The sequence below is a fragment of the Malania oleifera genome, chromosome 3 (genome assembly GCF_029873635.1).
Source record: "Malania oleifera isolate guangnan ecotype guangnan chromosome 3, ASM2987363v1, whole genome shotgun sequence".
Lineage (NCBI taxonomy): Eukaryota > Viridiplantae > Streptophyta > Magnoliopsida > Santalales > Ximeniaceae > Malania > Malania oleifera.
Window position 1 is genome coordinate 101,647,294 of NC_080419.1, and position 125,558 is coordinate 101,772,851.

At 35.2% G+C, this 125,558-nt stretch overlaps 2 protein-coding genes and 2 non-coding genes across 5 annotated transcripts; 2 read left to right on the forward strand and 2 right to left on the reverse strand.

Moving 5' to 3' along the window:
• The first annotated feature begins 14,443 nt into the window (after positions 1–14,443).
• On the forward strand, positions 14,444–96,542 carry LOC131152005 (chaperone protein ClpB4, mitochondrial). 2 transcript variants are annotated; one of them, XR_009135810.1, is made up of 11 exons: positions 14,465–14,914; positions 40,094–40,312; positions 40,381–40,618; positions 41,515–41,710; positions 89,997–90,051; positions 91,626–91,776; positions 92,886–93,194; positions 93,816–94,081; positions 94,175–95,104; positions 95,869–96,244; positions 96,448–96,542. XR_009135810.1 is itself a non-coding variant. In XM_058103557.1 (10 exons), exons 1-10 carry the CDS (start codon positions 14,633–14,635, stop codon positions 96,178–96,180), a joined length of 2,958 nt encoding a protein of 985 aa, XP_057959540.1. In that variant the 5' UTR covers positions 14,444–14,632; the 3' UTR covers positions 96,181–96,542. The 2 variants fall into 2 exon arrangements, 1 of the variants encoding a protein (XP_057959540.1); XM_058103557.1 differs by having other exon boundaries at positions 14,444–14,914; positions 95,869–96,542.
• On the forward strand, positions 53,193–54,274 carry LOC131152006 (uncharacterized). Its single transcript, XM_058103558.1, has 2 exons — positions 53,193–53,384; positions 53,482–54,274. The coding sequence occupies exons 1-2, from the start codon at positions 53,194–53,196 to the stop codon at positions 54,203–54,205; spliced, it is 915 nt and encodes a 304-aa protein (XP_057959541.1). The 5' UTR covers position 53,193; the 3' UTR covers positions 54,206–54,274.
• Positions 74,349–74,462, reverse strand: LOC131152513 (small nucleolar RNA Z152/R70/R12). The gene has a single exon (XR_009136010.1). It is a non-coding gene; the product is annotated as a small nucleolar RNA Z152/R70/R12 (small nucleolar RNA).
• Positions 96,543–107,292: 10,750 nt separating the features above from the next.
• LOC131152495 (small nucleolar RNA R71) lies at positions 107,293–107,399 on the reverse strand. The gene has a single exon (XR_009135994.1). It is a non-coding gene; the product is annotated as a small nucleolar RNA R71 (small nucleolar RNA).
• Between the last annotated feature and the right edge of the window lie 18,159 nt (positions 107,400–125,558).

Genomic DNA, 125,558 nt, shown 5'->3' on the forward strand with positions numbered 1-125,558 from the left:
TAAAATGGAGCAAAGATGAAAAAATTAATGAAAAGGGACAATTGAAAATGATCAATCATTTAGGGTCAATGCCCAGTTAAAATCAAAACATGAGACATCAGAACAATTTCATAAATGCAAGGGGCTATGAGTCGGTGAGGGTGCATGAAGAATCATACCAGAGTTGAAGGAACAACGCTCAAGCAGGCTCAGATATTCGAGTTAAGACCTCAAATCGCCCAATGATCACAGGTTAGTCACCAATCGAAGAACACTAGACCTGAAGCTCGAAGAACTCAACTTGACCACAATCACTCACACTTTGGTGAAGAACCCAACTCAACCATAGTCGGTGTTGCAAGCAAGGGTTAGCGAGCTAGGGCTTCATGTTGATTCAAAGAACAAGGGAGGAAATTATCCTGAAGAACGAGGGGCTGTGAGACGGCGAGGGGTCGTAAGTTAGTGAGAGGAGAATGATGGAGTCGTGGTGATGATAGAGCTGTGAGTCAGCGAGAGGGTGTCGTTGGGGAGTGAAGGAGGAAAAGGATGACAATTGGAGGGAAAGGAAGGACGAATGGAGGGAAAGGAGGATTGGGGGAAAGGACTGAAGGAGGTTTCTTTATTTTTCTATAAAACCACTATTAGTGATTGTTGGCCTTACAAGGCTTAAAATCTTGTTTTGATGCTAACAAACAAGTGGAACTTAACATTTTTGGTTGAGTGATGTTATTTGAGGGCTCATATATGTGAGAGCAAGGTTAAAGCACCCACAAGGATCAAATAAAGCTTATATTCCAAAGGAACATGATCATATAAAGCTTAAAGAATACTTAAAGGCATGGATGATATATTAAAGCTTGACGACTATGAGAGGATGAACTTGATATTAAAGTTTGAAGAAAGAGCCAAGACAAAACATGAAGGCTTAAGTGTTTAAAAATGTCAAAAATCTAAGAAGTCTTTATATAAGTATTTCATTCGATTTCAATATGGATACAAGAAGCTCTTTAGGGGAATTATATGGACTTAGTGACCTATTTAAAAACCATGGAAAATGTTTTGTAAAGGAATAAAGAAAGAGAGCAAAAACATATTTTGAATTGGAATTGAAAAATCAAAAAACAAGTACCTCAAAAGACTGAAGTTTCTGCTTAGAAGACTAAAGTTTCTACTTAAAAGCCTAAAGTGGCAACTTTAGAAGATTGAACTTTAAGTTCAGTCGTCTGAAGAATTACTTCAGACGTCTAAAGAATAAATTCAGTCGTTTGAAGAATTATTGGTGAAAGACAGAAATTGGTAGAAGCATCTCAGAAGACTGAACTCAAACTTCGGTCACCTGAACCTGACACTTCAGTCGTCTAACCCTTAACCTCGGTCATCTGACCATGTATCCATTTCAAAATTTTCAAAGGTTAAGGAACTTCAGAAGACTGACCTTAAAGGTTCAATAGTCTGAACACTGTTAACGATCATATTTTTAAAAAAGTTTTTAAATTCAAACTTATATTTCTTGTGCTCCAAACTTTCTATAAACTTGGGAAACACTCCAAGTCACTTGGGGGACATGAAATAGACTTGATTTCTCATCTATAAATAACCCCCCAAGGCTAAGGATTAATTACACCAAGAAAATACAGCAAACAAGCTTTCTTATCTCCCAATTCTCTCAAAGCTCTCTTGTGCAATCAATTTCCAAGTTTCACTACTTAGATTTGCTGTGAATTTATCAAGAAAATTCTGAGCCTACTCTTAATTCTTTCAACCTAGAAAAAAGGCTAATGGTGATATCTTCTTGAGCTTCATATTTCCATATTGTGAATTTGATTGAAGTATATAGATTTAACTTATACTAATCAACTCTTTGTGAAAGCACTCTTTGTACACATCTATTTTTTGTATCTCTTGTAAATTGTGACGAGTCCAAGGTATTCGGATCGTTGGCTAAGTAAGGGGATATTATTTAGAGAGGCAGGCTCTAGCCTAATTAAAGGAGTGACCGAGTGAGGGGATATCACTTGGAGAGGCTGGCTCTAGTCTACTAAAGGAGTGTATAAATGGTGTTGTTCTACCCGAAAAAGGAACTGATTTTCATGAATCCTTTGGTGGTTTGCCAAAGGCAAGGACGTAGGTTGGGTATAAGCCGAACCTTATAAAAATCCCGGTCTCACTCTCTCTTCCTAAATCATATATATTACGTATATTTGGAAATCAAGTAAACTTAAAGTCTAATTTTGATTTGGGACTGCGGAAACTAAAAGGGAGTACATTGATTAAACCATACTTTGCGGAAACCAAAAGGGAGTACGTTACTTGGTTAACACCCAAAGACAAATTTACTAAGAGTTTATTTGAATTCTGAGTTTTGGGAAGAGTGTGAATGTTTTGTTGAATATTAAATTGAGAAACAAATTACATTTTCTACAAGACTTACAAATTCGTATACGTAGGGCTACAAACAAAATAACCATCTTGATTGGATATTGTGGTTGATAGGAAAAATTAATTAGTTTGGTTGATTGATTGATTACTTGATTGTTTCAAGAATACATTAAAAAGAAGTAAAAGAAATTTTTAAATCCAATTCACCCCCCCCTTTTGGGACTACACCTTAGTTTTTGGTGACAATTCTCACAAACCGTCACTAATAATAGACTAGTAGCGACGAATTTCTCAACTGTCACTAATAATAGTTAAATAAATTATTTATTTATTTTTTTAAATAAAACAATATTAGTGACGATTTTCACAAACCATCACTAATAATTGAATAGTAGCGACAAATATTTCAACTGTCACTAATAATAATTAAATAAATTATTTCTTTATTTTTTAAATAAAACACTATTAGTGACGATTTTAAACTAGGAACTATCACTAATAACAGACTAGTAGCAACGAATTTCTAAACCGTCACTAATAATAGTTAAATAAATTATTTCTTCATTTTTTTTTTAAAAACACTATTAGTGACAATTTTCACAAACGGTCACTGATAATCGACTAGTAGCGACGAATTTCCAACCATCACTTATAATTGTTAAATAAATTATTTCTTTATTTTTTAAATAAAACACTATTAGTGATGCTTTTTAGGAACCGTCACTAATAACGACAAATTTCTTAGTCGTCACTAATATCGTTGACTTTTTCTACTAGTACAATGTTATTAGTGACAGTTAATAAACCGTCACTAATAAGTTCATTTTGGTGACGCAATGAAACCTTCACTATTACCCCAATAATTGTCGTTAATATTTTTCCCGGATAGTTTTCGTGCGAAAAGTGATTTCCCACGATGGTTTGAGCGAAAAAATTGGTTTTTAGTGATAGAGGTAATAGTGACTGTTTCAAATTCGTCACTAAAAGTGAAATATTAGTGACAATTTTGATACTCGTCACTAATACGTAAACTATTAGTGACAATTTTAAAAAACCGTCACCAATACTGCTCTTTTAGTGACGAATTTCAAACCATCATTAATACCTCCGTCCCTAAAAACCAATTTTCTTGTAGTGTGATAGATTCTTAAACCGTCACTAATAGTATTTTTTTTAGTGACGGTTTTGGAACCATCACTAATAGTATGACTTTTAGTGATAGTTATCAAAATTGTCACTAATAGTATGACTTTTAGTGATGATTTGTAAATCCGTCACTAATACTATGACTTTTAGTGACGATTTTCAGCAAAGAAAATGTGTCAGTTATAGTGACATTCTTAGGCTTTTAGTAAAGAAATGAAATTGTTACTAATACTCCATTATAAGTGACGATTTTAAAACTGTCACTAATAGTTAGTTGTTTATGGGACTAGCGGAATAACCCTAAGATCCAGTTGTAGTGCATATGGATAACAAAAAAAATAATCAAATCATGTAAATCCTAATTACATGATTAGGATTATACCCGCGAGATCTGTCTAGTTTGATCTTGAATCTACAAGTACAAACATGAGCTGTTGAAGATGACTAGGAATCTTCTACTGTATTCCTTGAACACGCCTTACTCCTGAGAGAGAGGGCTCGTAAGCGGATGCTAGGGTTTTCTTCTTTCACGAAAAAGTTTGCCTCTGTGAGAGTTTGCTTGTCTCCCTAGCTGCAGAATGGAGCACGTGTATATAGGCTACAGTAGAGACCTCTGGGCAAATATGACTAGGACTTCCCACGTAATTAAGAATTCCTAATCTAACCCAAATTCATCCTTAATTACGTTAATTATAATTCATACAACTAAAGAATTATAATTGCACTCCCTATCATACTCTAAATTTAAATTTCAAGCTCATATTATTAAATGTTTATTTATCTCCCCACGTAAAGATTACAGATGTTTGTCTATTAAATTAAAATATTACGGACAATTTAATTAATTGGCATATTAATTCCCTGAGACCTTCCACTTAACTTATTTGATATGCCAGATTCAAAATCCACCTTTAGGGTTTGACACAATCAAAACTTATAAGCTTCCTTAAGGGGGTATCATCAATCCCAATATTGGGATGTGGATTCCATCAATAATTAATGTTCACCATGTACATAATGTCATCACCCAACTTACTGAGTATTTTGACCCACAAGGAATCCCACTCTTCTATGAATCAAAGTAATAAACACTATATGCATGTGTCCAATAATCAGATCAGGATTAAGAGCATAAACACTCATAATAACCATGAGGTATTAATTGTTTTATATAGTCAATATAAAAACAATTACACCAAGACGGTCTTATTCAATACACACAAAGTGTACTAGCACAAGGAGTTGGAACTGTACCATTCCCAATAGTCAATACAAACCTATTAAAAACTTGTGCTACAGTCCTACCAACTGTATGTCCAATTTCATTTAAGACTGTGAATAATAAACTTATATTGTATAAAAACTAATGATCTAATCTTCTGTATATAAGTCATACTTTACACACTAGATCACCTACAATATAGAATAAAAGACACACCTGCATAATCATTAAATAAATAATGTCAGGCAAACATTGCTCACAAAAATTCTCATTAAAATGGAATAACTGAAATTATTAATAAATACTAAAACCAATTGCATAAAGCATATCTTTCAGTATAAATCCCTAACAGTTGTCACCACCGTTTTAGTTACCAATCTGTAACTGTCACTAAGTTGTCACTAATAAGTATTAGTAATGGTTTTCTAATATTAGTGATGGTTTGAAACCGTCACTAAATGCCTTTTTTTTTTTTTTTGTTAATTGAGTTAATTAACTGAATTAACTGAAAAATTTCAGTTCAAAAATCTCATTAACCGAACTGAACCGAAATTTTAAATTAACTAAACTTAAAACCAATCAAATCGAATTTTGGTTAAATTGGTTAACTAATTTTGACAATTTAATATTTTAATATGTATAAAATATAAATAATATATAATATACAATATATAAATATTTTAATATATATAATTATTAATTATTAATTTATACTATTCAATTAATTTGGTTAACCCAATATATTAAATTGAAAAATTGAACCAAAAATCGAAAACTAAAATTTAAAGAAAATAAAAACTTAACTGAATCAAATAAAATTTTATCTAAACTAAACCGATCGAATTTTCACGGTTAATTTGGTTTTTATCAAATTATACTCATCCCTACATTTAAGTTTGTCTATAATAAAAATTACAATCTTAAGGGCAACGAATGTCTCATTGATTGCAAAGATTTTGAGTCAACTAATAGCACATGCCCTAGCTGTTGATAAATTCATTAATAATTAAAATAATTACATCTACCTAAAAAATATGGAAGAAAGGAAAACACATTGAGAAAACTTTAAAAGAAGTTGAAAAAGCTCTCTCCCCTTCCAAATGTTCTATTATCTAAAGAGATTGGAAGTTATAAAAAAAAAAAAAAATCATGACAATCAAGATTGATATTAGCTCAATAATTTTTTAAAAAATAAAAAATATAATTTAAAATTTCAAAATTTGAAACTTGTTTATGAAAGTAGCTAGATTTTAATATATTATTATTTAATGATAAAAAAGAGTTTGTGAGGGAAAAACCTACTCAAGGGTTGACCACTTGGACTGCAGCTGTCAAAAGCTAAAAGTGCATGAATGCTAATGACGGACGACCCTCGATGGTCAATGGATGCATTTAACCGCCCAACCATCAACCCTCTTTGAAAGGGATATGAAGGGGCGGCCAATTAAAATCGATGAATGGCAAGTTCGTCGCTGCCAACTGCCCAATGTCCCATCCATGGAGGATTTGTTTCAATCCTCAGACCAAGACCTCTCGTATCGGGTCGATAACCCGTTGGATTATTAGGTAAGAATATTACAATTATCCATTTAAGTTGCGAATTTATGATGATTTAGATTGGATAATCTGTAGCAGATGACGGATAGTGCGTCATTATCATCCCTAATATAATTTTTTTTATCATTTAATAAATAATTTATTTTATAACACAATAACTAAAATTATTTTTTAAATTATAATTTTTAATATATTAAATATTTAATAACTAATCATAAAATTATAATTTTTTTATTTTTCAAAGCATGAATTTGGAGACTTATTTTGATCACAAGAAAACTGAGTATTTAGACTTAAATTTGAATGTAGGCATAGGATAGACCTAGAGACTATTGAAAGTGTGGGACTAATTCTTAACCAATAAAACTTATGCTAATTGATTTGACGCCTAATTAGTATGAGCATATAAGAATATCAATAAATTTAAATATTAGTTGTTAGCGGATATATATATATATATATATATATATATATATATATATGTGTGTGGGTATCTATCCAATAAAATTTTGAATCCACCAACCGATTCAATTAGAAGCAAATAAAAAAAGTTCAAATCATATTCGATTCGTTTAATGTGCGGATCGGTTAAGAATCAATTTAAGCGGGTCAGATTTAATTCGGATTAACGGATTTTTATCCATTTTCACAGGTCTACTCAAACCTCAATTAGTTGAAGTCCCAAAATTAGTTTATCTTTATACATGTTAGTTTTGTTTTTTTTCCTTTTTATCACCTAGAATTCCGATCTAAATGATTCCTTCATACCCTTCTAAGCTACATCAAGTCAGAAAAGAACATGATCGGTTCTATAGTTTCTTCCTAATAATTATAGACCTTTTCGTATATATCAATTGGATTTGAAAATGTTAATTATACGCAAAATTTATTATTTTATATTATATTAATATTATAAAAATAAAAAAAATTTGTATTGACATTTTCATTTTGAAAACTTTATAAGAGATGGTTTCTCTTCATGTAGGATTTGAGATCCATCAATAATAAAATGCTATATAAAAGTTGAGACCGATATATAAAAGTTGGTCTCATAAGGTAATGTTGGACCGAAAATTATTATAACTCATATAAATTCATGCACCTAAGTTGTGAGAAAACCTCGTAAGAAATAGATCCTACATATATTGGATCCCATGTCAGAAATTTGACTTGTACAAATGCAAGATATGAGTTAGTGTGAGGTCTCAATAATGTATGTATCACACCAATTTAATTTGTCCAAACATTCATGTAACATCTTGTGAATTTGTGAATGGTAGGCTTTAAATCGTCAATATAGAACCGTTACAAGTGTTTTTCTTGTTAGTTTTATGTCCAAATTAATGCTAATATGATAATGAGAAAAATGCGTAAAAATTGGTTGCTCAACATAAAATCTAAAACCCATCAATTTTAAGTGAGAGGTATGATTTGATATGAGTCCCATCATTTTAGTGGATCCAAGATTAGTGAGAGACATCAATTGGTATGAGTCCCCATCATTTTAATAGTATCATACGATTACTCAACATGGGAAGTACTTCTCCATCTTCCCCCTTGAGAGTTTACCTCGGTAAATTATCAGGGGTTCGTCAATGAACGGACGACTTTCACCCCTTTAGGTTTGGTGTTATATCATAGTGCCCAAAGTGACGCAATAGTGGCTAGAGTCCCCCGAGTTATCAAAAAAAAAAAAAACCTATTTTAACTCTAATAGTGTCAAATAATAGATAAAAAAGATTTTGAAATCTACAAGTGTTAACAATTTCTTATTCATTAAGTTTAATCTTTTTCTCCAATATTTCATATAAAATGATTTAACTTATATTTTATGTATTTTTTTTATCTTATTTCTTTTTTTTAAAACTAATTTAAAATTTCTCTCTATAATTTAAACTCAATTTTTATTTCACCTCTAAAGTCAACATCAAGACAATACGGTCCAGAAGACTCTCTTGATCGAAGAAGTACTTGTTTAGAATCCACTAATTAAAATAAATAGAATAAAAATGTTATCGAATTCAAATTGACATATTTTCTTTTACATATTAGCTCTCATCTGGAAGTTGGAAACTATTAGAGAAAAAATAGAAAATATTAGGAGTTTTTTTTTTTTTTCATGTTTAGACATGAACAAATTTGAGAAAGAAAAATAAAATATTAGCAAATTAATGAACAAAAAAATTAATTTAAGCATCATTAAAATTTAGTTTTTATTAATTATTAATTAGATTAAAATAAACTTTTAATTTTACTAGTATTCGATGTATTGAGAAAATGCAACAAAGAATAATTTTCTTCTTATTTTTTTCTCCTTTTCTTTAAAAAAAAAAAAACTTAATCCAAAAGAAACCTAAATTTCTTTTCATAAATTTAATAAAACCTATCCACTAAATAAAATTTTATAAAAATATTTAAACTTAGATGGTATCGTATAATATATATCTTAACTTTTATCAAACCTCAAAAACACATAAAAATAACTAAATAAGTTCAAAAAATAACAACGACAAAAATTAAAATAATTTATTAAAAAATTAACACATAATTTTATGATTCTCCATCATACTGTCTTTCACATCAGTCAAACAACCACTATAGAGAAAAAAGAAGAAGCACTTAGTATACTCTTTCTCACTTTAATTTTGTCCTTGTTAGCAAAACACTGTCTTTGTTTCTCATTTAATATATTTTTTTAGCATAACAAACACGCCTTTATTTCTCATTAATTTATGTTTGACAATTTATAAAATGACTTATGAATTAGATATTTGGTCTTTTTCAAGTGAGTGAGTGAATGAATTGAATAATGGGAGCGTCAAAGTCACAGTTTACCTAATTCTTTTAATTTTCGGGCAGGGTTGTAGTTGGGGGAGTAGACGCACAAACATGCATAGATTAATTTCATGAGCTCACCAAAAGCCATTAATAATATATATATATATATATATATATATATATATAATATAAAATATTGAGAACAACAGAAATTTTAAGAGTTGCACCCACTAAATAAGAGGGTTTGAGTCCAAATAAATAAGATTTAGGGGCTAATTCAACTTTATTTAGTTTTTTATTTGAAAATAATTTAAATAAATAGGATTAGATTCCGTATCCAAAAAAATTCATAAAATATTATAAAATTTTGAATTATTTTATTACAAGCCCTATTTGAACTGAATTGCGTTGGTTATTATTTTTTCTTTATATTGAATCCTAAATTCTTGAATAAATGTTTACTTAGTTCGCTTATATTCAGAAAAAAAAGAAAAAATTTGTTAAGCATCCTATATAAATTTATTATGGAGTGCTTAAATATGAAAACTTGTCAAGTGCAATTGTTAAGTGTATCTTTTTTTGGAAAAAGAATGTAGTTGTCGACGCCCCAATTTTAACCAGGCCCCTTTTGTAATGATCCGAAAAATTTTGATGATAAAATAATTAGGAAAAATAATAGATGAAAAAGATAAATAAGGAATAAAGGAAGAGAGGGGAAAAGAAATTTTTAAAAAAGATAATAAGCAGGTGCTCGTCGACGAACATGATTTTCTTATCGATGAGTGATGTTGTGAGCCTCGTCGCCGAGTATGTATGTCTCGTCGACGAGGATTAATCGAGAGAGTTTTAACTGTTCTGAAACTTGTCGACGAGCTCACGACCTTGTCGACGAGTGTTCTTCAATGGTTCATCGACAAGTCCTATCTTCTCGTCGACAGTTTTTCTCTCTCTAGGTCGTCTCCTCTCCCTTCTCTCTAAGAATTCGGTCCGAATTCAGTTCGAATCGACGATCAGAAGTCGCTACGGTGTTCTAAGAAAGATTCTCTACACATATAATGAGTCAGTTTTCTAAACTGAACTTTTCGGAAAACGCTCCTAAGTTGAGGTAATGGTCTGGATTTTTAGTTTTGGATTTTTAAAAGGTTATTTAAGGTTATTAAGTTGAGAAAACGTAGAAATAGTAGTTTATTTGGGATTACTTAATTAAACAAGGATTTTTGAATTAGGGTTCAGGTGAGCATCACAAGCATCGATTTGGGATACCTGTTGGCGTAGCTTGAGGATTCGGGTAAGGGGAAATTCATATATTAAATCATATTTTTCATGAACTAAATAAAATGGACTATGTTATATATATATATATATATATATATATGTTTTCATGGGGGTATAAAATGTCAATCATGTAAATTATGTTTTCTGAGCTTAGGGCTGCTTATTTAGCTATATATATGTGCAATTGAACTTATGAAAGTGGAATATATTTTCAAGATAATTATGTAAAAAATGAAAGGTATTTTCAGTATATAAACATTAAATGTTGGCTGGCTTATTTTATAGGCAATGTTGGTTGGCTTATTTTATTTTAATGTTAAACATTAAAATTGTAAGAACCCGAACCGTGATAAATGGGTTTAAATATTAAAGAGAGAGACTTTTGGTAAAGGAGTAAGCCTCGTCGACGAAGCTAGATTTCGTCGACGAAGCCTTTATTCTTCTCATCGACAAAATTCAAAGACTCGTCAACGAGGAGAAGCCGAGGAGTCTTGAAAAAAACAGTAATCTCAAATTCATCGACGAGGTCACCGATTCGTCAACGAAGGTAGTGGAAGATTCGTCGACGAAGGCACCATTTCGTCTACGAATTGAGCCGGGTCAAAGGGTTATAAATAGGAATTTTCATTTCTTTTTCACTAAGTAACTTCAAAATCTCTCTCTCTCTCTCTCCCTCTCACTCTCTCTCTCTCTCTAGAGCTCTCCCTAATCTTTCTCTCTCTAGATTTCTTCGCTAATCGTTGATGGAATCGGAAATCTGAAGTTACCACGAGGATTGTGGAAGGATTCTCTACAACTTCTATGGATCGGAATCTTGTTTCGGAGATTTTCGGGTTTCGACGAAAAATCGAGATAGGGCTCGGTTTTTAATTCTGATCTGGTAGTTTTGTAAGTAACTGTCTTGTGAGCATATTCTGTACTGTGATTTGTAAGTTTTGGAACTCGATTCGCTGTTTAGGGACCTTGGAGTTTGGGATTTGTTATTCGAGGAAAAGGTAAGGGGAACTATGTTTATATTAGTTATTTTTGAAATCGGACTCGGTGGAACTGTGGTCCATGGTCCTGTGTGTGTTTTGGCTACTCATTTGGGGGGAATCTAATGGGGAAAACTATGGGTTTTTCATTATTACAGTTTTGGGAAAAAGGGGGCGACGAGCTGAATCTTGGATTTTGTTGAAAACCGAGGATATGTGTGATTTATATTATGATATTGGGATGGTCGTGCCTTGACTTGTTTAAACTGTATTTGTTTGAAAAATCATGATTTAGATTACCAAATGGGTGTGGTTTGTTTGGTTATATGAGTATGTATGTGTGTGTGATATGTTAAAATGCTAGTAGGAACTGGGTTCCGAAATTATTCCAAGTACGGAGAGTGTCCGACTCTATATCCGAGAGCGTGTGCTTATCACCTACCACGTAGGCAAGAGTGTTCGGCTCTATATCCAAGGGCGTGAGCCTATACTGGCAGATCAAGGCGAAGGGTGTGGATTCACCAATTAGCGCCGGTACGATGCCATGGGAGTCGGGGACTAGTCATGTGCTGTTGGTGCCGTGCTTCACGGGTTGGCCGGGCCAATGCCGGATTGTCCTGGACCGGCTTCGGGCCGAAGGGTGTGACGACACCGAGATTGCTGATCATGTATTGTGTGTGCTTGTATGCACTGTGTAAATTAGTACTGTATTGCATTCAACTACGTGCATGTTGCATCATGATAACACTCAAATGCCATACACCGATATAACCTATGTACTTCCTTACTGAGAGGTGTCTCACCCCTGTTGTACGTACATTTTTACAGGTCCTTCGAGTAACCGGAACTAGAGTCCTGATGTTGTGAGCGTAGTGGCCGATGTACTGCGTTTAGCGCTTGGATAAGTGTTAGGACTGTATTTTTGTTGGGTTGCCATTTTAGATGTATTTGGGCACCCAGTTTGTACGTTTTGATAGAGTCATGTTCTGCTATTGTATAGACTCTAGTATGGTACTGCATAGGTGTATATAGATGACTTTTTTCCGCTACATATATGTTTGTGGTTAGATGTGTTTAGGGTGCCTAGGAACCCCACAAGGTCGGACCCTCATCCATTGTACTGTATTTTTGGATGTTTTATTAGATACAGGGACAGGTTAGATTACATTTTCACCCTTGAGTCCCATTTCAGGGTTCGGGGCGAGACAGCTTGAGTCCCATTAGTTACTAGTTTGAATTTTAAAAGGGCAAAACCCAGCAACACCTTCTGATTCTTTTGAATATAACAGTCCATTCCTGAGTTTTCAAAAACTATCAAAAAATTTTGAGATTTAATTTTATTGACAAAATAAATCTTTCGCTAGTTGATCATTAATCAACCATTAAACCTAATGAAAAATAAAATTTTATCCTTAAAAAATGACAATATTACCCTTCATTCGATTTTGATAAGAGGAATTAAGAAAATGACATTTATTTAATAAATTAAGCTAGAAAAAATTAAGTTAAATAAATATATTTTGAAAATTGAGCTTATAAGTGAATTGAATATCTAACTACTAGTTTGGGACAATCAGTTGACATAAGTATGACAATATAATTAAGTTATTACTTTAAAAAATTAAAAATATATGAAAAACAAATAAATAATACCAAGAGTATTGAAAAAAAATACTTAGATAATTATATTATTCCAAAATATTTGATATATATATATATATATATATATATATATTCCATGCAAATTATATGACTAAATATATCTTTAGAAAATAAAATATAATTTAAAATTTGACTCAAATCAGTTGGTTAATCGAATTGGAACTCACTTTTTTCGGGCTTGATTGAATACTACCACACTAAGTAAAATAGTAGCTTGAATAAAATTAGAAAAAATAGGAGAATTGCCTTGAATAAAGGTCAATAAATTAATATAAGTTTGAGTTTTGCTTATCAATTTTGCATTCACATTTTTTACAAATAGAATAACTAACATTCAATTTTAATTTGTAAAGTATGAATTTTGAAATTTTAGTTTAAGTTTTTATAAACTTTATATTTGATAGGCCACTTGAATTTAAAAATATCGAACTTTGTTTTATTTATTTTATGATGTGTTTAATCATTAAATTTTTATGAAAATTACATCTAACAAACATCTTGTAGCATTATAATTATGAAAATTTTTTTATGATTTATTTAGTAATTTTTATTTTAAAACATATTTTAATTTTTTTTTTTGGAATAATAGTTTTTTTTTTTTTTTTTTTTATGTGGTTGATTCAAAGTTATTAGACTGACTAAATCGATCAATTCAAGAATCGAACATATCTTCGATTCACTAAGGCATCCAATTTAATTTATTAAAATTATGTCATTTAAAAATAAAAAACACAAAGGGTGGAGTGTCACATTGCAAAAACTTAAGAGGTATTATTGAAATTTACCTATTTTAAAATTATGACCCTAACAAGACACAAAAAACTAGACATGAGTATTGGCTAATTGTAACGGTCTTGGGTCTAATTCTTTTGAAGTCTTATCCGTTTTGGCACATTGGTGTCACAATTTGTCCTATAAAAGGCACTTATTATGGTTGAAATTCATACCATCTTTACAAAGCCCAACATTTCCCTTTGACGCTCTCGTCAGATTCTTCTTTACCGAGTCCCACATGATAGTATCACAGGGGAGTTTAATACCAAATGTAATGGTTTTGTATCCAACTTTGGTTAGTTCACTTTGATTCACTAACCTCACATATTTATCTTATAAAAGGCATTTCGCATAGTTAAAACTCAAACCATCTTCATAAATCCCAAGATTTTGCTAGGACATATCCTCGACACGTGTCTATCAAATGGCTGGGTCAATGTGGAGTGATCTTTTTACTAGTATATACATTTTGGACCTGTGATTCCTGTCTATCAAATGGGTGGGCCGAGGTGCCGGAATCTCAGTTTGATAGGCCCAACTTGGAGTAAGTATATGCGAGTGGGCTTTGGAAGGCTTACATCACACTGAGGATGTACGGGCCCAACCCAAGCCCATGCTCCGAAGTCCAGGTCCGAAAGAAAATGAGGCTTGGATCCAGAACCCAGATTCTAAACGAGGCTGACCCACAAACTTCTACACACATTTGGTACTTCCGAAATCCGAATGTCTGCTTGCCTCTTCCCCAAGCTTCCCGAAACCCCCAAATGTTGCCACGAAGATTTTCGAAACGGCCGAAACGGAAGCATAGAAAACAGAAAGCAAAAAGAAAGCAGAAGCAAACCGCTATCAACCAGACGAAACGTAGCTTGTCACCTGCTGTTCTCCCATGGCGACTCGACGAACTTCCAGGCTCGCCAGGCCGGTTCTCGCCGCCGTTAGAGCATCCGAAATCTCCTCTTCCGCTGCCCTTCGTCGCGCTCGGCCCGTCCCCTCGCGTGCCGGTGAGCTGTCGGGCACAAGCGGCTTCGCCTCGCGGCCGTGCGTTGTTGATGGGGCTGCGGAGAGTGTTAGTGTTGCCAAGTGCTTAAACGGCGTCGTTGGGAACAGTTTCAGTCGCAAGTTTCACTCCTCAGCTCCTTCTTATTCTTCTCATGCGGATTCTTCCCAGGTATTCATTTCTTTAATTTTTTTTTTGTTTTGTTTATTCGTTTAACTGTTCCGTGTACTTATTTGTTTTTTTGCTTTTTGTTTTTGTTGTTTTTGTTTTCCAGTTGATGTTGGTTTTTGAATTTGATGCCATTTTAGAGCTGTAATTATAGTCTTTTAGTGAATATGGGCATCGTTTTATGCATTCAGTTGCTACATGTTCTGAAATGATGTCATTTGGGGTTCTTAAAATTTAAAACATCTTTAGCAAGTTATTCTTCTGCTGTGCCTCAAGGCCACGCTTGATCTGCAGAATAAGGGATCCTTATCCCACATTTGATAATAGATTTCCTCAGTAATTTAATATCATCTAATGGTTAATTATACCTCATTATATCCATGGGATGATACTTTCTATTTCTTACTTAAAATGAGAAGTGCTTGCATAAAACATGAGTCAAATTTGATATGATACAAGAATAGCATAAAGTGAGGGGCCTTCTGTTATTATGTCAAGTATTATGAAAATAAAAACAGGAAATGAAAACTAAAACCCAATTTAAAACAAAAAATTTAAAACTGATTTGGTTTATATTTTTGAGACTAAAACAAATTAAAAACCCAATTTAAGGCATTTCATTTCTTTTTTTCCTTTGAATCAAATAACAATAAAAATATGATTAAAGTAATGAAAATGCAAAGGACTATAAATTAGAAAATATTAAAATTAATATGGAAATTGATTATAATTATTTTCTTAACTACTATAATTTCAAACTCACTTTTCAGTGCTCCAAGTCCAAGAACAATTCTATTATATATGACCATTGAAAAACGCTAAAATGTTTTTAAAATATTTTTATTTTTTTTAAACTTTAAAAAATTTTATGGACATTTTATTTTAGTTATATTTTAAATTCACTCTATCATTTTGTTTAGTGTTTTATTTAAAATTGTGTATAGAATGATTTTATCCTTAAAAAGTAAATTCTGGATATTAAAGTAGAGAATACAACAGGCTAACAAAATAACTGAAAATCATAAAATCTCATTTACAGTTTTTACCACATCCAACAACAAGAGCGAAAATGTAGACAACTAAGTTTTGATCAGTGTTTCCTTGTTGTACTACAATGAAAACAGGGCATGGAAAACATAAATGTTGACCAACAACCCCTAAGCTTTGCAAAAACCCCGTAACAGATTCTGGTTGGATAATAAATTGCTCAACTCAACCGCAAATTCAATAAAAATAATATAGTTTAGTACTTCATAAGAAATAAATGAGGCTATTTCCATAGCCAAATAAGCCATTCCAGAGTCTAATGATTCATTAATGAGATAGTTTTAGGATATTGTACAGGCATGAGTCGCATGAAATTATCAGTTTTAAATGGCATTGTAAATCCAGAAACAATGGGGCAAGGGCTTTATTGCATTTGCAGGTGCCCCCACAAGGTGGACAGTTGATGGTAAACTTTGCTTGGTGTAAGTTTTTTAATAAACTCCAAAATAATGATGAAGGGAAGACCCAACCAAAACGACTCATCTACCACTCTGTTTTTTAGCCACTCAAAATAGTGAGAATTTTCATTTGTGGAATTATAAGTACATAGAGAACAACAAATTATGAGATGTTGAAATGAAAGTAAGAAAAATATAAGGCAGAATCTCTTTGAAAGTTACCAGCATGTGAAACAAATTAAAATGTTGGGTGTCTTTTTCATTTGCCACTAACCACAGTTATTTGTTGTCTGTTTGATTGTGCTCTATTAGTTGAACGTTAAACTTGTTGACCACATTTAAGTTGAATTGATTAAATTTTGTGGCACACAATTTTCGGTTAATATTAAAGATTTTTTAGATAATTATCACAGGTTTTTGAAAATCAATCGTAAATTTAAAATCAATGTACATTGGCAGTTACATAACAGTATCAGTGGCTTGAATGATTGATAGAGGGCTATATCTCAGTGGCCTCCTGATTCACATCTGGTCATTGCGAACTGCAATGGGCTGCTTCAGATTGTTACAGCTGGCTATATTGGCAGACTAACTCTAAATGCCTAAAAGAATTTGTGATCCTTTTTTTATTTTTGCATTTTTTTTCTACCTCTTCATATAATAAAACTGAGAAACTCAATGTAAAGTTTGTTTATTTTCATTAGCCTTTTTATTTAAAGAATCAGTTGTAGGATTATTTACATTAGCATTTAGTATGCATTTCATTAATAACTAGCTTTCAAATAAATCTAACCTTATTGTAAGCTCCTCAATTTGAATATTTCTTACACCAAATATGGGGATCAAAGCACATTATAAAGTTACTCATTTATTGTTTGTTTTTTTTTTTTTGAAATATGAAGATTCTATCTTTTATATTTCATTATATGTATGATCTCTTAGTTCTAATTTCTTTTACCATCAATAAAGTAGTGAAAATAGCAAGTACATGCTTTTGGCCAATAGCAACCAATTCTTAGACTCCTAGTACTAAGATAACGTTCCATGCTCGTAGACTCGTAGTATATGTTGTGTTTATATGTATTGAAATTTACTTTGTAATTTAAAGCAATAATATGTTGGATTTTGGGATTAAAGCATGTGAATCTGTATGTTCTTCACACTTTCGCTAATGCAAACAATGAATTTAGGGACATGGTCTCTGTCATGTAATGTATGTGGTGGCTGTGATTGGATCAGCTATCATATTGCTGTGCTGGTTGCCACCATTTTCAAAAATATGACAGACTTCAACTTCCATGATTGTAACATTTTGAATGAATCTGTTTGCATGAAATTATTATTGTCACTCATGAATTTGGTCAATGATCGCATAAGAGCCCCATTTTCGTTGTGGCATAGAGCAGTATTAGGGTCCACACTTTCGGATTCTTTAAGGGTTTGCTGCTGCCCAATGGGCTGTATTGGCGGTGTGCTTTTGTAATTACTTCTGTAATCTTAAGCTGTAATTGTAATTTTTTGGCTGCATTTCACACTCTTCTTGGGAGAACATCTTGTTCTCCCTTCATTGTACTATCTGGTTCTGATGTTAATATAATTCTTCTTCTTTTAAAAAAAATAAATTTGGTCGATGGTGGTCATCTGTGAAGGACAGAGTTGAGGACTGGTTTGCTTACACAATGCTAAGAGTTTGATCATCCATCAACTGAATGTTCTACAACCATTCATTCATAGGACAATTTGGAGAGAAAGGTTGTTCTATTTAAAAGTGTTGACCTAACAAGACTTACAATTCTTATTTTGATGACAACAAATCATGATATGTTTAATATGATTTATTTCAAGTGAAAATTTTTCAGGAAAAAGGTAAAACTTAAAGGTAGTGACAAAGCTCAAAAGGATGATAAAGTTTATGGATTCAAAAAGATCAAGAAAGAAAGATGATTAGAAGCTCAAAGATGATAGAAGAATAAGAACTTACTTGAAGATTAAAGAAATAGAGTTTAAGGATGTCTGTATGTAAGTACTTCAACTAAACTACAAATATAAACTGAATTGAAGCTCTCATAAAATCAAAAGAAACTTAGAGATAAAGTTTTAAGTAAAAACCCTAAAGTATGATTTTCAAACCAAAGGAAAGAAGGGTTTAAAAATAAATATAAGTTTTTTAAAAAAAACAGAAGGGCCAAGCGACTACCTACTTCTGCCAGGCGACTGCCCAAATTAAATGAATATTTTCAAAGAGGCAGTAGGGTGACAGGCAACTGCCTGAGCACAGCCAGGCGCCTGGATGGTCATGCCAGGCGACTGCCTGAGTTCTGGCAGGCGACTGCTAGTGTTCTGTGTTTTAAGTTTTTTTTATGGCAGACGACTGCCAAGTCGTGGCAAGCGATTGCCACTCGAACGTTGGTTTAAAAATTTCCAACGGGAAGATTTTTTAAATGAATTTTTTGGGCACTACTATTTTGAAAAACTTGAGGATTATTTCAAGAAAACTTTGGGGGCAAGAAATTACTTTTAAACATCTATAAATAGCCCAAAACTTCAAAGATTTTGAACACCAAGAAATTTTTCAGCAATCAAAGTTCTCAAAAAGCTCTCAAACTCTATTGTGTTCATCCAACTTCAAATACTGAGTTGCTGTTGATTCAAACTCCGAAGTAAAGCTTTCAAAGTCTGAATCTTTCAATACTTGGAAGATATTTGGTGATCTAAATTCAGTATCGAGCTTCAATCCTTTTATATTTGATTTACTTTGAAGTATTCATGTGCTGATTGTTGTACTAATCATGGTTCGAAATTGCGGTCACGGGTAACGTCGCGTAACGGTCGCAGGTGTCACGGGTCGCGGGAGACGCAGGTGTTACGTAACGGGAAGCGGGCGTAACGGTCGTGAATTTTTTTCACGCATGCACAACCATGCCAAAATCGAAAAATAAGCATGAAATCCATTAATACATGATTTTTAATGAATTTTGAAGGCTTTCATTCAACCTACAAATGCTTTTTAATAGACATTATGATTTTTATATTAATTTTAGTGCGCTGTTTACAAAAAAAAATATATTTTTTTATAGTTTATATTACTTTAATGAGTAAAAAGATGTAGAAATGTAAGAATCAATTAATTAAAGTCATAAAGTTACTAAAAATGAATCAATAGAGTCGATACTCAATATACACATTACACATACATGAATTTAAAAAGTGATTAATATCAAATATCAATAAATAGTTGAAAATACATGAATACAATATTACAAATTTATAACATAACACATGTCACCACCAAAAAGAATGACGTGGAGGATCTTCATAATTTGCATCTGTATCTTGAGATTGGGATGGGAAATTATATCCCCATCCTTGTGGACATACATAGTTGAATAAACTCAAGTTTGCGTCATTTCGTTGTTGCTCTTGAAAATGTACTGGTGGTGAAAATCCTCCTGAATAATGTCCATAAGTTGGGGCAGGGGCTGGCTCTGGGTAGTGTGTAGAAGAAAACTCATTAGATCCTGAGATTCCTGTTCCACTAGGATAAAAATGTGAGTCACGAGATGCATAATGTGGATATGCTGGATGAGATCCATATGATTGTGATGATGAACCATCTAAACCAAAGTCGCCAAAACTACGAACCACACCATATGAATCTTCAGTAGAATCACTAGGGTCACCACGAGCACTCATTCTCCTGGGTTGCGAAGATTGGTTCCCTGGAGGAATACCCAAATCATAATTTTTAGGTATGTCATGTAGTCCATAAGGATCAGAAGGATGTATATCCCTTGCAAATGATGCCCCTGTGTCCTATCCATAATTATATTCTACACCGCCGCCTCCACCACTACCACTGCCACCCCCCCAACCCCAGCTCCAGCACTACTATTACCATCATCATCACTTGGTGGGCTCAAACCAAGATTGTCATCACTTTGTGTACGTTCTGGGCTTGAACTTGAATCATCATGCGCGTTTATTGGTGGTTGATCACCTCCTTCTGTAGTACCACCAACTTCTTCATTTAACTAATTTGAATTGTCCTGACCGTCGAGTAGTGGTGTCTCTCTCCTCTAACCATTGACTTAAAGGATCATCTTCTTCGAAAATGTAGTTCAAATTGATAGGATTGAAACCCTCTTCAATTTTTCGTTGGCTTCTTCTCATTGTACGTCTTAACTTTAACTTCACGTTGTAATGTACGAAAACAAGTTTTTGTAATCTCATGTATTTTAATCTATTTCTTGTTTTCGTATGGATGAGGCTAAAGGTGCTCCAATTACGCTCACAGTTCGAAGCTGATGTGGTCTGACTAAGAACTCTGATTGCTATTCTTTAGAGTTCAGGAGCACACAAGCCATAATGAATCCACCATTCAGTTGCATGAATAATTAAAAAGAGTTTTATGTTAGTATAGTGTATATTTCAATAGTCAAATTTGAAAATAAAGAGAGAAAATAGAGTCATTCATCCATTATTTAGCTATATAGCCATATTTACCAGGATTTGTTTGTTTCACTGTCCTTTGAGCCAACGGGGTTCCAAAAGTCTCCTGCCTATCTCGATATAGCAACAACTAAAAAAAGATGATTGTGAAATATAATTAATTAATTAGATGTATTAATAATTATTCTTGAAAATATTACAGAATACTAGAACAATTCATTATTCAATTTAATGGAACCAATACTTACTTGATTAATAGCCCGAATTTGAGTATCTATATCGGGTACCAACTTAGTTATCACTTTTTTAACCCCATCCATGACTTCTCTAGCCACTTCAGGAGAGGGTGGAGCACCATAAAGAAATTGTGGGTTGAAAAAATACCCTACAATTAAATTTAGAAACATATTAATCAATAGTTTTGTAATGCAACTATGCATAATTTAAAAGTTTAAATAATAAAAAATTGTATTTGATTTATACTTACCAACAGCGTGCAAATCTTGGTGCAACTGAAAACTCCACCGGTTGTCAATAATTTTTCAATAGTCTTTGTAAAACCGGCAATCTTTTTGAATGGTCAACTTCGCCCTATCAATTGCCTCGTATATGAAGCCCATGGTTGGTTTTTCATCACCATCAACCAATTTAAGAACTTTCACTAAGGGTTCTTGCACTTTAATTATATCAGAGGCCTTTTGCAAAAACTCTTTGCCTAAGATAATTTTCTTTGAATCATATGCTGGGCCTGATTTTGCCATCCCAAACCTTGAGTTTTTCCAAGCATCAGATGTAAACATTTCCCTTAATGTTTGTTTATGCCTGGTAATAGTCTCCAAAGCAATGAAATTTGTGGCAAATCGAGTGATGGTAGGGCGAAGTAACTCTCTATTATTTTTGAATTTCTTCATGAAATTCACTGTCCATGTGTGGTTGTAAATAAATGAGGTTATTGTTCTTGCATCTTCTAAGACCTTTTTCACGTTACTTTTCTTACCAATATCTTCAAGAATAAGGTCTATGCAATGAGCTGCACATGCTGTCCAATAGAGATTGGGCCTCTTCTGCATTAATAATTTTCCTCCTGCCTTCATTGCAGCTTCATTATCAGTCACTACTTGGACAACATTCTCCTCTCCAATTTCTTCAACCACCTCGTCCATTAATCTGAAATAAAATTATAGATTCAATAATTACTACTATTTAATTAAAAACATGCAAGTTCATAATACTATTTGCATATACAATTAAAATTAGAAAATTACCTGAAATAATATTCAGCTGTTCTGTTTGGCACATCAGAGGCATCAACTGATTTATGAAACACGGTGCCTCTATCGCAATAAACTAAAAAGTTTATAATGTGTATTCTAGTTGGTTCAGACCAACCATCACACATAAGGGTTACACCTCTCTCCTTCTAAATTCCCGCAAAAGAAGCTATATAATTTTTCATTTCTTGATACTCTTGCTCCAAATAAATTTCAGATATCTCATAGGGTGATGGACCCTTCACCCCCTTTCCAACCTTTGCAGCAATATCAAGCATAGGCTGCATAAATGGAGAGTCAGCTACATTCGCTGGAATCCGATTATAAATTAGGAATTTTTTCAACTGCTTTTCCTAATTTACTTCTTAAACCTTTCAATAACTTAGTGTTGATTTTTGGTTGTTTCGCACTCTTGCTTCTTTCTAAAATAGGATCCATTGCCTTTAGTCTAGCTTCAGGGGCATCAGGATTGATCCATTGTCGTCCACTACCTCCAGCTTCTCGACCACTATAAGATCGAGCTCCTGCTCTATTGAAACCACTGGTAGCACCACTGCCAGAGCCACCTCCCTCTTCATAAATATTACCCCCTCTAGATGTTCTTGTTCGAAATCTTTGTCTCTCTTCCTTCCCATTGTTGCTGTGATCGTATGCTTTCTTATCGAGCAAATCTGATACTTTCTTCCTCCAAGTCTTCTTCATCGCACAAATTCTCAAAATCTCCTCTAATTTGGGCTTTTGCTTCTTCTTGCCTTTTTTGTTTATCTCTTTTCATCTCAGCATACTGTTGTAGATGTTTCATCATTTGTTCTCTGACTTGTATGGTCACATTTGAGCATCCAGCTACTTGACCTTTTTTATGTGCCAAGTGTTGTTTCAAGCGTGTAATACCCTCTTTAATTATCTTCCCACATAACTTACCATAATAACATGTCTATTACCGTTCACGGCAGTACCAAAATGTCATCCAATATCCTCACTAGGTAAGTTCTCATTTCCTCTATCACGTGACATATTGATAGACTTAATTTGATGATCTCTACACAAAACATAGAGAAAATATAAAGTTACAACCTTGTTAAAAAAATGACAGGAATAATATTATAATTAGTAATTTAGTAAATATTAAATAATAAGTACTAAATAGTCCTTATAATTTCAAATACTTATTACGTAAAAATAAAATATAATATTTGATTAAAAATAATAAGTAATGTTAATTTATTTTTATATTTAAATAAACAAAATTATAAAATATTAGATATTTTATTACAAAAAAATATATTCCTTTATCTTTAAAAAGATATTTTCATTATTTTTTATAACTTGATTTTATTTTCATTTATAATTATAAGAAATTAATATTGTAATTTTAAAGGTGGAAAAGACTTTTGCTCTACTTTCATATACATCACAGCATCAGTAATAGAGATCCATACAGTACAAATTGACTATTTAACTTTTTAAGCATTTTCTCAGTATATGGATTAAAATAAAATTTTTCTACAAATTCCAGTAGTAAACTAGTAATTAGTAAAAATCTGAATTATTAATATATTAACTATTAGGTTAAAATTTTTTTTATTAAGTTATCAATTTTTACTTTATTTGATAACTAAAAACAAAAAATAGATCATGTAACGATTTATTTTACCTAATTTTAAATTTAAGGTCAAAATGATGTTTTAAAACTTAAAAAATATTTATAAACAGGAAATATGTGATGGAACTAGATTTTCCTAATTACCTTTCAAAAAATATAAGACAATGAAAATATTTATAAATTAAGAAAATTTTATTTTACATAATTATTATTGTTTTCTAATTTTTTACTCTATTAAATTACTCTTTTTTTTAAAATTCAATTTAACAAACATAATTTACAACAAATTATAATTTTAAAAAAAAAACATAATAAAAAGTTTAAGATGTGGTTGTTGAGTGTTGACTGAAATTTTAAAGCTTATCTCATACGCTGAGATGAGCAGAGGCCACAGAGTCTGAGTGAGACCGAGAGAGAGGAGGGGACTCGGAGGAGCCTCGAAGCTTCGTGCGACGACTGGCGGAGGGCTGGCTGGTGGCGGCGAATGCGACGACTGGCGGAGGCTGCCGAAGGGCTATCGATGACTCCAAGCTCCGTGCGAAGACTGGCAAAGGGCTGGCTGGTGGCGGCGAGTGCGACTACTGGCGGATGAAGCTGCCTTTGGCCACTCTCAAGCTTCGAAAAACTTAGTTAGGATCAGGATTCAGGAAGGCTAGACGAAGGTTGCGAAGATGAGTAGATCTGCTCAGGCTTCGAAGAAGTGAAGGCGTGAAGCCTTCTTATTGCTTCGGCAGCTCGGCCAACAAAATTTTAAGGTAAGTTTTTTTGCTCTTTGAATGTTAGATTTAGTTAGATTGAATGATAGAGGGTGGTTGGGACTCGGGAGAGGGGGAAAGGAGCGCTGTGCAGCAGAAAGGAGATTCTGCAAGCTGTCGGCATGTAACGGTCCGTTACGGACCGTTACGGAGTGTATTGTTGGGGTAACGGCCGTTACGGACCGTTATGGAGACGTCACGGCTGTGAATTTTTTCTGTACCGCATTATCGGCCCGTATCGGTTTCGGAGCCCTTAATTTACGTTACGTATCGGCCATTATGCTACGTAACGGCCGTTATTTAAAACCATGGTACTAGTCTACTCTGCTGTGAGAGTGTCTTTTGCACTCGAATTTTTCTCTATCTTTGTTCTTGTTTATAGACGATTCAAGGTTGTAGAATCGTTAGACTGAACGAGGGAATATCGTTTGGAGATGCAGGCTCTAGCCTAAAGGAAGGAGTGATTGTGATCGATACTGTTCCACCCATCAATGGAACTGAACTAGTGAATCCTTTGGTGGTTTGTCAAAGGCGAGGACGTAGGCTGGGTATAAGCCGAACCTTGTAAAAGCTTTGTCTCTCTTTCTTGCTCTTTATTTTTCAGCAATACTTACAACTTGCGTGTATGCTTTAAATTATTAAATTCTGAGTGTATGATTGTTAAATAGACCGGAGGATAATTTGTTTTGGCTTGATCAACATTGATTGCGGAAACCGAAAGGGACTACGTTGGTTGATCATCCTAAACTTATTAATCTGAAAGTTTGTTTAAAAACTAAACACAAAGAAGAAGTGTGAGTTTGGAATAACACAGGGCTTTCATAAATTCAGCGTGCTTTACAATTTATTACAGGGCTATTGATACAAAGATCAAGATTTTGATTATCTTGTTGATTGGTTGAGGTTGAATTGATTTTGTGTTTACTTGTTGTGATTGTTGATATAAAACAAAGTATTAAAAAGAATATAAGTTTAAAAATCCAATTCACCTCTCCTCTTGGGAAGCTATCCTAATTTCAATTGGTATCAGAGACTAGTTATAGCAAATTCCTAACAAGAAGCTATAAAAAATCTAAAATGGCAAATATAAGAGTAGCTCCTTTTGGAGAGGGCCAATCCTCAACTCGTCCACCAATCTTTTGTGGACACAACTACACCTTTTGGAAAAAGGGAATGCAAATCTACCTTCAACACATGGATTGAAAAGCATGGGAAGTAGTCTTGGATGGAGACCTTATTCCTACTAAAATAGTAGATGGAAAACAAATTCCAAAAGAGAAAAAGGATATGATCGATTCAGATTATAAAATGCTTCAAATAAATTTGAGTGCTATAAATGCTTTGTATTGTGCTTTAGACGCTAACGAATTTAATAGGGTCATGGCTTGTAAAACAGTTAAAGAAATATGGGACAAATTAGAAGTCACATATAAAGGAGCTATTGATATTAGGGACAATAGGATAGACATGTTAACAAACGAATATGAAGCATTCAAGGTGAATCCAGATGAAACCATATCAAGTATGTACACAAGATTCACCCACATAATCAATTCCTTAAGTGCCTTAGGAAAAACTTATACCACTTATGAAATGATTAGGAAAATTTTGAGAGGCCTTCCCTCCATATGGGAACCAAAAGCTACAGCAATTACCGAAGGAAGAAACCTTAAGACCACTTCCTTAGATGAACTCATAGGTTCACTCCTTACCTATGAAATGACTCTAAAAGAAAGAAATCCTGAACCAAAGCATAAGAAATCTATTGCACTAAAAGCATCTAGCCACAGCTCAAGTGAAGAAGAAAGTGAAACAAGTGACTTAGATCAAGATGAATTAGCATTCATCACTAAGAGACTAGGTAAGTTTTATAGAAGGAATAAAAGATTTCCTGGAAAGACCAACAAAAGGAAAACTGAAAAAGGAGAATCAAGTAGAAAAGAAAATAAAAGTAAAAATGAACCTCCAATATGCTATCACTGTAAGAAACAAGGGCATATCAAATTGGACTGCCCATTGCTCAAGAAAGACAAGAAAAAAAAGAAGGAAGCTATGAAGGCCACTTGGGATGACTCGAGCTCCAGTGAAACAGAAAACGAATCAAGCGGATAAGAGATGGCAAACATATGCTTCATGGCTAATGATGAAGAGGTAAATTCCTACTACTCTTCAACAAAATCTTGCAATGAATCTTGTGATGAGTCATGTGATAGTATGGCCTCATACAAGGAATTACAAGTTGAATTGTTCTCCTTGCATAAAAGATTCATAAAAATTTCCAAGAGAAATATAACTTTGAAGGATCAAAATAAAGAACTATTGAAGCAACTTGAATTATTCAAAACCATTGAAAAAGAAAAAGACTCTTGTATTGAGAAGTTAGAGGAGGAAGTAAGTAAAGTAACTCAAGAGTTAGGCAAAACTCATAAAGAAAACTTGAATAAAAAGGATTTAGAAGTGAATGAACTTAAGAAATTAGTGGAGGATAAAGAAAAAATTATATATAACTTTACAAAAGGTAAAGATAATTTTGAAAAGATGATTGGACAGCAAAGGCTACATGGGAATAAAGAAGGAATAGGATGTAATGGTAAAACAAATAAAAAGAATAGGAAATTATACATGGGATACTTCGTCAAGGAAGTCAAGCACTATGCTAGCACTTTCTCAAACAACAAACATGAACACACTACTTGCTATATGTGCAAGACTAAAGGTCACGTAATGTTTGATTGCCCACTAAAAAGGAAGTATGTTAAAGTATAAGGAGAATGAAAAGTTAATAATGGAACTAACAACAAAACAAAGAAAGTTAAAAGAATTTGGGTTCCAAAGACTAACACAATGAATCCTCCATTATAGGTATGTTTTAGAACAACATCGTCAATGGACAAGTGGTACTTGGACAGCGGGTGTTCAAGACACATGACCGGCGATAAGACCAAGTTTATTTCTCTAAAACAAAAGGATGGAGGACATGTCACCTTCGCAACAATGCCAAAGGTAAGATCATTGACATCGGGAGAATAGGTAAAAAACCTTCTATTACTATTGATAATGTGTTATTAGTAGAAGGACTAAAACACAATCTTTTAAACATTAGTTAATATCTATTACTATTGATAATGTGTTATTAGTAGAATGACTAAAACACAATCTTTTAAACATTAGTTAATATCTATTACTATTGATAATGTGTTATTAGTAGAATGACTAAAACACAATCTTTTAAACATTAGTCAATTGAGTGACAAAGGGTTTTAAATAACTTTTAAGAAAGAAAAATGTGTTATCCAAAATCCCAAAGGAAATAAAATCTTGTTTATAACTCATAGGATAAATAATGTTTATTGTATAAACCTTGAGAATCTAATGAATCAAAACGTAACTTGTTTGGCAGCCATGAATGAAATAAGTTGGCTATTGCATAGGAAATTAGGACATGCTAGCATGGACCTATTATCCAAATTATCAAAGAAAAATATTGTAAAAGGATTACCAAATACCAAATTCATAAAAGACAAGATGTATGATGCATGCCAAAAGGGAAAGCAAGTTAAAACAAGCTTTAAAAAGAAAAAGTATATATCTATTAAAAGACCCCTAGAACTATTACACCTAGACTTATTTGGTCTAACTAGAACCTTAAGCCTAGGAGGAAAATAATATGCTTTTGTAATAGTGGATAATTATTCAAGATTCATTTGGGTATTATTCCTAGCAAATAAAGATGAAGCTTGTGACATGTTAATCACCTTATGTAAGAAATTACAAAATGAAAGGGCTATAATGTAACAAATTTTAGAAGTGATCAAAGTAGGGAGTTTAGAAACAAATATATTGATAAATTTTGTAATGAATATGGAATAAATCATAATTTCTCAGCACCTAGAACTCCATAACAAAATGGAGTTGTAGAAAAAAAAAAATAGAACCCTACAAGACATGACAAGAACAATGATAAACGAAAATAACTTACCGAAATACTTTTGGGCTGAAGCTGTAAATACAACATGTTATATTGTAAATAGGGTGTTTATAAGATCAAGTATAGACAAAACACCGTATGAACTATGGAAAGGTAGAAAACCTAATATTTCCTACTTTCATGTATTTGGATGCAAGTGTTTTATCCTTAACACCAAAGATGATTTAGGAAAGTTTGATGCAAAATCTAATGAAGGTATCTTTTTAGGCTACTCTACAAATAGCAAAGCCTATAGGATTTATAATCGAATAACTCTTACTATCATTGAATCAATACACATAACATTTGATGAGTCAAACAATAATGAAAATAAAATTAAGATTGATGAAAGAGAAGATATTCCACAAAAAGAAGAAGATCTTGAAATAAAAGAGGAAAATAATAATGAAACTTCAAATGAAAACATTGTAAAAAATCTAGAACTACCTAAAGAATGGAGATATGCTAAAAGTCATCCAAAAGAACAAATTCTTGGAGAAACTTCAAAAGGAATAACCACTCGAGCCTCATTGAAAAATATTTGCAACCATTATGCCTTTTTATTTCAAGATGAACCCAAGAATATTGAAGAAGCCTTAAAAGATGACTCTCGGATTATAGCTATGCAAGAGGAACTAAATCAATTTGAAAGAAGTCAAGTGTGAGAACTTATACCTAAACCCAAAGACAAATCAATCATAGGAACTAAATGAATGTTTAGAAATAAAAAGGATGAAAATGAGATAGTTATAAGAAATAAAGTTAGGCTAGTAGCACAAGGTTATAATCAAGAAGAAGGTATTGATTACGATGAAACCTTTGCCCCCGTAGCAAGAATGGAAGCAATTAGGATGCTTTTAGCTTATGCAGCCTATAAGGACTTCAAATTATACCAAATGGTGTAAAAAGTGCTTTCTTAAATGGATATATAAATGAAGAAGTATATGTAAAACAATCTCCAGGTTTTGAAAATTCAAAAAATCCTGATCATGTATTTAAGTTAACAAAAGCTTTATATGGATTGAAACAAGCTCCTAGAGCTTGGTATGAAAGACTAAGCAATTCCTAATTCAAAACAATTTTTCAAGAGGAAAAATAGATAATACTTTATTTATAAAAACCAAAAACAAAGACATGCTTATAGTACAAATTTATGTTGATGATATTATTTGTGGAGCTACTTATGAGGATTTGTGTAATGAATTTGCTAAGTCTATGCAAAAAGAGTTTGAGATGAGCATGATGGGAGAGTTAAATTACTTCCTAGGGTTACAAATCAAACAAGCAAAAAATGGAACTTTCATAAATCAAACTAAATAGATTAAAGACATGTTAAAGAAGTTTGATATGGAAGAAAGTAAACCTAGAGGAACTTTCATGAGTACCTCAACTAGTATTGACAAGGATGAAAAGGGGAAACAAGTAGATACCAAGCATTATCGAGGCATGATAGGAAGCTTACTTTATTTAACAACAAGTAGACCAGATATTATGTTTAGCGTATGTATGTGTGCTAGGTTCCAATCAACTCCTAAGGAATCACACCAATCAACAGTTAAAAGAATTCTTAGATATCTACTAGGCACACTTGAACTAGGTTTATGGTATCCAAAGAGAACTGAATTTGAAATGATAAGCTATTTTGATGTAGACTTTGCTAGATGCAAGATAGATAGAAAAAGCACGAGTGGAACTTGTCATTTTCTAGGACACTCTTTAGTCTATTGGTCTTCAAAGAAACAAAACTCTGTGGCATTATCCACAGCAGAAGCATAATACATAGCAGCAGGGAGTTGCTGTGCCCAAACATTGTATATGAAACAACTAAAAGATTTCAAAATTCAATATCAAACTATTCCAATAAAATGTGACAACACAAGTGCCATAAATATTTCAAAAAATCTGATATCTCACTTAAGAACAAAACATATTGACATAAGACATCACTTCTTGAGAGATCATGTGCAAAACGAAGATATAATGTTAGAATTTGTAAATACAAATGACCAATTAGCAGACATATTCACAAAACCACTCTCTGAAGAGCGATTCATATTCATTAGAAGAAAATTAGGAATAATGCATATACAAGAAGCAAACTAAAAAAATTCTCTGCTTGGCAGGCGACTGCCACCTTGGTGCTAGGCGATTACCAGGCTACTGACTTTCAAGTTTTTTTGATTGACAGGCGCCTGCCTTATCCTAGCAGGCGACTGCCTCGCGGTGGGTAGGGTTTAAAATCCTGTTTTATGTCTTTCTAACTTCCATTAGGCGCCTGCTACTTCTCCTCTCTCTCCGGAAATCCTCTTTCCTACTCTTTTCCACACAAACTTTTCTTCCAAATCAGCCTGAAACCATGCATCAAACTTACCCTCCACATCAAATCGTGAATAAAACCTAGGGTTTGTTAGCCTTTTTCTTCAAAACAATCATGCCACGGATCAAATCGGTTGGTAACAAGGGTTCCTCCTCCTCCACAAGGATTAACAATGATGAAGTAGAGAAGTGGTTAGTAACTCCTCATGCTAAGCAACTTTATAGGAATTAAATCGCTTCAGTCGAACCCATTCTAGGTAAAATCCTTGATGTTACATTCTTCAATTCTGATTTTCCTGAAATCATGGATCTTTTTAAGGAAATTGGGTGGGAATGGTTTATTACGTATCAAGCAAAAGGGTACTATCCAAACGTGGTTCGGATTTTCTATGCTAACATGGAAAGGTTTGAAAATGGGATCAAAACAAATCTTCTAGGGCAAAATATTCATCTTACTCCCATATCTTTGGAAAAAAATTTTCGAGTCAAATCAGGAGATTTTGAGGTTCACATTGTTGAGAAACAATGGATAATGTCCCAACGATTTACTCCAGAGGAGTTTTTACCCCTAGTAATAACTGATACACCTATCTCCTTTGGGCATCCACCACTTTACAAACAACTCAATCTTCAAGCTTTAATCCTTCACAAACTTATCACATATAATATCCTACCATGTTCTGGCTCTCATGATCATATTTCCTTCTTAGATTGTTTCGTTATGTGGTGTATTCTTAAAGGTAAAAAGCTAGATCTTCTAAGTTTACTTCTCAAATGGATCATTATGAAAGTTGATGTCCCTCGTGTCATTCTACCATATGCTGGGATGTTAAATATGGTATTTTCTCATTTCAATGTTCTCACACCATCGTTTAACTTCACTAGCAAAGCCCATTATGATATCTTTTTGGATACTATTCTTAAGCGAATGGAATACAAGCACTCTCCTCAAGGGTGGTTTCACAAGGGACATCGTCACACCTCATCTGTACCACCACCTTAGTCTTCCATGCCAGCTTCTTCAATACAGCTTAACCTAGAAACTCCTTCTTGGTTCGTTCCATTTTTTAATCACTATATGACCTTCGGTGATGGAATGCAATCTAGACTTGGTACACTTAGGGAGAAGGTTTCTACTGTGGAAACTCATTGTTCAAGCCTTGTTCAACGTGTTGACAAGATTGAGCAACATCTGGCTAGCTCTTCCAAAGGCAAATCTCAAATGGATATCAGCTCTGCTAGTGATGATGAATCTGCTGAGCAATCTGGTGAACAAGAAGAAGAAGAAGAAGAAAGTGGGTCTATGGAAGCTTCTGATTGATGTATTTCATTTATGTGCTATTTAACACTTTCGTCTATGTATTAGTATTTCTAAGTACTTCTTCGGCTAGTATTTCTTGTGTATGTTCTCTAGCACTTCACTATGTTGTTTTTGTATCGCTCTCTTTTCATTTTTGATCATGGTTTTAAATAACGTCCGTTACGTAGCGTAACGGCCGATACGAAACGTAAATCAAGGGCTCCGAAACCGATACGGGCCGATAATGCGGTTCAGAAAAAATTCACAGCCGTAACGGCTGTTACCCCAACGTTACACTCCATAACGGTCCGTTACGGACCATTACATGCCGACAGCTTGCAGAATCTCCTTTCTGCTGCGCAGCCCTCCTTTCCCCCTCTCCCGAGTCCCAACCACCCATCTGCCATTCAATCTAACTAAATCTAACATTCAAAGAGCAAAAAAACTTACCTTGAAATTTTGTTGGCCGAGTCGCCGAAGCAATAAGAAGGCTTCACGCCTTCACTTCTTCGAAGCCTGAGCAGATCTACTCATCTTCGCAGCCTTCGTCTAGCCTTCCTGAATCCTGATCCTAACTAAGTTTTTCGAAGCTTGAGAGTGGCCGAAGGCAGCTTCATCCGCCAGTAGTCGCACTCGCCGCCACCAGCCAGCCCTTTGCCAGTCTTCGCACGGAGCTTGGAATCATCGATAGCCCTTCGGCAGCCTCCGCCAGTCGTCGCATTCGCCACCACCAGCCAGCCCTCCGCCAGTCGTCGCACGAAGCTTTGAGGCTCCTCCGAGTCCCCTCCTCTCTCTCGGTCTCACTCAGACTCTCTGGCCTCTGCTCATCTCAGCGTATGAGATAAGCTTTAAAATTTCAGTCAACACTCAACAACCACATCTTAAACTTTTTATTATGTTTTTTTTTTAAATTATAATTTGTTGTAAATTATGTTTGTTAAATTGAATTTTAAAAAAAAGAGTAATTTAATAGAGTAAAAAATTAGAAAACAATAATAATTATGTAAAATAAAATTTTCTTAATTTATAAATATTTTAATTGTCTTATATTTTTTGAAAGGTAATTAGGAAAATCTAGTTCCATCACATATTTCCTGTTTATAAATATTTTTTAAGTTTTAAAACATCATTTTGACCTTAAATTTAAAATTAGGTAAAATAAATCGTTACATGATCTATTTTTTGTTTTTAGTTATCAAATAAAGTAAAAATTGATAACTTAATAAAAAAATTTTTAACCTAATAGTTAATATATTAATAATTCAGATTTTTACTAATTACTAGTTTACTACTGGAATTTGTAGAAAAATTTTATTTTAATCCATATACTGAGAAAATGCTTAAAAAGTTAAATAGTCAATTTGTGCTGTATGGATCTCTATTACTGATGCTGTGATGTATATGAAAGTAGAACAAAAGTCTTTTCCACCTTTAAAATTACAATGTTAATTTCTTATAGTTATAAATGAAAATAAACTCAAGTTATAAAAAATAATGAAAATATCTTTTTAAAGATAAAGGAATATATTTTTTTGTAATAAAATATCTAATATTTTATAATTTTGTTTATTTAAATATAAAAATAAATTAAACATTACTTATATTTTTAATCAAATATTATATTTTATTTTTACGTAATAAGTATTTGAAATTATAAGGACTATTTAGTACTTATTATTTAATATTTACTAAATTACTAATTATAATATTATTCTTGTCATTTTTTTAACAAGGTTGTAACTTTGTATTTTCTCTATGTTTTGTGTAGAGATCATCAAATTAAGTCTATCAATATGTCACGTGATAGAGGAAATGAGAACTTACCTAGTGAGGATATTGGATGACATTTTGGTACTGCGGTGAACGGTAATAGACATGTTATTATGTGTAAGTTATGTGGGAAGATAATTAAAGAGAGTATTACACGCTTGAAACAACACTTGGCAAATAAAAAAGGTCAAGTAGCTGGATGCTCAAATGTGACCACACAAGTCAGAGAACAAATGATGAAACATCTACAACAGTATGCTGAGAAGAAAAGAGATAAACAAAAAAGGCAAGAAGAAGCAAAAGCCCAAATTAGAGGAGATTTTGAGAATTTGAGGGATGAAGAAGACTTGGAAGAAGAAAGTCTCAGATTTGCTCGATAAGAAAGCATACGATCACAGCAACAATGGGAAGGAAGAGAGACAAAGATTTCGAACAAGAACATCTAGACGGGGTAATATTTATGAAGAGGGAGGTGGCTCTGGCAGTGGTGCTACCAGTGGTTTCAATAGAGCAGGAGCTCGATCTTATAGTGGTCGAGAAGCTGGAGGTAGTGGACGACAATGGATCAATCCTGATGCCCCTGAAGCTAGACTAAAGGCAATGGATCCTATTTTAGAAAGAAGCAAGAGTGCGAAACAACCAAAAATCAACACTAAGTTATTGAAAGGTTTAAGAAGTAAATTAGGAAAAGCAGTTGAAAAAATTCCTAATTTATAATCGGATTCCAGCGAATGTAGTTGACTCTCCATTTATGCAGCCTATGCTTGATATTGCTGCAAAGGTTGGAAAGGGGGTGAAGGGTCCATCACCCTATGAGATATCTGAAATTTATTTGGAGCAAGAGTATCAAAAAATGAAAAATTATATAGCTTCTTTTGCGGGAATTTGGAAGGAGAGAGGTGTAACCCTTATGTGTGATGGTTGGTCTGAACCAACTAGAAAACACATTATAAACTTTTTAGTTTATTGCGATAGAGGCACCGTGTTTCATAAATCAGTTGATGCCTCTGATGTGCCAAACAGAACAGCTGAATATTATTTCAGGTAATTTTCTAATTTTAATTGTATATGCAAATAGTATTATGAACTTGCATGTTTTTAATTAAATAGTAGTAATTATTGAATTTATAATTTTATTTCAGATTAATGGACGAGGTGGTTGAAGAAATTGGAGAGGAGAATGTTGTCCAAGTAGTGACTGATAATGAAGCTGCAATGAAGGCAGGAGGAAAATTATTAATGCAGAAGAGGCCCAATCTCTATTGTACAGCATGTGCAGCTCATTGCATAGACCTTATTCTTGAATATATTGGTAAGAAAAGTAACGTGAAAAAGGTCTTAGAAGATGCAAGAACAATAACCTCATTTATTTACAACCACACATGGACAGTGAATTTCATGAAGAAATTCAAAAATAATAGAGTTACTTCGCCCTGCCATCACTCGATTTGCCACAAATTTCATTGCTTTGGAGACTATTGCCAGGCGTAAACAAACATTAAGGGAAATGTTTACATCTGATGCTTGGAAAAACTCAAGGTTTGGGATGGCAAAATCAGGCCCAACATATGATTTAAAGAAAATTATCTTAGGCAAAGAGTTTTTGCAAAAGGCCTCTGATATAATTAAAGTACAAGAACCCTTAGTGAAAGTTCTTAAATTGGTTGATGGTGATGAAAAACCAACCATGGGCTTCATATACGAGGCAATTGATAGGGCGAAGTTGGCCATTCAAAAAGATTGTCGGTTTTACAAAGACTATTGAAAAATTATTGACAACCAGTGGAGTTTTCAGTTGCACCAAGATTTGCACGCTGCTAGTAAGTGTAAATCAAATACAATTTCTTATTATTTAAACTTTTAAATTATGCATAGTTGCATTACAAAACTATTGATTAATATGTTTCTAAATTTAATTGTAGGGTATTTTTTCAACCCACAATTTTTTTATGGTGCTCCACCCTCTCCTGAAGTGGCTAGAGAAGTCATGGATGGGGTTAAAAAAGTGATAACTAAGTTGGTACCCGATATAGATACTCAAATTCGGGCTATTAATCAAGTAAGTATTGGTTCCATTAAATTGAATAATGAATTGTTCTAGTATTCTGTAATATTTTTAAGAATAATTATTAATACATCTGATTAATTAATTATATTTCACAATCATCTTTTTTTAGTTGTTGCTATATCGAGATAGGCAGGAGACTTTTGGCACCCCGTTGGCTCAAAGGGCAGTGAAACAAACAAATCCTGGTAAATATGGCTATATAGCTAAATAATGGATGAATGACTCTATTTTCTCTCTTTATGTTCAAATTTGACTTTTGAAATATACGCTATACTAACATAAAACTCTTTTTAATTATTCATGCAGCTAAATGGTGGATTCATTATGGCTTGTGTGCTCCTGAACTCTAAAGAATAGTAATCAGAGTTCTTAGTCAGACCACATCAGTTTCGAACTGTGAGCGTAATTGGAGCACCTTTAGCCTCATCCATGCGAAAACAAGAAATAGATTAAAATACATGAGATTACAAAAACTTGTTTTCGTACATTACAACGTGAGGTTAAAGTTAAGACGTACAATGAGAAGAAGCCAACGAAAAATTGAAGAGAGTTTCAATCCTATCAATTTGAACTACATTTTCGAAGAAGATGATCCTTTAAGTCAATGGTTAGAGGAGAGAGACACCACTACTCGACGGTCAAGACAATTCAAATTAGTTAAATGAAGAAGTTTGTGGTACTACAGAAGGAGGTGATCAACCACCAATAAACGCGCATGATGATTCAAGTTCAAGCCCAGAACGTACACAAAGTGATGACAATCTTGGTTTGAGCCCACCAAGTGATGATGATGGTAATAGTAGTGCTGGAGCTGGGGTTGGGGGGGTGGCAGTGGTGGTGGTGGAGGCGGCGGTGTAGAATATAATTATGGATAGGACACAGGGACATCATTTGCAAGGGATATACATCCTTCTGATCCTTATGGACTACATGACATACCTAAAAATTATGATTTGGGTATTCCTCCAGGGAACCAATCTTCGCAACCCAGGAGAAGGAGTGCTCGTGGTGACCCTATTGATTCTACTGAAGATTCATATGGTGTGGTTCGTAGTTTTAGCGACTTTGGTTTAGATGGTTCATCATCACAATCATATGGATCTCATCCAGCATATCCACATTATGCATCTCGTGACTCACATTTTTATCCTAGTGGAACAGGAATCTCAGGATCTAGTGAGTTTTCTTCTACACACTACCCAGAGCCAGCCCCTGCCCCAACTTATGGACATTATTCAGGAGGATTTTCACCACCAATACATTTTCAAGAGCAACAACGAAATGACGCAAACTTGGGTTTATTCAACTATGTATTTCCACAAGGATGGGGAGATAATTTCCCATCACAATTCCAAGATACAGATGCAAATTATGAAGATCCTCCACGTCATTCTTTTTGGTGGTGACATGTGTTATGTTTTAAATTTGTAATATTGTATTCATGTATTTTCAACTATTTATTGATATTTGATATTAATCACTTTTTAAATTCATGTATGTGTAATGTGTATATTGAATATTGACTCTATTGATTCATTTTTAGTAACTTTATGACTTTAATTAATTGATTCTTACATTTCTACATCTTTTTACTCATTAAAGTAATGTAAACTATAAAAAAAAATATTTTTTTTTGTAAACAGCGCACTAAAATTAATATAAAAATCATAATGCCTATTAAAAATCATTTGTAGGTTGAATGAAAGCCTTCAAAATTAATTAAAAATTATGTATTAATGGATTTCATGCTTATTTTTCAATTTTGGCATGGTTGTGCATGTGTGAAAAAATTCACGACCGTTACGCCCGCTTCCCATTATGTAACACTTACGACAGTTACGCGACGTTACCCGTGACCGCAATTTCGAACCATGTTTTTGATTGATGTCCAAAAGGGGAGAAGTTTGAGAGAGGAAAGTGCAAAAATGAAATATGCTATGATTTGTAAGACTATGAGTATGTATGGAATACCTTGTATGAATTCATTACTTGTAAGAATATGAATATGTATGGGTATGAATTCATTTTGCAAGTGACATGGTTTGTATAAATATTTTTTGGTATATCATGCTTGTTGAAAGGGGGAGCAGTGAGCATTATTTCTTATTATTATTATTATTTTTGCTCTTGATTTGTTATCATCAAAAAGGGGGACATTGTTTGCCTAACAAGACTTACAATTCTTATTTTGATGATAACAAATCATGATATGTTTAATATGATTTATTTTAGGTGAAAGTTTTTCAGGAAAAAAGCAAAGCTTAAAGGTAGTGACAAAATTCAAAAGGATGATAAAGTTTATGGATTCAAAAATATCAAGAAAGAAAGATGATTAGAAGCTCAAAGATGATAGAAGAACAATGACTTACTTGAAGATCAAAGAAATAGAGTTTAAGGATGTTTGTATGTAAGTACTTCAAGTAAACTTTAAATATAAACTGAATTGAAGCTCTCATAAAATCAAAGGAAACTTAGAGATAAAGTTTTAAGTAAAAACCCTATAGTATGATTTTCAAACCAAAGGAAAGAAGGGTTTAAAAAAAAATAAAAGTTTTTTTTTAAAAAAACAGAAGGGTCAGGCAACTGCCTACTTCTGCCAGGCGACCGTCCATATTAAATAAATATTTTCAAAGAGGCAGTAGGGTGCTAGGCGACTGCCTGAGCACAGCCAGGCGCCTGGGTGGTCATGCTAGGCGACTACCAGTGTTCTGTGTTTTAAGTTTCTTTTATGGCAGGCGACTGCCACTCGAACGTTGGTTTAAAAATTTTCAACGGGAAGATTTTTTAAATGAATTTTTTGGGCACTACTATTTTGAAAAACTTGAGGATTACTTCAAGGAAACTTTGGAGGTAAGGAATTACTTTTAAACATCTATAAATAGCGCAAAACTTCAAAGATTTTGAACACTAAGAAATTTTTTAGCAATCAAAGTTCTCAAAAAGCTCTCAAACTTTCTTGTGTTCATCCAACTTCAAATGCTAAGTTGTTGCTGATTCAAACTCCGAAGTAAAGCTTTCAAAGTCTGAATCTTTCAATACTTGGAAGATATTTGGTGATCTAAATTCAGTATTGAGTTTCAATCCTTTTATATTTGATTTACTTTGAAGTATTCTTGTGCTGATTGTTGTACTAATCTACTCTGTTGTGAGAGTGTCTTTTGTATACGAATTTTTCTCTATCTTGGTTCTTGTTTATAGACGATTCAAGGTTGTAGAATCGTTGGACCGAACGAGGGAATATTGTTTGGAGAGGCGGGCTCTAGCCTAAAGGAAGGAGTGATTGTAATCGGTATGGTTCCACCCATCAACGAAACTGAACTAGTGAATCCTTTGGTGGTTTGCCAAAGGCAAGGACGTAGGCTATGTATAAGCCGAACCTCGTAAAAGTTTCGTGTCTCTCTCTCTTACTCTTTATTTTTCAGCAATACTTACAACCTGCGTGTATGCTTTTAATTATTAAATTCTGAGTGTATGATTGGTAAATAGACCGGAGGATAATTTGTTTTGGCTTGATCAACATTGATTGCGGAAATTGAAAGGGATTACGTTGGTTAATCATCCTAAACTTATTAATCTGAAAGTTTCTTTAAAAACTAAACACAAAGAAGAAGTGTGAGTTTGGAATAACACAGGGCTTACATAAATTCAGCGTGCTTTACAATTTATTGCAGGGCTATTAATACAAAGATCAAGATTTTGATTATCTTGTTGATTGGTTGAGGTTGAATTGATTTTGTGTTTATTTGTTGTGATTATTGATATAAAACAAAGTATTAAAAAGAATATAAGTTTAAAAATCCAATTCACCTCTCCTCTTGGGAAGCTATCCTAATTTCAAAAAGTAACCAAGGTAATGATGCCTTAAAAAACTTAATTGACATATTAAGTGGAATTTTTTTTTTTTTGAATATGCATGAGCCTAATTTAGTTTATGTAAGATGGTGATTTTCCAAGCACATGGTCCCCGCAAATGGTGGTTTAGGGTTTTGGGGCAAGAGGATCAAACGATGCTTGCAAACCTATTTAAATGATGTCTCCAGTTTCATTCTTTTGCTATCTTAGTTTTGAGATATTCTATGTACTATGTTATCTACAGGTTGTCTATTTTAATGTCTTTCTTTTACCTAGTTTATGTGTCTCTCTTTGGTTTTGTGTCAAATTTTTTTAACATTCTCGCATGGATAATTTGTTTTAACTTTTTTGTTCCCATTTTGCTTTTTTATGATTGTGTTCATAAGATATCTCAGTCAGAGTTTACTGAGATGGCATGGGAGGGAGTAGTTGGTGCAGTTGATGCAGCACGGAACAGTAGACAGCAAGTTGTTGAGTCTGAGCATTTAATGAAAGCTCTTTTGGAGCAAAAAGATGGCTTGGCTCGTAGAATATTCACTAAGGCAGCGCTTGACAACACATCGGTTTTGCAGGCAACAGATGACTTTATATCCCAGCAACCCAAGGTATTCTTGTAAATGAAATATTAGTGCAATTTCACTAGAAATTTTAATTGCTTTTGGTTCTATGACAGGTGACTGGTGATACTGGCGGACCTATATTGGGTGTACATCTCAAGATCACTTTAGACAATGCCAGAAAGCATAAGAAAGATATGCAGGATGATTTTTTGTCTGTTGAGCATCTAGTATTGGCATTACATTCTGATACGAGGTTTGGGAAGCAGTTGTTCAGGAACCTTCAGCTCAGCGAGAAGGATTTGAAGGATGCCATTCGAGCTGTTCGTGGAAGTCAGAGAGTTACTGATCAAAGTATAAAAGCATGACACGCTTGAAATATGATCACACTCCAGGAAAATATTAGATCTTTAATTAAGCTACCAAAATGAACAAGAAGAAACCCTAGAAAATTTTTGGAAATTAAGGCTAGTTCACTGGTTTTACTTGTGTTCTCACACTGTAAGATTTTTTTGAGGACAGTCATTAAGGCTATAATTTATATTTCTGAATTTTCTTGAACTTGTTAACTTTTTCTAGGATGATTTTGTTTTAGGGATCATGATTGTCTGAGATTAATCTGAAAAGGTGATTTGATAGTATGTTTTGGATGCAACATAACAGTTTCTTCATTTTTGCTCGTTGACACTAATCAAATTACGTGTCTGAGCTCTAGATACACTTACAAGCATATTTTACTCTCTTAAAAAATTGTGTGCTTGGTCCTATTGTGGAAAATCAGGGGACAATTTAGAATGTCAAAAACTTATCTCAAGGTTATAAGAAGCATGAAAATTGTAGTTTCTACTTTTATTGAAAAATCATGAAGATGACTCTTTTTTCTATAATGCTTCAAATAAGAGCTTTTTTTGAAATGGATTATATCAAGGGTTAGCAGAATTTGTTTTGGAAGTCTTTTTTTCAAGGTTTCATCTGATGTAGCTATTATCATTGTTGTTCTGTTTTATTTAATGACTTAAATTGCAGCTGCTGGTATACATAGTGTATTTGTTGTGTAGGTGTGTCTTTTATTACTCAACTTATATTTCTTCTTTGAGGGTTGTCTTGCAAAATGTTTTTGTTAGTCTGCTGACTGATTGTGTTTCTCTTATTACTCAACTTTTATCTCCTCTTGGAAGGTTGTCTTTTAAATTGTTTTTGTTGGCCTGTTGTCTATTTTCATGCTGACTGTTTTTCTCACTTTTACATAGATCCTGAAGGAAAATATGAGGCACTTGACAAATATGGTAGTGACTTAACTGAACTTGCCAGGCGTGGTAAACTTGATCCTGTTATAGGTCGGGATGATGAAATTCGGCGTTGTATTCAGATCTTATGCCGGAGAACAAAAAATAATCCTGTTATCATTGGCGAGCCTGGTGTGGGAAAAACTGCGATTGCCGAAGGGTATGCTGTTTAATGTTTTTTGTGCTTTTCATGTTAATGAGATATTTTATTTTTTAAAAATATATGTTTTATATTTTTATTTTCTTTAACTAGTTCTTTTGACAAATATTTGAAAATTACATGTTTGTTATGTTGTAATCTCCTTATCCTTTCTTAATTTATCATCTTCTATCATCAAAAAGAAAAATTATGCCTTTGTTTCTTTTATTTGAATAGGTTGTTATTTATTGACGGAGTGTTTTTCGGCTGTAATGATTCTATAGAAAGCTTTCTAGTTAATGTGCTAGTACCCTATGTTAGTGAGCATGAGTCGATGAGGATATGATATTCACTATGATATACATGCAATATAAGTAGAGAGGGAGAGCTATTGTGAAGTTAGGTTCTAACATTACAACAAATTCTTTTATTCTATTTCTTCTTAGCATGATATTATAGTTATCTTTGCAAGTAGGCCCTAGGTCTAGTCTTATTGCTTGCATTTATGGTTGGTTTGTTAAAAAATTATCTTGTTCCCAAGAATAGGGAATGTGTTAAGCCTTGATATGTTGGTATTCATTGTTGGCCACTTGGCCTACAACCAAGAGCCAAGCTTTCAGGTGAAATGTTTGCCTAACATGGTTGCTTTAAGTTTGATTACCAATTGAATACTCTATAATGATAATGCCAAAGAGTATTTCAGCACCCAATTCACTTTCAATAGGATTAGAGTTGTAGGGAGGAAAAATAGACATATTCTTGAGGTCACTCGTACCTTGTTGTATCATATGAATTTCCTTAAAAAGTTTTTCTGGAAATGATGTTGTGCTCAACAGAATGGCATCCTTTATCCTTGGTGGTAAAATACCTTATTCTTATATTTTCCCTGCTTCTCCATTGTTCCCATGACCTTATATATTTGCTGGATAAATTGGATCCTCGTACTCTGAAGTGTGTTTATTTAGGTTATTGTCATACTCAAAAGGGTATCAATGGTATAGCCCTACTTTGCATCATTTCTTTATCTCCATAGATGTTATCTTCTTTAAGTTTGCACTATATTACTCTGGCTCCTCTAGTCCGGCCAATCTTGATGTGTCCTTTCCTCTACATAGTCCTCCAGATTCCAGTCCATTGTTCTCTGCTTAATCATCCTCTGGAGTCTTCATCTCAGCTGCGCCCCTCTAGTTGTTTGGATCATCCTAATTTGTAGGTATACATGTGATAATGATTCAAGAAAGGAGAGATTCCTTCAGATCCTAATGTTAAGCCTTCATATACCTTGTTTGATGATTAGTCTCCCTTGTGATACATACTGTTGTTGGGAAAGGTATACACACTTGTACATTATATTTCTAATCTTTTATGATTTTATGTCACCTTTGTTCTATTACTACTCCATCCCTTATTTCTATCCCTAAATTTGTGTCAGAGGCCTTATCCCACTCTAGGTCGAGAGCTACAATGGATTAAGAAATGCATGCTTTATAGAAAAAATGACAGTTGGGAGCATGGTTTTAAATCGCGGTAGCGGGTAGCGTAATGTAACGGTAACGGGTGTAATGGGAAGCAGGAGTAGCGGATGTTACATAACAGGAAGTGGGTGCAACGACCGTGAATTTTTTTTAAGCATGCACAACCATGTGCATATTAGTGTACTTGCATTTTTAAGCTTTTAGCCCTTCTTAGAAAGAGTTTTAGTGTATTTTGGATCCTTTAGTTCAAGTAACTAAGTTATTTGGTAAGGGCAATAAGTTTACATTTGTTTTAAACCACCATTGATAAAAAAATTACGTGTGTGCATATTTATACTTCTCATTGTTCTTATCTATGATAAATTCTTATGTGTGCTAAATTAATTAATAAAACAAAATACATTATATACTTCATTAATCTATTAGACACATAAGACATACGAATAATACAAATATAAAATAGCTAGAAAAGAAAGAAGGTTGAAGTTGAGAAATATAGAACATAAATATCACATTACTAATATTATCAAAATAAAATATTTTCTTAACAAGTTAGTATTTTCATATTGTTAATTAGTGCATCTATTGTGAGTATTTAAAGAAATAGTAAATTTTGTATCATTGTCATCCTCTTTATAATCTTTTCCCCCTTTTGCCACTTGGTATATTGAAATTGATATATGAAAGAGAGGGAAAAAGTGAGAAGAAAAAGTAAAAAATAAAATATTTTTTTTGATGTAATAGTCCCGTAGCGGCCTTTACGTGATGGTCGCGGTCCGTAACAGCCGCTACCACCGTGATTTTTCTTCCTACCGATTTCGCGGTGTGCAACGGTATCGGTAACCCAAAAAACCGTTACGTAACGGCGTTACGTAACGATTGCAGCCTTTATTTAAAACCATGGTTGGGAGCTTGTGCTATTCTTGTTGATAGGTTTGTTGTTGGTTGCCATGTGAGGATTTATGACCTACCTCATAGTTACTAAAAAATGCTAACACCTTAGTGAACCACATATTGGTAAAAAAAAAAAAACATTCTAAAGTGTGGCACATTTTTGTTTTGAAACACTAAACTTGATGACCCTAAGTTTTAAATCAATATTTTTAAATAACATATTTTTATTAGTTAAAGTGGAGAATTTGCTATCAGAAAAAAATAGTTAAAATGGAGAATTATCTCATTATAATTCCGTCTATCTATTTCATGAAAGAAAATCTCTTTAAGATTTTGAAGCACTCCAACATCCTTCCCAAAATATCTAAGTGCAATTACATATTTTTTAGTTATATATCAATATAAGTATGCCCCTAAAATTCCACATTTTAGAGCATGTGTCGTACCACGAACTGTTCTTGTTTCATGAGCCATAATGTTCCACATTCTAGGTACATTGGCTCGCTTTATTGCCAAAGGGTATACTTTGGTGTATACAGTCTAGATTATGACACATTCTTGCAGGTTGGCAAAATCTATTTATCTCTTTAGCCACTACCTCCATGGCTTGAGTTAGATGTGAAGAATGCTTTCTTACATGGCGATCTTAAGGAGGAAGTCTATATAAAGCAACCACTTAGGTTTGTTGCTTAGGAGGAGTAAGCCCTCATGTACTGCTAAGGAAATCCTTCTATGTCCTAAAGTAGTCTCCTTTAGCATGATTTGGTAGGTTTAGTGCAAATGTGATAGTGCTTGAATTTGGCCTTTGGAGATGTTAAATAAATGATTCTTTATCTTACTGCCATACTAGTGCTGGTAGGATTTTGTTGGTGGTGTATGTGGATATTGTTATTGTTGGTGATGATAATTGAGGTATACCGGAAGCATTATCTTCGAAATTTTAGACTTAAGATTTGAGACAATTTAAATCTTCTTGGGCATAGATGTATCTAGATCTTGTATGGGAATTGTCCTATTGTAGAGGAGGTAAGTTCTAGAATTTTTAGAAGAGGCGAGGAAGTATGGTCTAGACCTTTTATACAAGATTGGGTTGTGAGGATCTAAACACACGCCTATGGATACTACAACAGCAGCAAGCCTTAAGTCCCATTAGGTAGGTTTGGCTACATGAATACTTTTCCACCAATTCACCTGATCAAGCGCATTTTCCTCTGCTCTAGAGCTATGAAGTCCTTCCTTACTATACCATTCCAAGTTGTTAGGATCTAAACAAACACCTATGGATGCAACAACAGCAGCAAGCCTTAAGTCAAATTAGGTGGGTTTGGCTACATGAATCCTTTTCCACCAATTCACCTGACCAAGTGCATTTTCCTCTGCTTAAGAGCTATGAAGTCCTTACTTACTATCTCATTCCAAGATATTTTTAGGTATATCCGCCCTGTTTTTTAATACCATAACAATAACTAACTAACTCCTCCTTACAGATGCTTTGCTTCGACTGTGTTTCAAATGCCCAAACTATCTAAGTTGCCCCTCTCTTTTTTTGTCTTCAACTGGTGCTATGCTTGGTTTATTGTGAATATGTTCATTTCTGAAATGTATCTTTTGATGTTATACCACTCATCCACCTTAAGATTCACATTTCAGCAACTTTTACTTTTTGTATACGTCGTTTGTTGCCCAACATTCTAATCCGTAGAGCATGGCTGGCCTTACAGCCATCTTATAAAACTTTCCTTTTAATTTTTAGGGTATTCTACGATCACAACATGCTTGAAGCACTCCTTCAGTTTACTCAACCTGCTTTAACTTTTATGCACTATATCCTCTTCAATTTCTCCTTCTGCTTGCATAGTAGATCTAAAAATCGAAATCTACTATTGCTATTAATTTCTTGATTATCAAGTTTAATCTTATATCCAAAATTGCTCCTCTATAGAAATTACATTTTATATATTCTATCTTATTTCTACTTATCTAAAACCTTTAGACTCTAATGCGATTCTCCATAGTTCTAACTTAGATTTCCCCTAAGCTCCTACTTTCATCAATCAAGATAATATCATCTGCCAAGAACATAAACCAAGGGATCTCGTTTTGGATATTCCTGCTGAGTTCATCAATTACTAAAGCAAAAAGATAAGGGCTCAAAGTAGAACCTTGATGTACACCTATTATGATTAGAAATTCTCTAGACTCTCCTCCTACAGTCCTAACGTTAGTCGTTATTTTATCATTCATATCCTTATTGACCTCAATATATCTATTGATACTCCTTTCTTTTCTAAAATCTACAAAAGAACTTCCTTAGATACTCTATCATAGGCTTCCTCTAGGTCAATAAAAAACCATTTACAAATCCCTCTTCTTTTCCCTAAACTTTTCTATCAATCTTCTTAAAAGATAAATTGCTTCTATTGTCACCAAATTTAATCTCTTAGACCCTTGTTTCTAGTGTTATTTTTTGTTCAATTACCCTTTCCCACTATTGCATTGTGTGAAGCTTAATTCTGCGATAGTTATTACAATTTTGACTATCGCCTTTGTTTTTATATAAAGGTATTAATGTGCTTTTCCTCCTTCCCTTCAACATTTTTTTTTGGTTTATATAATAGTCTTGACTAGATTAGTTAATCATAAACTTCCTTTAACTCTAAAAAATTCCAAACTTCAGTTGGGATGTTACCTAGTCTTATAGATTTCCCACTTTTCATCTTTTTTAAAGCCATATTAACTTTACTAATTCTAATTTTGCAAATAAATCTCCTATTTTTATTCTTTTTCTCATTTGTCACTTCCAAGTTCAAAATTTCAAATTGGTTTTCATTAAATAGCTTATTAAAGTACCCCACCACCTCTCTTTTATGTCTTCTTCTTTAGTCAAGACATTATCATTCTCGCCCCTTATGCATTTTAGATTAACTAAATCTTTGTACTTTATTTCTCTAGCTCTAGCAAGTTTTCATGCGTCTCTTTCTCCTTGTTTTGTCTCTAGTCTAGTATTTAAAGTATCATAAGCTAATTTTAACGTCAGTAATGACTTGTTTTGCATTTTTTTTTCTTGCTCCTTTATACTTCTCAAAGTTTTTTTTTTTTTCTACAATTTTGCCATGTTTTATATTAGTTTCTTTTTTTCTTTATGAATTTTTGGACATCTTGATCCAACCACCAACTTTCTTTACTGCATGAGTATCTTCCTTTGGGTTCATTTAAAATCTCTTTTGCTATCTCTTTTTTTATTTTATTTTATTTTTAATATAAAGTTAGCCATCCTATTCCATACAATGTTTGTATCTTTCTTACCCCCTATTGCCGAGGCACTCTCTTTGATCATTTCATCTTTGAATTACTTTTACTATATTTAGGAAATGTAAAATGTATAAAAAGTGAGCATGATATTGTCTTGGTTAAGGGCGAAGAGTCGAAAACATTAAAGAAAGATGGCGAAGTTACTTTAGTAAGTTGTTTAATGAAAACCAAATAGAAGGCCTAAACTTAGATTTGACAAATGAGGAAAAGACTAAAAATATGAGATTTATTCGCAAATTTAGAGTTAATGAAGTTAAGAAAAAAGATGAAAAATGGGAAAGCTATAGGATCGGATAACATCCCAGTTGAAGTTTGGAAATGCTTAGGTGATAATGGAATTATATGGTTAAATAATGAAAGTAGAATAGTGATCCCAAGAGGGGGGGTGAATTGGGTTATTTAAAAAATTTAAGTTCTTTTTCTTACTTGTTTAGTACTCACAGCAAAACTTAAGTAAATTAATCAATTATCAATCAAAAGCAAAACACACAACAATTTGCTGAAAACTTAAACAATCCAATCAACCACACAATACCAACAACCAAAATAACCAAGAAGTTGCAACTCTTTGAATTGCTTTCAGCTTTTGTAATTAGCCCTGTAATTTGTATGCAAGTCCTGCTTTGGATTGAATTTTATTGCGTTTCTCTTAATTAAGATTTCCGCAAATTAACCAACATACTTCCTTGTGAGTTTTTGCAAACGGTTAATTGAAATGTACTTTCTATAGATTAAGAATCTTCTTTGAATTCAGTGTTTAAGCCCTGCAACCTGCACTTAGCATACACAAGAATATATATAGGGCAGAAATTAGAAAGAGTAGGGTTGAGAAGAACCACATGTTTTACGAGGTTCGGCTTATCCCCAACCTACGACCTCGTCTTTGGTCAATTCCACCAAAGGATTCTACTATGTACGCTCCTTTCCGGGCGGAGCAAGCCTTTTACAATAACCCCTCTTTTTCAGGAAGAGAAACCTCTCCAAACGATCAACTTACGCTTGGTACAATGATCCAAATCAGCTTTGAACCGTTAAAATACAACGAGAAGGCTACAAGAATCTGAGTACAAAGAAACTCTCAAAACATAGCAGATTTGTACAAGTTAGAGCACAGAATATACTTCAATCAAATAATAATATTGAAAGTATGAAGCTCAAGTATAGAGATCACCAAGGATTCTTTTAGTGATTGAGAAAACTCAGTGTTAGAACCGTAGGTTGATGATTCAGCAGCAATTTAAGAAGTTATCTCCCAGATGGAGTGTGAGCAATAGAAAACTTTGAGAGAGATTGAAAGCTTGAATGCAAGAATGTTGTGTGATTGCTTGGGTAATTAATTTCTTGGGATTAAGGGAGTATTTAATGGCTTTTTAGGATTAGTTTCCTTGTTCCCCAAGTTACTTGGAGTGTCCACCAAGTTTTTATAACGTTCATATATGAAATACTAATTTTTAAAATTTTCCCATTGAAGTTTAAAAATTTGAAATCCCGTGGAGTCAGTCGGCTAGACAGACGACTAGGTAGTGTATTTCACAGAGTCAGGCAGTTGGACAGGCGGTTGAGGCCTTTCTGTCTGCCAGAAATAAATTCAATTAATTTGTCAGTTGGCTGACTCGACCACGTTAAAAAATGTCAGTCGGCTAGACATTGTTAGTCGGTTGAGTAAAGTTAGTTCTTTTGGTCAGTCGGCTGGGCAGTTTATTTAACCGTTGTATTCCTGTCAATCAGCTGAGTAAACCTAGTGTAATCTGGTCGGTCGGTTGACCAGTTCATTTTTCTGGTTTTTCATTTTTAGTTTTCAAAATTAGTTTTGCTCTCTTGCTTTGATCTTTTATAAAACATTTTCCAGGTCGTTAAAATAGGTCTCTTAAGTCCTTAAATATCCCTTAAAGAGCTTCAATAATATTTCAAAAAATATTTAAAATATGAAACACTTACATAAAGACTTTTAAGACTTTGAACATTCTTGGCACTTGAGTTTTAATGCTTGTCTTTTCTTTGAGCTTTCTTTTGCTTTGCTTTCTTTTGCCTCTCTTACTTTTCTTCAAGCTTTGACATACTTTTAAGCTTTCTCTTATATTCTTCAAGCTTTAAAATATCATCTTAAAATCCATGCTTTAAGCTTCATATGATTATTCTTCTTTGAAGTATAAGCTTGCATTTTCATGCTTGATCCTTGTGAGTCCTGAAATATTATTACTCAACAAATATGTTAAATTTCACTTGTTTGTTAGTATCAAAATAAGATGTTAAGCCTTGTAAGACCAACAATCTCCTCCTTTTTGATGATGACAAATAAGGAGCAAAAATTTGAGTAAGCCTTAAAAAGACTCTTAAAATAAACAGCATCTTAACAATATTTGTAATTTCAAGATCAATATCAACACTAATTTCAATATCATACAATATCATGCTCATCACATCATGTTAAGTTTAAGATCATTCAATGTCAAATATTTCTCCCTCTTTGTCAAATACTTCTCCCCCTTTTGCTACAAAAATTTCAAAATTTTACAATCAAAAATTTTTCAATACCAAGCTCAACTTTTCATTTGCTCAAAACCATGGTTTTAAATAACGGCCGTTACGTAACGTAACGGCCGATACGTAACGTAAATCAAGGACTCCGAAACCGATCCGGGCCGATAATGCGGTTCGGAAAAAATTCACAGCCGTAACGGCCGTTACGGCTCCGTAACGGTCCGTAACAGCCGTTACCCCTACGTTACACTCCGTAACAGTCCGTTACGGACCGTTACATACCGACAACTTGCAGAATCTGCTTTCTGCTGTGCAGCGTTCCTTTCCCCCTTTCCCGAGTCCCAAGCACCCATCTACCATTCAATCTACCTAAATCTAACATTCAAAAACAAAAATACTTACTTGCAGTTTTGTTGGCCGAGCCGCTGAAGCTATAAGATGGCTTCACGCCTTCACTCCTTTGAAGCCTGAGTTACTCATCTTCGCAGCCTTCGTTTCCTGAATCCTGAACCTAACAAAGTTCTTCGAAGCTTGAGAGTGGCCGAACGAAGGCAGCTTCATCCGCCACCGCCAGTCGTCGCACTCGCCGCCACCAGCCAGCCCTCTACCAGTCGTCGGCGTCGTCGCACTCGCAGCCACCAGCCAGCCCTCCGCCAGTCGTCGCACGAAGCTTCGAGGCTTCGAGGCTCCTCCATCCTCCGAGTCGCCTCCCCTCTCTCGGTCTCACTCAGAGTCTCAGACTCTCTGCCCTCTGCTCATCTCGCGTATGAGATAAGCTTTATTTCAATAACACTCAACACCCACAACCACATTTTAAATATTTTATTATGTTTTTTTTTTAATTATAATTTATTGTAAGTAATGTTTGTTAAATTAAATTAAAAAAAAAAAAAGTAATTTAATAGAGTAAAAAGCTTTAAAATTTCAGATTCATTTAATATGCAAGCATGTCATATTCTGTTTTGATTAACATACTTTTATTCATTCTTTACGTATTCTTTCTTTCCTTTTGGTTTCATTGCATATAAAATATATATTATTTTAAAATAAATGACTATGACATGGCATTCCAAAAATATGGAGTGGACAATTTCTCATGTTCTATTTCTATGCAATTTTATATTTGTGAGTAAAACAACATTTTGCATAATTATTTCCCCTAACAGCATTTTTTTTGTTGTAAATTATTATATTCATATACAATATCAATTTCATTTATATGGTATCGCATTAACATTTTTTGAAAGCTGACACCATTAGAAATAGACTAATAGTATTATGGTTACAGACTTCCAAGATACAACATTAGTACAAAAAATACTCTTTTCTAGTCTTATGCCTTGCCTATAGATGCAGCTCTTGTTTTTTTTTTCTTTTCAAAGATCAGAAATCTCCCACATCTTAAACTTTTTATTATGTTTTTTTTTTAATTATAATTTGTTGTAAATTATGTTTGTTAAATTGAATTAAAAAAAGAGTAATTTAATAGAGTAAAAAATCAAAAAATAGTAATAATTATGTAAAATAAAATTTTCTTAATTTATAAATATTTTAATTGTCCTTATATTTTTTGAAAGGTAATTAGGAAAATTTAGTTTTATCACATATTTCCTATTTATAAATATTTTTTAAGTTTTAAAATATCATTTTGACGTTAAATTTAAAATTAGGTAAAATAAATCGTTACATGATCTATTTTTTGTTTTTCAGTTATCAAATAAAGTAAAAATTGATAACTTAATAAAAAACATTTTAACCTAATAGTTAATATATTAATAATTCAGATTTTTGCTAATTACTAGTTTACTACTGGAATTTGTAGAAAAATTTTATTTTAATCCATAAATTGAGAAAATGCTTAAAAAATTAAATAGAAAATTTATACTGTATGGATCTCTATTAGTGATGCTGTGATGTATATAAAAGTAGAGCAAGTTTTTTCCACCTTTAAAATTACAATGTTAATTTCTTATAGTTATAAATAAAATAAAATCAAGTTAAAAAAATAATGAAAATACCTTTTTAAAGATAAAGGAATATATTTTTTTGTAATAAAATATCTAATATTTTAATCCATATACTGAGAAAATGTTTAAAAAATTAAATAGTCAATTTGTAATGTATGGATCTCTATTTGTGATGCTATGATGTATATGAAAGTAGAGCAAAAATCTTTTTCACCTGTTAATTTCTTATAGTTATAAATGAAAATAAAATCAAGCTATAAAAATAATGAAATATCTTTTTAAAGATAAGGAATATATTTTTTTTGTAATAAAATATCTAATATTTTATAATTTGTTTATTTATATATAAAAATAATAAACATTACTTATTATTTTTATCAAATATTATACTTATTTTTACGTAATAAGTATTTAAAATTAGGGACTATTTAGTACTTATTATTTAATATTTACTAAATTACTAATTATATTATTCCTGTCATTGTAGGAAGGTTGTAACTTTGTATTTTCTTTATATTTTGTGTAGAGATCATCAAATTAAGTCTATCAATATGTCACGTGATAGAGGAAATGAAAACTTACCTAGTGAAGATATTGGATGGCATTTTGGTACTGCGGTAGACGGTAATAGACATGTTATTATGTGTAAGTTATGTGGGAAGATAATCAAAGGGGGCATTACACGCTTGAAACAACACTTGGCACATAAAAAGGGTCAAGTAGCTGGATGCTCAAATGTGACCACACAAGTAAGAGAACAAATGATGAAACATCTACAACAGTATGCTGAGAAGAAAAGAGATAAACAAAAAAGGCAAGAAGAAGCAGAAGCCCAAATTAGAGGAGATTTTGAGAATTTCAGCGATGAAGAAGACTTGGAAGAAGAAAGTATGAGATTCGCTCGACAAGAAAGCATGCGATCACAACAACAATGGGAAGAGAGACAAAGATTTCGAGCAAGAACAACTGGAAGGGGTAATATTTATGAAGAGGGAGGTGGCTCTGGCAGTGGTGCTACCAGTGGTTTCAATAGAGCAGGAGCTCGATCTTATAGTGGTCGAGAAGCTGGAGGTAGTGGACGACAATGGATCAATCCTGATGCCCCTGAAGCTAGACTAAAGGCAATGGATCCTATTTTAGAAAGAAGCAAGAGTGCGAAACAACCAAAACTCAACACAAAGTTACTGAAAGGTTTAAGAAGTAAATTAGGAAAAGCGGTTGGAAAATTCCTAATTTATAATCGGATTCCAGCGAATGTAGCTGACTCTCCATTTATGCAGCCTATGCTTGATATTGCTGCAGAGGTTGGAAAGGGGGTGAAGGGTCCATCACCCTATGAGATATCTGAATTTATTTGGAGCAAGAGTATCAAGAAATGAAAAATTATATAGCTTCTTTTGCTGGAATTTGGAAGGAAAGAGGTGTAACACTTATGTGTGATGGTTGGTCAGGACCAACTAGAAAACACATTATAAACTTTTTAGTTTATTGCGATAGAGGCACCGTGTTTCATAAATCAGTTGATGCCTCTGATGTGCCAAGCAGAACAGCTGAATATTATTTCAGGTAATTTTCTAATTTTAATTGTATATGCAAATAGTATTATGGACTTGCATGTTTTTAATATATAGTAGTAATTATTGAATTTATAATTTCATTTCAGATTAATGGATGAGGTGGTTGAAGAAATTGGAGAGGAGAATGTTGTCCAAGTAGTGACTGATAATGAAGCTGCAATGAAGGCAGGAGGAAAATTATTAATGCAGAAGAGGCCCAATCTCTATTGGACAGCATGTGCAGCTCATTGCATAGACCTTATTCTTGAAGATATTGGTAAGAAAAGTAACGTGAAGAAGGTCTTAGAAGATGCAAGAACAATAACCTCATTTATTTACAACCACACATGGACAGTGAATTTCATGAAGAAATTCACAAATAATAGAGAGTTACTTCGCCCTGCCATCACTCGATTTGCCACAAATTTCATTGCTTTGGAGACTATTGTCAGGCATAAACAAGCACTAAGGGAAATGTTTACATCTGATGCTTGGAAAAACTCAAGGTTTGGAATGGCAAAATCAGGCCTAGCATATGATTCGAAGAAAATTATCTTAGGCAAAGAGTTTTGGCAAAAGGCCTCTGATATAATTAAAGTGCAAGAACCCTTGGTGAAAGTTCTTAAATTGGTTGATGGTGATGAAAAACCAACCATGGGCTTCATATACGAGGCAATTGATAGGGCGAAGTTGGCCATTCAAAAAGATTGCCGGTTTTACAAAGACTATTGGAAAATTATTGACAACCGGTGGAGTTTTCAGTTGCACCAAGATTTGCACGCTGCTGGTAAGTGTAAATCAAATACAATTTCTTATTATTTTAACTTTTAAATTATGCATGGTTGCATTAGAAAACTATTGATTAATATGTTTCTAAATTTAATTGTAGGGTATTTTTGAACCCACAATTTCTTTATGGTGCCCCACCCTCTCCTGAAGTTGCTAGAGAAGTCATGGATGGAGTTAAAAAAGTGATAACCAAGTTGGTACCCGATATAGATACTCAAATTCGGGCTATTAATCAAGTAAGTATTGGTTCCATTAAATTGAATAATGAATTGTTCTAGTATTTAATAATACTTTTAAGAATAATTATTAATATATCTAATTAATTAATTATATTTCACAATCATCCTTTTTAGTTGTTGCTATATCGAGATAGGCAAGAGACTTTTGGAACCCCGTTGGCTCAAAGGGCAGTAAAACAAACAAATCCTGGTAAATATGGCTATATAGCTAAATAATAGAGAATTACTCTATTTTCTCTCTTTGTGTTCAAATTTGACTTTTGAAATACGCTATACTAACATAAAACTCTTTTTAATTATTCATGCAGCTGAATGGTGGATTCATTATGGCTTGTGTGCTCCTGAGCTCCAAAGAATAGCAATTAGAGTTCTTAGCCAGACCACATCAGCTTCGAACTGTGAGCGTAATTGGAGCACCTTTAGCCTCATCCATACGAAAACAAGAAATAGATTAAAGTACATGAGACTACAAAAACTTGTTTTCGTACATTACAACATGAGGTTAAGTTAAGACGTACAATGAGAAGAAGCCAACGAGAAATTGAAGAGGGTTTCAATCCTATCAATTTGGATTACATTTTCGAAGAAGATGATCCTTTAAGTCAATGGTTAGAGGAGAGAGAGACACCCCTACTCGACGGTCAGGACAATTCAAATTTGGTTAAATGAAGAGGTTGGTGGTACTACAGAAGGAGGTGATCAACCACCAATTACGCTCATGATGATTCAAGTTCAAGTCCTGAACGCACACAAAGTGATGACAATCTTGGTTAGAGCCCACCAAGTGATGATGATGGTAATAGTGGTGCTGGAGCTGGGGTTGGGGGGGGTGGCAGTGGTGGTGGTGGAGGCGGCGGTGTAGAATATAATTATGGATATGATACAGGGACATCATTTGGAAGGGATATATATCCTTCTGATCCTTATGGACTACATGACATACCTGAAAATTATGACTGGGTATTCCTCTAGGGAACCAATTTTCACAATCCAGGAGAAGGAGTGCTCGTGGTGACTCTAGTGATTCTACTGAAGATTCATATGGTGTGGTTCGTAGTTTTGGCGACTTTGGTTTAGATGGTTCATCATCACAATCATATGGATCTCATCCAGCATATCCACATTATGCATCTCGTGACTCACATTTTTATCCCAGTGGATCAGGAATCTCAGGATCTAGTGAGTCTTCTTCTACACACTACCCAGAGCCAGCCCCTGCCCCCAACTTATAGACATTATTCAGGAGAATTTTCATCACCAGTACATTTTCAAGAGCAACAACAAAATGACGCAAACTTGGGTTCATTTAACTATGTATTTCCACAAGGATGGGGAGATAATTTCCCATCCCAATCTCAAGATACAGATGCAAATTATGAAGACCCTCCACGTCATTCTTTTTGGTGGTGACATGAGTTATGTTATAAATTTGTAATATTGTATTCATGTATTTTCAACTATTTATTGATATTTGATATTAATCACTTTTTAAATTCATGTATATGTAATCACTGTAATGTGTATATTGAGTATTAAGTCTATTGAGTATTGATTCATTTTTAGTAACTTTATGACTTTAATTAATTGATTCTTACATTTCTACATCTTTTTACTCATTAAACTAATGTAAACTAAAAAAAAATATGATTTTTTTTTTAAACAGCGCACTAAAATTAATATAAAAATCATAATGCCTATTAAAAAGCATTTGTAGAGTGAATGAAAGCCTGCAAAATTCATTAAAAATCATGTATTAATGGATTTCATGCTTATTTTTTAAATTTGGCATGGTTGTGCATGTGTGAAAAAAATTCACGACCGTTACGCCCGCTTCCCGTTACGTAACACCCGCGTCTCCCGCGACCCGCGACACCCGCGACCGTTTCGCGACGTTACCCGCGACCGCGATTTCGAACCATGCTCAAAACTTCTTCCCCTTTTGACATCAATCAAAAAGAGTAGGATATCAAAAAAATAAATCATATTTTGAGCATATGAATATCAAACATTCATATCAAACATATGATGCCAATTGAGATTTTCAATAATTCCAATTGAAATTTTGAATTTTTAATACCATTGAAACATTAAAGAATAATACCTATTGAAAGTTTATGATACCAATTAAAAAAATAATTCATGATAATACCAATTTAAAAATTAGGAAAAAAACATAATACAAGCAATGAGTCATAATACTCCTCCTAAATTTAATACATTCAGTTTTTGATACCGATTATGTTTTTAAGATTATCATCCCATGTTTCAAACATTTGATTTATATCATGTATATGCTCATTGGATACTTATATCAAATATCAATCCAAAATTCGTACTTCAAGATCATACTCAATAACTTCATGCTCAGATTTTCACACATATAATGAGCCATAACTTATCAATATTTCATTGTCTTTAGAGATTTCAAGATGCCAAATTTCAAGATATACACATGTAGCATTCATATAAGCATGAAGTATATCATTATATTGTACTACACTTTTATTGATCTAATGTTGCTCAGGTATCTTCTATTTCATTTTAAGTTCCATTCAAGCTGTTTAAAAAATTTTACCATTCATGTAGTCGGCTGATCTTATGTCTAGTCGGCTGACCTATCCTTTCTCTTTAAAGGTGTTGTTCAATCAGTCAGCTAACCTTCACCATCACAATTTTTCTGTAGAGCTTTCTTCTTTTTCAAATACTTATGCAAACAAGTTCTATTGGCTTTAGATATTCTTTTTCTTTTGATTTCATAAAAATATCCAAACTTCATGTATCTTAATGCTTTCTAATTTAAGCTTTTGTACGAGTCATTCTTATTGAGCTAACAATTTTCATTCATTTTTTTTTATTTGTTTAATAAGATAAGCCTTAAACCTTCTTTGAGATTTTTCCATACAAGGTTTTTTATCTAGGTACCCATACTTCTTGGGTCCCCATGGTTTAATAAAAGATGTATTCTTTTACTTTCCTATACTTCGTTTAGTTTTTCACACCTTTCTGCTTGAATGACATTCAGAATAGAAGGGAAAGAGTGTTGAATATGTTCATTTCTGAAATGTCAATCTTTTGATGTTATACCCTCATCCACCTTAAGATGCACTTTCAGCAACTTTTTACTTTTGTATACGTCGTTTTGTTGCCAACATTCTATCCTAGAGGCATGGCGGGCCTTACAGCCATCTTATAAAACTTCCTTTTAATTGTTAGGGTATTCCTACGATCACACATGCTTGAAAGCACTTCCTTCAGTTTCTCAACCTGCTTTCTTTTATTCACTATATCCTCTTCAATTTCTCCTTCTGCTTGCATAGTAAATCTAAGAAATCGAAATCTACTATTGCTATTAATTTCTGATTTCAAGTTTAATCTTATCTCCCAAATTTGCTCCTCTATAGAAATTACATTTTATATTTCTATCTTCTTTCTACTTATCTAAACTTTTAACTCTAAATGCGATTCTCCATATTTCTAACTTCGATTTCCCCTAAGCTCCACTTTCATCAATCACGATAATATCTCTCCCCGAACATAAACCAAGGGATCTCGTTTTTGGATATTCCTGCTGAGTTCATCAATTACTAAAGCAAAAAGATAAGGGCTCAAAGTAGAACCTTGATGTACCCTATTTGATTAAAATTTCTCTAGACTCTCCTCCTACATGTCCTAACGTTAGTCCGTATTTTTATCATTCATATCCTTTTATTGACCTCATATATCTCTTTATACTCCTTCTTTTCTAAAATCTACAAAAGAACTTCCTTAGATACTCTATCAGAGGCTTCCTCTAGTCAATAACAAACCATTTACAAATCCTCTTCTTTTCCCCTAAACGTTTCTATCATCTTCTTAAAAGATAACTTGGCTTCTCTTGTCCCCAAATTTAATCTCTTAGACCCTTGTTTCTAGTGTTATTTTTGTTCAATTACCCTTTCCCACGATTGTCAATTGTGTGAAGCTTAATTCCTGCTATAGGTTATTACCATTTTGACTATCGCCTTTGTTTTTTAATTAAAGTATTTAAGTTGCTTTTCCTCCTTCCCTCACCTTTTTTTGTTTATATAATAGTCCCCTTGACTAGATTAGTAATCATAAACTTCCTGTAACTCTAACAAATTCCAAACTTCGTTGGGATGTTACCTAGTCTTATAGATTTCCCCCCCCCCCCCCCCCTTTTCATCTTTTTGTAAAGCCATATTAACTTTAGCTAATTCCTAATTTTGCAAATAAATCTCCTATTTTTATTCTTTTGCTCATTTGTCCACTTCCCAGTTCAAAATTTCAAATTGGGTTTTGTCATTAAATAGCTTATTAAAGTACCCCACCACCTCTACTTTTTATTCTTCTTCTTAGTCAAGACAGATCATTCTCGCCCCTTATGCATTTTAGATTCCTAAATCTTTGTCTTTTTATTTCTCTAGCTCTAGCAAGTTTTCATGCGTCTCTTCCTCCTTGTTTTGTCTCTAGTCTAGTATTTTAAAGTTATCCTAAGCTAATTTTTAACGTCAGTAATGACTTGTTGTGCATTTTTTTTTCTTTCTCCCTTTATAACCTTTCTCAAAGTTTTTTTTTTTTTCTACAATTTTGCCCTTTTTAAATTAGTTTCTTTTTTTCCTTTATGAATTTTTGGACATCTGATCCACCACCAACTTTCGTTACTGCATGAGTATCTCCTTTGGTTCATTTAAATCTCTTTTGCTATCTCTTTTTTTATTTATTTTTTTTTAATATAAAGTTAGCATCCTATTCCCATCAATTTTTTGTATCTTTCTTACCCCCTATTGCCGAGGCACTCTCTTTATCATTTTCATCTTTGAATTACTTTCTATATTTAGGAAATGTAAAATGTATAAAAAGTGAGCCATGATATTTGTTCTTGGTGTAAGGGCGAAGAGTCGAAAAATAAAGAAAGATGGCGAGTTTACTTTAGTAAGTTGTTTTAATGAAACCAAATAGGGGGGGAAGGCCTAACCGTAGATTTGACATGAGGAAAAGACTAAAAAAGATGAGTTATCGCAAATTTAGAGTTAATGAAGTTTAAGAAAAAAGATGAAAAATGGGAAAGCTATGGATCGGATAACTCCCAGTTGAAGTTGGAATGCTTAGTGATAATGGAATTATATGGTTTTAAATAATGAAAGTAGAAATAGTTGATCCCAAGAGGGGGGGTGAATTGGTTTTTAAAAAATTTAAGTTCTTTTTCCTTACTTGTTTAGTACTCACAGCAAAACTTAAGTAAATTAATCAATTATCCAATCAAAAGCCAACACCCAACAATTTGCTGAAAACTAAACATCCATCAACCACCAATACCAACAACCAAAATAACCAGAAGTTGCAACTCTTATGAATTGCTTTCAGTTTGTTTTTTTTTTTTTTTTTTTTTTTTTTTTTTTTTTTTTGTTTTTTGTTATTAGCCTGTATTTTGTATTGCAAGTCCTGCTTTGGAATTGATTTTATTGCGTTTCTCTTTAATTAAGATTTCCGCATTTAACCACATACTTCCTTGTGAGTTTTGCAAACGGTTTAATTGAACTGTACTTTCTGAGATTAAGAATCTCTTTGAATTCAGTTTTTAAGCCTGGCAACCTGCACTTAGCATACACAAGAAATATATAGGGCAGAATTAGAAAGAGTAGGGTTGAGAAGACCACATGTTTTTCGATGTTCGGCTTATCCCCACCTACGACCCTCGTCTTTTGTCCAATTCCACCAAGGATTCCCACTATGTCGCTCCTTTCCGGGCGGAGAAGCCTTTTACATAACCCCTCTTTTTCAGGAAGAGAAACCTCTCCAACGATCAACTTACGCTTGGTACAATGATCCAAATCAGCTTGAACCTTAAAATACAACGGAAGGCTAACAGAATCGAGTACAAAGAAACGCTCAAAACATAGCAAGATTTGTACAAGTTTAGAGCACATAATATCTTCAATCAAATAATTAATATTGAAAAGTATGACGCTCAGTATAGAGATCACCAAGGATTCTTTTAGTGATTGAGAAAACTCAGTGTTAGAACCGTTAGGTTGATGATTCAGCCGCAATTTAAGAAGTTATCTCCCAGATGGATTGTGAGCAATATAAAACTTTGATAGAGTTGAAGCTTGAATGCAAGAATGTTTGTTGATTGCTTGGGTAATTAATTTTCTTGGGATTAAGGGAGTATTTAATGGTTTTAGGATTAGTTTCCTTGTTCCCCAGTTACTTGGGAGTGTCCACCAGTTTTTTTATAACGTCTATATGAAAACGAATTTTTAAAATTTTCCCATTGAAGTTTAAAAATTTTGAAATCCCGTTGAGTCAATTCGGCTAGACAGACGACGAGGTAGTGTATTTCACAGAGTCAGGCAAGTTGACATGCGGTTGAGGCCCTTTCTTTCTGCCAGAAATAAATTCAATTAATTTGTCAGTTGGCTGACTCGACCACGTTAAAAAAGGTCAGTCGGCTAGACATTGTTAGTCGGTTGAGTTAAGTTAGTTCTTTTGGTCAGTCGGCTGGGCATTTTATTTACCGTTGTATTAAACAACATAACATCACAAAAAATCAGCAAATGAGTAACCTATGTAATCTGGTCGGTCGGTTGACGCAGTTCATTTTTCTGGTTTTTCATTTTAGTTTTCAAAATTAGTTTGCTCTCTTGCTTGATCTTTTATAAAACAGTTTCTAGTCGTTAAAATAGTTCTCTTACGTCCTTAAATATCCTTAAAGAGCTTCAATCATATTCAAAAAAATATTTAAAATATGAACACTTACATAAAGACTTTTAATACTTTGACATTTCTTGCACTTGAGTTTTATGCTTGTCTTTTCTTTGATCTTTTCTTTTGTCTTTGCTTTCTTTTGCCTCTCTTACTTTTCTCAAGCTTTGACATACTTTTAAGCTTTCTCTTATATTCTTCAACTTTAAAATATCACTTAAAATCCATGCTTTAAGCTTCATATGATATTCTTCTTTGAAGTATAAGCTTGCATTTTCATGCTTGATCCTTTGTAGTCCTGAAATATTATTACTCAACAAATATGTTAAATTTCACTTGTTTGTTAGTATCAAAATAAGATGTTAAGCCTTGTAAGACCAACAATCTCCTCCTTTTTGATGATGACAAATAAGGAGCAAAAATTTGAGTAAGCCTTAAAAAGACTCTTAAAATAAACAGCATCTTAACAATATTTGTAATTTCAAGATCAATATCAACACTAATTTCAATATCATACAATATCATGCTCATCACATCATGTTAAGTTTAAGATCATTCAATGTCAAATATTTCTCCCTCTTTGTCAAATACTTCTCCCCCTTTTGCTACAAAAATTTCAAAATTTTACAATCAAAAATTTTTCAATACCAAGCTCAACTTTTCATTTGCTCAAAACTTCTTCCCCTTTTGACATCAATCAAAAAGAGTAGGATATCAAAAAAATAAATCATATTTTGAGCATATGAATATCAAACATTCATATCAAACATATGATGCCAATTGAGATTTTCAATAATTCCAATTGAAATTTTGAATTTTTAATACCATTGAAACATTAAAGAATAATACCTATTGAAAGTTTATGATACCAATTAAAAAAATAATTCATGATAATACCAATTTAAAAATTAGGAAAAAAACATAATACAAGCAATGAGTCATAATACTCCTCCTAAATTTAATACATTCAGTTTTGATACCGATTATGTTTTTAAGATTATCATCCCATGTTTCAAACATTTGATTTATATCATGTATATGCTCATGGATACTTATATCAAATATCAATACCAAAATTCGTACTTCAAGATCATACTCAATAACTTCATGCTCAGATTTTCAACATATAATGAGCCATAAATTATCAATATTTTCATTGTCTTTAGAGATTTCAAGATGCCAAATTTCAAGATATACACATGTAGCATATCATATAAGCATGAAGTATATCATTATATTGTACTACACTTTTTATTGATCTAATGTTGCTCAGGTATCTTCTATTTCATTTTAAGTTCCATTCAAGCTTGTTTAAAAAAATTTTACCTTCAGTTAGTCGGCTGATCTTATGTCTAGTCGGCTGACCTATCCTTTCTCCTTAAAGGTGTTGTTCAATCAGTCAGCTAACCTTCACAATCACAATTTTTCTGTAGAGCTTTCTTCTTTTTCAAAATACTTATGCAACAAGTTCTATTGGCTTTAGATATTCTTTTTCTTTTGATTTCATAAAAATATCCAAACTTCATGTATCTTAATGCTTTCTAATTTAAGCTTTTGTACGAGTCATTCATTAATTGAGGCTAACAATTTTCATTTTTTTTTTATTTGTTTTAATAAGATAAGCTCTTAAACTCTTCTTTGAGATTTTCCATACAAGGTTTTTTATCTAGGTACCCATACTTTCTTGGGTCCCGATGGTTTAATAAAAGATGTTTCTTTTACTTTCTATACTTGTTTAGTTTTCACACCCTTTCTCTTGAATGGACATTCAAACTTTTTATGCCCTTTTTTCTTACATAGAAAACATGCGGTATGTGTGTAGGCATTTGAGGAGGTGCTAGCATAATCTTTAGATGTTTTTGTAAAGTATCCCATTTAAAGATTCTTTTTCCTTTTATTTTCAATTCCATTGAATCCTATGCCTTCTTATTTTAAAGACATTCTTTGTGAGCCAATCATTTTGTCAAAATTTTCATTTCTTTTAGTGAAATTGTAAATGATTTTGGCTTGATCCTCAATTTCTTTCTTAAGATCATAAATTTCAGAATTTTCTATATTTTTACCCTTTTCTTGGTTTTTAGACATCTTAGTAATTTTATTCTCTAATTCAGAAATATATAAGTTTTTCTCATTTTCCATAAAGGATTGGGATCTCAAGTCTTCTACTTCCTTCATCTATTTTTCATTTTTGCTCTCTAATTTCTTGATTTTCAATTTTTTTTCAGTAAGATTTTTAGACTCTAATTCATTCATCACGGCTTCATACTTATTTTCTATTTTCTTGATTTTTGAATCTTTATCATTTTCAGCAAGCTTAATTGATTCTAGCTCTTTCATCACTCCATCATTCTTGTTTTTCAATGATGTGTTTTGTTTAGTTACTTTGATTAGCATCTTATGTACTTTGAATAAATCATTTTGTAATTCTTCATAAGATGACATGCTTTCATCATTGGATTCATCACTACTATAACCATTAACCGATTTGGATAAGGAGCTTCCCTCATCACCCTAAGTCATAAAGCAAGTATAAGCAACCTTTTGGTCACTTGATACATTATCAGAACTACTTGTACTCAAACTATCCCAAGTAATGGCTTTCATGGTCTTTTTCCTTTTCTTTTTAGAGTCTTTCTTAAGTGGTGGACATTCTGGTTTTATATGTCCAACTTTGTTGCAATTATAACATGTGCGAATTTTATTCTTTGATTTCTTTATATTGGTTTCTTCTTCATTTGATTTGGAGTTTTGGATTCTTCTTTTGAATTTGTTATTCCTTAGTATTCTTGCAAATTTCTTAGATATGAAGGCTGGTTCATCTTCATCCATCTCTTCTTCACTACTAGAGTTCTCTTTTGAAGCTTTGAAGACTATAGATTCTTGAACTTTGGTTTTACCATTCCTTTCATTTATTGACATTTCATGTGAGGAGAGAACCTATTAATTCATCTAAAGAGGTGTTTTTCAAATTTCTTTCTTCGGTTATGGTAGTGGCTTTTGGTTCCCATATTGGTGGCAGCCCTCTAAGAATTTTTCTAATCATTTCATAAGTAGTGTGTCTTTTTCCTAAGGCATTGAGTGAGTTAATTATGTGGGTAAACCTAGTATACATACTAGTGATTGATTCATCCGGATTCATTTTGAAAGTTTCATATTCACTAGTTAGCATGTCAATCCTATTGTCTCTAACATCGACCGTTCCTTCATAAGTTACCTTTAACTTATACCAAATTTCTTTGGCTGTTTTGCAAGCCATGACTTTATTGAATTCATTAATATCTAGAGCACAATACAAAACATTGATAGCACTTGAATTAACTTGCAGCATTTTGTGATGTATTTCAGTCATGTCCTTTTTCTCTTTAGGGACTTGTTTTTCATCTACTAGTTTGAGGGGAATTAGGTGAACATCCGTGACAACCTCCCAAGCTTTCCAATTCATAGTTTGAAGATATATTCTCATCCTTTGTTTCCAAAATGTATAATTTAAACCACGAAAGATGGGTGACCTAGTTGAGGATTGTCCTTCTCCAAAGGGAGTTACGCCTAAGTGTGCCATTAAGATCTTTGTATAGCTACTAATTAAGATTTGCTATAACCCCATTCTGATTCCAATTGAAAGTAGAATAGTGACGCCAAGAGGGGGGTGAATTGGGTTATTTAAAAAATTTAAGTTCTTTTTAAATTCTTTTACTTGTTTAGTACTTACATCAAAACTTAAGTAAAATAATCAATTATCAATCAAAACCAAAACACACAAAAATTTGTTGAAAACTTAAACAATCCAATCAATCACACAATACCAACAACCAAAATAACCAAGAAGTTGCAACTCTTTGAATTGCTTTAAGCTTTTGTAATTAGCCTTGTAATTTGTATGCAAGCCCTGCTTTGGATTGAATTTTATTGCGTTTCTCTTAATTAGGATTTTCGCAAATTAACCAACGTGCTCTCTTGTGGGTTTCCGCAAACGGTTAATTGAAACGTACTTTCTGTACATTAAGAGTCTTCTTTGAATTCAGTGTTTAAGCCCTACAACCTGCACTTAGCATACACAAGAATATATATAGTGCAGAAATTAAAAAAGAGTAGGGTTGAGAAGAACAACTTGTTTTGCAAGGTTCGGCTTATCCCCAACCTACGTCCTCGCTTTTGGTCAATTCCACCAAAGGATTCCACTATGTACGCTCCTTTCTGGGCGGAGCAAGTCTTTTACATTAATCCCTTTTTTCAGGAAGAGAAACCTCTCCAAGCGATCAACCCATGCTTGGTACAACGATCCATATCAGCTTTGAACCGTCAAAAATATAACGAGAAGGCTACAAGAATCTGAGTACAATGAAACTCAAAACAGAGCAGATTTGTACAAGTTAGAACACATAATATACTTCAATCAAATAATAATATAGAAAGTATGAAGTTCAAGTATAGAGATCACCAAGGATTCTTTTAGTGATTGAGAAAACTCAGTGTTAGAACCGTAGGTTGATGATTCAGCAGCAATTTAAGAAGTTATCTCCCAAATGGAGTGTGAGCAATAGAGAACTTTGAGAGAGATTGAAAGCTTGAATGCAAGAATGTTGTGTGATTGCTCAGGTAATTGATTTCTTGGGATTAAGGGAGTATTTATAGGCTTTTTAGGATTAGTTTCCTTGTTCCCCAAGTTACTTTGAGTGTCCACCAAGTTTTTATAACGTTCATATATGAAAAACTAATTTTTAAAATTTATCCATTGAAGTTTAAAAATTTGAAATTCCGTGGAGTGTCGGCTGGACAGATGACTAGGTAGTGTATTTCACAGAGTCAATCAACTGGACAGGCGGCTTAGGCCTTTTTGTTTGCCAGAAATAAATTCAATTAATTTGTCAGTCGGTTGGCTTGATCACGTTCAAAAATGTCAGTCGGTTGGACATTGTTAGTCGCCTGAGTAAAGTCAGTTCTTTTGGTCAGTTGGCTAGGCAGTTTATTTAACCGTTGTATTCCTGTCAGTTGGCTGAGTAAACCCAGTGTAATCTAGTCAATCGGCTGACTAGTTCATTTTTCTGGTTTTTCATTTTTAGTTTTCAAAATTAGTTTTGCTCTCTTGCTTTGATCTTTCATAAAACATTTTTCGGGTTGTTAAAATAAATCTCTAAGTCCATAAATATCCCTTAAAGAGCTTCAACCATATTTCAAAAGATATTTAAAGTATGAAGCACTTAAATAAAGACTTCTAAGACTTTGAACATTCTTGGCACTTAAGTCTTCATGCTTGTCTTTTCTTTGAGATTTCTTTTGCTTTGCTTTCTTTTGCCCCTCTTACTTTTCTTCAAGCTTTAATATACTTTTAAGCTTTCTCTTATATTCTTCAAGTTTTAAAATATCATCTTGAAATCCATGCTTTAAGCTTCATATGATCATTCTTCTTTGAAGTATAAGCTTGCATTTTCATGCTTGATCCTTGTGAGTCATGAAATATCATTACTCAACAAATATGTTAAGTTTCACTTGTTTGTTAGTATCAAAATAGGATGTTAAGTCTTGCAAGGCCAACAAATAATTTGTTTGATACAATTATAAAAACTAAGAAAATGCCAGATGAATGAAGGAAAAACACTTTATTACCTATATACAAAAATAAAGAAGATATTCAAAATTGTAGTAAATGTCGTGGAATTAAACTTATGAATCATACGATGAAATTATGGAAAAGGATAGTTGAACAAAGATTAAGGTTGGAAACGAAGGTCTAAAAAAATCAATTTGGTTTTATGCCTCGGAGATCTACCACAGAAGCTATATATATTTTAAGAAGATTAATGGAAAAGTTTAGGGAAAAGAAGAGGGACTTGCATGTGGTATTTATTGACCTAGAGAAAACATTTGATAGGATACCTAGGAAAGTTATATGGTGGGTTTTAGAAAAAAAAAGGTGTATGTAGTAGGTATACTGATGTCATTAAGGATATGTACGATGGAGTAATGACTAGAGTAAGGACTAGAGATGGAGAAACTAGAGAATTTCCAATCACCATATGTGTATATCAAGGATCTGCTTTGAACCCTTATATTTTTGTGTTAGTTATGGACCAACTGACAGAGTATTCAAAATGAGGTTCCATGGTGTATGTTGTTTGCAGATGATATTGTATTAATTGATAAAATTAGGGACAGAGTAGAGGCTGAGTTAGAATTATGGAGAGAAGCTTCAGAATCTAGAGGCTTTAGGATAAGTAGAAATAAGACAGAATACATGAAATGTAATTTCAGTAATGATAGGAGGAATATTGGAGACAAAGTTAAACTTGATGATGAAGAAATAAAAGTACTTGTAGATTTCGATACCTTGGATCTCTTATGCAAGCTGAAGGAGAAATTGAAGATGATGTAATGCATGGAGTTAAAGCAAGTTGGGTAAAATGGAGAAGTGCTTCAAATGTGCTTTGTGATCGTAAAAGGAAAGTTTTATAGGATAGCTATAAGACCAACTATGCTATAAGGATCAAAATGTTGGGCGACGAAGCAACAGAATATCCAAAAAGTAAAAGTTGCCGAGATGAGAATGCTTTGATGGATGAGTGGTATAACAATGAATGATAAATTAATGAATGAACATATTCGCGATAAGTTAGGTGTAGCTCCTATAGAAGATAAGATAAGGGAGGGATGACTCAGATGGTATGGATACTTGCAACGTAGGCCACAGTGCGCCAATGAGGAAGAATGAGTTAGTTACTGTGGGGGACAGTAGAAGGGGTAAGGGTAGGCCTAAAATAACTTGGGAGGAGATAGTGAGTAAGGATTTAATAGTCCTGAATCTATTAAAAGAAATGGTCTATGATCGCATAAATTGGCGGAAAAGGATTCATATAGACGACCCCACCTAGTGGGACTTAAGGCTTGGTTTTGTTGTTGTTTTTTATATTTTCTCCCTTCAAGCTCCACCACCTAGTCCTTTTGTGTTGATTTGTGTTGCTTTTTCTTGTCCATTTTTTAATATATATATATATATATATATATAGGACTCTATGTTGTCTAGTCAAACTTTTACCTAGGATAATTTTACAATCCTTACATGGTAGACGATCCTCCTTCCTAGTTAAGAAGAGGCCTATTTGGCTTTTATTTTCCCAACTCTTGAAAGTCATCAAGTACCCTTCTCTTTTTTCAAAGTAGGTATTCAGTATAACTGAACCATAAGAGATGGCATGATAAAACTCTAGGGTTTTATTGTAGGGAAATTGAGGAAATTGAAAAATGGAGAATAGAAAGAGAAAATACGGTTGATCACTTCGAGGGGATTTGCCTCCAAATTAGCCAAATGCTTTAAATTATGTTATTGCTTGAATGAAAAACCCCATAGGGTTACATAGATATAAGGCAGGGAACCTTACTCTTATTAGGAATGTAAAATATCCTAATCCAAGTCCTTAGTGGACTCCTATCCTAATTGTTTAAAGGAATCTTAACACATTAATTAGAAATCTGAATTGATTTGGGAATCCTAACAGATTGATTAGAAATCCTGTTGATTTGGGAATCCTGGCATGCCTGCCTTCTTCAAATCAGCCTTATCCTCAAGGCTGAGCAACAATAAACTTTAGAATCTCTCATCTAAGGATTGATAAGTTTCCCAAGTTGCATCATCAGTTTGTAAATGAGACTAGTGAACTAAAACTTCTATGATGTCTTGAATGTTTGACTACCTAGAGATCCAGAATTGATTGTGGTTGCACTTGAACCTCGCCAGTAGGTGCAATATTAGGCAAGTGGTGTTGCACAATAACTCGCTCTAGGAGCGTATTCGAGTCGAGTCGAGACAGTACAAAACTCGAACTTGACTTCAAACTTGAAACTCGAATCAAACTCGATCGAGCATATATTACTTAAACTCAAACTTGATTTGTTGGACATTTTCTAAAGCTTGAGCTTGACTCAGCTCAGCTCGTTTGACTCAACCTGAAATTGAGCTCGAGCAAATATTTATGATATGAATCAATCCCTAACTGAATTATTACATGTTGGACTGCTACTTTTCTTAAACTTAAACTCTAATAAATTAGCAAAATACTATTTAAGCATAATAAAAATGTTCAATCATGATGATAATTATTCAAAATGTCCAATCATGATAATCTTAATTTGCCAAGTGTGGACAAAGCAACAAGTAAATTAAAGTTAGTTTGCAGATTGCAACTAAAATGTAATACCCAAGTTAGCACCCAATGTACAAATAGTTTAATGGAATAAATTAAACCGAAAAATATTATAAAATATTTTGTTTCAATTTTTCTCGATCTTCATCATTCTCCTCGATAGTTTGGCACTTTCTTTTTTCTCTTTCACCATAGGTCCATAGCAATAACCTGAATTAAAAAATAAATAGTATAAATTCAATTTAAACATTTAACTTGGGATTGAGTACAAATATAATAGTATTACTTGGAAAATAAAAAATAAGAGAACATAAGTCACAATTATTTTATAACTAGTGAAATAAAAATGACTATTAGTTCTAAAACTCTAAACACTTTAAGATCATTAATGTTTTGTGATTTTCATAATAAAAGAAAAGCAAAGAAAATGAGTTTGTATGAAATTGATTACCTTAACTAACAATCTAAGGAATAGGCAAAAGGATCTCTTTAGATTGTTGCTCTTTGTTGACCATGCTCTTGTTGCTTGTTTTAATCCATAGAGTGCTTTTGAGAGTTTGAATGCGTAGTCAAGATATACATGGCTCTCAAATTCAGGGGGTTATTTAACATAGGCTTCTTCGTTTATGTACCCATTGTGAAAAGCACTTTTGACGTTCATTTGAAATGACTTGAAATCTTTGTAGCAAGCAAAGGCAAGCAGCATTCTAATAGCTTCTAGTCTAGCTATTGGGGCATATGTTTCATCATAGTCAATGCCCTCTTGTTGATTGTACCCTTGCGCAACTAGTCTTGCTTTATTTCGCGCAACTAGTCTTGCTTTATTTCTTACTACATTAAAATCTTCATCTTTCTTATTCCTAAATACCCATTTTGTACCAATTATGGAAGTATTCTTGGGTTTTGGGACTAGTTCCCATACTTTGTTCCTTTCAAACTGATTAAGCTCTTCCTGCATAGCCATGATCCAACTTTCATTATTTTCAGCTTCTTTGAAATTCTTTGGTTCAATTTGGGATACAAAAAGCTATGTGGTTGCATCCACTCTTAAGGTGTGATCTAGTGCTAACTCCTCTAGATGGATTTCCTATGATGAGATCAGTTTGATAATTTTTGATGAATCTCTAGGCTTTAGGAAGCTCCTGATCTACTTCATCTGGTTTCGGAACTTCTTCCTAAGGTTGTGACTCTTGATGCTTGGAAATGTTATTTTGGGAATTTTCTTCTTGTTCATTGTTTATTTTAAGTTGTTCAAGTTCCTTTTCAATTCTAAAGGTATTTACTTGATCATCCTCCTCTATATGAACTGTAGTTTTTGGGACGAAAGGATTTGCTTCATCAAAAACTACATGAGTTGACCTCTTGAACATTTTGGGTTCTTTTATTGAAAACTTTATAGGCTTTGCTGTTCATAGCATATCCTAAGAAAATTCCTTCATAAGACTTTGGATCAAATTTTGCCACATAATCTCTATCATTTAGAATAAAGCACTTGCATCCAAAAATCTTAAAGTGAGATATGTTGGGTTTTCGACCCTTCCATATTTCGTATGGAGTTTTACCAATTTTGGATCTGATGACTACACGATTACTTATATAGCATGCGGTATTTACCGCTTCAGCCCAAAAATATTTTGGAAGATTATGTTCATTCAACATTGTTCTAGCCATTTCTTGAAGTGTTCAATTTTTTCTTTCAACTACTCCATTTTGTTGTGGAGTTTTTGGTGCGGAGAAGTGTGAATAACCATGTTCATCACAAAAGTTTTCTATCTCTTTATTTCTAAATTCTCTTCCTCTCTCACTCCTAATGTTGACAATGGATAGCCCTTACTCATTTTGAATTTTGCCACAAAAAAATCAAGATGAATTAACTCTTAAGGGTCTAGATGTGGAGATTACCTTTTTGGTCTTAAAGGATGACTTGATTTGTTTACCGTACTGACATGCATTATATACTTTGTTTTTTACATAATTATCTTTTGGTAGACCATTGACTAAGTCCCTAGAGGATAATCTTTGCAATAGGTCCATGCTAGCATGACCAAGTCTCTTATGCCACAACCAACTAGGTTCATTAGTTGCGGCCAAACATTTAATATCACTAGTTTCAATGTCATCAAACTCAATAGTGTAAATATTAGATTCTTGACATCCTACTTGGATAGTTTTTCCATCTAAATCATTTATGAGACATTGAGTGGATTGAAAGATAATATTAAGTCCTTTATCACATAACTGACTAATACTCAACAAGTTATGCTTCAAGGTATCAACAAGTACTACATTATCAATAGTAAATGATGAATTACCTACCTTTCCTTTGCCAATGATTCTACCTTTGGCATTGTCCCAAAATGTCACAACTTAGCCTATTTGCTGAAACCATCTAAGCACTTGACCTGTTTCTTTCCTTTCGGTGCTTAATCATGGTTTAAACTAAACCGGGATCAAGTATATGAGATATTATAATGCTAATATTGTTTAAAACTTGTCCTTATGAAAATGCATTTGATTAGTGGATATCTTGCATGAAATGTATTTGATTATTGGATATCTTCTTGTTCTAAGGTTTGTTGATATCCTATATACTAGCATGCATATGCAATTGCTCAACTCTTGCTAAATATACTTGACAAAATCATAACTACAAGAGTTACAAATTATTCCTACCTCAAACACATCCCATTATACATATCTGACTTTGCATTGGCTTTAGGGGTGTACACGGTTTGGTTCGGTTCGGTTATTACCAAAACCGTCAACCGAACCGAACCTATCGGTTTTTAAAACTACTGAACCGCAACCGAACCGTATACCGTGGGTTTAAAACCAAACCAAACCGTTTATTTTACGGTTCGGTTCGATTAATTCGATTTTATTAAATTTTAAACAAACAATATAAAAATGTAATTAAATAAAGCCAGCCAAGTCAGGCCACGGCCAACTGGGCCACGGCCAACTGGGCCACGGCCAACTGGGCCACGACTTTGAGTGAAAAGCCCAGCACGTAAGTGAATAAGTAGATCCAACTTCAATAAATAGGGTGAGGAAAATTTTTTCTTCCCATTTCCAATCGATGTGGGACGGCCAGAGCACCAAGATAATGTGGGCGTGACCGTGAGCGACTGGCTTGGGCGACGGGCATTGCTGTGTGCCTGTGTGTGAGCGTGGGCGTTGCTGTGTGGAGATGTGGGAGTTGCTGTGTCCAGTGTGCCTGTGTGTGTCTGTGTGAGCGTGAGCGTGAGCGTGTCCAGTGTGCCTGTGTGTGTCTGTGTGAGCGTGAGCGTGAGCGTGGGCGACTGGGCGTTGCAGTGTGTGACTGTGTCGGCGTGGAGATGTGGGGTGGGCGTTGGCGACTGGCGTGGGCGGTGGGCGTGAGCGTCGGAGACTCGGAGAGCATGGTAGTTGGCACTGTGCAGTGTGCGGTGGGCGTGAGCATCGTGGAGATGTGGGCGTTGGCGACTGGCGTGGGCGGTGGGCGTGAGCGTCGCTGGTGTGGGCGTAAGTGTCGGAGACTTGGAGGGCATGGCCGTCGGCACTCGGCTGTCGGCACTGTGCAGTGTGCAGGTTACCAGGAGGCAGGAGATGGAGAAGATGATGCCTAGCGCCTGCTGTGGTAGTAGCACTGTAGCAAGCTGGTGGTTCAGTTCTTCCCAAGCACTCATCCCACATGGCCAAAACGGGAAGTTTTTGTTGTCATTCTCCTTTATAAAATCCTTCCCCACTCCTTCGAAAAATATTAGTCAATAATTTAAATTAAAAAATTAATATAGGTATAATTTCTTTTTCATGTACTTGTAATCAAAGTTCCCATAGATAATTATTTTAAAATTATAATTGGTTTTCGGTTTTTACGGTTCGGTTTTTGAGTGAAACCGAAACCGAAACCGAAAATCTATTTTTTATATATACAAAACCGAAACCGATTACCGAAACCGAAAAACCGAACCGAAGCTTCAAACGGTTCGGTTTCGGTCCGGTTCTCGGTTTTTCGGTAAATTTTGTACACCCCTAATTGGCTTTTGTTGGTTGTGCTTGGGTACTTCCAAGTGAGCATAATGTCATAATGCTAAGTGGCTCTTGAAGCATAGATATTATTCAATAAAATAAAAAAATTTAAAAATAAATTGGGTACACAAAATGAGAATGAAAGATTAGTGAAAATATGGGAGTCGTTTACCTTATAAAAATATTAAAAATAGAGAAAAAATAAAAAAAATACCAATGACTTCAAGGATGGGAAAAATTAGAAAAAGCAGCCACATTTGGGTTTGGGGCATTATAGAGTTAATAATGGGACGAGGACATGGATAGTTCATAGGTGGTTGGTCACATGATTTGATGATGTTACACAAAGCGAGAAAGACCATCCACTTTAACAACAATCAGTTTTGCATTTGTCCCACAAAAGTAATTCTTTGATCAGATCAAGATGAATTTAAAAGCTCTTTTGACATTTTCAGGATGTGACTTCTAGAGAAATGGAAGAAGCCTTATATTTGCGGCTCCTTAAAAGTAAATCAGGGCCTTTATGCAGTGCGTGCCTCATTAGAGATAACAATGGGGTTTCATTTGAAGCCTAGAGGGTGAGTGTTCAGAAACTTGTAATTGAGACTAATTCGCCACCAAAACTCTTCTAAAGTTCAACTCCCTGTACCTATCCTAATCAGGAGCTTGTGGAGAAATTCAAGGTATAGGAGAAGAACTTGATTTGACTAATTGGCTCGCAAATATATAGCAATCAAGGCATGCCTGAACAACACAACGACATTTGGTATTTTGACCATATACTCACTGAATTTAATGATGTTTCCAAGTTTTCTACATGAGTTCCAGAAAATTTAAAAAAAAAATTGACACAAGGTGACATTTACAATTATTTTAAAAACTAAAAAAAACTACAAAAAATAAAAAAATAAAAAGAACTTTACACAAGTGCACAACCTTAATACTTCAAAATTTTCACCTTAACTAGGGGAATACAAGCTTATCAATCTTAAAGCTACGTAAAATTATATAACATCAAAACACATGCAATTCAATTTTTTGATACTTTAAGAGGATTGAGACTGAGTAACCAATCATATATTTTAAGAGGGATGTTGTGCTCAGTGGAAGGAGATGTCATTTGTGAGTTAATGGGTTCACGACAAGGCCACAAAGGTCTTGTCCACTGCCCCTCAAAAGACTTTTGGTGTCTAATCTCATCATAGCATCAAAGTTCTTTTTGTTTATTAAAAGCAGTGGCATATTTGAAGCCAAATGAAACAACAATTTCAAAAAAATAATACAAACCTAAACCAATACATCAAAAGAATTATGAATATTTCGTGGATAAGGGCTTTGGTTTGTGTAACAATGAGATTATTTATGGATAGTGTCACTGAAATCTGCTAAAATAATTTGATTTTGGGGAGATGGAGTGAGATATAGAGAGAAATTGGCATTGCAGAGAAAGCAGAATTGTAGAATTTGCTAGAACTGTCGTGGGTGGAGGCGGTTTCGTTCCCGGAGGCCATTGGTTTTAGAGAATCAAAGCCGTCATGGCCCTTGTGGGTGGCTGGCGGTGGTGGGTGTGGGTGGCATGTGACGGTTGGAGAAGTCGATTAAAGTTTGAAACCTTAAAATCAAACAATCATCAACCTAAAATCTTAGATTTGAATCAAAATCAAACAAAAAGCACTTGATTACTTGCACGGAGAACCTTCAAATTTCGGAGAATGGGGAATCGCAATTGTTGGACAATTGGAGCCATCATGGGTGGAGGCAGCTTTGTTCTTGGAGGCCATTGGTTTCAAGGGTAGAGTCGTCATGACCCTCGAGCGTGCCTGTGGGCGGCCAGTGGTGGCGACTGGCGATGGCGATTGAAGTTTGGAAGTTGGAACCCTAAGGCCCTAAATCATTAGTGGGTACTTGGTTGCAAAGTAGCAACAATCCACTCCTTGACTCGCTCCTTTCTTCTTTCCTTTTTTCTTCAAGTTAAAAATATAATAGACAATACATTAATATAATATGATACTTTTATATATATAATATATTCTATTATAAATTTAAAATATAGATTAAGCTCACGAGTTGAGTATCTGGAAACTCAAACTTGACTCGATAGGAAGCTCGAGTAGCTCGACTTGAGCTCGAACTCGAACTCGAACCTAGTCGAGTCAAGGCAAGTTCTGGGTTAGGCCAAGCTCAAATAGCTTGCGAGTAAGGTTGACTCGCTTACACCCCTATTTGCTCTCCTAACTTCTTTTTGAGGCCAGAGTCATGAAAAACTGGATGGACCTTAGAACTTGTTGGTAAGTTTGACGATAAGCAGCAGGACCTATATATTCTAGGATCTTTTAAGGCCCATAGAAGCAAAGAGACAGCTTCATTGAAGAACAAACAATTATATGTATATGTCTATAGGGCTGTAGCCTGAGAAAAACCCCATCTCCCAATGAGAATTCTCTTTCACTATGATGCTTATCAGTTTTTCGTTTCATATGGCTTGAGCTGCAACAAGATTTTCTTGAAGGAGCTGAAGCACTTTGTCTCGATCATGTACCTCCTTGTCAATTAGATCAATTTTGGAGGCTCCATTGAATGTCTAGCAAGAACAGGAGGAGCTCAACGATAAACGATCTTGAATGGAGTCAACTTGATGGAGGAACGATTAGTGGTATTGTACCACCATTCGGTCCATAGAAGCCATTGCACCCAATCTTTCAATTTGTTGCTAGCAAAGCAATGAAGATAAATTTCCAAGCACTTGTTAACAACTTCAGTTTGCCCTAATTGTTGATGATATGCAGTGCTCATTTATTTGTGTACCCTGCAAATGGAAAAGCTCCTTTCAAAAGTTGTTGGTAAAGACTTTGTCATGACTGACCACTAACAATATACGTTGGAATTCCATGCAACTTGACAATGTTCTCAACAAAAGCATGAGCAACACTAGTAGATAAGGGTGAGTTATAGCACAAAATGAGCATATTTTGAGAGACGATCCACAATAGGAAAAAAATAGATTTACCACATCGATAGGATATTTATTCTTCATAGTGTTTTTTTTTTTTTCAATGCTCAATTGAGACACATCCACCAAGAACTTTCCTCTTCACCAATAAGATGGGAGAAGAATATGGATTGGCACTTGGTTGAATAATGCCAGCATCTAACATTTCTTTCACTATCTTTTCTATTTTTTGCTTTATGAAAGTAAGGATAGTGATAAGGATGGATCAATGGACGTTAGTAGGGACACTACCTAGCAATAGAGTGATGCGGTGATCATGTGTATGCTATGGCGGAAGTCCTTAGGGCCTCACAAACAAGTCAAAAATTTTTGAAATAAGTGATTCTAGCCCTTCATCAGGGCCAGATTGATGTTGTAACTCCTCTGGTGCTTGAAAAATGTACCAGATAGCCATGTTGCTCCTTTCTAAGGAGCTTCTCCATATGATGGTTGAAACTAGAGTGACATTACCAGAATGTTTGCCTTTAAGAGTCACTCTTTGGCCATTCACAGCAAACTCCATAACCAGTTTAGAAAAATTCCAAGCCATGTCACCTATGTCTATTTTTTTAATACTCAAAACCACTTCATAGTCTTCTAGTGGCAGCAAAAAGAAATCAACATGCAACTCATTATTTTGCATGGCAAGTTTAATGTTTGGACGCTTGCTCTGACATGATAGGGTCCTTCCATTTGCAACCTTACATCAAACTTTTCACATTGCTCCAGAAGATAGGCTAGTTGTTTAGAAATTCTAGCATCCATGAAATATTAGTGTTACCCATATAAATTAAGATGGTGGTAGGTTGGCATGTTAGGAAGCCATTAATTTTCGTGGTTTGTGGATTAGCATACCTAGCTAAAGCATGAACTGAAGAAATGATTGATTCATCATTATTATTAGATTCCATACCTTCCTAATTTGAATCAGTGTAGTCATCCTCAACTGTTTTGGCTCCTCCACTAGTTCAATCATCTAGAGTTGTCCCTTTTTGTAATGGTGTTCCCTATGCTGCATCTCATCATAATGCCATCACAAACGTTTTGTCATTCGCTCTTTAAGTTCCTCCTGTGTCAAATGTTTGGTAGGAGGATTGCGAAGAGTAGGTGGTGTGATAGTGCTGCTACCATTTGCTTGCTAATGGTCTTGTTGGAGTGACATTGTTGTTCTCCCAACTTTTCTTCTCTTAACCATGCAAAGGAAATTATAGCGGTCATAGTTCGTAGCAAACACACTTTTGACCTCACACTGAATGTCAGGTAGGAGATCTTCAATAAAAGTACTGATTAATTTGCTTTCATTCCAATCTTTAATTCTGTTTGATAGTCACCCAAATCGTGTCTAGTACTCCAAGACTGCTAGTTTGGCGTATTTTGGAAAGTCTTCATGAATATTCTCATATCCAATGGGTACAAATTGGCAAGTAATCCCGAAACAAATTCTGCCCATGAAGGCATTCCATAACGAGCTTCAAACTGGTCATACCATTGAATAGCATCACCATCTAGATTAATAGCAACAATCTTAATTGTAGATGTTTCTAGAGTGCAGTGAAAGCAATAGCATTTTTTAGCCCTAGAAACCCAACTAATAAGGTCATCATTGTCCCAGCGAGGAAATTCCTCCTTCATATGAGGACCATAATCATGTTCTCCTTTGTTGCCTCCTTCGTGCACGTATGGATGCACCCTACGATTAGTTGATGTAGATGCATCATCCTCTTTCTCTTTATGGGAAGATGCACTGAGTAGTTTAGTGAGGGAGATCTCTTCAAATTTTGAGGCTTAAACATATTGCTAAGTTCAATAAGCCTAGCTTCCATCTGGAACTCTATAGAATTTTCTAAGGCCATTGCTTATGAGTGAAGATCAAGAGTTCTTTGTGTTACGGAGATATTTTAGGATAATTAAGCCGTAAATAATTTAGTTGAAATATTTAGATTGTATTTAGTAGTAAAATAGGCTGTAAATAATGCCGAAAATCTGGCAGCATTTAGGCGCTGAAAATGTGCTGAAAATTAGGCTGTAAATAATGCTGAAAATCTGGCAGCATTTAGGCGCTGTAAATGTGCTGAAAATTAGGCAACAACTATGTAAATTTCTTCTATATATAATGAAAGCAAACCTGATGGAAAGGGATTCAAACCAAAATTAACATGGTATCAAAGCTAGTTACCAGAAGGTCCTCGGTTCTAGTCTTGTTGCCTGCATTTATTGTGTGATGTTTTAAAAATTATTGTATTGCCTGTAATGGGTGTTATTTATCATTTGTTTATCTCTTCACATGTTGTCGGGCTGCATGTGCAGGGAGTGTTAAAGGCTTCATATACATTGTTGGCCCACAACCTAATAATAGCTTAAGCTTTTAGCTAAAGTGGTAATCTAACATGGCATAAGAGTCTTGGTTCAACATTCTCCCTGATGGTTGCTTTGTTGGGGGAGACCCCGATGTCTTGCCGGGAGAGATCCCGATATGTGAGGAGGAGATTGTTGGGTTATTCCATATCAGTTGTGGAAGGGGCTGGTGGTAAGTTATTAAGTGTGAGGGAAAGCCACATCCCATGAGCTAGCTTTTGGGGTTGAGAAGACCCTAGACCACCCAACACTGGTATCAAAGCCCCTCTTCTGATTCCGTCATTTTGGTCTTAATCATTCGGTGCGATTCTCATTGCTGGTTCCTTTTTTCTTTTTCTTTTTTTAAGTTTCAGCAAGTTCTTTCTTTCTTTTCGTGGGTGTCAGCCTTCTCCGTGGTGTCCACTTTGGTGGTTTTGAGTTTTGTTGGGGGCTGCCTGTTTTTTATTTTTATTTTTAAGTTGCGCACGCTGTCCTTAGTTGCGGGCTACTCATCTCGGTGTTTTTCTCGTGGTGGCTAGGCATCTTTGTGGCTGTTGGCAGTTCTGTTATGGTTAGCAGGTTTGATTTCTCCTGGTGTGATCGACAAAGGTGCTGTGTTTCTTCCTTTTTTGTGTCGTTTTTCACATAGAGTAGGTATTTTGAGATAGGATTCTGCGTTTGATTTGGGTTTTTTTTTTTTTTCAAATTTTATTTCTGCTGGGCTTTTGTAATCTGGTTGTCTGTGGACCTCGTATTATTTGGATTACTGATTTGAGTTAGGCTTGTCGTTTATTTGGTTGATTGCTTGGGCTTATTTTTTATTTTTTTAGTCTTTCCTTATGTCTATTGAAAAGTGAAAGAAGAAAAGATTGAAAAAAAATATTTCTTTCATAATTTTGTTCTTACGTACAATCCAATATATAATACAATAACCTATTCTAATCAAGGAAATAATTTCCTATTAAATGAAATCAAATCCCCCATAATTACTCACTAATTACTCACTTTCCTAATTTGTTTTTTATTTACAAAGATATTCTAGGTTGACATTTTAACACTCCCCCTCAAGTTGGATCATAAATATTAATCATCTCCAACTTGTTAATAAGATCATCAAAACTCTGTCGTCCCGAGCCTTTAGTGAGAATATCTGCAGTTTGTTCCTTGGTTGGTACATAAGTCATACATATAATTCCTTCTTCAATTTTTTCTTTGATGAAGTGTCTATCTACCTACACATGTTTAGTCTTGTCATGTTGGACTGGATTAAGAGAGATGCTAATAGCTGCCTTATTGTCACTGTAGAGTTTGATAGGAAAGTTCACCGGTACCCGTAATTCCTCTAATAGTTTTCGTAACCACAATCCTTCACAAATCCTTTGAGCGATTGCCCTGAATTCAACTTCAGCACTACTACGAGCCACCACATTCTGTTTTTTGCTTCTCCAAGTCACGAGATTTCCCCAGACGAATGTACAATATCCTGTGGTGGACCTTCTATCTTCCATTGATCCTGCCTAATCTGCATCTGTAAAGATCTCTATTTCCTTGTTCTCACATTTCTTGAAGAAGAGTCCTCTTCCTGGGGATCCCTTGAGGTATCTAAGGATCTAGTATACGGCATCGAAGTGAGCTTCCTTTGGTGAGTGCATGTGTTGACTTACTACACTAACTGCAAATGCAATATCTGGTCTAGTATGTGATAGGTAGATCAGTTTGCCAACCAATCTCTGATAGCTCTCCTTTTCTACTGGTTTTCCACAATCTTCAACCCTCTTTACTGTTTCTATCGGGGTTTCGCTGGGTTTGCACCCTAGCATGCCAGTTTCAACTAGGAGATCAGTAACATACTTTCGCTGATAAACACTAATCCCCTTTTTTGTTTTTGCCACTTCCATGCCCAAGAAATACCGCATCTGTCCCAAGTCTTTAACTTCAAATTTAGTAGCCAGAACCTTCTTCAATCTCTCCATTTCTACAGTATCATCACCAGTAAGAATTATATCATCAACATACACTATTAGAATTGTTTTCTTACCTCCTTTAGACTGTTGGAAGAATAGTGTATGGTCTGATTGCCCTTGTCGATACCCTTGATTCTTTAGTACCTTTGCGAATCTGTCGAACTATGCTCTTGGAGATTGTTTGAGGCGATATAATGATTTCTTTAGTTTACACACTCTGTCTTCTTCACCTATTCTACTGAATCCTGGTGGTATAGTCATGTAAACTTCCTCTTCTAATTCTCCATTTAAGAAAGCATTTTTGATATCAAGCTGTTGTAGTGGCCAATCTAAATTGGCTGCCAGGGACAAGAGAACCCGAACTGTATTTAAGTTTGCCACTGGTGCAAATGTCTTAGTATAGTCAAAGCCGTAGGTCTGTGTAAAGCCTTTTGCAACAAGTCTGGCTTTATATCTTTCAACTGTTCCATCAGATTTACATTTCATTGTGAAAACCTATTTACAACCTACTGGCTTCTTCCCTTTCGGTAGATCTGTCAACTTCCAAGTTCCATTTTTTTCTAGGGCTCGCATTTCTTCCAAGACTGTCTCTCTCCATTCTGGTATTTTTAGAGCTTCCTGAATGTTTTTTGGTACTTTCGTCCTGTCCAGATTAGAGACAAATGCACGATATCCTGTAGACAAGCTTTTATAAGACATGTATTTCGACCAAGGATATTGAATACATGACCTGGTTTGTTTTCTGATTGCAATAGGTAGATTGATATCATCAGGTGCAGAATTGTCAGAAGAAGACTCAATTACCAGATCATGATTATTCGGAGCCATCACCGGGTCCAACGCTATTGGTGCTTCAGATATGAGGTTCTCCTTCTCCTTTGTTTTCGGCTTTCTTGAGTAAACCAGTATGTCTGCGTTGTTTTGTTCTCTTGCATCTCCCCCTGAGGGTAAGTGTTCAGTTGTGTTTGGCAGATCAAGAAGTACTGTAATGGAAGACTCAATAGACGGGCCAGGGAATGAAGTAACTGGAGTAATCGCAGATTCAATAGTAAAAGGATCAAAGAACTGATCTTCACTCCTCCATTTCTCCCCCTGAAGAGAGGGCTTTGAGAAATAAGGAGTGGCTTTGAGAAATAAGGAGTGGTTGCAAAAAAGGTGACATCAAGACTAACGAATAGTCGTTTTGAGACCGGGTCATAGCATTTGTATCCTTTTTGGGTAGGTGAATAACCAATAAAAACACATTTAATGGCACAAGGATCCAATTTATTGTGGTGGTGTGCATGGACATGAACAAACGCAGTACAGCCAAAAATTTTCAGTGGGAGACTGGAAGGGAGTCGAGAGTTAGGAAAGTTTTCCTGAAATTTCTGTAGAGGAGTGACAAATGAGAGTACTCGACTTGGCATTCGATTAATGAGATGTGTGGTTGTTAAGATGGCATTGCCCCAAAAATAATGTTTCATGTGAGTAGTAAACATTAAAGCCTGGGCGACTTCAAGTATATGTCTATTTTTTTGTTCAGCAACCCCATTTTGTTGAGGGGTATCCACACAAGAACTTTGATGAATAATCCCATGATCTTGAAGATAAGTTCCCAGGATGGTATTGAAATATTCCGTACCATTATCAGTGCGTAGGATCTGAATATGAGTCTGGAACTGTGTATGAATCATGGTATGAAAATTGATAAAAATGGAACGGACTTCAGTTTTGTCTTTAAGTAAGTAGACCCAACAAAGATGAGTATGGTCATCGATAAAGGTCACAAACCATTTTGTATTGGTGAGATTTAGGGAACGTGAGGGACCCTATACATCACTGTGAAACATAGCAAATGGGCGAGATGGTTTGTATATGGATGATGGGAACGAAGTACGACGATGTTTAGCAAGCTCACATACTTCACATTGAAACTCAGAAGCCATTTTATTTGAACAAAGAGAAGGAAACAAACGTTTTAAATATTGAAAATTGGGATGACCCATCTGCGAATGCCATAACAAAAGTTCACTATTTTTAGAAGTAGATGCAGAATCACAAATTGCAGTATTACATAATTCACTCAAACTTGCCTCCTCAAAGTAGTAGAGTCCCTCATACGCTTTAGCAGTGCCAATCGTCTTCCCCAATGATAGGTCCTGAAAAACACAATGGGAGGAAACAAATTTAGCGGAACAATTTGAGTCTTTTGTTAACTGACTGATAGATAACAGATTGCAGGATAACTTGGGGACATGTAAGACTGATTGTAAAGTTAAGGAATTAGATATGCGAATACTTCCTTTTCCAGCAACTGGTGAGAGAGATCCATCTGCAATTTTTACCTTCAAATTCCCGGCATATGGGGAGTAGGATGAAAAATATTGATATGACCAAGTCATATGATCGGACGCACCCGAATCAATTATCCAAGGGCATTTGTAACAAGATGTGGTTTTTAAAGCTGTCAGATGATTACCTCGATGAGCCAGAGAACCAGAGGAAGACTGACCCGATGTTTGCATTGATGAAAACATCTTATATAACTGATCCAACTGTTCAGGACTGAATACACTGCCGGATGTGGTATCATTGTTCTTTCCTTGTGATCTTTCATTTGACCCACTAGTGTTGGCCTGGTACCCACGATTTTTGTGGTATTGTCTCGGTTTCCAGTCTGCCGGTTTTCCATGAATCTCCCAGCAGGTATTTTATGAATGACCTGTTTTTCGATAATGTTCACACCACATTTTACCTCTTTGTGGCCGTTGACTAGGTCCTCTTGGGCCTTTTAATGTAAGGGCTGAAGCATCCGGCCCGGCGTGAGGCCCATCTAATTTTTGGGCAGATCCACGTGCAGCCGGGTCCAGCCCAGCGGAGTCATTTTGGGGTCGCAACATTACCTGTCTCCTGTTCTCCTCACGCCTGACCTCTGCAAAAACTTCTCGGGTTGAAGGAAGAGGGCGCCGGCCAAGGATCCGTCCCCTCACGTCGTCGAGCTCTTGATTCAGGCTGGCAAGAAACTCGACGACCCTCTCGTTTTCGAGCCTCCTTCGGTATCGTGTGCTATTGCTGGAGCACTCCCACTCTTCGTCGATGCTCAGATCGAGCTCCTGCCAGAGATGACTCATCTCCATGAAATACTCGGTAACCCCTCTCTCGCCTTGCCTCATCTGCCACAATCGGGTCTTGATGTCGAAGATTTGAGAGTAACTCTCGCCATCGGAGTACGTCTCACGTATGGCTTCCCAGACCTCCTTCGCCGTCGGCAAAAACAAATAAATTTTTCCGATTGATGGTTGCATTGAATTGACGAGCCAAGCCGTGACCATGGAATTTTTGGACCTCCATCTTTGCAAGGCGACGGCGTCGGATGGATCTGGTTTCCTTCGCTCACCGGTAAGGTAACCAAGCTTTCCTTTTCCCTCAATTACTAGTTTAATGGACTGAGCCCATTCACGGAAATTTTTTCCGTTTAATTTTTCCAGTGAAAATGGAAAAACTGTGTTATCATTCGAACTCCCACCGGATGTAACCTCTGAATCACCGGTGATGTTTGCAGAGGAGATAGAGTCTTTGTTGTCAGCCATTGTTTTAGCTGTGTTTAAGAAACCCTAGCTCTGATACCATGAAAGAAGAAAAATTGAAAAAAAATATTTCTTTCATAATTTTGTTCTTACGTACAATCCAATATATAATACAATAACCTATTCTAATCAAGGAAATAATTTCCTATTAAATGAAATCAAATCCCCCATAATTACTCACTTTCCTAATTTGTTTTTTATTTACAAAGATATTCTAGGTTGACATTTTAACAAAAAGACTATTGTTTGATTTACTGGAAAGAATTTCCTTACATGGGAATTCCAATTTTAAATGTTCTTGAAAGGGAACAAATTATCAAATCATATTGATAGTTCTGCTCAAGTTCCCACTAATGAGGTCAAGGATGCTAAGGTGATCTCTTGGTTGTGGGGACGATTGAATCTCACCTTGTGACCAATCTTCACCGTTTTACTATAACTTAGGCTATGTGGGATTATCTCCACCGTATTTACCAACAAGATCACAGTGCTCAGAAGTTTCAATTGGAGTTGGAAATTAGTAATTACAGTCAAGGTAATTTACGTATTGAACAGTTTTATTCTGGTTTTATCTTTGGAACGAGTATTATGCTATTGTTCATGCTAAGGTCCATGTCTCATTCTTTTCAAACATTTCTTCGGCAAAAGGGGATCATTTCCTAGCGTTCTTGTCCTTATACCCCTCAACAAAATGGAGTTGCTGAGTGTAAGAATCGTCATCTGTTAGATGTTGTTCGTACTTTGTTGATTGATTCTTCTGTACTTGCCAAGTTATGGGTAGAAGCTTTATCTACTGCTGTCTATTTGATCAATCATTTGCCTACTGCCACTTTAAATTATGATTCTCTCTATTTTTGATTATTTGGCATATCTCTTGAGTATCAATCCTTTCATACTTTTGGGTGTGTTTGTTTTGTTCATCTACCACCTGTTGAGCGTCACAAGCTTGCTGGCCAATCTGTCACGTGTGCCTTTATGATATATAGTACTACTCAGAAAGGATTTGTTTGTTATGATGCTCATGCAAACAAATTCCAAATCTCCCGGAATGTGATTTTCTTCGAAAATCAATATTTCTTTCAGTCTCGGGTTATTTTTGATACCCCTATTACTTTTCTTCCCGCTTTTGATGATGTGTCTTTTTCTATTAAGCGATTTAAACTGGGTGTGGTGTATCATCGACGTTCTCCACCTTCTTCAATGCCCATTCTAGACACTGATCCGTCATATGATTCTGGGGTTCCTCGGCGCTCCACCCAAGTTATATATCCACCGAATAGGTATGGTTTTCCTCATACCTCGCTTACTGCTACTCTCAACATTGTTTTTGTTCCTCACTCATATACCCAGGTAGCCACCCAAGCATGTTGGCAGCAGACCATGCAAGAAGAAATCCAACTTCTTTAAGATAATCACACTTGGGATCTTGTGACTTCTCCCTTTGGTGTCAAACCTATTGGTTTTAAATGGGTATTCTTAGTCAAGTTCCGGTCTGATGGGTCACTAGACAGTGAACAGATATGAGGCCCATCTCGTGGCTCTTGGGAACTGGCAGAAGTATGGTATTGATTATGAAGAAACCTTTGCACCTATTGCCAAAATGACTACTGTGCGGACTATCTTGGCACTTGCTGCGTTGCAGGGGTGGTCTCTTCGGCAGATGGATGTGAACAATGCTTTTCTACATGCGGATTTGAAGGAAGAAATCTGTCAGCTACACCTTCCTCAGAGGTTTGTCAGCTACGCCGATCCTTGTATGGACTGAAATAGGCTCCGCGTGCATGGTTTGATAAATTTTGCTCTACCCTGCTTGCTTTTCATTTTACTCAGAGCCAATTTGATTCCTCTCTTTTTCTTCGCAAGACTTCTGGAGGAATTGTATTGCTTCTGGTATATGTTGATGACATTGTGATTACTGGCTCTAATACCGAGTTAATTAAGCAATTACAATAGCATCTCAAGGCCTCTTTTCACATGAAAGATCTTGGTTCCCTACAGTACTCTCTTGGCCTTGAGGTGTAGCTTACTCCGACTGGTATGTTGTTACACTAGCACAAATACACGCAGGAAGTGATTTCATTGGCTAGTCTCCAATCCGGTAACTCTGTTCTTACTCCCTTGGAGGTAAATCTTAAGCTTCATCAGGAGGAAGGCGAGCTTCTATTAGATCCATCCTTGTATCGGCAGCTTGTTGGGAGTTTGAACTACTTAACAATTAATCGTCCTGATATTTCTTTTTCTATGCAGCAAGTCAGTCAATTTATGCAAGCTCCCCGACATCTTCATTTAGCCACTGTCCGCCGCATTATTGAATATTTGAAGGGCACTTCTACACACGGGTTGTTCTTTCCTAAGGAATCTTCTTTATAGTTGGTGGGGTATAGTGATGCTGATTGGGCCGGATGTGCGGATACTCATTGCTCTGGTATTGGCTGGTGCATCTTCTTAGGCAATGCACTCATTTCTTGGAAGAGTAAGAAGCAAGACAGATTTTCCAAGTCCTCCACTGAGTCAGAGTATCGTGCTATGTCTTCCGCATGCTCTGAGAACACATGGCTTTGTGGGTTATTGGGTGAACTTGGTTTTTCTCAGCTTTATTCTACTCCTCTTCATGTTTATAACACCAATGCTATTCAGATCGCCGCTAATCCTGTCTTCCATGAGTGTACGAAACATATCATAGTCGATTGCCATTCCATACGTGAATCCTTTGACAAACAAGTGATTACTCTTCCTCACATTTCCACCGAACGTCAAACTGCAGACATGTTCACCAAACCTCTTTCTCGGCACCGGCATCTGTTTTTGGTTGACAAATTGATGTTTCTTTATCTACAAACATTATTTTGAGGGGGGGATGTTATGGAGATAATTTAGGATAATTAGGCTGTAAATAATTTAGTTGAAATATTTAGATTGTATATAGAAGAAAATTAGGCTGTAAATAATGCTGAAAATTTGGCAGCATTTAGGTGCTGAAAATGTGCTGAAAATTAGTCAACAACTATGTAAATTTCTTCTTTATATAATGAAAGAAAACCTGATGGAAATGGATTCAGACCAAAATTAACACTTTGTCAATGGGTTTAACGACATCCACAAGAACATCGACTTTGATATCAGATGATAAGACCTTTAGGGTTTTATTGTAGGGAAATTGAAAAGATGGAAGACTGACAGAGAAAATAGGGTTGATCACTTCAAGGGGATTTGCCTCCAAATTAGCCAAAGGCTATGAATTATGTTATTGCTTGAATGAAAAAAGCCCGATAGGGTTACATAGATACATACATACATACATACATATATATATATACATACATACATACATATATATATATACATATACATACATACATACATATATATATATATATATATACATACATACATATATATATATATATATATATACATACATACATATATATATATATATATACATACATACATATATATATATATATATATATACATACATACATATATATATATATATATGGTAGGGAACTGTACTCCTATTAGGAATGTAAAATATTCCAATCCAAATCCTTAATAGACTCCATCCTAATTGATTTGAGAATCCTAACACATTGATCTGATTAGAAATCCCAGTTGATTTGAGGAACCATAACATTAAATAGAAATCCCAATTGATTGGGAATCCTAACAGCAAAATCTAAAATCACATCACCAGCCTCTCTTATCTCCAAATACATGGCCTCCATGTATCCTCCCATAATCTATACTATGCTTTCCAATGTGTTCATTCAAATCAACTCCTATGAATGTTTTTTCAAACCCTGGTATCCCTTGTATAATACTATCCATATCTTACCAAAATTGTTTTCTAAGGTTTTTTGCTAAATCTGATTGACTCGTTGACTAATTCTGAAGTATATTAGAGACTTGTTGAGAAGTTAAATTGCTTTAAAATCACTTGAATAGATGTATCTTTCTCAGAGAGTTTTAAGTCTCCTCAAACAAGCTGCTAGATGTTGTTGGTATCCCATAGTACCTAAGAGAGGTCTCTTGTATTAGGGTTGGGGCCATACTCATGTTTAGGGATATAGACAGATTGGGGTGTCACCTTGTTAAAGAATATCCAATGTAACACCCTAACCTAGTACATCCAACTTACAGGGAAATTTGTATTTAAGAACATTACTGATATTGGGATTTAGAAGATATACTTTGTGAACAAAATGAGAAAACAAGATAAAAAGGAAATTTAGGATATTATGGTTTGCAGTTAATTCAGGTGTAAATTAAAGAGTACAAAAATCAAAATATCCTGAAAATAGTGGACCCACAAATACATCTGAACTTGAAATATCCGACCCATATGCATCATCTTTTGCCACTTCATCAATGCCCTCAGTACCTGACCCACTGTCTCCCTTACAGCCTGATCCTTCATTACTTTCAGGTCCCCTTCCACTGCTGAGCTTTTATCACCATTCAACCTGGACATATCCAACTTCCTAAACTTCTGTTTTACAGCCCATGAGTTATTACCATTCCAAATCGGCCCAACATTTTGAAGGTCTAATTCTCCTTGAATTTACATTCCCACCATTTCTTTCCTGTCAGTGAATCTTCCCTTCAAATGTGGACCAAGTGAGGCAGCTAATGCCTACAACTATATTTTATTAAAGGTCCTCAATTGGCAAGTGTGCTGACTTGATGCAAAATACTCTAATGACTCTGATTTCTCTACCGATTCATGAAATTTCCCAACGTCAGTCCAACCACCACCAATTGTACCCTTGCAGGAAACCCTGAAATTCAACCCCCTTAACTTCTATTTCATAGTCCATGAGTTATTATTATTCCAAATAGGCCCAATATTTGAAGGCCCAAATCTCCTTGAATTCAAATTACCACCATATCCTCCCTATCAAAGATCCTCCCCTTCAAGTATGATTTCTCTCCTGAAATCTCCCCATGCCAGCCCACTAGCAGTTGTACTCTCGTGGGAAACCCTTAAATCCTTTACTGAGGTTGGCACAGAGCTTAGGTGTAATGGTGCTGGAAGATACTCCATCCTCTCCATTCCTCACGGCTGCCAATGTTCTTCAAGCCGTGATGAGGGCAGTAGAAATCTTCTAACTAATTCCTCTTCACCTCCACTCACCCCCCTCCTCCCTCCCTCCCTCCCTCTCTCTCTCAAACCCTTGTGTAATTCACAAGGTCCAGACCAAAACTGATCCATTCGGTTCAGCAGCCATTGAAGTTCCTTTGCATCCAGATGCAAGTAAGAAGCACACCTTCTTGCAAACTCTGTAATACATAATGATCCGTCCTTCAAATTATTCAAGTTAAAAATCTTCATTTCTGCTATAAGAGAACTGTGAAAACCCATATTAACTTAACTGTGATGCAAGGCTCGCGTAGCTTCCTTACCAGTCCTTATAACCTGGAACAGTCCTACCAGATTAGCCGCATTATGCCATATGCCAGAAACAATGGTTATTTTCAGTTTGATTATCATACATCTGCTACTCTCACCTCAGTCTCGCCTCTAAAATACTGCTAAATCAAAATTCCATGTCATTTCAAATAGATACTCGGAAAAGAAAGAATATGCCGGAATCAATGGTGCTATCTGGTTTGCCCCTCTCCTCGCTCTCGCTTCTAAACTACTGCTAAATCAAAATTTCATCCTCATTAGCACACTTGGAATTCCATTTTACAGGGTTTGATTATTTATCTATTGTAGATAGATTGTTTCCTTTTTAGACTCAATTGATGATGCAAGCAAAATGTTTCATTTATGATGTTGACAGTTGGGTACTTGTGTTGTTGCTGGGAGTTTAAAATTTCTTTTTTTTTTTTTTTAAATTGTTGTTCTTTTGATTACTAAACATTTTGTGTTATTTTGCAGATTAGCTCAAAGAATTGTGCGTGGGGATGTTCCTGAACCGCTTCTGAATCGAAAGGTAGTAAACTTTCTTGTGTTTTAAGTGAATTCATTTACTTAAATTATGAACAAAAGTGTTTGAATCTTTTTATTTGACGCAATATATAGCTCTGAGTGTGACAGACTGTTGTTAATATGTTTCATTAGATCTGCTTTCTCTTCTTTAACGGGCTTCTGTTTGTGGGAATTGGGTATTGGATTTATGCTGCATTTTTGTTTACATATATATATATATATATATATATATATATATTAATTGTTGTTCTTATGTCTTGTTGTGTACAGAACTGTGCTATATTTGCTTCATCAGACATTTATGGTTTGATGGTGATATTTAAATATTACTAGGAAATTGGCCAAAATTGAAGCTAATTTAAATAATTTCATTAAAATATAGAATTTGACTAACAGTTCATTAGGAACCAGATTCTCTCCCTACCCAGCATTTGCCAAGGGAAATCTCCTACAAAGCTCCTGCGTATGCGGGGTCCGGGAAAGGGGCGAGCCACAATTGGGTCTATAGTATACGTATGCGGGGTCCGGGAAAGGGGCGAGCCACAATTGGGTCTATTGTATGCAACCTTACCTTGCATTTTTGCAAGAGGCTGTTTCCACGCCTCGAACACTTGATCTCCAGGTCACACGGCAACAACTTCACCGTTGCGCTTAAGCTCCCCTTGGAAATCTCCTATACTCCTATAAATAAATATCAATTTTTTTTTTTTTTGTTGATGTCTTTATTGGATCCAATGTTTTGAATAATACTAATAATTTTTTACATGCACTAGCTCCAATCTGGGCAGATAGCAGTTCAGAGCATTATCAAATTTGATCTTTTGAAATTTAATACTCGAATCGATGCCAATACATTGGTTTTATATTATTTGTTGATAAGCATATTTATGTTTTAATGGATAATTATTTAGTTTAAGTTTTAGGTTGGCTGTTGATGATTACACTCCCACAAATCCCACCTTTCTCGGGGCTTGGGACTGGTGGTGTGAAAGTTAGGATACTGGACATGACATAGGCTGAGTTATGTTGAGTTTCAAAGATGTCCCTGTAGTCTTTCATGGAATGATTTGGTGAGGCGGATAATTTTATCTTGAATTCACAAAAATGTGAATGTAGATGTAAGTTAACACCCCCAAGGCTCCCTCGCCATCATCGGTTTTGGGAGGGCAAGATATACGTGGTATTACCTCCATGCTTGGAGATGTTCTTTTGTGATTTGAACCAGTGACTTTCAGGATTGGATGTAATGCTCTTATTGTTGAGTCAAGGCTTGCCCTCATCATAAATTTTCAGTGCTAAATATATTATTGTCCTTGAAATGGAACCTCAGATTAATAATGCATTTTTTTTTTTTTTTCTATTTTTCGCATCATGTCTGGAATTCTGAATGCATGATCAAATTCTAACTCGGTATTGTGTAATGCCCAACCTATGCAATCAAGCTTGAATGCATTTGTTATGGTTTGACAATTCCACTATACAATTTCGTTTGTATCTAAGATGAAATGCTTTCTTGTTGATGTTCATTTTTAATCAACATTATATTTATATATTATTTGTTTCGGGTTGTATGGGCAGTTGATCTCCCTGGACATGGGTTCATTGGTTGCTGGTGCTAAGTTCCGTGGAGATTTTGAGGAAAGACTAAAAGCTGTGCTGAAGGAAGTCACCTCTTCAAATGGGCAGATTATCTTGTTCATTGATGAGATCCATACTGTTGTTGGTGCAGGTTTGTACTCTACTTGAGTTTCTTTGCTTCCTGTTGTCGAGAATCTACAATGGTTTTTCCTAGGTGATTTGCTCCCTGAAGTTATTTATTCATGTTAACATCGCAATTGGCCAAAAACTGTACGAGTTCTGCTGAATTAGCAATTTTACTTGTTCTGGGAGGACTTGGAAAAAAAAAGGGAAAAAAAAACAATTTCAGATATGGATTGAAAGTAAAAACTGTGTAAATTGCTTGTGGTACTTTAAAAATAAGGTTTTGAAGAAGGCAGGAATTCAGACAGGAAATTTTAAAGAATGAAATGAAGAAAAATGTGTAAAATAAGTGAACTTCGATGTAAAAAAAAAAAAAGTGCGTCCCTGGGCCATAAGGCTCCCCGCTTTGCGAGGGTAGGGGAGGGTCATCACAGTGTATGCAGCCTTACCTTGCTATATACAAAGAAGCTGTTGTCTTAGACTCGAACCTGTGACCAACCAGTCACAAAGGAGCAACCTTACCATTGATCCAAGGCCCACCTTTGATGTAATGAAGAGTATAAAACTGCATTAAAAATATATGATCTCGGCCAACTTGAACAAATCCACATTTTAAATGTGTAGTTAGTTTTGTTGAGAGTTATGCAAATACATTTTATTAGGTGATTCTTTTGACTTTATGATGCCATTTACATAACTGTGAAAACATCCTGAAGTATTAAGAGGATTATTGAAATATATATATGTGGCACTTTATGATGACAATTTAATGCCAAGTAGAACTCTCATATGATGAAAATACAATAAATGATTCTATCAATTTAAAGTTTTTTTTTTTATCAAAAATAAATAAGTACATGATGAGCTCCCACTTAATGCTCAAGATTTGTTCTGTCCAAAGGAAATGGAGCTCCATTTAGAAGTAGAATATATTTTTTAAAGTGACGATTTATGATGATAGAACAATTTTAAAGAGCTTAATGATTTCAACTGCAATTAAAATTGGGTAACATATGCGTCAGTGTGTGTTGGGGCTTCCTCAAATTGACATTTCCACTTATTGCAGTTTCTTATTTTAATTTTCAATATTCACCACCTTGTTGATTCTGTGGTCCCTTTCATATAATTGATGCATAGGGGCTACAACTGGTGCTATGGATGCTGGAAACTTGTTGAAACCAATGCTTGGTCGAGGTGAGCTCCGATGCATAGGAGCCACCACATTGAATGAGTATAGGAAATACATTGAAAAGGATCCTGCTCTTGAGCGTAGATTTCAACAAGTGTTTTGCGGTCAGCCATCTGTCGAAGACACAGTTTCCATTCTGCGTGGATTGCGTGAGCGTTATGAGCTGCATCATGGTGTCAAAATATCAGACAGCGCCCTTGTTTCAGCAGCAGTTCTTTCAGATCAATATATTACTGATCGTTTTTTGCCTGATAAAGGTATATAATAACTTTTTGTTTCTGTTTTAATCTTGAGTTTTTGTCCTGGTGGCATTAGTCATCTGTTCTTCTTTTTCCTAATATCAATTGACCAATCAATTTGAGGAGAAATTTGTTGGGTAGCTGATAAACCATAACTCCTTCAAATTTGAAAATTCAAATTTTATTTGTATCAAGAAGAAAAGGATAAATGCTCATGGTTATCCTTTATTTTTACATGTTTGTTTCTGCCCCTGATACATTGATATCTTCGAACATCCTATTCATTTGTGGGATTCATTTACACAATGGTTGAATGCACTGGAGATGCAGTGATGCTCAGAAAGCTCTCTATATGGCAATGGCCAGTCAATGTTGACAGTTGGTATGACATCTGATGGAAATGGGTTTGCTCTCTAGCCAACCCTCCGAAGTTTTCTCAAAGAACAAAGAGAAGGGAAAAAGATGTTTTTTTTCTTACTTCCTCCTAATTTATTTTAAGTTTATTTTTAGTGTGTTCTGTATTGGACTAGGTGATCAATTTCCTATGGTAAGTTTTCAAGGACTTATTTCTGTGTCCAATGTCCATTACTTTCTGGACCAGAGCTATATATTGTTTAAAACCTTTTTCCCCTTTTTCAGCCATTGATCTTGTTGATGAAGCTGCTGCAAAGCTGAAGATGGAAATCACTTCTAAGCCTACTGAGTTGGATGAAATAGATAGAGCTGTGCTAAAATTGGAGATGGAAAAACTATCCTTGAAAAATGATACTGATAAAGCATCCAAAGAGAGATTAAGCAAGCTGGAAAATGATCTAGCTTCACTCAAACAGAAACAAAAAGAATTAAATGAACAATGGGAGCAGGAGAAGGTTCTGATGACTCGAATACGATCACTTAAAGAGGAGGTAGTCCTTATTTCTGTGTAGAATCTACCCTTTTCAGATGAGCCTGATATTTTATTTGCTATTATACTAAACTCTATTTGAAATTCCTATTAGATTGATAGAGTCAACCTGGAGATGGAAGCTGCTGAGCGCGAGTACGACTTAAATCGTGCTGCTGAGCTCAAATATGGAACACTGATTTCTCTTCAGCGTCAGCTGGAAGAGGCTGAGCAGAACCTTGCTGATTTCCGGAAGTCTGGAAAATCTTTGCTTCGTGAAGAGGTCACTGATCTTGATATTGCTGAAGTTGTTAGTAAATGGACAGGCATACCATTACAAAACCTTCAACAGTCTGAAAGGGACAAGCTGATCATGCTAGAAGAGGTTTTACACAGGAGAGTTGTTGGTCAGGATATGGCTGTCAAATCAGTAGCTGATGCAATTCGGCGTTCAAGAGCAGGATTGTCCGACCCAAACCGGCCAATAGCAAGTTTCATGTTCTTGGGCCCCACTGGTGTTGGTAAGACAGAGCTTGCAAAGACTCTAGCTGGTTTCCTCTTTAACACAGAAAATGCTCTTGTAAGAATCGACATGAGTGAGTATATGGAAAAGCATGCAGTATCACGCTTAGTTGGTGCACCACCAGGTTATGTTGGTTATGAAGAAGGTGGACAGCTCACTGAAGTTGTTCGTAGGAGACCATACTCTGTTGTACTCTTTGATGAAATTGAAAAGGCACATCACGATGTATTTAACATTCTATTGCAACTACTGGATGATGGAAGAATAACTGATTCTCAAGGGAGGACGGTCAGCTTTACAAACTGTGTTGTGATAATGACATCAAATATTGGGTCCCAGGTTATTCTTGAAACTCTTCAAAATACGGAGGATAGCAAGGACGCAGTTTATGATTTGATGAAAAGGCAGGTTGTTGAGTTGGCAAGGCAAACTTTCCGCCCGGAATTCATGAACCGAATTGATGAGTATATTGTTTTCAAGCCTTTGGACTCGAAAGAGATACGCAGAATCGTAGAGATACAGGTGCTTAATCATCAGTTTTTCTCTTTAAACTTTAAGATTCCAATGTGCATGATTTTTTTTGTCCACTTGCATCTTCATTAACTAGACTTTGTGGATGACCAAAGAAGCCACTGAAAAACTGTGTTGTGGAAGCCTGGAGCTGTCATCTCATGGCTTCCCAATGCAACCTCCAATTTAGATGTTGCGGATGCGGGGTTAGATTAACTGTGTGCTTATTTCAATAGATGCAACCACGCAACTGATGCTGGGGGAGAAAAGGGTTGGCGATCCATCATTGAAACGGGCTTTCACTGGCTTTTGAGTGATGAGTTTAAATTTGTGTGATCTGATAATCAGTGCATGGCCATAACAAATTTGAACCTGACTGTATTTTTTTTGGGAGGAAATACTTAAACACAAGTTACCACCTTAATCTAACTTAACTTTGGTTCTACATATCTGAACCCTTTCATTTATGATGATGAATATGAGAAAGAATAATTAAATAATATGCCATATTGTTTGCAATTTGGCATGCATTTGATCAAATGTTTTATGAGCTTTATCGGGGGACCTCTGTTTTTTCTGAAGGATATCTTTAAAGACAGCTTGTAAATAAATAAATGCACACTTCTCTTTTTGATGCAATAGTTTATTCTAGTTTTTTAAATGTCAGGTTCTCTTGTTGAATTAAGCAAATAATTAGGCAATTGTATGAATTGAATCTGAGACTGTTCGTTTGTATGTTTCTATTTTATTTTAATATATGTGCATTATCATTGCAGATGATTCGTGTGAAAGACAGACTCAAACAAAAGAAAATTGATCTCCATTACACAAAAGCAGCTGTTGATCTTCTGGGAAAATTGGGCTTTGACCCAAATTTTGGAGCCAGGCCAGTGAAGAGAGTTATACAGCAAATGGTTGAGAATGAAATTGCCATGGGAGTGTTAAGAGGAGAGTTCAAAGAAGACGACTCTGTCATTGTTGATGCAGATGTGTCTCCCCCTGCCAAGGGCCTTCCTCCCCAAAAGATGTTGCTCATAAAAAAAGTGGACAGTGGTTCTCCACCCGAGGCTATGGTTGCCAATAACTAACACTGCATTCAACTTTGTATTTATAGTGAAGTGACGAGCACTGTTTTGGCCCTTGGGACTGAAGGTAATGGATTTTATTTTTCTTTCCTATTTTTTTTTCTCGCTCTTGAAATGTTGTAGATTATAATATGAGGTGCATAGCTAGTGATTTGGTTTTTTTTTTTTTTTTCCACCTCGTCTCAACATGCTCGCTTGTTCTGGTATTAAACCACGAAATGTCTTGTCAACTTCCTTCTCCCGCTAAAACGTGAACATCATTGTCTGCAGTTTCTCTCAAGGCAATAAAGGGTGTTCCTTTTTGTAGTATGGACTCATATTTTGTTCTGCTTTCATAAGCCAAATGTAAATAGACTTTACAAGCATACTCACGTTCCAAAACTGCTGCCTTCTCAACAATGTATTTGTTCTTACGAGGGAGGCTCCTTTACGTAGATTCTGTTTGTGGCTGAAGCCGACTCCATAGGATTTCCTTAACTATGTTTGAAGGCCCCGTCTAACTGGTTACATCTTCTGCCATCACTTATTTGATTACAAAAAAATACCTTGGTATAGAGTTGAATGAGTGGGAAGCCAAGAAATAATAAAGCAATTGAAAGGAATGGACTTCTGGGAAACTGGATGTAGTGGCAGGAGACTAGAGACTAGAGACTGGTGGTAAGGTAAAGTATGGATGCTTTATAAAATCAAGGATGTCCCTTGAAATTGACACATGAATCTATTTTTGTTTCGATTGTATTATAAGATTTTCTGGAAATCTGATGGCATGGATAGAATGCGAAGGTTCCCATATTATCAACATTTATGAAATATTGGATGTGACTGGTCATTTTATGAGCAAAATTATGTGTTTGCCTAGAATATTTATGCCCCACGTGTTATGCCTCTTCCAAATTTCACCTTACCCCCCTAATATTTATGGTAGATCCCATGCGTGAACCCTGAATTTTAACTCTTTCCCTGCCTACCTCCAGAGTTATACATAAAGAATCTTTTTATTGTACTACAATTCATTAATTTTTTTAGTTCAACTGTTCTTTAATAGTTTTAAACACTGTGAGATTACCTAGTCAAGTTTTATGGGAAAGCAACTTTAGGTCATATTGGTTACTAGTATAATAGATGGCAAAATATTGATCTACCTCAGGTTTGGCAAAAAAAATAAGGGCTTTTCTTGTGGTTTCAAACATCTTGTAACTTCTCTTTTTATTTTTTGGATTACGCATTGGATATTCACGTGTCCGTTTTACGGTCCACGTGACTAATCTTACAACTTCTCTTGAGATAATGAGAGTCGGGTTTGGTATCTTTTTCATAATTTTAGGTGAGATGCGTGGACATTTTTGAAATTTTAGGGGAGTCCTTAAGTTTGGAACTTGAGAAAAAATCTTTTATTTTATTTATTTTTTTGTCAAGCTCAGGAGCAAAGATCTTTTTTTCCTATAATAAATAAAAAATAGGTAATAAATTCATTGCAAAAATTGCCTTTTTTCAGCTCATTGCTGCTGCAGCTCAGCTGGCGATGGTCCATTAGAGAAGGGCAGAGAGTGCAGAAGAGACAACCGAGAGATAAACAAATTAATGTTATCCAGATAAATGACACACAGAATCTGTGAGGCTTTAATTATTGAGGGGGAGAGAGGGGCCATGCATGTGTTGAAGACAAGTGATGCATGCAGTAGTTACCCAACATGGAATATCACAAAACCCTAAACTTAAGGTGGGGGTTAAATCTAAACCCATAATCTTTGTCAAGGGAACAGCTGGAAGTGATGGGTAGATCACATCCCATATCTGCTCTGCTGTTGGGATGTCTGGATCAACAGATCCTATGTTCCCATTTCAAAAGAGGGCGGTGCTTGTAAAAATTGACATCTAGAATTACTCATAATTCTAGTTGCGATGATGAGCAAGCTTGTGAAGAAAAAAGTTAATGAGACACTCCTCCACACAATACGACACCGCTCAGGGTGTCATGTCACTTTTAGTTTTCTAGTTTTCAGAAAGTAGCGTATGCAATGAATTTTCCCATGCAGAGAAAATGGTTGTTGAAATTAGTATGGTGGTTGGAAAATGATCATGAACTTTGGCTTTACCAATTGAATCGCTAGGCTGAACCATTAGCACAGTGCATATCTTTCTTTGAATGTTGTGAACCGGCAGAGGATGGTCCAATACCTCCCAATGATGAGCACTACTTTACTTTTGTATTAGCAGAAGAAAAATATCCTTGGGAAAGTCAATCATGTGGCGGTGAAAACCGGCTGCAATCATATTATTTTGTCTTGAAACCAATTACAAAATTACAATTACTCTATAAATTGATTGGGTCTTTATTTATATATATGTTTAAATAAAAGAACCCAAGTTGGACTGTGTGATGACAATAATTGCTATTGCTGTTGATGGGTGAATTTTTTTTTAGGTTCTGTGTTTCTGGTAGGGTGAAATTTAATAATAATAATAATAAATAAATAAAAAGTTGCTCCTATTGATATATCAAATAAGATTATTAAGTATTTACAAGGATGGTTCGGTTGCAAAGTATTGAAATACCGAAGTTATATTAAATTTTAATTCATTGAAGCGACATGGAAATTACATAAAAATCATATATTTTAGATCCAACTATAAATATGGCAAATTGCATTTTCTAAGCTCTAAATCTTACGTGCAGATTTTTTTTTTTTTTTCTTATGCTCGAAAACAAGAAGCAAGGTGGCTAAAGGCTATACGAGCATATTAAGAAAGGCTCAAGGCCTCCTTAAGATTTAATCGTAAATTTGAGCCAGTTGGTCCCAATGTTTTTGTCGGTGCTTCCAAGCCCAGTACTTGAGCAGGTACAATTGTCCTCTTACTAATCAAAACAATCAAGGGAAGAATGCTTTTGTGTCAGGCTATAAAAGGGAACCCTTCTTCACATTATTAATTTCATGGGTTTGAGATATCACAATTTATATGTTAAAAGTCTTGGAGAAAGATCATAGTACATGTCCCTAACGAGATGTTACCATTATTAAAGTTTAGTATTTATATGTTAAAAGTTTCGAGTATTAAATTTTTTGAGAATTAAAATGAAATATGGCATGGGTAGTTTAATTGGTCCCATTGAATTGCGTAGTTTAAGCTTAATACAAACTTTTAATTAAAAAAAAAAAAAAAAACATGATAGAGATTTATAATAAAAGTAAATTGAAAATTCTCTGTATGGAACATGAGTTCTTAAAATAAATAATATATTCATTGTAGGTGCTCAAACCTCATATAAGTACATCACCTTTTGGTGAGATTTTAAGATTTTTCTTTTACGATGCGATTGGAAACCTAGATCTCAGACATTGGATTTGGATTTGAGTGAATTTGAATAAATCACAATACACTTGTATAGTACATCTTATCTAAACCTAATATAATTCCAAATATGAAACTTATCCAAACATAGGATAAAAAGGTTTCAAGTTTTAACCTTCAAGTTAGTACACTTGTTTAAGAATTCATTGTGACTATTTTTATAATTTGTTTAAATTAATCGAGTTTCATTAGACCCCTAAGCCAATCATCCTTAATGATCCGGCCTATAAAACTATGAAAAATAGCCAACCAATTTAGAAACAATCCTTCCAATAACCACTTTGCAGATTGGCCAAAAATATAGGCATAAAAGCATTGTAAATTATAAGGGGGGAAAAATATGCTTGTAACAATTATTATAAGCATCAATACATCAGCTCAGCTGACAAAACCAAAAAGCATTTGACTGCATTATGAAAGGTGAAAGGACCCAATGTAAAAGCACTTTATGACATTATTGAGCAGCAAGATATTTTACCTAACAGCATGTTGGATTTCTACCCTGGTAGGGTCACAGACATTATGGGGAAACAGGAGATCCAAATTTTCTTAATGGCAAAACAGCAAAAATGAAATTATCCTGTTTTTGTGTTCTTAGCTTTAAATTTCTGCAAATTTAGATGAATTTGTATCCAAGACCATGCCAATACATCAATTCTAATTGCAGTCTTGTTTCAAAATTAAACAGTAGAGACAATAATGGAGTCCAAACATGTCCTAATCAGTTCTTTAATGCAGGGTAAGAGAAGTCATAGTTAATACCAGCAGGCAGCAGTACTCCTTTGCCTTATCATGATTAGTGATTAAACTTGTCCATCCATTATAGGGCAGCCTATATAATTTGCATCACCCAAGTCACATTTACATAAACTTTCAATGCCAAGATACGAAAATTTTTTGTTGTATTATTTTTGTATTAAGCACTATTAAGTTATGACCCAAAAAAATTAAGAAAAATTAAAGGCTAAATTTACTATTTTTTTTTTTGTTTATTTTTCTCATTTTCTTGATAATCATATATGAAAGAGTGAATTTCTTTCTGGGTATTTGTGCATTCTCTAATATTTTGTCAAGCTCCAAACAAAGTATGCTCTCCTTCTCCTTCCATTGGAAAATACCTAAGAAACGCTTTTGATGAAGTATTATAATCAAATAGATTTTTATTGGAGAGAGCTAATGGCGACTATATAATGGCATATAGCATTTTCTTGTACCCATAAATCCTAATTGACGAGACAAAAAAGGAAATTATTCTCAACTTTTAAATATCAAAACCTAAATTGTAACTTTTCTCAACATTATATTCGAGGAGCTTTTAGGTTTGATCATAGAGATCTAAGTAGGGACATTATTTTTTATAAGAGAGCAAGAGTACTATTGGCATTGGTATTCTAATATGGAAAATACTTAGCTATCACATCTTATACCTACACTACTTCGTAATCATACTACCTAAACTGATATATAATTTACTTTTCTCTTTTGAAAAATGTGTTTTGTAAGCTACGTCAAAAAGATGAATTGTTTAAATTGTGACTCGCCGACAACTATTATATAGTGCTTCATCACCCCTATTCATCCATGTTGATGTGTTGTGACTTTAGACAGCTTACGTAATAGCGATAAGGAAAGATAAAGTGAGGTGATTAACCTAATAACCCGTGCATGCCTACAAGCTAAAACAAACTCTAAAAATAAAAAGGCGCTCCTAATTTTTTTAAGAAATATTGTAGCATTTGAATAAGGCAATACAGACAAGTTATTAGCAGTATAACTTTGGCCTTCAAGACACGAAGCATGCATCCGACTTACAAGCCTACTATGTATTAAGAACGCTTTTAATTTTTATTTATTACAATATTTTGTAATTATGTATCTATTTAGTATGCTTTTAATTACTTCTAGCAAGATGATGTAAACTTGCAAGAAGCTTGAAAAGTTAAAATGTAAAATAGCAAGGGAGGTGAGACCAAAAAACATGGGGGGTGAGATAAGCTAGACCAAGTATCATGGGCTGCTCCATCATGCAGAGAGGGCCAGAAGTATTAATTTACTCATTTGAGGATCTATGCTGTTTTTCTTTAAGGCATATGTGGACATAAAATAATTATGCATGGGAGGATGTGTCAGTTAAAATTGTGCAAAGGCAAAACTTTAAAAACAAAAACAAAAGTAAAAGCAAAGCAATAACAGAAATGTTAACAAGTCTATTGACAAACCTTGCAACATAGCTCATGGTTAATCAATTCAAATTAATCAATTTAATTGGAACGTTTAATTTTTTTGATTATCTATTTGGTTTTCATAATTAACCGAATCCAACCGATATACTATAAATATACATACAAATATAACAGTTCAGGGGTATGATATAGTTAACCGAACCATGCCCACCCCTAGTGTTTGGAACCCTAATAGATTTTTCATGCCAGTAGTGATTAACTTGTAGATAATTAATCCATCAATTTAATTTAATCAGTAGACGCAATCATGCTACAAACGTGTTTAATTGAATAATTAATTATAGCTAGAACATAAATGAATTTCTATAAGGTTATTTATCAATTGTGGAACTTTTGTCATGAATGTTGACAAAATTTTCTTGTCTTGTCTTTATGAATTATGAGCATATTACTAGTACTTGTCCTGTATAGCAGCTGTTAAATAGTTGACATAAAACTTTTGTTATTATCTACTGGCTGGCCAACTCAATCAAGACCCTTATTAGCTAGAAGTTGATGCTTGATGTAACCCATAAAAATCTAGAGAAAAGTTAGCCATCCCTTGGGGTGATGTTCTGAGAGGCATCCTCATAAGACATAGTTGAGTGTGTAGACCTCATAATCAGGTGTGAGCTCCTCATCCAACTCTCTATCAGTGATGGAAAGGCAAAATGAAATGAGATAAAAATGGAATGAGACAAAAAATTGAACAAAGAATATATAAAAACTAAGTGGTAAATTTGCCCCTTAGCCACCCTAAACTAAACCCCCTCCCCTTGTAGCCTCTACCCTTTGCAATAGCCGCCATGCTGTAGTAAAAACAACCCTCGACCCACTACATGAAGCAATCAAATGGCTACTTAGAATCCCCCAAAAGAGTTGAATTGATCAATGAAAGGAGAAATTCTAGTAAACAGAAAAGGAAATCAGGGAGGGAAATCCATGAAATCAAAGGGTTTTCTTTTCTATTTATGACCTATAAATGGGAGCAGAATGCTGGAGATGGGAAGCCATGGAGGTAGCACAAAAAAGAGAGTGAAAAACGGAGAGCATCCTTAGAAGGGAAGAATAGTGTTGTTGCCATGGCAGAGTAGCTAGGAGTCGCCAAGTAGAATTCATAGGGAGTTGCTCAATTGGCAGGGAGACCCAAAAAAGGAGGTGAAAATTTAAAGATACTTTCTTCCTTGTTGCAATTATTCTAGTTTAATTGTGTTTGATTTGAATTAATGATCAGCGTAGATCATCATATTCTAGGTAGAGATATGTTGTAATGTGCAAATTGCACAGTTTGGAGTGACTTTCAGGGGCCAATTGCAAAAATTGAGTGATGTTGGTTTGATTTTAACATTGAAATTGCAGAAATTTGGAAATGTATAGGTTTATTGATTTAAAAAGTGGACTGCTTTTAATTATAATTATGTTGTATAAAAACCCCCAAGCACAACAAAATATATATATTTGTGTAAAATGATCAAACAAAACAATGTAGCAATCTAATGATGAATACAGAATAATTCCACAACAACAGTAATATAAAGAAAGCAATAACAAGAACAATGACACCAGGAATTACGTGATTCAACAATGCTTATACCTACGGGAGCAAACGGTAAGAATTCACTATCTTCTTGTCCAATTACAAGAACAATACAAGAATCCTCTCAACCACACTTGGCACCCTTGGCACACAAAAGGCACAAAAGCACACTATATACAGTGTATTCTATGTATATATAAGTCTCCTCATAAGTTTTCCCCTGAGACCCAACCAAAATAACATCCAAATATTCATAATTCAAAAATTTGTGCAAGCTGTTCCGAGCCAAACAGTCGACGGTTTCACACAAAATGGAAATACTGCCCCTGTTGCACTGCTGCACTTTAATTTCTTTCATGCTTTCTTTTGGAATATGAGTCACAATTCACAACAAACTCCACCTTGGTGAACATACACCCCTTAGGAGAAACAAAAAACATGAACCCGCTGCTCTACCATGAACTTGGGACGTTAGGTTGAGACTGTCTCCCGTCTAACACTTGGAGACAAACACCAAGTCCAAACAATGCTGCTTGAACTTGCCGATGGCGGTTTCAACTTCTACTATCAACCCTGATACAATTGTAGATGCAACACCCTAAGACTTCGCCCTAGGCTTCGAACAAGACCTTCCTACAACATTAAACACAAAAGCTGCTACAAGCCTTCTATCACCAAAGCCCCCTGCATAGTCTTCAATAAAAACTCACAGCTGACAGTCCACTTTGTTGCTTGTTGAAGCACCCCATTACATCATCATGAGGGACCTTTGACATATCCCAAACACCACAGCTCGTCCTTAGGTACCAAGCGGTAGAAATTCCATATTGATTCTCCATAGAACCGCTTTTAGATGGCAAACGAAGTCTTCCTGCGGTTCCATCCATAAAGCCACCCTTGAGATAACACCAATCTCCCTACAGCCTTGTCCACAAAGCCACCCTGAGATAACTTCAATCTCCCTACAACTCTGTCCATCCGAATAAAGAAACCAAGAATCTTCTTAGCCGTATCTAACACATTCATGTCAAAACCTTTCAATAGAGTTTTCAACTGATCAGCCTCAATCAAATTTTTCCAAACCGATAACATGTCATTCACACAAAGCAGATACATCACTCCATTGCATCCTATCACCCTCTTCCACACTGGAAGCCTCACCAACTCCCACACCTAGTACATATGCAATACTTCCATTTCCTCCACTATAGCACTCATCCATTTATTTTTTCCTTTGTCATGCATTGCAACTTGAAAAATAGTAGAAACCTTTCAACAGAGTTTTCAACTGATCAGCCTCAATCAAATCTTTCCCAACCGATAACATGTCATTCACACAAAGCAGATACATCACTCCACTGCATCCTATCACCCTCTTCCACACTGGAAGCCTCACCAACTCCCACACCTAGTACATATGCAATACTTCCATTTCCTCCACTATAGCACTCATCTATTTATTTTTTCCTTTGTCATGCATTGCAACTTGAAAAATAGTTCAAACCCTGCTGCTGGTAGTAATGAATACATGAAACACCAGAATGTCAAATTTATACCTGAATGGTGGTTTGATAATGCACATGGACCAACCGTGATCCTGCTGGTCTCCTGAGTTGAAACTCCCTACAATATGAACAATGTCATCTCTGGCCTAAGTCTGTTGCTCCACCTACATCACATGCCTATTGATGAGTCCCTAAAATATATGATTTTAGACCTTCATTTACCTGTGCTTATCCTCATTTTATTATGTATTTAGCCAGAGTTATCATTGTTCAGAGTTATGCAAGGTTTGTTTGTCTTTTCAGGAAAAACAAGTTAAAACCATGGAGTTAGGCATTACAAGAAGCCAAGGAGGATTTGGAGGATTCAAAGATCGAATTTAGACATTCAGCCAAGCTCTAGAGGCTTTAGATCATAAATGGACAAAAAGATGATGCTCAACCATATGGCACGACCAGCAAACCACAGGGGCGACTTAGTTTTCCACTACAAACTCTAAAGTTTAGACTGACATCAGAATGCTGCAAGGTAGACCAAGTGCTTGACCAAGTGACCCACAGGGGTGACCACGTCGACTTACTAAGACAGAACTGAAATTCAGAACTACCAATAGTCTCAACGAAGTGTTCAACCAAGAGATCTTCAGGGGCAACTATGTCAAGATATTGAGATTTTCGAAAGATCGAGATACTACAAGTCTCGACCATCAGCTCAACCATCAAGACCCTGAGGCACGACGAAGTCAAAGACATTAAAGATTCGAATCCCTGACTTCCCGCGAGTCTTAACTAGGGCGCACACAAGAATGACAAAGGAGCGACTTCATCGACAGCGACGATCTTCTGCGTGAGATTTGCTGCAAACCTTCCTAATTTGTAAAACAAACCTTGTAAATCTTAGAGCCTATAAGTATTCGCTACGAACATAAGCTCTGGATTCCTCTTTGACCTCTCTTAGGTGAGTAGCAGACCTAGGAAGTCATTGAGATCCAAGATATAATAGAAGTATAGTAGTTTTGGTGTGTGTATGGAGTGTCTGATGGCCTGTGACAACTGGTGGCGTTCATGCAACAGTCATGTATATTAGGATCTCCTTTTGTACTTCTGGTGCTAGTGACAGACGTTTGGAAAGATAAAGGGATGATCTTTTTACTCGTTCTTTCATTTATTGCTTTCAATTTACTGCTTTCCATTTACTTGTTGTGTGTTTGATGAAAGGTTGCAAATAAGGATAAGTACTGCTACATATCAGTCGGAACTGCAAAGGTGTTCGTTATCGTTGAGACAACGTATATTCCAGTTCCCGACCGTACTCCGGATGATTGGTGCACCCTTGCTACCCTATGCCCTCGATCACCCCTCTCCCACTTTGGGCCGCTCAAGTTAGTACTTCTATGGAAGTCTAGATGAGCGTAGTTAGAAGCATGGCATCTAATGTCTGATTCGGACCACAGTATCACTTTATAGGAGTAGGGTAACTTAAAAGTTTACTTGCTTTCTAGTAGTTTAAATTTATTTGCTTTCAGTTACATGCTTTCCCATAGTTGTTAGATAATCACCATTGCAAAATATCATCTTTCACTTCTTTTTCATAACAAGGCTTTAGCAAACTAAATTAGAAGTGATTTAATAATTGCGCTTCAAGTCTCCGTGGATTGATACCTGACTTACCCACTTTCTACTGAACTTGGGATAGTTAGGTTTTATAAATATTATTTTTGGTAGTTAAGGACTCAAGCCTTGGCGAACCTACCAAATCTTGTTGTCATTGCCGGGAACTTGGCTACGGTTATAAGCAAACTTCCTTTATAGAGTATTATTGCCTTGTTCTTTTGATTTGCTCTCCTTTTGTTTTTACTTTTTTTGTTAATTTCTATTTTCTTTATTTTGTTTCCTTTTTTTGAAGTCGGAATCTGTGTTCTTACACATGTGTATGTTTGGTTTGCATTCGTTAGAAACTGAGATAATTTCCATAGATCTTGAGATTGAAAAATCTCGTAGGTCCCTTAGGAAACCTATCTCTAATTCGAAGAAGGCTGAGTCGTCTAAAATGAAAGCAATGGCCGAAGATAACCCTAGTTCCCACTAAACAAATCCCAGAACCCCATGCTCCTCACCTACCTGTGGTGGGAAAGCAACACCTTCGTCCTCTTAGGGACTACTTTGTACCTAATGCATACACATCGTCGTCTTGCATCCGGTTCCTAGATGTTCAGGTGGTACAATTTGAGATTAAGACTTCGATTATCTCGATGCTGCCTAACTTTCATGGGAACTTTACTGAAAAATCCTTATCAGCATTTAGATGAGTTCTTGGAAATTTGTTCCACCATCCGCATCCCTAATTTCAGTGATGATGCTCTCCATCTTAGGCTTTTCTTGTTCTCTCTAAAGGATAATGCCAAATATTGGCTAACGTTCTTAGAACCGAACTCGGTAACCAACTAGGCCACTATGCAGCATGAATTCCTTAAAATGTACTTTCCAATTAGGAAGACTAATCAGCTTTGGAGAGCCATCACAAGTTTCTCACAGATGGATGAGAAACTTTTTTTTGAGACTTGGGAACACTTTAGGGACCTGCTTCGTAAATGTCCACATCACCAAGTTCCCAAGTGGCAATTAGTCCAAACTTTCTATAAGGGTTGGGTAAGAGAGATAGGTCTATGATTGATGCGTCGTGCGGAGGTACTTTCCTCACTAAGCACGAGAATGAGGCTTGGATTCTCTTTGAAAATTTGGTAGAAAACTCTCAGTAGTACATGGCTGAGTTGATCGTAAACTAGAACCTGGCCCCTACTCTGTATGCTATATCTAAAAAATTATATCAATGCTTGTCCCGAAGACCGCAAACAACAGCATGTGTAGAGGTTTGTGCAATCTGCTCCGACCCTTCCTATGCATCTTACAATTGCCCTCACGCGCACTCCCAACCTGAACTTGTGCACGAGGAAGTAAAGGCCACCACAATTGGTATAATCAGCCCTTTAATGATCCATACTCAAACACATACAACCTTGGGTGGAAACAATACCCTAACTTCTTGTGGAGGCCACAAGCTCCGGGTTTCCAAGCCCAAAGACCTCAACAAGCCCCAAACACTTTGCCTCCATGACCATACCAAAATTTCCAAAGTCATTCGGACTCGGCCCCCAGACCTTCAACTGTGCAACATGCACCTCCACCTCAATCCAAATATGATTTATTTCAGGAGACGGTGTTGACAGCCTTTAAGCAAATCAAAGCTGACCGTCAAATGGACTGGCAACTCCTTCACTTCGATTCCCAATCCATTGTAAAGCTAGAAGCCGCTTTGGGACAGCAAGTTGCCACCTTGAGTCTGAGAGATGAAGACAAGTTTCTAAGTCAGCCCATAGTAAATCCTAAGGGACAATATGGGGTAGAATGTGAACCAAACGCTGGCCCTTCATCATATTCTGAGTAGGCCCAGGCAATAACAACATTTCATAATGACAGGCTGACAATTAAACAAAGCAAGGAGCGGCTGAGCACAGGGAAGACCCAAGATGAAAAATTGGGAGCACCCAACACTGATTCATGCACTCTTTCTTCCTCTAGTCAAGTACAAAGACCATTGAGTCTCACGCCTACCACCAGAAGGATAACACCCCCCCCCCCCACTTTGCCCCCCATAGGGCTTTTCACGACTACCCAGCGACACATCTAGCAGCCCCACTTGCACCCTCTATATTTAGGAAAGAGGCTTTCATTGAGTCCATCTGGGACATGTTTAAACAAGTGAGAATAGATAAGCCTCTCCTCGATGACATTAAGCAATTGCCTGCGTTCATAAAGTTCCTTAGGGACTTGTCAACGCAGAAGATAGAATCAAGGGTGCACATGGATGGCTTGGTTAAGCAGGCCGAGCACATGAATACCATAATACTAAAGCATTTTGTTCCTAAACTAAAAGATCCCGACTCACCTACTATTTCGTGTGTAATTGGAAATTACACCATTGAGGGGGCCCTTCTAGATTTATGAGCAAGTGTGAACATCCTTTCATACTTGGCCTATCAAAAACTTAACCTAGGAGTGTTGCAATCCACCTCGGTTTCTTTATACCTTACTGATTGATCTCTTAGGCAAGCCTGGGGTGTGGTAGAAGACGTGGTAGTCAAGGTGGAAGATTTCCATTACCCTGTTGATTTCATCATTTGATACATGGAGACCTCCACAAACCTGATCCCTTTCCTTTTGGGATGACCATTCCTTGCCACGGCTAATGCCTACATTCAATGTAGGATGGGGATTATGGACATCTCATGAGGTCCTAAGCAACGTAGGCTGAACATATTTAATGCCTCCCAACATCCACTTAACGTCATCCAAGCTGTGGATGAAGGTGTGATTGACAAAATTGTTAAGGAAGTAACTCCATCAATGCTATGGAAATACCCTTGGGATAGTACACTTTAGCTTGACTACCCTATCATTGCCGAATTTGAGGAACCTTTTGAGCAATTCATAAAAAAACATGATTCGGGCCCCAATTCTGAATATAAGTTAGGGAGTATGCAACTTCGAATTTGAGGAAGAAAAGAGAGAAGCCAATGCTACTTGAGAACCGAGATGAGTCCAAATTGAGCTACAATGCATCAAGCTTAAGATGGTAAACTTAGCTCTTTTGGGAGGCAACCCGATTGTTTTTCATTTTTTTAGTCCATAGAATGTTTAGCGTAGATTAAGTAGGGTTTAGTGTCTTTAGAGTAGGATTTAGGATAAGTTGGGGGCACCACCAAGAGGGTGACCATCATAAATATGGGTGACCAGGTCCATTCTTTACACTCTGTTGAGACTTGAAATACCGAGAGGCTCAACGAAGGTGGTGACCAGCACTATGCAGTGGTGTGCCCTAGTCGGCAAAGTCAAACTCATTTAAAATCCTGTTTCATTCTCCACATTCCAACTCCCGCCATTATTACCAGGCTCGTCGCTCACCTCCAAACCTTAGTCGCCCATGTCTAACCCCCACCTCCGTTTCCCTACCACCTGTCTAACCATCGCGTCAAGCTCCAACGAGCACCTTTTGCTCACACCACTGCCCCACAACCCAAGGCTTAGCCTCTTCTTTCCTCATCATCTCTTCCCTTTCCCGAGCCACACACCTAGCATCGATGAAGCTGCGCTCGGGAACCACGATCAAGGTGGAGCACGGTATGCCCTCAAACACTCCGGCTTGGACTCACCAAACCCAGCTACCTCAGTAAAGCACCTCCTTTACACAATGGACAACACGTTCAGGGCGAACTCCATGAGTACCTCACACAGTCCCGCCCATGCTTGCTAATATAATGTACCACCCACCACTCTGGGCCCAATGATTTGGGACGCCCTGGTTGAAGCACTTAGAAAGATTGTTTGAGCTATAGCCAACCATACTAACCCTGGCAGTTCCACCCACAATTCATTCCACATTTCGGATTTGGATTCGACATCTAGAGAAGAATGACCCCGCTATCCCAGCTTACTTTTTTTTTTTTTTTGCCTTCCCATTCTATACCCACACCATGCTTTTGTTAGCAATGTACTAACGGTTCATTTGTCTAATCCTTTGTACCTCTTATCTATTATAAATGAAATGTACATGGTGATTTTGGAATGCAAATATCCTTTGTGCTACATTGTGTATCTATGCTTGAACTTGCCATTGCTGGTTTCTGAGAATATTACTGATGCAGGTACACTAATTGGTTTTTTCTCTTTCCACACTTAAGTGAGAACACTGCAGTTCTAAGTGGGGAGAGGTAGCATGGTAGCTTGTCTGCACAAAGTAGACAAATTTTCAAAATTTTCACAATTTTCAAACATTCGAAAATTTTCTCAATAAATAGTATGTGCTTCATAACATGATAACAACTAGTTTACCCTTTTTACATACACCTATATAACTCAGACATTACATGCCTAGGCCCATCTATTGTATGATTTATTATACTCACTAACAATGTAGTAAGCCAATTGTGCATGGTTTCACATTAAATGTGATGGCCCAAATATATATACACGATTAAAGCATTATAATAGTAATAATAAAATAAAAAAAATGTTCATTAAGTTTATATTAATACAGAAGTGCTCTTCTATAGGATCCTTGATTCCATATTTGATGCCTAAGAAAGATCTTGTCTTAGCGAGTGCTTAGAGACCATTGCGGCTCAGTCGCTCCCTGGAGGTCGGCCTAGTCAAAATGGAATTTCATAAGATAAATAGGATAGACACTGTTTGTACACATAAATAAATACATATACATAAAATAATATTTTGACAGATATAATTTGTAGAAATACATCGTAAAATAATAATAATAATAATAATAATAATAATAATAATAATATAGGTATCCTATGTGGGGCCCACATGAGTCCCGAAGTCGTGTGGGGTCCACATGAGTCCCGAAACTATGTAGGGCTCATAAAATCGTGTGAGAACTAATGGAGTTACGTAAGATCCACTTGGGTCTCGAAGTTATGTGGGGCCCACATGAATTTTCGAAGTTCAAACTTAATTGTTTTTAAAAAAGAAATACTAAAACATAACTTAAAAATAATAACAATGATGATGACGATAATAATAATAATAATAATAATAATAATAATAATAATAATAATAATAATAATAATAATAATAATGATTTTTAAAAAAATAAAAAAATATTAATTAATTAATTAAAATTAATTAAATAGGAGTGGTGGCAAGCACTCCCACATGACCTTCATTCCTATCCCATACCTAACCCATGTCTAACTCATCCCATACTCATTCCTTAATTTTAAAAAAATTATAATTTCACCAATCTCCCCACATTTTTACAAATTCCATTTTCTTTCCCAAAATTTTCCTATAAATAGGAAGCTCTCAACCTTCATTTTTCACAAAAAATTTTCAAAGGAAGAGAATGATTAGTGAGTGAAAGATCTTGGTTATGCCGTTCGGGTTAACGAATGTTCCAACGGTATTTATGGATCTGATGAACAGGGTATTTCACGAGTACTTAGACCAGTTTTTTATTGTGTTCATAGATGATATTTGGGTCTATTCGAGGAGCCCTGAGGAGCATGAAGCTTATCTGAGACTAGTACTTCAGGTGCTCAGGGAAAAGAAGTTATTTGCTAAACTTAAGAAATGTGAATTCTGGCTAGAGCAGGTTGCATTTCTAGGTCATGTGGTATCCAAGGAAGAGATTTCAGTAGATCCGAGCAAAGTAGAGGTTGTAGTTGATTGGGCAAGGCCAAAGAACATGCAGGAAGTCAGAAGTTTCCTAGGTCTTGCCGGATACTACCTCTGATTTGTCGAGGGGTTCTCCAGATTATCAGGGTCTTTGACACAACTCACGGGAAAGAATGTGAAGTTTGAATGGACCGACGAATGTGAGTAGAGCTTCCAAGAATTGAAGTTACGTCTAGTCACTGCCCCAGTGTTGGCCTTTCCATCAGGTGAGGGTGGATTTGTAATTTACAGTGATGCATCACAGAAGAGACTTGATTGTGTTCTAATGCAGCAGGGGAAAGTCATTGCATATACGTCTCGCTTGTTGAAAGAGTACGAAAAGAACTATCCTACACACAACTTCGAGCTGGCAGCAGTTGTGTTTGCATTGAAGATTTAGCAACATTACCTTTATGGTGTAAGATGCGAGATCTTTACTAACCATAAGAGTCTCAAGTACTTCTTCACCCAGAAGGAGTTGATTATGAGGCAGCGCAGATGACTCGAGTTGATAAAGAATTATGACTGCACCATTAGTTATCACCCAAGAAATGCGAACGTGGTAGCCGATGCATTGAGCTGGAAATCTAAGGGTACGCCAACCTCAATAGTTATGGCTTTGCACCAAATCGTGATAGACTTGGAGAGTTTAGGTTTAGAATTAGTAGAAGGGAATCATCAAGCGTTCATTTCTAATATGGCGGTCCAACTGACTTTAAGGGAGAGAATCAGAACAGCTCAGTTGAAAGATGCAGAGTTGATGGAGATTGTAGAGAAGATACAGGATGAGTAACACACATAATTTATTGTTGCTGAGGATGGATTTCTCAGATTTCACACTCGATTGTGCATGCCAAATGACGTAGAGGTAAAAAGGACGATTCTAGGGGAAGCTCACCGTTCTCTCTATAATGTTCACCCAGGTAGCACGAAGATGTATAGAGACTTGCTAGAATCATTCTGGTGGAGTAACATGAAGAGGGAAATTGCTAAATTTATGGTTCAATGCTTGACATGTTAGCAGGTGAAGGCAAAACACTAGAGGCCAGCAGGACCACTTCAACCACTAGACATCCCTACATGGAAGTGAGAGCATATCTCGATGCACTTTGTATCGGGATTGCCTTCAGCGTTACATGGGTAGAATGCCATATGGGTAGTGGTTGGTAGATTGATGAAGACTACCCATTTCATTCTAATTAGATCCAGTAATTCCATGGATAAGTTGACAAAGTTCTACGTTTAGGAGATAGTCAGAATACAGGGCATGCCCGTGTCCATCGTTTAAGATTGGGATCCGTGGTTCACTTCCTATTTCTGGAAGAGTTTGCAGGGAGTGTTAGGTTCTCAACTCACATTCAATACTACATTTCACCCTCAGATGGATGGATAGTCTGAACGAACCATTCAGATTCTCGAGGATATGCTACGAGCATGTGTGTTAGATTTTGGGGGCAATTGGATCTGATATTTGTCGTTGTTTGAGTTTTCATACAATAACAATCACCGGGCCAGCATTGGAATGGCACCATATGAGGCTTTGTATGGTCACCGGTGCAAATCTCCGTTGTATTGGGATGAAGTAGGCGAGCGAAAAATTTTGGGACCAGAACTTGTTCAGTAGGCCCCTACAAAGGTTGAACTTATCAGGGAAAGGATCAAGGCAAACCAGATTCGACAGAAGAGTTATGTGGATACTCGCTAACGGAAGCTAGAATTCAAAGTAGGTGATATGATATCCTTGAGGATTGCTCCGATGAAGGGGGTGATGAGGCATGGAAAGAAGGGCAAGCTGAGCCCTAGATACATTGGGTTGTTCGAGATTCTGGAGAGGATTAGTTCGATGGCGTACAGAATAGCACTACCCCCAGTGCTGTCCAGGATACACGACATGTTCCATATGTCCATGTTAAGGAGGTATGTTCCAGATCCCTCACATGTGATCAGTTATGAGTCGTTGGAGATCAGGGATACTATAGCATACAAGGAGGTACCAATTCAAATTTTGGATCGAAAAATACAGGAACTGCGTACTAAGGATATACCATTAGTGAAGGTGCTATGGTGAAATCATGTAGTTGAGGAGGCTTCTTGAGAGTTAGAAATGCAAATAAGCCAAAAGTACCCACAGCTATTCAGTGAGGGCTAGTTTTAGACAGGTAAAGGTATGGTTGTATATAGAGGGATTAGAGTAAGTTGTATGGTTAGTTGTGTATAGTTTTAATTATGGATAGTCTTTGGGAAAATATTTTATGATTGTTGTAATTTCCCAAAGATAGTATTGTAACCACGGTATTCCTCTACCATAAGTGAGGGTAGTTAATAAACGTGAGATGGGGTCGTTATGTGGGTGGCTACCGACTCTTCTGTAGACAGAGATAGTGAATTAAGGAGATAATTGATAATTGTTAACAAATTTCAAGGACAAAATTTTTGTAAGGAAGGGAGAGTGTAGTAATCCTAAAAAAAATTTTAAAATAAATAAATTAAAATTACATTTTTTAAAAAAATAATAAATAAATAAATAAATTATATATATAACATATAACATATCCTCCATCATATATATAGGGAGCACCCCTTCAGTTCCTCCTTCCTCTCTCTCCCACTCTCCTCCATCACATCTTAGTTATTCAGCCAATCAAAAATATGAAAATACCATTGGATTTTGCTCGCTGCCATCGACATTTCTACTGGAACAGGTCTGTCGTGGGAGCAGCGTAGGCATATCTCCTACGGTAAGGTCAAATCTCAAACTTAATTCAATTTCTCTTAAACTATAAGCTCCATTAACGAACGAAAATTTCTAGGAGATTTGTGGGGAGATTCTCTACAATCTAGCTGGAGCGAGTTTTTGAATTGGAGCTCTGGGATACCAATCTTAAATCGGGGGTAAGTTTGATAATTTAGACTTTTATTAGGCTATTTAGGGTATTCAAAACCTAGGAGAATTTTAGGGAAGGTTACTCTAGGGATTGTGACGAATAATATGGTAAAATTTGAATTTCAGGGTTTCAAGAGTCCTTGAACACCTAGGGCGTAGGCGGGGGTGTTATCGGGCTTTTTCAGGAATCAGGTAAAAGGGATTAAGTTAAGTCAGTAATTTTATGAAACTTGAATCAAATTAATTGTTATGTTTATATAAATATATTTATTTATTTATTTATTCATTTGGGAATTTAAAGGTTATTTTGAAAACCAACCGTTCAAAATTGATTTTACAAACTTAGGATATATGATATGGTATTTTTGAATAAAATGAACAGTGGAAAGCTTGTTTGTTAATATGGATATGTTAAAATGTGGAAAATCGTGTGGCAGATGATTTAATTTGTATGAATTATTGTATATTTGGATTTGTGATTTTGAAATACTGAATTATTTGAGAAATACTGGAAATGCTTGTGAAAGTACTGGAACTGTTTATGAAATGCAGGTGTTTGAATTAACGGCTAGTGGCCGGGTATTGTTTGATTGGCCAAGGGCCAGGATTATTATTTGACGGCCGAGAGCTGAATTTTAATTGATAGTTATATGCCAGATTGTATTTTGTGGCCGAGGGCCAAGTTTTTGGAATAACAAGAAATATATGTGAATTAATATTTTAAATGGTGATTTCTATTATCTAAATTGCATGATATGCTTTAGGAACCCTGAGGACCAGTGTATTGTGAGTACGGTACCGTTGCTAGTTAGACCATATGTACCCACACTCTCTAGATAGAAGTGTAGGGGGTCCAACCGACTGCCTACGTGAGGTTGAAGTAAGGGCGTCGGACCTGAAGCTTTGTTGTGGATGCCTGCAGAGGATGTTGTATTTGACTTCGTTTGGGCTGTTAGCCTTAGTGGCTACACCATCATTATTTAATGTGTTTTGATGATATTAACCTATCTGTTGTTCCTAGTGTTTTCCTATCTTTGCATATCATGTTTACTATAGGTACTCGTACATGAATTATTGAATCGAAGGCAAAGATCGGACCAAGTAGATGTTAAGAAGGAAAGATCAAATGGACATGTACTCAGAATGACCCGAGCACAACCAAAGGAAGCTTAATTGTAGAATTATCTGTAATAAGGGTTGTGTGAGGTAGTATGTTTTGTAACTCTTGTAAGTGTGTTTCTTGCATGATTTCTGAGCAAGAGTTGAGAAAAGCACATGCATACTAGGACACATGAGTTTATAGGATTGCACTAAAGACATAAACACAAACTCACCTTTCATGGCTTTCTAAGTTAAAACAGGAGTTTGTCAAATGAATCCTAAAACTCAAATATGTTTTCAAAGGGACAAGTTTTTAACATATTAGTTTTAAGAACATTTTTATACTTAGTCCCGATTGTGTTAAAACAAGTTTAATGTCCTAAAGGTTCAAAGAAAGTCAAGTATATTTACAAGAGGACATACTAAGCATATAAGATATCAAAATGAGTTTTCAAACGTGTTTTATTAATTAAAATATCTTATATTCAAAAGGAAACTCATTTGGACAAGTTTTAATCTTCATTAGACTTAATATACTTCATATACTTTTGTCCAAGAATGTTGAGTCATTAAAACACTTTTTGACATGGAAAAACAAAGTAATCGTCACCGTCGTAGTGCAGTTTTGAGTCCTAAACACCTTACGGTATTTTGGGCATAACTTTTTCTAACAAAAGTCCAAATGAGACGATCTTGGTGTCCCCGGAAATCTAAGACAAAATTCCACACCTTTCATTTTGGTGACTTTTTCTGATTTAGGGACCTTGTCGACCAAATTCTGATTTCATCAACAAATTCAATGGGCAGAAGCTCTCCAACGGGCCGAAAACGGCTAGTTTGCCAAATAAAATATTTTTTCTTCCCTCCAACGGCTAGTTAACGGCTCCTAAGGTTCTTGAGCTATAAATACAAGCTATTTGACTTGTATTAACATGGTTTTGAAGGTCTTTGATCATTGTTAGTAAAAAACATCATTTTATATAAAACCTAGCACATTGCATATTAATTCTTCATTACACGTGCTCATTCTCTCTTGCTCACTTATTGTGTTTGATTCAATTATTGAGAGAATAGTGTGAGGTTTGAGTTGTAAATCATATTTGCTCATTGTAAGGAGCATTCTTTGTAATCTTCCATTTTCTTGTGAAAAGTTATTTGTGAACCAAGTTGTAAGGTTCTTTGTGAACCGAATCGGTAAAGGCTCTTTATGAGCGGTAGGGATTTGTTCCCAAGTTTGTAAGGTTTGCTCCGCTATGAAAGGAGCAATTATAGTAGATTTTGGAATCCTTGGCTTGGTGCTAAGGCGTGGACGTAGGCTTGGTGCCAAACCACGTAAAAATACCGGCGTTGTTCTTTCTCTCCCTTACACTCTTTATTTTATATTTTGTGCATGATTTATATTTATATTACGATATAATTTCTTGTATCTTGCCAAGAGTTTTTATTTTATAGAAAAATATGTATTCAGCGAAAGAGTCTATCCACCCCCCCTCTAGACTATATACTCCAGGGCTAGGACTTCTAACATGGGCTAATCACTCAGGTTTAGTCCAGCCTTCGGGTCGCACACCCTGTGTCATGGGAAAGAAAACGGCGTGTTCGTTAATGGGAGTGTCTTATATGCATATCTATTAATTTATGTGAATATGGTTAATTAATAAGATAACTTCGAGGGCTTACTGAGAAAGGTGAGTGCCCTGGTAGCAGTAATGGTACTAGAGCAGAGGGAAGCTACTTGTATGAGCGGGTAATCTTCCCTATCCTCGTGTGTGAGTGTAAAATAAGAATGTCTTCATAAATGTGTTTATCTGCTTAGTGAATTGGTTATTTTTTGTACACTAAATGCATGTTAGCCACACACTGACAGTAACTTAGTCTTTCCCTTACTGAGTTGTGTCTCACCCCTACTTTACAAACTGTCTTTTCAGGAAATCTTAGAGATCGGGTCTAGCGGGCTAAAGGAGCCGGGCTAGAGGTGTAAATTTATATAGGTAGTGTGTAGATAGAGATTTTATTTTTGTTTAGTTTTGTGGGATGTAATTATGTGAAAATGGATATATTTGTGTATAAAGATAGTTAGAACTCTGGTAATGTAATTTGAGGGTTTTATATTTTTTTTTCGCTATATATGTGTGTATGTATATGTGTGTTTTATATATGATGAACAAGGTACTAGGTACACAGACGTCACTAAAGTAGCACTCCGGGCCCACGTGGTGGGTTGGGGTCATTACATGAATGCTCGTCGACAAAGATGTTGTCTTGTCAATGAGGTTGGCCGGCTCAAAGGTTTATAAATATCTAAATCACTTGCTTAATGAAAAAAAAAGATAAGATTCTCTCTCTCTCTCTCTCTCTCTCTTTTAAGAATTCAAAGGGGACTCTCTCTCTCTCTCTAGGAGTTCGGGCTATCTGTTACCCGAATCGATGATCCAACGTTACCACGTGGATCAAGAGGAGAATCTCTACAATTATAGTGGATTGAAATTTCATTTCGAGGATTTCTAGGTTTTATTCCAAAATCGAGGTAAGGGTCCGATTTTGTTTTTGGTTCAGCAAATCTGCAGTGGTTGTGATTAAATTGAAGTATTGTTCTTCGATTTTTAGGTTTTGGGGGTATCATGTCGTTGTTTGGACCGATTAAGTTCGTGTTTTGTTTTTCGAGAAAAGTAAGGGGTTTTTATTTATATTAGTTGTTTTTGTAATCTGAATCAATAAAACTGTAGTTTACGATTCTATAGATGTTTTGGTTACTTATTTGGAAAAATCTATTAGGTGAAATTATGAGATTTTTGATTTACAGTTTTTGGGAAAATTGGGGGTTTCGGGTATCATCTTCGTTTTTTTTGGAAAACTTTATATTGGTATAAACTGTGATATAGAGATGACCGTACCTTTGATTGTTTTAAATTGTATTTTCTGGAATACCTGATATGTGATTGTGTGTTTACCCAAATATGTGTGGAATGAGATAATGAATTTAAGTGATGTATTTTGTGAAAAAGCATCCCGGTTAACTACCGTAGGCTGTATGTAGTTGAAATGATGTATAGGAACGTGAGTTCCAAAATATTTCAAGTTTTGTGAAAATGTCGAGTCGGGATAATACCATAGGGGATATATCAAAGCGTGCCGGATTAAAACGCCATAGGTTGAGATATTGAACCGAGTCATAATAAGACAGTAGGCTTTGATGTCCGGGTTTTGCCAAAGAGTGCGCAATACCACTAGACCGGTCGGTTTTTATCGAAGGGTGTGAGAACACCAGATCTGCTCCGGTTCAAAGCTGTGGGGGCTTATGCTATGCTAGGTTACCAGGGGCACCAGCTTTTGCCGAAGGGTGTGAAATACCACCAAATAGTCTGGCTTAGGCCAAAGGGTGTGACAACACCAAATCATATTGCTTTGTATCGTATGTATACTAGAACTGTGTTTGTGAAAATACCGGTATTGTGAAATGTATATATGTTTTCTGTTGAAATAACACTTATATATCTACACACTGATATAACCTCCCTTACTAAAAGGTGTCTCGCCCCTATCATACAAATATTTTTCAGGTCCTTCGAGTAACCGACACTAGCCTCCTACGTTTTAGGAGCGTGGTGGTTGGTTAGCTGTATAGAAGTACTTGTGTAAGTATTGATCCTTGGTTAGCAGGGTTGTCATTTTGGGTTATGTAGATACCCGGGGTATGTGTGTATTTTGGGGAACTAGATCCTGTTTTGTATAGACTCTGGTACGATTTTATAAATGTATTAGGTTGAATTTTTCGCTGTATATATACTACGTATGCGATGATGGATAGGGTATACGTGAACCCTGCAAGGTCGGACCCTTATATTGTGTAGTATTATGGATGTTGTATGATATAGGGATAAGTTAGGTTACTAAATCACACCCTGAGGCCATTTCCGGGTTCGGGGGGTGACAACTACTGCTGGTTTACTTTAACTTAGGAAGAAATTTTTTAATACCCAATTCACCCCCTCTTGGGAATACACCAATTTCAACAGCCTCAACCTATGTCCCACTTAGCCCTCTTATTATCCTAAAAGCATTATAGGGAAATGTCATCTTAAACAATTTTTTTCTAATGTTATTTTCAATTGAGCCAATCCTCAACCCCTCTCGTATCTAAATATTCTCTAATTATTTTGTATTACCACTCATTTTTATTATATCCTTCATAAACTAAGAGCACAAATCATTTTCAATTCATAAATAAAGAATTAAACAATCATTTTAAAAGATGAAGCAAATAAAAAGACAAAAAAAAAAAAAAGATTGCATACACAAATAATTGATACTCATTGAGAAGATAGCTATAAATCGAAGTGACCATTTTATCTACTAAGAAAAATCATTAAAATAAAATTTTTAATGAATGCATTTGTAAGAATGAAACTTATCATAAGAGAACTACAATGAAAAATGACTTCGATTTTAAGAGTGGTTTTGTTGTGCCGGGCACCCCACTTATGCCAAACACCAATACTATAATTATTGCTATTGAATATATAAGAAAATTAAAGCAATGCAGAAACTAATAATAAAACAAAAAAAAAAAGAACAATACAAGAAATTTACAAGGTTCGGTATAGAATTACCTACGTCCTCGGGCACCGATGATCAATCCACTACTTCTTGACAAAGTACAACTTTGAGGTGTGTTTTACAAATGAAGAATTAAGCTCTTTATATACCTTCAACCTCAAGTCTAAAAAACACTTCTCTCCAATGTGGGACAAATAATATAAAAAATTCAAAACAACCTTTTATACTAAGGTGGAAGTATTCTACCAATGTGGGACAAAAAAAAAAACAACAAATCTCCACCTTGATGATAAATTCAATAAATTTTTCAGTCACCAACATTTTTTGGAGTTCCACATCATCGGTGCCTTCCAAAAATACTCAGATTTTCAGGATATTGATCAAGTCCAAACAATGTTTGAACTTGATTTTTGTCACAATCTTTGTCAACATATCTGCGGGATTTTCAATTGTAGCAATCTTCTGAAGAAGTATCTTGCCTCCATCAATAATATCCCGTATAAAATGAAATCGAACGTCGATGTGCTTTGTTCGTGCATGGTAGACTTGGTTCTTTGTCAAGTGAATAGCACTCTGGCTATCACAGAATACAACCATGTGCTTCTGAACAACTCCCAAATTTTCAAGTAAACCCTGCAACCAAATAACTTCCATAACAGCCTCTGAAGCTGTCATGTACTCTGCTTCTATTGTAGACAAAGCAATGGTAGACTGTAAGGTAGACCTCCAACTCACTGGACCATTAGCAAATGTAAAAATATATCCAGTAGTTGATCGACGTTTATCCAAATCACCTGCAAAATCTGAATCCACATATCCAACAACACGTTGATCAATAGTATTATTTTTCTCAAATACTATACCAATATCAATCGTATTCATAATATATCTCAAAATCCATTTCACAGATTGCCAATGTCCTTTACCCGGATCATGCATATACCTGCTTACCATACTAACAGCTTGTGAAATATCAGGTCTAGTACGAACCATTGCATACATCAGACTACCAACAACACTTGCATAAGGAACTTGTGACATATACTTACGTTCCTCATCTGATTTAGGAGATAAAGCAGCACTAAGTTTGAAATGAGGAGCAAGAGGAGTGCTTACTGGTTTTGATTGCTCAGACATGCCAAAACTTTGTACTACCTTCTTCAAATACTGTTTCTGAGACAAACTAACTCTTCCTCTCATTCTGTCTCTGCGAATCTCCATGCTAAGTATCCTCTTTGCTTCACCAAGATCTTTCATCTCAAACTCTTGATTTAACTGACTTTTCAACTTGTTGATTTCTTCCCTATTCTTTGAAGCTATCAACATATCATCAACATACAAGAGTAAATATATAAAAGATCCATTTTGTAGTATGCGAAAATAAACACAATGATCATGTTTATTTTTTATATACTTCTGACCCATCATAAACTGATGAAATCGTTTGTACCACTGTCTTGGAGACTGTTTTAAACCATACAACGATTTACCTAGTTTACATACCCAATTTTCTTTTCCAGCAACCTTAAATCCATTTGGCTAAGTCATATAGATTTCCTCTTCCAAATCACCATGTAAAAATGCAGTTTTTACATCGAGTTGAACTAGTTCAAGATCAAATTGTGCTACCAAAGCCAACAAAATTCAAATGGAAGAATGTTTAATAACTGGAGAAAATACCTCATTATAATCAATGCCTTCCTTCTGTGCGTAGCCCTTAGCTACCAATCTAGCTTTGAAGCGAACATTATTTACATCTGGAAATCCTTCTTTCTTTACATAAACCCATTTACAACCAATTGCTTTCTTATCCTTGGGTAGTTGGGCTATCTCCCAAGTCTGATTTTGATGAAGAGACTGCATTTCTTCATCCATTGCTTTTTTCCACTTTTCTGATTCAGAGTTCCTCATTGCTTCTTTGAAAGTGTAAGGAACATTATCATCCACAACTGGAAGTGCATAGGCCACCATATCAGTATACCGAGCAGGTTTTCGAATTTCTCGTCTTAGCCTTTGAGAAACAATTGATTCTTGTTGCTGTGAAGATTCTCGAATTGAAATCTCCTCTTCTTGTACACTATTCCCCACCGTAACTGGAGAGTTACCTTGTGTAGTCTCATTTCTCACTGGGTTTCCCAAAATTGTCTCAACCTCCACCTGTTGTTGAGTACCACTGGTCTTCTCTTTAACTCGTGACTCCTTGCGTATTGTTTTCTTCATCATCGCAAGTTCATCAAAAGTTACATCTCTACTTAAAATCATTTTTTTTTGTCTCTAGACACCAAAGACAATATCCTTTGACTCCTGCACTTATCCCCAAGAATATTGCTTTCTTGGCTCTTGGATCCAACTTAGATTCTTTAACATGATAATAAGCCATAGTACCAAATACATGTAAAGAATCATAATCAGTAGCAGGCTTTCCAGACCATACCTCATAAGGTGTTTTTCCTCCTATTGGAGATGATGGTAGACGATTGATGAGATGACACACATATCTAACAACCTCAGCCCAAAACCTTTTGTCTAACCCAGCATTAGACAACATATATTGAACTTTCTCCAGCAAAGTCTGATTCATGCGCTCTACCACCCCATTCTGCTGTGGTGTATTTCGAACTGTGAAATGTCGAGCAATACCTTCATCCTGACATACCTTCATAAATGGGTCACTCGTGTATTCACCACCATTATCTGATCTGAGCCGTTTAACCTTTTTGCTAGTTTGAGTTTCAACTAATTTTTTCCACTTAAGGAAAATATCACACACTTCATTTTTATGCTTCATAGAAATACACCCAAACTCTTCTAGAAAAATCATCAACAAAAGTAACAAAATAATGCATACCACCTAACGAAGCCGTTTTTGTGGGCCCCCATACATCTATATGGATGTAGTCTAAAATACCTTCAGTTTGGTGGATTGTTGTGCCAAATTTCACTCTAGTTTGTTTTTCCATAATGCAATGCTCACAAAATTCAAATTTGCACACCTTTGCACCCTTTAACAAACCTCGCTTAGCCAATTGTTGCAAAGATTTTTCTTCTGCATGTGCTAATTGCATATGCCATAACTTGGTTGTATTTGAACCTGCATCTTTCTCAGAAACAACAGCTGCTGAGCCAATAACTGTACTACCTTGTAAATAATACAAGTTATTTTTCCTTATTCCTTTCATTACCACCAGCGCACCTGATTTAATCTTTAAGGTTCCATCTTTCAAAGTGATAGTGAACCCTTTAGATTCTAAGGCATCCAATGAAATCAGATTCTTCTTTAGGCTTGGAACATACCTAACATCAGTCAAGGTCTTAATAGTTCTATCTTGACATTCAACTGTATTGATCCTATTCCAGTTGTTTTACAAGTATTATCATTTCCCATAAAAACAACCCCACCATCTAATTCTTCAAAATTAGAAAACTATTCCCTATTGGGACACATGTGATGGGAACAACCAGAATCCAAAATCCACTCACCAAGATAATGTGATGAAGATGTTCCAACAAGAGAAAAATCTAACTCACTTCCATCATCATTGGCTATTTTGGCATTAGAATGTGCTTTTCCCTTATTCTTCTACTGTAATTTAGGGCAATCTTTCTTCCAATGCCCTCTCTCACGACAAAAGGCGCATTCATCTTTAGTAAGTCTCCAACGAGATTTACTCCTCCCATGAGATTTACTCTTCCTTCCAGGCATACGACTCTGAGAACGTCCCCTTATTGTTAGTGCTTCTGCTGTTTCCTTATGGACCCTCTGATCCTTCTTTCTACATTCAGTACTAATCAATGCAGTACAAACAGCATCATAAGTAACTTTATCTTTCCCATACAATAAAGTGGTGGTCAAATGTTCATACTTATTAGGCAGAGAATTCAGTAACAATATGGCTTTATCCTCATCTTTCACCTTTTCATCCAAATTTAACAAATCGGCCAAAATTTTATTGAAAGCATTTATGTGGTCATTAATCAAAATACCTAGTTGATACTAGAAGCGAAACAATTTCTTTTTCAAATAGAGCCGATTTTCCAGACTCTTGGTCATAAATGTATCTTCCAATGTCTTCCACAATTTATTTGCAGATGTCTCCCTCATAACACAACATTTCGAATTTTTGGCAAGACACAGACGAATCGTACCACATGCCTGACGATTGATCTTTTCCCAATCTCTGTCACCCATATCTACCGGTTTATCATCCAAAGCAATATCTAGTTCTTGTTAATACAAGATGTCCATCACCTCACATTGCCACATACCAAAATTATTGGTACCATCAAATTTCTCCACCTCAAACCGAGCATTAGCTATCGTCTTTGATGAGGATGTCAAAGCTGAAGGGGTTGGAGTTCGTGTGGACAGAGTTTCTTCTACTGCTGCACTAGTTTCTGCCATCTTCTATATATTCAATAGCAACCAACAAAGCAAAAGGCCTAAGATGAATAGTACGTACCAACTATGTCTACTCTGTTTTATCCTATGAAATTCCACTTTGACCAGGCCGACCTCTTGGGAGCGACTGAGTCGCAATGGTCTCTGAGCATTTCACTTAGACAAGGTTTTTCTTAGGCATCAAATGTGGAATCAAGGATCCTAATAGAGGAACACCTCCGTATCAACACTATTCAACCTAGCTCTAATACCAATTGTTGTGCCGGGCACCCCACTTGTGTCAAACACCAATACTATAACTATTGCTATTGAATATATAAGAAAATTAAAGCAATGCAGAAACTAATAATAAAACAATAAAAAGAACAAGACAAGAAATTTATGAGGTTCAGTATAGAATTACCTACATCCTCGGGCGCCGATAATCAATCCACTACTTCTTGACAAAGTACAACTTTGAGGTGTGTTTTACAAATGAAGAGTTGAGCTCTTTATATAGCTTCAACCTCAAGTCTAAAAAACACTTCTCTCCAATGTGGGACAAATAATATAAAAATTCAAAACAACCTTTTATACTAAAGTGGAAGAATTCTACCAA

Bases quoted from the DNA above. Each gene is read 5' to 3' on its own strand.
- LOC131152006 (XM_058103558.1), top strand. From the start codon at position 53,194: ATGAAAAATTATATAGCTTCTTTTGCTGGAATTTGGAAGGAAAGAGGT. The intron at 53,385-53,481 runs GTAATTTTCTAA...ATTTCATTTCAG, and splicing joins ACAGCTGAATATTATTTCAG to ATTAATGGATGAGGTGGTTG.
- LOC131152005 (XM_058103557.1), top strand. From the start codon at position 14,633: ATGGCGACTCGACGAACTTCCAGGCTCGCCAGGCCGGTTCTCGCCGCC. The intron at 14,915-40,093 runs GTATTCATTTCT...TGTGTTCATAAG, and splicing joins CTCATGCGGATTCTTCCCAG to ATATCTCAGTCAGAGTTTAC. The intron at 91,777-92,885 runs GTTTGTACTCTA...ATTGATGCATAG, and splicing joins CCATACTGTTGTTGGTGCAG to GGGCTACAACTGGTGCTATG.